We start from the raw sequence: 144,179 nt of genomic DNA, 5'->3' as shown, positions 1-144,179 counted from the left end.
TCTATTTCAGTTGTTTTATTTTATTATTCTATTTTCATGCACATGTTCACATAACACATACAAAATTCCATGAAATGTTTTAAACCGGCTGTGCTCTGTATAAGCTAAAAACCATCATACAAAGCTATAGTTGTAATGAGAGAGTCTATATAAAGTCTATATAAAAATGTACTACCAGTTTGTGTCATTCTTTATATCTTAGTTCATACTTACATTGAAAGTTCAACATTTTAACCTTTAAATGTTGAAAGGATCTAAAATACAGAATCCTTATAAAATCTCTGCTTAATGTTATAGCTTTCAGTAAAATGCGTTTGAAGGATTCAGTGACTTCAGACACAGTTTCTGGAAACAAGTTTTATATGTCTCGGTCATGTGACCCAGCGAAGTGTTGTGAAAGACATTTTGGTCCAGGACATGTTGCGTAACAGCATGGGATCGAAACTTTTGCCAGGTGTGACGCATCGTGTGACGTAACTCTGAATCTGAAACATTTGGGTACAATCTGAGACAAATTTCTGATAACTGAATGTACTGTACAACAGAATGAGTGTATGATATACTTTACTCTGGGTTCAAAATAAATATTTCATGGATCATCTGCCTCACTGACAGTTTAAATGTAAAACTGCAAACACTTTTTTTTTTTCAGAATGGGTGGGAAAATGGCCTTTTTTCATTATTTTATTTGATTTTATTTTAGACATGACGCCACGTCTTAACAGCAGCCCTATGAGTCATGTGGTTACGAAACCCGGAAACTGAGCAATTTAGGTCTGGCCAATATAAAGAGGGGGAACCAAGTTACACGCAACGGACCTTTTTTTTTTAAATATTAAGATTACCTACTTTATTTTGTGAGCAAACAAATTTATATTCATGTTAACTAAAAAAAGTTGATAAAGGAGAGCCATTTAGTTGCTTTTATCCAATTTTCCCGTATCCCCCGTCACTGATGCCCCCTCTGTAAATGGACTCGTCCAGCCTTTATGAAGCTCGTGCTAAGCGCGTGAAGTGAGTCTCCTCGCGATTATACATTTGCTCGGTTTACTTCTTGGAAACAGTTGCCCTTATTCAAGTATTTCGGTAAGTTTTGCTTTAAAATGTTCTTTTATGATATGTCCTGTTCTTATTTTTTTTTCCTCATGTGATTTAGCCAGCGATACCTGTTTAAAACATTTTGAGTTTTCAGGGTTCCTACGCACTTTGAAAAAGTGTTGAATTTGATTTGAGTAACTTCCAGGTCTTTATAAGTATGGGAACACATTTGTGTTTTCAGACTATTGAGCTTATTCAGTTTTCTAAAAATTAAGAATTTCTAAAAATAAATGTATCGTCAGTATTTTAATGTCACAGGATCAGTGATTGTCGAACACGACTGAGTTAATCAAGACACACAATTTCATTATGCGAAGCTGTTTGTCTTTACTATAAGCGAGTCTCTTTTGAACGAATGTGCCACTCGAACCAGCAACAGATGAAGAAACAGACTGTTCTTTACTGTCTGGTGATCATGCGACATCAGCATGGATGGCGGAACGTACCAAAAGAAAGGGGGAGGAGGGGTGCGCGAGAGGGGCGTGGTTTGCAGAGTTTCACCGGAAGAGAAGCGGCACGTCTTTAAAACAAGAGAACATTCAGAGTCCTCCATTATGTTTTATAATTGTAATTTATACCAAATCCTTGTTAATATAGATGAAGGCTTCATCCAGACTGTACACTTTAATAATAGTAACAATACTATTAGCATTAGTTAGATGCCAGATATATTTGTTGTTTTTAAGCTGAATTTATGACTTTTTTTTTTATTTATTTTTTTTATTATTTTTTTTTTTATAAATATATAAAGAGATCATGATTCTTCCACGATTCTGAAAATATTACATTAGTTACAGAGAGGTTTGGACATTTGAAAAGTAAGGAGTTTTGAAATGGGGGGGAAAACGTGTAGGAACCCTGAATGGGGAAGTATACGTTGTATCTTATAGCACATTAGTTAGTGGTAACAAGTTACCAACTTTATTAACCATATCACTGCAGAGCGTCTAACTTATAGTTTTATAGATTTTATGAAATCCTACAACTTTGCAACTTTAAACAACATCTCAGGATCAAGGTGTTTTTTTGTTTTTTTTTTTTCTCCTCCCTCCCTTTTGGTGTCCTCAAGTTTCTTTTCCCTCATTCTGTATTACTTGTGATAGTCTTTGGTTGGTATCACTTGCTCAATAGACATGTTTTTCTTGAACTTTAATTTCTCTCTCTCTCTCTCTCTCTCTCTCTCTCTCTCTCTCTCTCTCTCTCTCTCTCTCTCTCTCTCTCTCTCTCTCTCTCTCTCTCGTGTTGAACTCATGTACCCATGTGAATTGTGGTGAACTTTAAATTTATTATTTATTTATTTTTTTTTAAGGTATCTTTTATGAGTAATCAAAAGCAGCAGAAGCCAACGCTAACAGGCCAGCGTTTCAAGACACGAAAGAGAGGTTTGTCTTTATTTTTAAGGGAGGCTGGGGCAAGTTGTTACATTTGTACTTCAGTGAATTAGGTTTATTTGAAATCCCTTAGAGTCTTGTGTTGATGTTGACTAAGAAATGTGTGGGTGTTTTTTTTTTTTTTTTTTTTTTTTTTTTTTTTTTTTTTTTTTTTTTTTTTTTTTTTTTTTTGAAGCACTAAGAAGTTGCAACACTTTGACAATGCCACATGTGCCAGTCTTAATGTACTTTAACTCTTGACAATGTCTGTGTGGGTTTTGTTCTTCTGTTCTGGTAGTTACAAAGATACCAGAGTTTAGTTTCCTGGATAATTAAAGTTCTGTAATGAAAAGGATTGTCATTGGACTTTACTCTGAACCTTATAGTTACTGAGATATAGACCTTGTGACAGCTAGTCTTGGCATGTCATTGAACTGTACACCTCACTTACTACTTTCTCTTCCGTTTGAACAGATGAAAAGGAGAGGTTTGACCCTACACAGTTTCAGGAACACATTGTACAAGGACTAAATCAAACTGGCACTGATTTGGAGGCTGTTGCCAAGTTCCTAGATTCCTCTGGCGCCAAGCTTGACTATCGGCGCTATGCAGAAACCCTGTTTGATATCCTGGTGGCTGGTGGAATGCTGGGTAAGAGGGCAATGAATTCTTTTGAATTTTTTTTTTTTTTTTTTAAGCAATGAAATTATAGTTTAACTAGAGCTCTTCCATCTGTCCCGGTGTTCCTCAGCTCCAGGAGGTGCCATATCAGACGACATGACTCGGACTAACTTCTGTGTCTTCACGGCACAGGAAGATGTTAAGACCATGAAAGCATATGCTCAGGTATATAACGTCTCTTTAGTGGGTCTGTTAGGAATGTGCTGCCAGAATGGAGTCAAGATGTATAATGGTGTCAAAAATCTGAGAACATTCTGAAATTGACTTTCTTTTTATTTATTTTAGGTTTTTAACAAGTTAATCCGGCGTTACAAGTACCTGGAGAAGGGTTTTGAAGAGGAGATTAAAAAGGTAACTTGGATCTAAAATGTCAGCCTAGAACATTTGGACTTGTAAAGACCAAATACTCAAGTTTTTGTGCCATAATTTTTCCCTCCCCCAGTTGCTCCTGTTTTTAAAAGGATTCAGTGAGTCTGAGCGCAACAAGCTTGCCATGCTTACTGGCATTTTACTGGCTAATGGGAGCCTGTCAGCCTCAATCCTTAGCAGCCTCTTCAATGACAACTTGGTCAAAGAAGGTACGTCTGACACATGGTCAAGTTTTCTCTGATTAGCTTAACTTTTATACTAAACGCGGTGTTTTAAATAGGTGTGTCTCCGGCCTTTGCTGTGAAGCTGTTCAAATCGTGGATCAGTGAGAAGGACATTAACTGTGTGGCTGGCAGTCTGCGTAAGGTTGGCATGGACAATAGGCTGATGGTGAGTCTTAAAATGAATCATGAGTGAACATGCGCAGTTTGATATGGTAAGCAGCAGCTCATAACCCGTCAATGTTTGTCTCTCCTGTTGCAGGAGCTGTTTCCAGTGAACAAGCGCAGCTATGAGCACTTCTCGAAATACTTCACTGACGCTGGGCTGAAGGAGCTCTCTGATTTTGCACGTAATCAGCAGTCGTTAGGAGCTCGCAAGGAGCTTCAGAAAGAGCTCCAGGAGCAGATGGCTCTAGGGGTTTCTTTTACAGAGGTCCGTGAAGACCCTTCTACATGAGTCGCTTTCTTTTTTGGTTCAGAATCGGTATTTCAAGACTCCAGCATTTGAAGAGAATCATATGATCTGATTTGTTTTTTCAGATCATTGCCTCTTGCAACGAGGAAATGAAGAGGAGTAACATCACTGAGCAGAAGATGATCGGCATCATGTGGACCAGCGTTATGAGCTTAATGGAGTCCAATAAGAAAGAGGAGATGGTCGCTGAACAATCCATCAAACACTTGAAGGTTAGAATAGTGTTTAGGCTATAGCTACATCTACGTTATTCTGGATCTGCTTGAGAATGTCTCTGTCCGCACTCTCGTTTTCCCAAACAATTATCTACTATGAATTATCTACATTTCTTCCTATGTAAGTTTTCTGGATTCCGTTTTAATGGTTTAATTAAAAATAATTAAGCAGGTCTAATTGAATTTATGAAAATTCTTTAATTTTTATGGCAATCAAATGAAGGCATAAAACAATATTTAATTATGAAACTAAACTACTTTTGACAAAGTGCTGCACAACAGAGCTTTACTGTTTAAATTTAGGTAAAATGTGATTCATTAAAGTTATATATTACATAATAATAAATAATAATAATAATAAAATTATTAATGTTAGAATTATTATGCTGAGACCTAGTTAAATTCTACTGTACAAAAGTAAAATTTGTCACAATTTCTTCACTTTGCCGTGAAGACCTTTTTGAGTTTGTGTTTATGCTCATTAAGTGCCAACATGTACGCATTTTGTGTAGCGGGTATGCATTTTGACCTCAAAGTACGCTGGTACGATTTGTCACTCTATACTACGCAAAAACCCGGTGACTCCTCTGTGCACGTGTAGTACTCAAATCCAGCAAAAGAAAGAGTTCGACCAATCATAGCGCTAGGTTCGTTTCCCCAAATAGCAAGCGGGGATGATAGGCTGTACACATTTGCCAATCAATAAAGAGACTGCAAATCGACAGCAACACAAAATCCCGTGCGATTCCCTCCTTCCACTCCCGCCGTCTCAGTGACAAATCTCAAGCGAGGACAGTACAGCAGTCACGGTGCTTCTGACTCCCTAAGGTAAACGGGTATAAAATGATCAAGTAATGTTGAACAACAAATCTAAATAAAATGGAAATCGCTATATGGCTTAGTGATTATGAAAGTGCTGTGATGTGTGACTGACTGACAAGCGCGAGTCTGGAGAAACGGTCATTTATTTATTATCAGTGTTCAATGTAGCCTACATGTGTTGCGTTACTGTGTTAATACTAACTAAAGTACCTAATTATGTTACATAGGCTACTTATTTTGTATGAAAACTAGCACATTAGTTATGCATTTAAAAGTACAAATATTTCACGATTTAAGTGTACTTGCCTGCTTTATATTCATCAAACTTGACAAATTCTGCGTTATACAGTAAATTCTGTTTTTATGCCTGAATTCCACGTTTTCCGCACTGCCGAAATCATGGGGCACGATCACTTTATTCGCAAATATACCACTACTTGCTGGTGCAGGCATTCCATTAATAGTCCAAAATGCAATTACCCTCATGTTTTAAGAGTACAGAAAATGTAAGCTGTCATTTTTGCAATATGAAAACTGTACAAAGTAACGTGTATCTTTAGCAACTCTGTGAAAGTGAACCACACATACCGGTGTATAAGCCATTCTCAATTGATACAATACGCATCGCATGTCTGGGCAAACAACGGATTTGGGAGTGTATTCAAAAAGCTCAGTTTTCCCAGGAAAAAATGCTGCCTCCATTTTATTTTTATATTTTGGTAATTTGAGAACTTATGTTTAATGATTCTATATGCTTGGTCAAAACCAATGAACCTGTTAATATTGTGACTGACCATATTCTCCACTTTGTTTCTCAGCAACACAGTCCTCTTCTGAAGGCCTTCACCACACAGGGCCTTTCTGAGCTCACGCTTCTGCTGAGGATTCAAGAGTACTGTTATGACAACATCCACTTCATGAAAGCCTTCCAGAAGATCGTTCTGCTGCTCTATAAAGGTAGTGATTCTCACTTTATAGTGCTTCTGAAGAGCTGTAATAGAATAGTTCCTAAACCTTCTGATACTTTTCCTTTAGTGGATGTTCTGAGTGAAGAGGCTATTCTTAGGTGGTATAATGAAGCTCACCTAGCCAAAGGAAAAGGCTTCTTCCTGGATCAGATGAAGAAGTTTGTGGAGTGGTTGAAAAATGCTGAAGAGGGTGAGTATCAGTTTTATTTAAGTGCAAGGATGAACTTGTTTGGGACAAGTCTCCCTCTGTATTTTCATATTTCTCTGTTGCTCCCATTTAATGTAACTCTCTCTTGTGTTTCAGAATCTGAGTCTGAGGAGGAAACGGACTGAAACTGAAGCCAGATTGTTTAATTCTGGAATAATCTACAGCCAGAATTGTTGTTTTTAAAAGCTTAAAGGTCCAGATCATTTAAGGGCTTAACTTTCAGAACTGTTTTTAAAGTCTTGATTTATCACATCTGTAGAACTCAGGTTTTATACAAGACCTTTTTAAGATGTTTGTTGGATTTGTTCTGGATATTTGTGTACTAGCAGTGTGACCTTTTTATCTTTTTCTTTTTTGACTTGATTCTAGAAAAATAAAGAATAGTCAGTCCTGTTTCAGTGTGTTTGTTTTTTGTTTTTTATATAAACAACTCGTTTAGGAAGACAAAATGCCACAATTTCTTGGGTCACTATTCATGTGACTGGCCTGTTCAGTGGGGTTTATTTCTGTCATGGTAAATGAGAATTTTAATCCTGTGACTTGCGGTCCAGTTAGTACATGATGACAATGTACTAAAATCTATGTGCCTATAGACTGAACACATGCACATGACATCCCAGTTTTCACATTCAGGTTTTTGTAGTTTACACAAGGTATCATTTTCAAGAACTTGCGCTTTGAAACCTGGAGTCTGTCTTTTGTACCTCATTTAATACACCTGAGATGATTTGACAGATGTCAGATCATCTAATAATGATAATTGAACCAATTTAGCCAAAGTTCAATTATAATGAACTAGGCTTATACAGCATTTATTAATCTTTGTTAATGTTAATTAAGACTAATACACTAAAATCTTAACATTAGTTAATCCACTGAACTAACATGAACATTAAACTATTTTTGTTAACTAACATTAACAAAGATTAGTAAATAGAGTAACAAATGTATTGCTCATGGTCAGTTCATGTTAACTAATGAACCTTTATTGTAAAGTGTTAACATTATATTGGATAAATGAATGTGTACTGTTACATGATTCCCAATTATTTCCATTGTTACATGACTAGTATTTGTACAGACTTTACTTGATACATAATGTAAGACTACAAAATAATTAGTAGGTAATTATTCCCTCAATGAGTAGAACTAGTCTGTGTCTATATGATGGACTACACATTAAATTATTTGCAAATTTATTTTTAAATCATTATTATTGTCTTTGGTTCACATTAGGGTACTCTTGTAAGAAAATAGCAGTGGCTGGGACAGACTTTAAACATCACCTCTGCTTAAAAAGATGCAATCTAATCCTGTTTACCTGAAATAAGCTGCTCCCAAGCAGGTTTGAGCTTAGGGACCTGTTGCTATGACAGCAACTCCTGGATGAGCTTCGAAGAACCTAACAATCCTGGATCACGTCATATTGTTAAGATGAGTAATACACATACAAAGAACATGCCCCTGTTTCCCTGGTTTAAAAAGGTTTGTTTTTTCAGGCCCCAAAATGCTGCTGTTGTGTAAATAAATGACCAAAATGTAGTTTAAAAGGGTGTTTTTGTTTGTTTTTTAATGAAGACACCTGAATCTTAAAGCTGAAAAATGTTTTATTGCTTAATTACAAAGAACCACATTTTAAAAAGATATTTGGGTCCTGAGGGGTTTAAGTTATTTCAGTGTTCCTGCTGCTGGGCTCTTCACATCTGACTTGTGCTGGTCCATTTAGAGCTTGCTCTTCACTAGTTTCCTGCTCTTTTTCTAAAATACAATGTTTTGAGAAATTATTCTCTGACCAATAAAATGAAAAAGCAATTTAATGACCATTTGACAAGTCAGAAAAGGGTAAAATTTAATTCTGTTCTAAATTTGCTAAAAAATTACAAAGCTAGAAACGTGTGTTTAATTTCTATAAAACAAAACTAAGCTTATGAAAAAGCATCTATTCAAGTTAAGTGCAAACTTCACATTTATTTTGGTTTTGCTCCATTTTTTTAAGTGCTATAGAAATTGGGATCATGTGTTGATGTAAGCAGAGCAAGATGTCTTTTTTTAGAGGAACTCAGTTAGACTGACGTCCAGTAAAACTTTCTAAACATGCTTACCTGAATCACTTTTCATCTATGCATCTGAGTGTACTAAAGGATCCATTTCACGTTTTCCTGTTTATCCTCATTGTCTGTTCTTCTCTGCTCTGAATCTTTTTCTGGAAAAAAGTAATAATGACTCAATTCTGTGGGATGATCAGCTTAAAATATATAAGTGCATGTTAAACCTTTAAACTAAATACAATAATAATTATTTTAACTAGATTTTAGCATTTTCTGAAAGAAAAATTCTGATTGGTTGATAGTACATAGCTTTGTGGTTGCTATATGTGTTTCTGCATGCTTGCTAAGGGGGTCTGTGTGGTTGCTTACTGATCTCTAAATACCAATAATCCTAATCACTAAGTCTGACTAGTTTACATAAAATGGAATCATTCAAACTAAGCTACCAAAGATTTCTGATCATCTCAGTTTGATCTTAACAGTTTAGGCAGCACATTTCAGCTCAGATTTATATAGAAGCAAAAAAGGACCATTTAATTCTAAGGGTCAGGAAAAAAAAAAAAAAACTGTACTTTTTCCTGTTCTATCTGATGATGATTTATATCCCTTGTGCATATTTAGTTTAATGTTCCAGACTTAATCAACCATTGAGATGCTTTTAAACCCAATACTGCACATTGTTACTCACAACTTTTTACTTACTATATATATATATTGGGTAAGATGGGGTATACATTATTTGCCCTAACTCTTGCATATGAGTCGCAATAACTCTCATTCTGACTGTCAACTAACAACCGGAGCACAACAGAGATTCACACATACATATATTTATCTTTTTTAAAGCTTCATGGTCATCATGCAGTGCCATCAAATAGACCCGATGCGGCTTTAGAACAACACCAGAGCAAACAATTTAATTGAACTCTCTCTTTAAAGCGTCAAAAAAATAAAGTTGTATAAGTAAACAATGTGAATTAAGGCCATCATACTGATTGTGATGCATGGTTTTGTTTTATGGTGGTATTCATTCATTTTACGGTTAACTGCTTAGATGTTGCCACACTTGCCGGAGCTTGTCTTTTAGTGAACAGACACCATTGAGTGTAGGGAAAAATTTAGAGCATAGAGAAACATAATCAGAGATAACAAACACAATTGCTACATAATCGAGCTGTCAACCAGCACAGGCTTCAACGCTCATTGAAATCTCAACAGTAGTGACAAAAATAATTTTACTCACTTGGTTCACTCATTTCCATCAAATTATTTTTTGTGCCCTTTTCATCTTCCTCTAAACAACAGACAGAAGATAATACGTAATGCATCACATTTGTAGAGCATCAATTACAATACAAAACAAATAGCAAATAATAAAGACTCAATTTCATCTCCAGATGTCCGTAAATCTTCTGTAATAGGAGAAAATTGTGTTATTATTGGAATAGGCACCAAGATATCTTACTCTTTCTTTTTTGTAGAATGAAATAAATGGCAACAGGAGCTACGATCCCCAGAATAACAGTAGCGATGGCGGCTAATATAACTGGTAGAATGATATTCTGTTCTGATGGTGGTTCATCTAAATATAACAAGAACATAACAATAATCATTAGCGTCATCATGAACACTGTACTTCAGCAGTTATTGTAATGAGCATGAAGTGTACCTGTGTCACAGTCTTTCACAGTGAAGCTGCTGCTCTTCTGGCTCACTTCATTCTTCACAGTACATGTATAGACTGAATCAGGCTTCTCCTCCTTGCTGATATGAAGCTCTTGCCCGGACTGCTGTGCTGCACCTGGTCCAGTCCATTCATAGGATACATTAAACTGAGATGACACTGAACAGGACAGTGTTCTTGAAATATTGTTCAATTTACAGGTCACATTAGGCTCCTGCACAGCATCTGAGGGAAACAGTGAATGTTGATTTGTAGATGTAAATGGTAAATACTTTCATAACAAAATGAGCTAAATCTCATGGCTACAAGACAGTTACATGTTTAAAACATATACAAACCCGATTCCAAAAAAGTTGGGACACTGTACAAATTGTGAATAAAAAAGGAATGCAATGATGTGGAAGTTTCAAATTTCAATATTTTATTCAGAATACAACATAGATGACATATCAAATGTTTAAACTGAGAAATGTATCATTTTAAGGGTAAAATAAGTTGATTTTAAATTTCATGACATCAACACACCTCAAAAAAGTTGGGACAAGGCCATGTTTACCACTGTGTGGCATCCTCTTTTCTTTTTATAACAGTCTGCAAATGTCTGGGGACTGAGGAGACAAGTTGCTCAAGTTTAGGAATAGGAATGTTGTCCCATTCTTGTCTAATACAGGCTTCTAGTTGCTCAACTGTCTTAGGTCTTCTTTGTCGCATCTTCCTCTTTATGATGCGCCAAATGTTTTCTATGGGTGAAAGATCTGGACTGCAGGCTGGCCATTTCAGTACCCGGATCCTTCTTCTACGCAGCCATGATGTTGTAATTGATGCAGTATGTGGTCTGGCATTGTCATGTTGGAAAATGCAAGGTCTTCCCTGAAAGAGACGACATCTGGATGGGAGCATATGTTGTTCTAGAACTTGGATATACCTTTCAGCATTGATGGTGCCTTTCCAGATGTGTAAGCTACCCATGCCACACGCACTCATGCAACCCCATACCATCAGAGATGCAGGCTTCTGAACTGAGCGCTGATAACAACTTGGGTTGTCCTTGTCCTCTTTAGTCCGGATGACATGGCGTCCCAGTTTTCCAAAAAGAATTTCAAATTTTAATTCGTCTGACCACAGAACAGTTTTCCGCTTTGCCACAGTCCATTTTAAATGAGCCTTGGCCCAGAGAAAACGCCTGCGCTTCTGGATCATATTTAGATATGGCTTCTTTTTTGACCTATAGAGTTTTAGCCGGCAACGGCGAATGGCACGGTGGATTGTGTTCACCGACAGTGTTTTCTGGAAGTATTCCTGAGCCCATGTTGTGATTTCCATTACAGTAGCATTCCTGTATGTGATGCAGTGCCGTCTAAGGGCCCGAAGATCACGGGCATCCAGTATGGTTCTCCAGCCTTGACCCTTACGCACAGAGATTGTTCCAGATTCTCTGAATCTTTGGATGATATTATGCACTGTAGATGATGATAACTTCAAACTCTTTGCAATTTTTCTCTGAGAAACTCCTTTCTGATATTGCTCCACTATTTTTCGCCGCAGCATTGGGGGAATTGGTGATCCTCTGCCCATCTTGACTTCTGAGAGACACTGCCACTCTGAGAGGCTCTTTTTATACCCAGTCATGTTGCCAATTGACCTAATAAGTTGCAAATTGGTCCTCCAGCTGTTCCTTATATGTACATTTAACTTTTCCGGCCTCTTATTGCTACCTGTCCCAACTTTTTTGGAATGTGTAGCTCTCATGAAATCCAAAATGAGCCAATATTTGGCATGACATTTCGAAATGTCTCACTTTCAACATTTGATATGTTATCTATATTCTATTGTGAATAAAATATAAGTTTATGAGATTTGTAAATTATTGCATTCCTTTTTTATTCACAATTTGTACAGCGTCCCAACTTTTTTGGAATCGGATTTGTACTTACAGGTAGACAATTAGTTTAAGATAATAAATATGAGAATATTTTATATGATGATAGCTTAAAATGCGCAAAAAAAAAAAAAAAAAAATGCATTTTGTATTATTTAAAATACATTAAAATGAAAAATGACTATTACTATGATTTTCCATGTGTGTCACATCTATTAACAGTTTCCAGGACATTTTTTTATAAAGTAAAAATGACATGATGAAACAATTACTGGAAAGTCCATAAATACTGTTCATACCATCACAGAGTGACTCATCCATTACATTACATTCATCAACAAAATCTGGCAGCGTCTCTGCTTGAAAAATCAGCATAGTTTGTGCAGTATGTTGTGTTTTGTGTGCTGGTGTCCTCAAATGTCTTAACTAGAGGTTAACCAACAAGATTTTCTTGGTCAACCAGTTTCACCAGCTATTTTGCTGTTGAGCAGCACAGGTATGATGAAACCAACCATCTAAACCAACATTAAATCAGCACTAACCAACAATACTGTTGTCTTATTTCATTCTCACTTACCAATAACTTTAACTTCATTATCAGAATTTTGCAGCTTTCCATTGATCTGTATTACAGATCTATAAATACCGCTGTCATTGCTGGTCATGTGATGAACCGTGAGCTGCCCAGTAGAGATTTCAATCTCTGATCTTCCTCTGAATGGACCATAATCTTGAAATTCAGTCAAATCATGTTCAGCCACCTTGTTCCCATTGTATGTCCACAAAATGTCTTCAGGCGTTCCTTGAATATTTGGATTTAAAGTAAGACTCTTCCCATTCTCAACATAGACGACAGACGTTACAGCATCTGATTAATATTCAGAAAAGGGATTAATAAATCAACAAAGGTAAAGATCATGGTGCAAGGTTAAACATCTAAAATATAATCATATAAAGCATCTAAAAGTTGACAACATCAGAGTTTTACAATGAAAATGTAGTAGTTTATTAGCCAACAGGTCCTGAATAAATTCTTGGCTGGTACTTGAACATTGTTTTTAACATTATGCTACATCTGTCTCAACAAAGAAAAGCTCTATTCTTTATGGATAAAGTCTAATTCATTGTTTGCTTAATCAGGAAATGTCTGAATGCGCTCGAATAAGAACTTGTTATGCAGCCCATTACGACTATAACAGCTTATTGAAAAGATCTCATATTAACAACGTTCAATAATATTTACAGCATATGATGCAAATAACCATGACAAGAAATAAACAACATTACTTACTGAAACTTGATAGTAAACAGACGAAAAGATTCGATACGTCCCAAAGCGATCTCATTGTCTTATTTCACTTTCATTCAGCTGGTAAACCGGTCTGTCAGGTGTTCAGGGAATGTGTTGTGCGGTTCTAGCAGTGTGTGGCTTTAAGATGCATTTGTACGAGACTGAAGCTGTAGTTAAAATATTAAAATAAAAGGTGACTGTATTATTGTAAGCTGCCATACCTGAAAATCCTCAAAGGAAAAGGTGTGTTACTTACATTTAAATGACTCTCTGTTTGTGCCTTCATGCTAAGCTCCACCCCTTGGTTACAGCTGCTAACTCAGACAACCATTACAGAACTTACTATAGAAATGAACTGGGGATTTACATGAACAGTGTGCGTTTTAGCAAAATATGCTCATAAAGTGGAGATTATTAGATATTGTTCTTATGTGAATGAAACGAGACATTGAAAAGCATATTATCTGCAGCACTGAAGTGAAAACGTGGGCTACTGTAAATCATGGAGGCAAAGGCTTCTCACACAAATGAAAAGTGAGAAGCTTCACTTGAAACCGATTGCAAGTGATCACATTAGTTTGATATAACATAACTGTTTTATACATTCATCATTGTCCTCACTCCTACACAAATGAGTACACAGCTAGTATTCTAGTACACAAACTAAAACATGCTTCCCAAAACAAAACCAGGAAAATTATCCACCATTATGAACATTTGAAAAAAAATCAGACATAAACGATGGAATAAAACGGCAAAATAAAACCCACATATTTCTGTGTATAAATTTATGTTTTCATAATATATAACATTATGACACTTAAGGCCGGTTTTCCAGACAGCGTTTAAATTAAGACAGAAGTAGGCCTTAATCTAGAACAGTTAATTGTGGTTTAAAATGGCTTTCTGAAACACTAACACCTGGACTATGGAGTCCCGAACTAAAATAAACTAGATTCATTTCAAATCAACTGTGCTAATCTGAATTAGCATGACAGAGGTTGCCTATAAAACATGGAACAAACCAAGAAAAACTTCAAATTGCATAAAACTGAGAAAAAAAAATCCAAGGAAAACAATGGCAGCAGAAAAAAGACTGCAATAAAAAACAACAACCTTTACTACACAAGAGAAAATTCGTTTAAAGAAAGCAATATAAACTGCACACATCAACTGTAGAATAAAAGAAAAGGAATGCCTGGAAATCTGTTTGTAATGAATACTATATATATATATATATATACTGAATATATGTGAATACTATAAATGAATACTATATATATATATATATATATACTGAATATATGTGAATACTATAAATGAATACTATATATATCACTCTTGGTAAATATGTTCAAAGAAGGCTGTGAAAATGAATCTGTATTGTTTATCTCCCATAATCTTTCAGCAAGTAAAACAAATGAAAGTGGGGTGGGGGAATAACATAATGAAATAAATATTTTTTTCTAATACACACTGGCCACAATTATTGGTACCCCTAGAAATTATTATGAATAAAATCTCTGAAGTATATTGCCATTCATATTTACAATTTTCCAGCCATGGCTTCCTGACTATTAATATGAGCATACAAAAAGGTTGTACAAAAGAATATAGTTCTGATGCACAGCAAAAGATTGTTGAGTTTGTCAAATAAAAATAAATAAATAAATAAAAAATTAAGAAAATAGCGTGAAAAATTCAATTTTCACCATCAGGGCAATAATTAAGAAGTTCCACTCAACAGGAATCTGCCTGGAAGAAGACGTGTGTCTATATTGTCTTAATGCACAGCGAGGAGGAGAGTTTGTGTGGCCAAAGACTCTCCAAGGATCACAGCTGGAGAATTGCAGAAAACAGTCTTGGGATCAGAAAAAAAAAAATATATATATATATATATATTTATATATATATAAAATTAACTCGATTAAATCACATTTTTTTTCTGTGATAATTGTAATAAATGTAATAATTTCACAGTTAATCTCCAAATTAAAACAACATAAAGAAACAACATGAAGACAGTATATTTTAAATACTTGTTTAATGGCATCTTGTGTGAATGAAGGCCAGTATCACTGATACTAATAGCCTACAGATACTGATGTCTCGATGAAATTGATTTTTTTCCCAAATTTTAAACATGAATTATAGCCATTCAACATTACGGTGTAATTGAAAGCTATATTTTTTTTATTTTATTTTAATTTTTTACATTTATTAGGCTTCAAAAATATAACAACTTTTAATTTAAGTGCACTTAGAGCAATCCTCACATAAACCCATAATAAATGTCATACTTACCTGTGTCCTTCCTACCTGTCTAACAGATAGGAAAAATACAGAAATTGAATAATGTTACCAAACAGTCTGCACTGCATGATTTATAGCCTAAATTAAATATAGATAATCATTACTAAAGCTTCAAAAGTTTCTTTAGTCAAGAGCAGTGAGTAATTTTCTCTGTTACCTTTGTTCTTTCATTATCTTCAATGACAGACGGCATTAGTGGTTGCTGTCCCTTTAAGAGCTGCCGCTGCTACACATGACGCGGATCTCACTCAATATTGGTTAGGGCGTGGTTGTAGATTCGCTCCTCCTCGCTGAACGTCTAGCGACGGGGAGCTAACGTAAGCTCCACCCATTTGCTCTGCAGTGAGCTCTTCGGAGCCTTAAGAATATTTTGTTCTGATTTAATTTTGTTACAAATTAAATAATCTATGTTGTCCAGGTAAAGTAGGTTTATTTAGCATTTATACATTTATTTAACTTTTTTTGTTGTTGTTGTGTGAATAACATTTCACAAGTTTGTTTGCCCATATAATGTTTAAGCTATTAAGGTTAAACAAATTTGGCTTGCTGTCCGCAGTGGAGGGCCTCAAGGAAGCAGCTTCAACTCGAGCTTTGATATAACCAGGGGTTAAATTGGGCCGGGGTCGTCCGGGGCTGAACCCCGGCACATAGGCTTATGAGGGCTCGACATACGCTTGTCCGGGACTGCGGGACAAATGGATTTTTTGAAGTGAAAGAGAATTTTATTTGCCTGACCAGATAAGTAGCTTGATTAAAATGTCAATAACAACCAAAACGCAGGAATGATTAATTTAGCTTAAGTGGCGATTGATAGTGGATACTAATAATGTACAGGTGGTGATATTGCGCTGTTGAGGCTCACGTAACCTCTTGAGGAGAATTCAAAACAAATGAGCTCTGCTCACACAAAGAAACTCAGTTATCATGTTGCAATAAAAATTCAATATGTGGGGTTTTTATAGCTTGCTATTTACGACATATGATAAAGTTAAGCATCACACGACCGAAAGTGCTGAATTTCTAAATATCACCTCGATTGAAGTTGACACTAATTTCATACAACAGTTCAATAAACAAGTAGTTAATATTAATCACTTACATTTTAGGTGCAATATTGCCTGTTTTTTGTTCTATTGCAGCAGCGAAAATAATTCTAAACAAAGCAGAAACATCTGCATCTCGCAGCTACACTCAGCCGTTTTGAATGATTCAGCGTTTTGAACGAATCGGTTGAGTGAAGATTCAATGGCCCAATCATAAACAACTGCTGCATTCTTGATTCAGCCTTTTGAATGAATCGTTTGAATAAATGACTCAGTGGCTCACTAATTAAGATGGTCACTTGCCGCCATCTACTGGCGGTTTAATTTAAATTTACCATCAACATTTCTTATTTGTATATTCAAAAAGATTTAAAGAATCTCATAACATTATCGAGTGCAGTTGTACTTTTTCAGTGTAAATTATTTAATTTGGTAACAGCCCTATAGTGTCTTACTGTTTTAATTTATCAAATGTAAGAATTTGAAATAAAAGATGAAACATAAATTTAATTAGATTGGGGGGGAAATGCCCTTTATAAAAGTAAAAAAAAAATGCCCCCAGGGTAAATAAGAAAAATATGCAGATTTAAATATATCACTGCTGATAAAACACTGATGAGAATGTTGCTTGTTTCAGAATAAATTATATTTACAACACACACACACAAAAAAAAAATCCTATTTTTTTTCCAGACAAGCTACTTTTTTAATCTGACAAGTAAATGACCAACTTAGTTGTCAAAAGGACAAGCTCAATACAAGGCTTAATGTCGAGCACTGTATTTTGTATTTATATTCTCTGCTTTAATGGTAGCATCACTCTTATATTTGATACTGACACAAAGGAGAAGGCACAGGCCTAAGATTTTATTGTCATCAGATGTAGCTTTGCACACTACCAGCATCTATAGAATGATTTTGATCAGCATTTTATTGTTCATAGCAGAAGGCTCTCTCAACTTGTTATATTTTAGTTTGTCAAATGATACGATTTTGTAGTCTTTACATACAGATGCACCCCTCAGAAGCCTGAAACCACAGAGCCCCCCCACATAACAAATCCCAATTTAACCCCTGGATATAACCCCAGTGAGACTACTAATGCTTGGAAGATGAGCATGGTAGAAAAATGGCTAAATTATGTTGGAGAAGTTGGAAAGGTGGAGGGATGCCAAATCAGCTGATGCTATATCAAGATGAGCGAATGCTTATATGCTCAGGCAGTTAATTGAAAGATTAGATGGGTTCACTCCTCCTGAAATTATGTTTAGGAACTTCACTAATGACACAGACTGGTATTTTAGGCTGCTGTCACTTTTAGACTGAATGTTAGGATCATATATACTGACACATATCCCTATCTGGTTTTCAGCAAGCTGTTTACATTCATTTAAGCTATAACCGACTGTATTTACCTGAAATACTCCATATACTACTGTGTTACATAATTAATGTGTCCAGTGTTGCCAGATAGGGTGGACGATTTCCATCCCAAAATCTCACCAAAACCCGCCCACTCCAAAAAAAAAAAAAAAAACCGCCCAAAATTTTCACTGTTAAAATAATGTGATAGAATCAAGCTTGATATGGACCTTTTTTACCTCCTTAAAAACAAAATAATGATGACAAAATAGTTTAAAATAGATACATTTCCCAGAAAACGAATCAAATCAGGGCAAATAAAAGAATTACCAAATATGACTAAAACATCCAGTTAGACTACGTCAAAACGGCAATCAAGAAATTAACTGATACCCTTGGAAAAACACATGCATCATTTTCATTGTCAACAGTCAGAATAAGCCAATTTAAATGCAAAAAGTGCCCAATATAAGTGATCAGAATAAGCAACATAATTAGCAGGTATTTCACACTCATTCATGCACACACCATGACAGTGAAAACAGTGTCATTCATTGATACATACTGTACGAACAAAAATTAACAACAATAATGTGCTTACCTTCGTGTTGCACTTTAACTTCAGAAATAACTACAGCATGTCTTTCGTAAAGTACATATTGTAGAACAATAACTTTGCACAGTCAAAAGTAATCAAGTCCAGCAGCTTTCAAGAATATGTCTGGACAGTTTAAAAGATGCCCTGATGTCCTGACAGGATCATATAGTCCCATATTCAGTTTCGATTTTGATTAAATTATTCAACTGTGTCACTCACTAATCATCACTTCTGTCCGCTGATCCCTCATGATTGGCTAAAAGTGCGGCGGGCAACGTCAACAATAGCACCAGCCAACTCTGCAGTGGATGTGTGTGTTTAGTAAAGTCATGAATCATGATGACTGATTGTATGCAGTACATGAACACTTGGGTTTTGTTTGTTAACCAATTAGCCTATGCAGTTTAGATGTCTGAAACCTGCCCAACTGACCCCAAACCAGCCCAAATTTTGTCCACCCGCCCAAACCAATTTTTGCCCGCACAATCAAATTCAAAACCGCCAAATCTGGCAACAGTGACTGTGTCTGTATTTGACCATTCAGGCACAAAGAGAACTGAATTCGGGATTGTGCTCTGCCTAAAAGAGTGATTCTGGTGTGTCATTCAGTGCGATATCACATTGAGTCCTCTTTTCACAACTTACTGCGCATAATAACTTGATAAACTCTTTTTGAAGATCATTGTTAAATGTACACACATGCTTCTTTGACATCTCTGCGTCTGACTTGATCTTCTCTGCGCTCTCTAATATATCTCACCTTCACTAACTGCAAGTTAAGTAGTAATAGTAGCAGTAGTAACTTTATTATACTCTTGGGGAAATTTTGTTCCAGTGGGTTTCAACATGCGTTTTCACAAATGACAGTACAACATACATTTAACAACAAAAAAAAATTTATCATTTAAAATTATCTATCAAACACTTAGCCTGTGGTATAAAGGACTTTTCCCCCCTATTTTTAAGAAACACTGGCATCCTGAATCTTTGTCCTGAAGGCAAAATCTCAAACTCATTATGCAGTGGATGCATATAATCAGATATCATTTTCATAGCTTTACTACGGCATCTAGTCTGATAAATTTGTTCTAGGCCTATCAAAGGGATACCAAGTAATTTACTTGCAGTGCCTAAGACTTTCCTGAGCAAATTCTTTTGTTCCACCGTAACATTTCCGAACCAGCAAACAATACAAAAGGTCAGTACACTTTCAATAAAAGAATTATAAAACACTTTTAACAGTGGAAGACTTACATTAAATGACACCATCTTCCTAAGGAAGTATAGTCTTTGCTGACCCTTTTTGTTCACAGTGTCAGTCCATTTGTCCCACTTTAATTTATGATCTAAAACAACTCCAAGGTATTTATACTCTTCAACACTCTGAATCTGCTCCCCTTTAATAGTGGTCACACTCACGGAGGGCTCTTTCCTATAATCAATACACATTTCTTTAGTTTTAAAAACATTTAACTTAAGATTTGATGTGTCACACCAAGAAATAAATTCATTTAAAAAGGGTCCATGACTGTCCTCATCCCCTGTAAGGAGACTAACCAATGCAGTATCATCTGCAAATTTGATTATATGTCTCCTTTGACATTTTGTGTACAAAATAAATAGTAGGGGTGAGAGGACACAACCTTGTGGAGAACCAACATTCGTAATTTGTTTTTCAGACAATGAGGTACCAACACATACACGTTGAACTCTATTACTTAAAAAGTCCTGTAACCACAAAATCAGTCCTTCATCTAGAGAGAAATCTACAGATAGTCTTTCAACCAATACAGATGGCAAAATGTCATTAAAGGCAGGAGAAAAGTCAGCAAAGAGAATTTTTACATGATTTCTGGAACCCTCAAGATGCGAATAAACAATATGCAACAGTGTTGAAAGAGCATCATCTACTCCCTTATTGGGCTGATAGGCAAATTGAAACGATCCAATAAATGTTGTGTGTTTTCCACTATATACCTCTTAACAAGACTTTCGCAACATTTAAATACCAAAGAAGTCAATGCAATTGGACGATAATCACCAAGTTCTACTGGTTTGTTAATTTTAGGAATAGGTACTATAGTTGAAGTTTTCCATAAGGTCGGAACTACATGCTGGTCAAGAGACTTTTGAAACAATAAAGCAAAAACTGTAGGTAATTGCTCAGCACAGGTTTTTAATACACAACCACAAATATTGTCCGGCCCAGGACTCTTGTGTATTACATTTTTTAAAACATTATTTAGACATCAACTTCTGTAATAGAAAATGTATTAGTCGATGTCAAAGTATTTCTTTCATTTTTATTTCTCTCTTTATTATTCCCCTCAAAATGAGAAAAGAACAAATTTAACCTGTTTACTAGTTCAAAATCTTCATTTTTTCTATCTGTAGCTATCATATTTATATTTTTCTTCACTATACTCTTATATGGGATATTAATCATCTTCCTTATTCCCTCCCAGGCCTGTTTAGAGTTTCCTTGTGACATTTTAGCCTCAATTTTTTGTTTGTATAGGGCCTTATCTACTTTAATTTGCCTTTTGATCTTTTTTAGCTAAAACATCATTATAATAATCTATTTTCTTCTTAATTAATAGTTGTTTTAATTTCTTTGATACCCATGGTTTATTATTAGGATATATTGTATACTTCTTTGTGGGTATAACTGACTCCACACAAAAATTGATATAGTCTGAGACCTCAGTTGTATGAGTATCTAGGTCTGGGGAGTCAAAGATGTCCCACAAAGTACATTCAAAACAACCCTGAAGGCACTTGATACTCTCTTCATTCCAAATCTTGATAGACTTAACCTGAGGTTTCTCCCTTTCAAGAATATTTAGGTTGAAGATTAACAACATTATGGTCAGATCCTCCCAATGTTGGCAACGTGGGGGCAGAAAAGGCACCCTTAACATTGCCATAACACTTGTCCAGTGTCTTATTTTTCCTAGTGCAACAATTCACATACTGATAATAAGTCCCCAAACAGTTTTTCAGGGAATTGGTTATTAAAATCTCCTAAAATAAATTTAGGAGCATCAGGGGACAAAGTATCAAGACTTTGTACAAGATGATATAAAACGTCCATGACTTTAGCTGGATTTGCTTGAGGATGTATATAAACCACGGTGAAAAACAACTGTGGGAACTCCCGGGGAAGGTAAAATGGTCTGAGTTTAATATCCGGAGTGCAGAGAGATTCTCTTACCACCACTGTTCTGCACCAGTTTGCCCTGATGAGAAGACACACTCCACCTCCGCGTGATTTTGCTGTGATATCAGAGTTTCGATCCGTTCGATATGCTGTGAAGCCAGTTGGTTCAACCTCACTCGCCGTAATGTTCTCATTAATGGATAACGAATTGTGATTGGATGGTAATTTTGTTCTTCAAAATATATGATGACAAGATTGGCTAGCTTCGATTTTGCTATTCTTACGTGACAGAAGACTGCTACTCACTTTTAAATGAGATCATTTAATTAATATTAAGTATTGGCCAGCTAACTGATGGCATACAGAATGGTTATTTTCTCTGCCAACTAAACTTCCAAAGCAAACAAACTCTCAGAACCGTTGTGCAACTGACTCCCAGTAAGACAACAGAGTTGTTTCATTCCTGAATGAATAAGAGTCTTTGAACAACCCATTAATATAGAAGATGATTCAATGACCAATTAATATAGACAGCCACTTGATTTTATTCCTGAATGAATCAGCGTTTTGAAGAATCCAATAAATGACTCCTTCCTTAACACAATGACTTACCGCCACCTAATGGCGATATTACTTTCATAATCCAAGTATCATTTCGTTTTGTAATTTCATATTTCTGTATTATGTAAATGTTGTTTAAAATATTAATCTCATTATATTATACAGTTGTAATTGCTGTGTAAATGTTTTTACTGTAAGTAGTTACATCTGAAAGCAACTTCATGCAGTCGGTTGATACTGATTTAATTGGTAACAGCAGTGTCATGTTATTCTAATTTATTTGACTAAATTTAAGAATTTAACATTAAAGATAGCATGCATATTTAATAAGATTATAGAAATTATATGTAACGGAGTTTAAAATAATGGTTATTAAATTCAGCATAAATTGGGGAAACTCGCCATGGGCTGTTGTCACTCACGTTGTGCACAAATTGTGGGGCGGAGCTATAATCAGCAGAGTCGCATATCTCGTTCTGCTGGTAAGTAGCATCAATGATTGCTCCGTCTTAACTACGTTTCGATTGTTTTCAAGGCCAAGTTTGAACTGTAAACTACACACAAGTTTACTTATTTTGTCTGTCAGCTCCCAGTTGTGTTCGTCGAGTCAAATATGTGTTATTTGTGACGTTAAGATGAAGAGTGTGTTAATTGGCCTGCTTGTGAACTCCGAACTTCTGTTTATTTCATTTAGTTAAGACACCTCATACAACATCGATGCATTGAATGGTAATCAGCCTTTTGGTGCTGTTTTTCCCAGGTATGTGTTTTATTTGGTTTTGTCATGTTCTGTGTTAAAATATCAGCCCAAGTTGAGTTGTAGCTATTAGCGCGTGCTGAAGTGTGTAACTGCGCCATTTTAGGGCTGCGTTCTTTTCTCTCCTTATTTCATTTATACAAAATGAGTAAAATGATGGTTACTTAAGTTTCGTTTCTCTGTATGTATGAATTGATGAGAACAGAGAAAGTGTTTTATATTTTATTTTCTTTAATGTATGCTTTATTTAGAATTGTGTCCACTATATGTTCATGATCACTTTGTAAAAATGTGTAATCAGCAGAGTCGCATAGCTCATCCTGCTGTTAAGACATCTCATGCAACATCGATGCATTGAATGGTAATCAGCCTTTTGGTGCTGTTTTTCCCAGTCTTGCCTTGCCTTAGGCACAGTAAAGCAACTTTGAGTGACCATCCACCTGATCTCAGCGTAAATTACTCCAACACACACACACACACACACCATCACATTGGTGCCTTTGACCTGGATGGGAGTGAGGTTTAGGGGGGTGAGTGTAACGGAGGCCAGCTAGTAGTTGCTGTGTGAGTAAACCTCACTCCTTTGATCTCAAGAGATGCTCTAGCGACTGACGTTAGAGGTTGCAGCCTTTGACCTCCTTGTTAGAGTGTCTGACTTCCACACCAGAGACCCAGGTTTGAGACCTGCGCATTGCGGGCCTGAGTGTTCACTGTGATTTTGTCAAGTAAGACATGTTCCTGGATCAACATATTTTGTTGATCCTGGAACAACATTCCAGTCTGAAAATTTAGTCTTAACCCTATTCCTACCCCTAAATCTAATCCTACCCATAACTTATCCCTAAAATCAGAGGGGAAAGATAGGTGAATAACACTGATGTAGAAGCTGCTAACCCTGGTTGCAAGCCTAAACTTGACAGAAACGGTAAACTTGTCCCTCAAATCTGATTGGTTGATTGGAATGTTGTTCCAGGATCAACAAAGATGTTGATCCGGGAACATGTTTTACTTGGCAAAATCACGGTGACCATATAGATAAACAAAAAATACCCCTGAAAATCATTTGTTTCATATGGGAAAGTTAATTTCTAACACTGGTAGCTAGATGGCATGAAAACCCTTCATCTCTGGTTTATTGTTCAAAGTCTTATTTCAGGGTTTTATTCATATAACTCGAATGAGTTCACCTTAAAATCATGAAGTCAAATTCATATTTCACTGAAGTCAATCACTGAAACAGCTATTCTGTGGGATAACGACATATGATATCCATCTGTGTAAAGTGTTGTATGAATAAAAATCATAATAGAACTATAATAGATGTGCTGTGAACATAAACTATGATATGATGTCATTTCTTTTCACATCTGTCATATTATTTCAAGTTCCTCCATTGTCCAAATCTCAGAGTATTGCCTAAAACAAAAGTTTGACATCTGTGTATGATGACTTAAATTGACAGTGGTCTAAGCTTCACCATATCTCTGTGCTGTCCCGTGAGTCTTGCAGCATTGCCACACAGATTTTGATCGGTGGTCAGCAATAATAAAACGGACAGTGTGCCAAAGGTGTTGGCTATTAAGTAGCTGTGAGTGCAGGTGCAAAGTAAATTATTATAATAAAAAATATTATATAAATTATACATTATTACTTATAGCTTAAACTAATATAATAATATTTTTTAGATAAACGCGTAGGTTGCCGAATTTATGGACACAGAAGAAAGCCTTGTCTAGGCTCCCCCGGTATGTGTCAAGCCATTCGCTTGTCTTCCGAAACTGCGGAACTGATTACGTTTAATGTTTGGTTGACCAATCAGTGGAAAAGGGGTGTTTCATTCCCGCCCACATGTAGAGATCAAATATTCAAGTTGTTTATTCATTTTCTACCCCTGAACGAAAAACGAAAAATCAAGCCGAATTCTTGTTTTTCGTTTTGTTTGAAAAAAAAAAATAAAAAAATAAAAAGGTGCCTTTTTTTTTTTTTTTTTTCATTTTCCGATTTCTATATTAAATCAAAAAACGAATGACCAAAAGATACACGGACCCCCTGGGTCTGCTACAGCTATTTATCTTTATCACTGTCCCAGTAGCTCCTGAAAATAAATACAAAAGTACAGTACAGACACAAATGAAATGTATTTTTGTACTCATATTTCTGTTATTTTCGGGAGCTACTGGGACAGTGATAAAGATATACCAGTCAATGGCGATTAAGAATCTTAATCTTACCGATCCTTTCGCTTCTCTCTTATCTCCTCCTCAGTACAAGTTAATACAGGTATCAATAAGAGAACCTAAATCTGATATACTGTATGTTCTCTGATGCAAGTGACTGTGATATTTCATAAAAAACAAACCTGTCTGTGAAAATTATGTAATGTAACTAGAATCTTACTGATCACCTCAAAGTTATGGGTAAGAGGAAGATGCCCCCCTTGAAAAAATGTGTATTTAGGCTACTTTTAAATTGTAAATTTAGTTACAATTTTAGCATGTGCAGGATAATGATGCATCAGTCAATGTGTTATTATAGAAAATAAATAGAAACATTTGCTAGTTTAGTTGTTATAGCACAAAATTTCAAGAGGGGTAAGAAGCCCCCCCGAATAAACATTTACAGAATGACATTAAGGGCCAGATTTACTACACAGAGCGCAATTCCACAAATGCGCCGATGGGAGCGGCAAGTTTTGCATGTGATCTACTGCTGACGTGCAAATTAAAGAACACAGACGCAGTCAAATCATAATGACTAACGCAATCCAACAAGAGCAGTGCAAATTAGCATTGCCATGTACAGTACTGGGCAGATTAGGCTACATGAAAAATCTAGTCAGTCAACTAAAGATTACATATATTAGGTAATGTATTCTGCCTACTTTTTATTACTTTTAGATTACTTTTGACCAAACTCTTTTATCACATAGGTTTGTGTGGAATAATCTTGTACCATTTTGATAAATGGATAACTGGATCACCCAGTAAAAATGACAAACTTACACCAAACACTCTAGTGATGTATGTTGGATTTTTCCAAAAATGTTTTCTGTTTAAACCCACCCTAGTTTCTTACTATCAACTGCAAACTTGTCAATCAACAGCTGATGGATAGAACCAAGCCCATACCCTACATTTAATTTCTTTTTTTAATAATTCAATAATTCAAATGTGCATCACAATATGGAAGAAAAAATGTTGCTACTTCTGTTACATTATATGATCAAACATTCGTAACATGAAAACAGCAAGAACATTACACAGCCAAAGTCAGATTGCAAATTTATTTACATGTTGTGCAAATCTGAAGGAAGGTTTCCATAGTGATGGTCTAGGCCCTATATCAGTCACAGTATCAAACCTATTTGCACTATGGAAGAATTTCTAGAATTATGGACAGGTAATTATGACATTACAAAGTGCCATCCATTTGTGGTAGCAGATCAGACAAGTTATAGTTCTAAATCAAAGTCTCAAATGCTTAAAAATGTAAAAAAGCATTTGTGTACATTTTGAAGCAGAGTAAAAAACCAATACACAAACTTAAAACGTTTCATTGTAATCCACACATACATGCCGAATGTGTGTATGGCATGATTTTGTGCACTTTAATGTGTTTAGACAAAAGCCTTTCAAAAACAGCCTATTGTAATAGACCTTAGTCAGGATAGCACCATATTTAACTTTTGACTGTTGGATTGTTTAACAACACATTGATTGTTCAGTTGACAAAACATCTTTACAAAATACTTTCAGTTGACAAAAAACCCTATAAAACAGTTTTGAAATTTGTGCATTTTGAAAATTACATGTGATCGATACCTTCATAGAGTGCATGCCATTGTAAAGACTATAAGTCTCTCTGACAGCCTTGTTTTAATTCTTGTAAAATTATCTATATGCTATAGAAACAGTCAGTCTCCTGCGACGTGCACTTGGGACTGCACAGTTTCTTGTCCAGGCTGAAATATAAGCCTTTTTACCACTATTTAAACATAAGAAACAGTGCTTATAGGACAGTTCATTTCAAATTTAATTGCTGATTTGAAATGTGTTATTTAAATGTGAGTGTGGAACGAGGCCAAGGTGAAGCCACTGTGCCGGAGAACTAAGGCAGAGCTGTCGGGAGTAAGGACTGAGGCGGATCTGCAGGTAAGGAGCCAGACAAAGCTGAAGGGGTGGAGGAATGAGGCGCAGTCAAAGCCCCAGAAGTCCATGGCAGAGGTAGAGCAACGACTGACCAAAGTGGAGACGGAGCTAGGGGGGAGTCCGGTGGAGCCAGAAGGACGACTGTCCCAGGTGGAGCCGAGGGAGTGAAGGAGTCAAGGTGGAGCCATCTGATTGATGAGCCGAGGTGGAGTAATGGGCTCGGAGGCCCAAGGCAGAGCCAAGGGATCATCACACCAAGGTGTGCTGCAGACTGGGAGGCTCAAGGCATTGCAGGAGCTGAACCGAACAAGCAGAGCCGACAACAAGGAACTGGACAGCTTACTTGGAGGAGGAGGGAATGGGAGGCTGGGTGGGACCATCAGAGACAAAGAAGACTTGGAGCTGGGCAGAACCAGCAGAGCAGGAAGTGCCTCATGATCCAGCTCCACTAGTACTCCCACTGACACAGGTATAAACCAGCTCACACAGCTTGTCCGACTAGGAATGGATGACGTTGCAGGCTCTGGCTTCATTGCGGGCATTGGCTTTGGGTCCATGGTGGGCATCAGATCTAACTCTGTATAGGGCGTAGGCTCGACGAAGGACTAGATTGTCTCAGAAGTGTGGACGGGGTGAACTGTCAGCATGATGGGATCGTCCTCCCACTCACCGATAGTACTGGGGATTCACATTGATGAAGTACCCAGTCCACATACTCGATAAATGTCCCTCGAGGATCATCTTCAAGCAGGCGAGCCTTTGTTTGGGCATTTACTGGTGCTCGGAAAAATACACAGAGGCTGTCGTCATCTGAGCTAACTAGATTGACCCGACCTATAAAGCTCTCTGTGTGAGAGTAGGAGGATCTGTACCACTGCTAGATCCATTTTATAATAAATCCTTTCTTCAGTCTGGTGTTCTGTCACAGCTGAGCAGAGGATGAAGATGAGGTGAGGTGAAGTGGATCTAAAATGCTGCGCACTTTATTCAACAAAACTCCAAAACAGGAAGGCAATGCATCGGTGTGCACAAGCACAGAAAACAACAGACAAACAGTGACAGAGCTGCAGGCATTAAATACACAGAGAACTAATGAGGAACAGGTGTGTGTAATCCATGAACAATGAGTAACCATGACAACCAAAAAACTAAAAAAGTGGGAACAAAGGAAACCGGAAAAAATGATCTACAAATTAAAAGTCCATGAAAAATAAACAGAAAACACACAGATTGTGACAGTAACAATACTTTGTTTATGCCACAGGCCTGTCTGATTGATACTGTAACTATGGTAGACAGGTTAGGAATGGTCCCTTGCAGCAGAAGTCCCCTTCGGCACAGGGTTAAGGGGGTGGTTTTCAGCCCACAGACAGGCTTTCTTTTTCTTCTGATCAGAATTCCTCTTGTGCTTCCTACTCAACAACAATATTATGACCAATACCAGAAAACAAATCAGTGGAATAGTGATTCCCAGTGTCAATCCAAACAGGTCTATCGATATTTTGGAATCACCTGAAAAACAAATCAAATGTTAGATTTTTGTTTTTTGGAAAAGACAAAGATTTGCTGTTTTGTATGTACATTAGATTTATGGTTGAATGTTCTGTGTTTTTTTTTCTTTTCTTTTGAATACCACACATAAAATGTCCCTACTACATGACAGATATCACTAAAACAGACTCTGGAAACAGGAAAAAAAGAAAACCACCCGATATCTCCGATATATAACTCTAATATCTTTTTACGTACTTGGGTTTGCCATGGGGGTCAAGGTTTGGTTGGTTAGCATTGTGCAGACATTATGTAGCTAAAAAGTCTGTTTCCACAATTATGGCCATTTAAAAGTCACCTTATATTTAGTTTCAGTTGTTTTTTGGGTTTTTTTTTTTTTTCTTACAAGCAAAATATAATTACAGATATTCGATTATATTATAACGGCTGTTTTACTGGTGCAGGAGGGTCCTTAAAAGCACAAGAAGGACATATTTAATCTAACTAAAACCTACCCCTAAAATTAGAGGAAATTATAAGTTGATTTAAATGGTGTTCAAGCCTGATCCTAACATTACCCCTAACCCTAAAATCATATTGGCTGATAGGGATGTTGTTCCAGGAACATGTCCAACTTGGTGAAAACATGGTCACTATGTGGTTGAAGGGATTTGAGCAGGCTAATTCAGTGACTACATCTTAGTGGAAATTGTCAAAAAGGCTCAAATTGCTTAGTATGAAGACATGTTAGTTTCTAGATAGTTACCTTCAGTGTGAACATGGACAGAGAGCTCTCCAGATTTATCTGAAGCAAATTTCTTCCAGTTGTTAGCAGTTGGAAGCCACTCCTCTACCTGACAGTAGTATTGCCCCACATCAGTGGGGTTGATCTGTGGCACAGTCAGTTTGTAGTGTGTGGCAAGTGGTCGTCCAAACACCAGATTTTTATCATTAATTGCACTGTGTAAGGTACCGTCACGCCTGGCAGTGAATATAGTGACTGGTCCTTCCTCCTGAACCTTGAACCAGGTGACCTCAAAGGCAGAATTATCACTGGACTGTGAGTCAATGACACAGTCGACGGTGAACCCAGCCTGATGTTTGGTAAGGTTGAGCATATTGTTCCCCTTCTTAACATGCAGATTACTTTCTGTTTAAATAAACATAACATCAAAGAACAAGATTACTTTTTGTCTGAATTACTTAATTTACATAAATCCATACATGCAATGATTTGAATAAATCTCTATGATGTTTAAATTTCTGAAAGGTTAAATTTCTGATATTTTTGAAGACATGAAGTTAAAAATGCCTAGGTGGTAACAACTGTCCATGGTAATTCCTAACTATTTTGTTTTGGTGAATTGGTGGCTAATTCATATGAATTTGTACGATCTCATTCATACATTTTTGTACAATATGCTTATTTCCCACAGACGGTTCTGTACGAATTCAGTGAAAAAGCCATTACAATGAAGCAAATGTGTGTTTTATTACCTTTCTCTTTGACAACAAGCTCTGTGGAAACAGACTTTTTCTCTAGGGAATACCAGTCACCAAGAGGATCCTGAAGCCACTCGTCCACCTCACAACGATACTGTCCGCTGTCAGATGTTCTAACCTGATGGACAGTCAACTGGAAGGTCTGTTTCTGTCTTACTTTCATGCAGATTCTCTGGTCCATCTCTAGTCCAGCTGTGGGGCCAAACTTGACAACAGCATCTAGGTCCATAGTTAAGAGCATCTGGGACCCAATCATCCATGTTACCGTGAGACGAGAGGTATCTGTGGTTGTTGTGAGGACTGAGCATTCAATAATAGCATCAGTGTCGGCAGTGGTTTCCATACGAGACTTGAGTTTGGACAGGCTCAACTTGCTCACTGTTGGTAAACATTACAAAGTGAGGAGAAGAGAAAAAACACAAGATATTCAACAAACCGCTGAATCTACAGTTATCTGAATGCTTTATAAAAACAGTGGGCAATATTTTGCACAAAGAGAAAATAGGAATTTTCTAAATTAATAAAAGGAAGTGTTCAAGGAAGTACAAGAGCTCTGGGAAAGGACATTTACAAATGTGCCAACATTTAATTTACATGCATCTATTTTTAAAGGCATTTCATTTAGTTTACTTAATTCTGTTATGTAGTAGTCACTTAAATATGTATTTTGGAATTGTGTTTCACATTAATGCCATTTGTGTTTGTGCTGCCTGAGCCATGGTTTGATAGACCTGGTTTCTATAGTTAATAACAGGGAAAAACTCTGACATACCTACTCATACAGTATTGCTATTTTCTACTGTATTTCTATTTAATAATAATACATAGTAAAAAATTAAATACAAATAATACAGATGGAAGTAACTCTCTGTTCCACTCCACATTAGGTGTCTGTAACTATATGCACTTTCAATACAAAACTAAGCATTTGGTATAATGTGCTTATTGTGTACACTGTCACATGTCTGCTCTGTTTTGTTTAGTTTCTGTGTTCCTATTTGCCTTAGTTCCCTAGTTAGTCTCCTAGTTAATTAATAAGTTAACACCTGTTCCGTTTTTTACCTTGATTACTCTCCCTGTGTATTTTAGCCCCTAGTTTCCTCAGTTCTTTGTTTGTTCCTGCTAAGATAACATGGTTGTGTTCACTATTCTACAGCTATCTCCTGAGTTTTAGATTGCGAATTATAATAAAGACAATGTTTTTGCTCTTACTCCTTCGTTGTGTGCATTCTTAGCACCCAAACCTGACACATACTTGTTTTTTTGGTAAATTTGATAGTTTGCATTTGCTGCTATTGAGGTTGGGGGCAAGACTTTATTTTACCTAAATCATAGTAAGTAGGCTACATGTTGTTAATTAATATTACTCAGTACTTAATTGTTACACTATAACAAGGGCACATTAAAATAAAATAGGACCAGGTTGGGATATGGATAGGATCAGGGGAAAGGTTGGGGTAGAGAGTATAAAGAGTATAAAGACAAGGGTATGTACAAACGTATGACGTAGACTATATCTTCTAAAAGCGGTAATTCACCACTGGCAAAGTAGACTTTCAAGGTGAAGAAAATAAAGAAATCTGTGCTATCTGACTAGAGAAAACGTGTTATCTAGAGAAAAAGAGCTGTTGTCGTCCCTTTTGCCAAATAGGTAGGAAAACATCAACACCCATAATGCACTGAGCATGTTGATGTCCAAGGCCACTCCCAGTCTATTCCTATTGGATAGGCTTGACCATCTTGCTATAGTAAAAAAATACTTCTTGGCAAACTTAGTCAAAATGGTGTCAAATTGTATTGTTCCAGGGTGCAAGAACTGAAAGGGTAAACGTTAAGTGGGAGTGAGTTACTTTCAGTTTCCAGTGAAGGATCCAGCACGTTTGCAGTGGCAAAAGTCTGTAAAGAATCATAAATACGGAGAAAATGCCACAACGGAAAATCTGAAAAACCTCAGTGTAGTCAACATTTCAAACTAAATGACTATGTTTTAGGCCATACGGAGGGGAAAAACTAAAAGGAAGTGCTGTTCAGTCAGTTCCACCCAAAGCGAATCGCTGTTGCATATAGATAAGAAAGCTGTTGCCATAGTGTTCCATTATACCATAATGCTGCCATAAAGAGTGCACCGGGGTGTCCACACTTGCTCCTGGAGGGCCACTGTTTAGCTCCAATTTTCCGCAACACAACTGCATGGAAGTTTCTAGTATGCCTAGTAAGACCTTGACTAACTGGTTCAGGGGTGTCTGACTGGGGTTGGAGCTAAACTCTGCAGGACAGTGGTCCTCAAGGAGCAGGATTGGACACCCCTAGTGTTAACAAAGTACTATACAATTTTCAGTCACAAACAAACTCTTACAATAACGGTTTTGTTAATAACCCTCCGTCAATGTGACTGTCAGTGGATAGGGATACAAAAATGCGTAAGTACATTCTGTAGTTTTCACAAAAGCCCTGGACCTCTCAAAAGTCCATCGAATGATAAATTTTGCTTCATCTGGTGGACTTTTGCTGACAAATAAACAGGAATTTCTCGGCCCAGGTAACACGGAGAAAGAGTAGACGTTCATTTACATATACTACTGACATTGTAACAATTCAAAATGGCATGAAAATTGGCGAACGTACACTTTAATACAACATTGTTTTTTTTAAATTAACAGCTGTATTTACCAGGTTTTTGTACAGTCACAGCCAACGGGTTGGAGTTCTTCATGGCTTTCTGTATGTACTTTTGATAGGCATCAACTTGGCACTGGTACTGTCCTTCTTGTTGCTTGCTGGCTCGTGGCACTATGAGCAAAAGAATTGTGGCTGACGGCTGTGGCTGAACGGATAGCTGATAGTTTCTCTGATCTGCTCCCCAGGAGATTTCTCCAGTGTGGCGTATGGATAAAATGTTCCTTTGTACAGTTGAATTGGGGGGCCGAAACATCCAGCGTACACCCAAAGACACTTTAGGCCCTTTGACTGTACATAGTAATTCTATTGAAGAATTTATAGGCACAGATGTTGTACGACTTTTTAAGGTCACCTTCATTAGAGATTCTGAAAATAAATGTCAGCAGTGATTATTCATACTCTGGTATCGGTATCATGCAGTAGAAATATAAGTAATGACAAAGAATTTATGTCAGCATATCTAGACAGTTTCTCTGATCCTGAGAATAATGTGTGAATATATATCAGTCTTACCAACAGAATTAACTGAAATGGCTTTTTGCTGAGACTGGGTGTTGGCTTTCGTCATCTCTCCATTGCTCTGCACGGTCCATTCAGACACAATGCACCTGTATTCACCACTGTCAGATGTCGCAGATGCACCAATCTCCAGGGTAAAGTTTCCAGCTGGAGAATGGAGTGTTTGAACATGTCTGTTCTGATATCTTGTCCCAATATCTTTCATCACTCCCTCATGGGTCAGACTAATGACATCACTGAAGGAATCCCCTGAGTCTTTCTTGTGTTGCCATGACACTGATAAAGGACCTTTGAATCCCGACACAGAGCAGGTGACCTGTAGTGTATCTCCCTCAGTCACCGAATCCTTCATCACCATGACCACCGTCAGATCACTCTCTGACCAGACAGGCAAATAAACAGGCAATGTCAACAACATATAATTCAAATGTTTTATTTTTATCTGTGTATTTTTAAATGTTATAAATAATAAATATATTTCTCATTACATGGTAGATGTTCTTTAAAAAATGTAATAATTGTTTTTTCCTTTAGAAAAAGAAAATGTACAAAATGTAATCTTTTATACCAGAACACCTCAGCAACTGCATAGCAACACAATAAAGTCCACTTGACTGTAGAGGAGAAATACTGTAGCATTATTTACCTTTGGGTGTGATGTTCACAGTCTCTGGACTGGACAGTTGTTTTTGTATTTTTCTGAAGGTGCCATCATCATTCATGTGTTCCTGCCACACTTCACACTGGTATTGGCCCTGGTCTTCAGTCCTAGCCGAACGGATGGTCAGCAGGTAGTCCGTGTGACTGCTTTTCACTGCTCTCATCTCCGCAGCATTCTCTCTCTCTTTGTAACTGTCAAACACAGTGAGCATTCCAGAAGATCCGATCTGAGCCACGTTCTTCTGGTTCTTCAGCCAAGTCACCGAAAATAAATGACCAAGATTCTGAGCCTTCACACTGCAGTGGATGTCCAGTGTATCTCCCACCTGTAGTGGCCCCTTTGAGGCCTTCATATAGACACTAAATGAATCTACATCAGGGCCCACTTCTGAAACACAAGAAATAGCATGAGATGTACAAAGTTCTCTTACACAATTTCCAGTTTTATGACTGCAGTCGTACCCACACAGTCATTACACCAGATCTAACTTATATACTTTATATCAGTGCTCCTGAACTGACAGTAGATTGCAGGTCTGTTCTGATGGATCAACAGACAGCAGGGAAAATTATGATAAACACCAATAACATAATACTATACTTACTGTATAATCATGCATGGTAAGGAAAAGAAAATAATTATTGTCTAATAATTTTACTATAATTTTACTAAATACTTTAGATCAACTTTAAAAGGGAGGAGAAAATGGTTCTTCTATCTTCTGTTGTTCATGTCAAAAGCTCTGCATCCAAACAAATTCTACAGTATAATGGCACAAATCCATCTGTCATTTGAAAGAAGCTAGACAGGCTGTGTGACAAGACCTCAACAGAAAATTTTGACTCAGGTCACAGGTTCACTTAAAAACAGAAACAAGTTTTTTTTGTACTCTAAATTATTGACAGCAGAGAGCATAAAACTATTGAAATTAAGGAGACATTTAGAAAAATGTGTAGATTTTATATTCTAAACTCTGTTGGGTCACTAGGTGTAAAGTCTGGCTCCTGAAGCAAAACCAGCTGAGAATCTCAGGTTTAAATTAAACAATATAAATCTCACCAATTCGTTTGACCTCCACGTTACATGCTGTGCTGGTTTTGTAGGCAATCTGTGTCCAGGAACGGTCTGGGTCTTGGATCCACTCAATGGCTTTGCAGTAGATCTTCCCCTGGTCTGACTGCTGCAATTGAGACATCTTCAGTCTGTAGGTTGTGTCCTCCACCTTATCCATGCTGATAAGACTTGCGCGGTAGCGATCCTCAAATCCAGCCCCTGGCTTTACAGTCAGATCTTTGTTCAGAGTGATGATTGGTCGGGGGTTCTCATCCTCTTCACTGTGGACAAACCAGGTGACCGACAGATGGGTGTGCTGATAAGTTTCGCTGGAGACCTGACACTCAAGCTGAAGAGGATCACCTTCAGACAAACTCTGGGAGGAAGAGCCAAAGTATGATGCCACCAGGGTGTCCTTAATCACTGTGGATTATTGCATTGAAAACATTAGTAACAAAGAGTGGTCGACCAATATGTGGTTTTTCAATGCCAATACCAATATCTAGAGAGTAACTGATGTCTGATATAATAGTGAATTATATAAATATATGTACAACTTCAGCTTATAGCTGATCATCTTCTATTGGAACGAATGGAAATGTCAATGGATGCTAACAGATGGATTTCTGTAGTTGTAGATCTGCCAATGAAATGTCAATAACCTCAAAATGGACAAATCATCTGATAATCACCAAAACAATCAAGATAAATATCTTACCGTTAAGTGTTGTTCCCGCTTCATAAGTTCCTAAATATTCACCATCTGTGTTTGGGGTGTCACAGAAGAAATCTCCTTCATCTCCTTCCAGCAAATTTTTGATCCTCAAGAGAACTGAAGATCCTGACAACCTCTCAATCTCAATATCTTTTTCCCTTACCCTACTGGAGAACATTGCGTAGGCAAAGTTTTGGTTTTCAGTACTGATTATATTTATATCCACGTTTGATTTCTTGAGCCTAAATTCAAAATTCTGTAAAGATGGGCCTTTAAACCCACTAACATTACAGGATATGGAGATGGGATATCCTTGTACTCGATACAGAGGACCTTCCTGGATCTGGACCAGACGCTGACTGTAGCACAGATCTGTGTGAAAAGTGACATTAGACATTAGCAAATTGTTAGGAAGACTTATTAACTTGCATAAATTAAATCAACTGAAATGTGGAGTGACATTAACTGTGGCAAGATGGTTGACAGCCCTGCTGAAAAATCCAGCATAAACCAGCATGAATTTCAGGCTGGTTAGTGCTGGTATAGTCCTGGTTCAGCTGATGGACCAGCATAGTCATGCTGTTCTCAAGCAAAACGGAGCTGGTGAAGCTGGTTCATCAGCATGATCTTGCGGGGTTTGATTGTGAGTAGACCAGCTGCCTGTATGCAAGCAGTGCTTTGGGACAAGCATTGTTTTTGCTTGCTTATTTCTATATTTAACACATTAATGATGAAAAGGAAAAAAAATATGATTTAACATATGACTGACAAAACTACGCCTGAAGCCCTGAACCGCATGGTGAAAAAAAAAAACAACTTGGTGGGGAGGGAAAAAAAACGAAAACATATCTCGTTATTTCAACATATTAAGTCGTTATTTCGAGATATTAAGTCGTTATTACGACATAATATCTCGTTATTTCAAGATATTAAGTTATTAATAAGTAAGTATATTATTTCAACATAAGTGTAATAAAAGACACACACTATTCAACCTCTTCAGTGGTGCAACAGTAACGGGTAGGTTTACAATTCTAGCGTTTACTGCAATCACCGCGGTTTTGAATCCGCCTTTTGCCGAGTTCGCTCTTCTCTATTTTCCCATCACATATCAGAAAGGCATTTATTTTCAATACGAATGAAAATAATGTTCTAAAAGTGGAAATAATCTGCCTAACGAGTGTTTAATAGCATTAAAAGTATTTATTGGGTCGGGTTAGCAGCATGTTCTCTTTCGATATTAGCCTCTAGAGGGCAGAATAAGAATCAATTAAAGAACGCAATAGTTATGTTGACCTACCTTTACAAGTTGGTGCTCCAAAATCCCAGAGGTTTATCATGGGCATTTGCATTCATTCCAGGCTAACCTTTATTGAGGTTAAATTTGTGTAGCCCATAGCCCATAGTAGGCTAAATAAAATAATTTACAGTGCAAAAAGCTGTAGATCAGGGGTGTCAAACTTACGGCCCGGTGTCCAATCTGATTTGAATTATAATAAAAAATAGAGATGTACTAGTCCAGGGGCCAAAAACGTGTTTTTTTTTTTTTTTAAATGTTCTTTATTCCGGGCTTGCAAACAAACTGCTTTGTAATAATTTCCCAAAATTTCATTTGTGTATTTACGAAGTCTGTAAACAGGACTTTAACACAGCCACACGCTGAACACGGACACAAAGAGAACAGACGCGCCAGCAGAGAAAATACTGCACCATTCACAAGCTCACTGTTCGCGAAAAATAGGAAGAATAATACAAATATTAAAGTGGGGTTGATATGAATGTATCTCTGAAGGGAACTGTCTTCAGAAAAGTTTTGATGGCTTTTCCTCTTATCTCTGTATAAAGTAGTAAAAAGCGCTGTTTTGTGTATAGCGGTAACCACGGAAACGCTATATCACTGCTGTTCCATTTTCATTCAGTCCGTCTGCTGGTTTTGTTTTGTTATGTAGCAAAATAATTTCACAAAGCTAAAGTCAAACCAGGTTGTTTTGGCTGTTAATCTTGAAATTATTCAATAATTTAAATTAAAAACAACTGCTCATGCTCATGTGCATAACATCTTTGTAGGGATTATGATAAAAATGCAGTGTTTGCTTCTAATATCAAAGAGCTACACATATTTTTTGTTTAAGGCCAGTTTGGCCTGTGAAAAAAGAAACAACAAATAAATTTGCTTTAAAAAAAATCTGCAACCAGTATCAGAATCGGACGATTTGCTTCTAATTGGCCATGAAAAATCAAAATAGGTGCTAATAAAAAATATTAAATAAAGCATTATTTTAAAAATCTAATAGTCTTTTCTCTGTAAAAACGGTTTTCTTGCAAATTAATTTGTTGTTTATATGGTTAATATTAATGCAACTATCAGCGCACTAAGGTTATTATAAAAAAAAGGTAATTCAGCCCGCATATGGTTCATTTTTTCCAATCCGGCCCTCAAACTAAAATGAGTTTGACGCCCCAGATGCTATTTACACTAAGTGAAAATAGCAATATATTTTATTTACACCATGTAAAAGTAGCAGTTCTTTGCAAGAAGTGTAAATAGTAATTAGATGCTGTACATTGTATTGGCAGATACTATTTGCAGCTCAGTATTTTTGTACATTAACAGGATGCAATAATATCATAGAGTGTAAATGATTATATTTATTAAAATTATTAAATGGATGCTGCCTTTTTGGGAGAATAAAAACCCTACCTACACCTTCCCCTAACCCTAACCAATAAACACTTTTAATATTATTAAACACTCGTTCGCAGTTTATTTCCACTTTTAGAACATTATTTTCATTTTATTGAAAATGTATGTGATGAGAAAATAGGAGTGAGCTCTATTATTGGGCGAGCTCGGCAAAATGCGGATTTGACCCCACAGCAATCGCGGTAAAAGCCAAAATCGCAAGCCCTACACACAACTATTGCGCCACTGAATTACAGCTGTCCCTTTTTAAACTTGAGTGGCCCAACCAGACATTGGAGTTAGCGTAAAGAGTTTTTGTTAACAAGGGACGCTATTTGCACTTATTGTAAATAAACTCTTCGTTATAGGCTTGTGAAAAGTTAACAGATAAACTATGAAGCTGGCTGAAAGAGCAATACTGGCAATTAGCACACAACTCTATGGCTATGTAATTGCTAAATAAATTAATTATTAGGCTACATATTAGTAAAATATCCAGTGTTATGAAAACTACATAGAATAAACGTCTATAGGGTATTTATGAGAATGTATGGGCTACACAAATTTAACCTCAATAAAGGTTAGCCTGGAATGAATGCAAATGCCCATGATAAACCTCTGGGATTTTGGAGCACCAACTTGTAACAGTAGGTCAACATAACTATTGCCTTCTTTAATTGATTCTTATTCTGCCCTCTAGTGGCTAATATCGAAAGAGAACATGCTGCTAACCCGACCCAATAAATACTTTTAATGTTATTAAACACTCGTTAGGCAGGTTATTTCCACTTTTAGAACATTATTTTCATTCGTATTGAAAATAAATGCCTTTCTGATATGTGATGGGAAAATAGAGAAGAGCGAACTCGGCAAAAGGCGGATTCGAAACCGCGGTGATCGCAGTAAATGCGAGCCAACCCGTTACTGTTGTGCCACTGAAGACGTTGAATAGTGTGCGTCTTTTATTACACTTGATACACAATAACAAGTTATTATGTTGAAATAATGAGATATTATGTTGAAATAACGACTTAATATCTTGAAATTACGAGATATGTCGTAATAACGACTTATGTCGAAATAACAACTTAATATCTTGAAATAACAAGATATTATGTCGTAATAACGACTTATTATGTTGAAATAATGACTTAATATCTCGAAATAACGACTTAATATGTCGAAATAACGAGATATGTTTTCGTTTTTTTTTCCCTCCCCACCAAGTTTTTTTTTCACCATGCGGTTCAGGGCTTCTGTACAAAACATATGATTTATTGTTATAACTTTGTAAAACAATTAAATTTTGAATAAAGTAAAAATTCAAACTGGTAAAATGTTTCAAAGAATCAAAGGATTTGTCTCCTGTTTCAAAGGACTACAAAAATTGGTTAAAATCAATTAAAAAGAACTTGTGTATATTGCAAAACAAAGCATTTAGAGATAGGAAAACAAATAAAAATGCCAAATAACAGCATAATCATCAGCAGTTCAATAATAGGGGTTATGAGAAGAGCTCTTTCAATGAGATTGCTAATAACAACTTGATAATGGAAGTTCAATTTGAAAGTTCCTATTTTTAAAGATTTTAATGGTCATTTGGGAACTTGTGTGTGGAGATCCAGCTGTCAGTCACTGATTACAAAAAGTGTAGTAAAAGTTGTGTCATTGCAGGAGCATGAAATGTTGTAGTCAATAGTGATAGCATGCATTTTCAACAATTGCTGAAAGACAATTAGATTAATTGTTCAACCAAAATCAAGGGACAAGTGCCCAACTAAAGGAAACACTAATCACCATAATGATGACTTCAAACACACTTCAACAACTTTTATACATGTACCATATGAAGTAAATAAAGCTAAACTAGTTTATAATACATGAACATGAACATGATGATGATGCTTAAACATTCTCTGGTGAAACATCATTGATTTTATTTGCGGTTGATTTCATCTAAGGCTATGAGGCTGTGAATCAGCTGTAGTTGTTCTGTTATCTGCTCGTCTCTTCTCTTTTTTCAGTACTTGTTGTTCCTCTTATCTTCAGTGATTCTGCTTGGACAATCATCGCTTATAGAGTGAATCTACTTTATTTCACAAACTGCAACACTGCTTCAGTGTTACTTTTAGCCTTTATAGATTGGGACCATATAAAAAATGAGCAGTGTTCGTTTAACACTCAGGATTTTGTTATTTACCAATAAACGTAACCTTCAACATGCTTTTTCTCTATTAAATAATAATTTAATATATGAACAATTTAACCATGAACATACTAAGAAACATGATATGTAACACATACACAAGTTTTGTTGTGGTCTTGCTAGGATCATACCAGCACCCAAATACAAAAAGACTTAGTTTTAATGTTGTAGTATGTCCAACAACTCCCCAAATGCTGTTGCGTGTACATGTGCGTGTGTGTGTGTGTGCTTGTTTTTATCACTTCGTGGGGACCGCAACCTGACAGCACACTCACGGTGTGGGGTCCCAAAAAGGTGTGGGGCCATTTTGCTGGACCCCACAAGGATTATCATTGGAATGAATAGAAAACGCTTTGCTGATATGTCTAGTGCAGAAATCTGAGTTTGGCCCACAAGTGATGAAAAAAAAAAAGTGTGTTTAAGTGTGCTAAGATTTTGCTCAGTACTGCCCCCTTAACTCGCTTAATGGTATTGCACTCTCACACACTTACACACACTATAAGCCAATGAAAGGCATGCTTGTTTGTCACGTGGGTCAGTACCAAGACAAGGGGTTACGCACAGCATACAGTACATCTTTTGAAGTGACGTGAAGTGTCGTGATGACGACGTTGGATATCATTGGAGGTCGGAAGGTTCCACGAGGGAAAAATGTCTACGCGGGAATAATCTCTACTCGTTTGGAATATTGAATATAAGGTAATATACCCAATGACATGTTTGTGACACCTATGCTATGAATAATGAAGAAAGCAATAACCTAGATTACGTTAAAAAACATTTGCAGTAACTTCCGTATTTTGTTATAGAAAGTAGATAGGACTAGCTGCTAGCGTTATTATCTTAGTAGCCACTAGCTAACATTTCAACCACCCAAAAGTCCCTAGTTCCTGGGTAAAGTTTCTGCAGTCAAAACGGGCCATTACTATAGCCTTGGCTTTCGTTAGCGTTAGTAGCCGCTAGCTAACATTTAGACAACTCTCTTCTCTGTCACGGTGAAGTGACACACAACCGCGTGGGCGCCTCGTCTCATTCGCTCCGGTTAGTGTTTTTATCTTATTAGCCGCTAGTTAGCATTATTGTCTTACTAGCCGCAAGCTAGCATTATAACTGTAGCTTACTGTCTGCCTGCTAGTGTTATTAGCTCACTGCTCACTACCTAGCTAGGGTCTAACATTATTAACTATGGAGCTATTGAAAAAATGATTGCTCATAAAGACCCTGTGTCATTTCAAAACCAGAATATATGGTTAAACAGTAGCTCCATAAAAAAATGCTTGTAATTTTTTTTGATGGCACAAAGGTTGTTGGCCAGGGAATTAAGGCCATCTAGAAAAAAATAGCCAACTCAATTTCATGTCACAGCCCATAAAAAAAAAAACACACACACACACACACTTGTGTTAGTTACTTTGTGAGGCCCCATGACTGGGACATCACTTGTGGGATCCACCCTTTCTAGAAGAGGTACGCTTCTTAAAAAAAAATCACTCAAGATCAGAACACATTCATAAACACAAATCTTACTTGATAATCTGAAAATTAAGAACTTTTGCACAAGTGGGCTGTCACATGAAATTGGCAGTTTCTCTTAAAAGCACCAATTAAATGCAATGTGAAGTGAAATCACATTTACAACATGGCACTTCACAAAATCTGCAAGTCACTAAAATTATTGTGCCAATATGTGTGACAAAATTTTCTAAAGTAGAAAATTATCATATTTTCATCGTTACCTTTTGTCACAATATACACCCTGGAAATTAAAATAAATTAAACCTAAATTTTGCCAGCTGTATTTAATTAGTAAAAATACCTGGTTTGGATAAGTGATCAGTCCCTTAGAGTAACCAATATAAAATTGCTCAGGTACAACCAGATCACACACCATTCTAATTTTTTTTTTTTTTTTTTTTTTTACTTTTTCCGTACAAGTGGACAAGCATTAATGTCAATCCCTGATGATTCAGATTATTGCAGAGGTCTTTAAACAGTTGTACAGAAAAAAAAAGATGTTTTAAGAAAAACATTTGGGTGATTTGAGGATGGTCATTCTGTGAGTCACATCAGATTAAATGGTTCAACTGTGCAAAAATCATATTTAACAAGTTCTTTGTCAACAGGTTTGAAGTAATTGCCCTGGCAATGCAGATGGACAAGGTAAGTACAGTTCAAGTAGTAGCCATATTGAGTAGTTGAATGACACTGGAGTTATTTGTTTGATAATTTGAAAGGGCCCTACAAACCTGGGACTGAGTTTTCTGCATGGAAGCCTTAGCCGGAGGTCTCTAGTGGACAGCCAAACCCATTGTCCCACGGCGTACTGGGGATTGGGACGTCGGTGACGATTGGCCTGCATCTCCTGCCTTCTTACGGCGCGTTGTAAGTGCTGATGAGCTTGGTCCCAGGTTTCCTCGCTTCTTTGCATCCATTCAGTGACAGATGGTAGATTGGATGGTTCCCAAGACAAAGGAAATAATGGAGGCTGGAAGCCCAAGATGCATTGAAAGGGCATGACACCAGTGGCAGGTTTCTGTAGGGAGTTTTGGGCATACTCCGCCCAGAGCAGATAACGACTTCAGTCCGTCTGGTTGCGTTGGCAGTAGGTGCGTAGAAAACGTGTTAATTCCTGGTTCATGCGCTCTGTTTGGCCATTGGACTCTGGATGGTACCCTGAAGTGAGGCTGACATTGATATTGAGGTTTTTGAAGAAAGAGGACCAGACTCGAGATGTGAACTGTGGGCCTCTGTCTGACACAATGTCCTCGGGTAGTCCATAGAAACGGAACACATAATTGCAGAGAAGCTCGGCCGTTTCAAATGCTGTGGGTAGCTTGGCCAGTGGTATAAGTCTGCAGGCTTTTGAGAAACGGTCGATGACTGTGAGAATGGTGGTGTGGCCCTGGGATTCTGGGAGATCAGTGACGAAATCAATGGCGATATGAGACCAGGGACGTTGGGGAATGGGTAGCGGTTGCAACAAGCCGGCTGGCGCTTGATGTGATGCTTTGGTGGTCTGACAGAGTGAACAGTTAGAGATGAAGCGGGTGGTGTCGGATAGCATAGAGTCCCACCAGAACCAGTTTTGTAGCAGGTGGAAGGTGGCTGTGACACCTGGGTGACCTGAGCTTGGGAAGTCGTGCACATGATGAAGTAGCCTATTTCGGAGCTGTGCTGGGACGTAGGTGCGGTCAGGTGGGCATGTTGGAGGAGGAGCGGTCTGTTCGTTAGCATGTGTGATCTCTGTGATAATGTCCCATTGAACTGGAGCAAGCAGTAAAGTGTCAGGGATTATGTTCTCTGCGTTCTCTTTCCGTTCCACCTCCTCATGCTGCCGTGACAGCGCGTCTGCCTTGGTGTTCTTAGAGCCTGGTCTATAAGTTACCGAGAACTGGAAGCGTGTGAAGAACAAGGCCCATCTAGCTTGCTGTGGATTTAGACGCTTGGCGGAACGCAGGTATTCCAGGTTATGGTCTGTGAGAATGGTGAACGGATGTTTTGCTCCCTCCAGCCAGTGACGCCACTCCTCCAGTTCTGCCTTCATAGCCAGTAATTCCCGATTGCCCACATCGTAATTACGTTCAGCCGCTGACATTTTTCTTGAATAAAAGGCACACGGTTACATCTTCTCTGGGTTACCTTGGCGCTGAGAAAGGACGGCCCCTATGCCCGTGCTGGAGGCGTCCACTTCTACAATGAAAGGGAGTTCAGGGTCTGGGTGACGGAGAATGGGTGCTGAAGTGAAACGCTCCTTTAGCTCCTGGAAAGCCTGTGCTGCCTCAGAGGACCAGGTGAGACGTGAGGACTGCTGCTTGGTCATGGACGTTAACGGGGCTGCAACGCCGCTGAAGTCCCGTATGAATCGCCTGTAGAAGTTGGCAAACCCCAAGAACCGTTGTAATTCCTTCAGTGTGCGAGGTTGTGGCCAATCCAGTACCGCCCTCACCTTACTGTCATCCATGGCCACGCCCTCACGGCTGATAACGTAACCTAGAAAGGTTGTGGAGGTTTGGTGAAATTCGCATTTCTCAGCTTTTGCATATAGTTTGTGTTGTATCAGTCTTTGAAGTACCGCCCGTACGTGCTGAACATGTTCCTCAAAAGAGTTGGAATAGATGAGGATGTCATCTATGTAGACTATGACCCAGCGATTGAGCATGTCACGGAAGACGTCGTTAATGAAGGACTGAAAAACAGAGGGACTGTTGGACAGCCCGAACGGCATGACGAGGGTCTCGTAGTGACCAGTGGCTGTGGAAAAGGCTGTCTTCCATTCGTCCCCCTCTCTGATGCGGATTAAGTTGTATGCACAACGGAGGTCCAGCTTGGTGAAGTATGCGGCTTGTCTGAGTTGTTCAAGGGCTGGAGGAACCAAAGGCAAGGGGTACCGGAACTTGACGGTGATGTCATTTAATCCACGGTAATCAATACAGGGCCTTAAACCGCCGTCTTTTTTCTTCACAAAGAAGAACCCTGATGCTGCTGGTGATGTGGACGGGCGGATAAACCCTTTGGCTAGTTCCTCCTCAATGCAGGTTTTCATTGCTGCCGACTCAGGTTGTGACAGGGGAAAGATCCTGCCCTTGGGAGGCGTGGTACCAGGCAGCAGGTTGATGGCACAGTCACCGGGACGATGAGGAGGTAGCTCAGTGGATTTGTTTTTACTGAATGCCACAGCCAGATCAGCATATACTTCGGGTATGTTAAGTTTTCCGGTGTCAGAATCGTGGAGTGAAGCAGTTTGAACTGGCAGGGGCCTGATTTGTTTCAAGCAACTTTTATGGCAGTTAACGTCCCATTGCACAGTCTGTCCATCTTTCCAGGAAACGTGAGGGTTATGGGTTCTGAGCCACGGTAGACCAAGGATCACTGGGTTGTTGGGTGAGTGAATAATATAGAAGCGGATTTGTTCATGGTGAAGAGCTCCTACTTGCAAAGCGAGCTTGGCGGTGATATGGACTACTCTGCCTCCACCGATGGGCTTCCCATCTAGCGCCTCCACTGTCAACAGGGAATTACAGTCTGTTAAAGGGGTATGTAATGCTCTTTGATGAATGAGTCTGACATGAAATTCCCAGCGGCTCCAGAATCCAGTAGGGCGTGAGTGGATAGATTTTGGCCATTAACGGTAATTTGAATTGGGATTTTGAAGCAGTTGGAAGAGTAGTTAGAGTGATGTGGAGAACTCACCGCTTTGGGATTGGAAGACTGAGGTCGTACGGGGCAATTGATCTTGACATGGCCAGCCTGGCCGCAGTAGAGACACAGGTGTAGTTGTCGTCTCCTTTCTCTCTCTTCGGGAAGTAGTGGGGTATAGCCAAGTTGCATGGGTTCCAGAGCGGGACTGGCTGAGGAGGATTGCCGGACGGGGCGTCGGGTTCGTAGCAGGTTGTCAATGTGAATGGCAAGTTCAATGAAAGCGTTGAGCGAACTTCCCTCATCCCGGCATGCAAGTTCGGCCTGCAGTTCCAGTGTTAGGCCCCTTCGGAACAACAGCTTTAGAGTGTCCTCAACCCAGTTCGTTTGAGCGGCCAGAGTACGAAATATCAGCGCGTACTCGGCTGCTGTTTGTTTACCTTGGCTGAGAGAAAGTAACTGATCGCCAGCGCTTCTGCCTCCTTCGGGATGTTCAAAGACTTCTTTAAAGTTTTGCAAGAAATCTTGAAAAGTGGAAAACACAGGGCTGTCATCTCTCCACACCGCGGTGGCCCAATCCAGTGCTCTGCCAGTGAGCAAGGAACACACAAACGATATCCGACTGGGTTCGGTGGGGTACAGGGACGGTTGCTGGTTGATGAACAGGGAACATTGGAGAAGGAACCCCTTACATCTGGCTGGAGTGCCGTCGAACTTTTCTGGGAGCGCTAGGCGAGGATTGACTGTAGGGGAGGCCGCGAAGCTTGGATTGGCGGGAGCAGCGGGCGGCGGCGTGGCGGTGTCGGCAGGACTGAATCGGAGGCCTTGAAGCGTCTTCACCAGCTCTTCAGTAAGGGAAGTTAAGCAGTTGAGTTGATGTTGATGCACCGCAAGCTGGTTGGCCTGGGCAGTTAATTCAGATGAAATCTGCATGAGGGCTCCTGGATCGCTGTGTGGCGAAGTCTTCTGTAATGATGGGTCGACAGAATGTGGTTACCATTTGCAGCTATTTTATTAAAACGACTTACAGAATAGACAGGGCAAAGGCAGAGGCATAAACAGGGACAGGCAATGGTCGAGGCAGGCGGCAGACAAACAGAATCAGGGTACAGGCAAGGATCAGGGCAGGCAGCAAAACAATCACAGTCCAGGAAACAGGCAAAGATCAGGGTAGGCAGCAAAGGGTCGCAGGGAATAAACAGTCCAATCGATAACAGGTAAACAGTCCACAGAAAAACGCTCAGAAATGATCACCAAAGCAAATCAAGACTTCGCGATGTGTGAGTGTGTGTGTGTGTGTGTCTTAAATAGTGTGAGTGTGATGCGGTGCAGGTGTGTGTGCAATCAGTCCCAGGAATGAGGGCCCATGGGAAACGTAGTCCGAATGAGAACTGATCAGTATTCCGGTGATGGCTCCCTCCGGTGGTCCGGAGGAAGGGCAGAGGGAGCCACATTGACAATAATAAAATGTTCACAAATTTTGTTTTTTGGTGTATCACATGTAATTGTGTTAACAATTCGTTATAGCCTAAATAGTGCAATTAAATTATTCAGCACAGGAGGAAGTCACTATGAAGAGGTTGCGACTAAAACTTCTTTTGGAGGCACGACACATAAATCCAATAAAAGGAAAGTTTAACATAAAATGTTTTACAAAATATTTGATTTACCACAATTCTGGATTATTTATGTATATTTTTGTGCAATGAATTTAGATTGCCTTTACTGTCAGTAACAGTGGATACACAGTGCACTTGCATTCTTGCCACATCAAATGTGATATCTTTATGCATTTTATGTTGATGGGTCGTGGTGTGTTTGCCCTGTCCCCATTTCAAAAAGGGGATTTTGTTGTGGAGTACAGAGGAGAATTGATAGACTCTGCTGAATCTCAAGCTAGGAGGAAGAAGTATCATCCATCACAGGCAGTTTTTATGTTTGACTTCTACTGGCATGGCAAACAATGGTGTTAAGAATCTAGTCAGCATTCAAACAGGTTACTTTTTCAATAGCGTACATGCATCCTTTAATAACAAGTTCACTTTTTCAAAACTCTGGAAAAAAAGTCAACTCGTTATCAACCATATCATGTACATTCATGAATAAATATTTGAACTTTAATAAATAGGGTTATGACACTATAGCTTATGTTGAGCTATAGAAAGGCCTTTATATTCTTTTAGGTCCTTTAAATTATTTGTATTTATTATTTGTATTGTTTTTGGCTTCTTTTAGCATTGTTGCTGCTGTGGAAAATGGATCATTGGGGAGGCTGGGCAATGATGACCATGTTAATCCTAACTGCTGGTGAAAAAAAATTGTTGCAGACAGAAAGCCACATCTAGTTCTGTTTGCTTTACAAAACATAGAGAGTGGAGATGAACTCACATGTGATTATGGAGGAAGTTATTGGTGATTTAGTGATCATATTCCAGGTTAATGTTACTTATCTTGTCCAGTGGCACAAGTTTGTTATTTGTATTTGCTTCAGCGTTTGTGCAGTTTAAAAAACACTTTCTCTGGTTCACCCTTGTGGGAACCATGTATGACATTTGGGCTAAAAACCTACTTTAAAATGTTACAATCCTATTTATTTTGTTCTTATAATGTGAAAAAAATCCTTTTAATTGGAGTTTCTTTTGGTAATCACAAAAACACATTTCCCTATTCATTTTGTCATTGTAACAAGAAACATCCCTTTTAATTGGAGTTTCTTTTGGTAATGACAGATTTCTTCCATCACTTGGTCATATGTTAGTGTATAAGTACATGATTATACACATACACTGGTCTACCCTTGTGGGGTCCAAATATCAATATGGCTGATAAGTCTTCTAGAATGTTCAATCTTCTGTTCAAAATCAATGCACTGAATTTCATTCTTTTGATGATTAAACACCTGATTTTGCACATGAATTGGTCATGTGTGTTTTAATGAGTACAAATATATGATTGTTCATGAGTTTACTGCTTTAGGGCTTGAATTCACAATTATTAAATGTAATTCATGTTACAGGTTGATGGTGGGCATTCTACCAATGTGGCCTTTGAACACAGCAACAAGGAACTGGTGGAAAGTTTGTTTTTGACCAAGTGATGGATCATGCTACCCCAGAAAATCATTCAGGGTAAAAAGAAGAGTGATCTGACGACTTTGAAAATTGTGCAGCGTGAACTCGACAATAATGCAAGGGGCTATTTTGACATAGGCTTGTTAGATGTTTTGTCCAGTCCCTTGCAATTTTTAACCACTTGAATAAACTACTTTTATGGTATTATTTTGTCAGTTTTGGAGCCTGACAAATGTGAAAGTCATTCATTGAATGTTGTTTAGCTTGGATGTTTGCTAATGTTTTGCATTCCACATTGGTTTTGGGTCAACATGATAATGAGCACATTAAAAAGTTTTACAAGTAACTTGATGTTGTCAATCATGGAACAAAGAAAACACTATACAGTGGCGCCTGGAGGACTTTATCTTGAGGGTATATGCAAAACATTTTTTTGTTTTCAAAAACAAGATAACCCTAAAAAGATAAATTAAATATATGCATTAATTTTTTCTTTTTTCTTTTTAGGGTTATCCTGTTTTTACAAATTAACTCTAAGAGAAGTTAATTGTCTACTATATCTAGTATTCATGTATTAGACTACACGTATTTCACTTCTATAAGATTTGATACTCTTGAGATACAACGATCTTGAGCAAGGGAACGCCTAGCAGAAGTTCCGAACCAATGCGTCTCTAGACGTTTTAAACATTTAAACCCCGAAAACAGCAAAAGGAAATAAATGGCCAAAGACATTCATCTAGCGCGCATGTCAGCAACGGGAGAACAGCGCGGACGGACCTAAAAACTAAACAAACACAAACAGTAGCTACATTTTCTCAAAGATACCTCTCAAAAAAGTACCCTGTGTTTCAATTGTTTGTAGGTGAATGTCCATCTCTTCTAGCGCTATGTGTTCTCTCTGTTTTTAACTATTTCGAAACGTTGTTTTACTCTTTAAGAAACCAATTCAGATGTTTCAGTGAGAGGTCTGGAAGAATGCGAACTGAATTCAGACCGTTTTTCCAAACCCGTTTGGCCAAAACAATGAAAAGAAAGTACCGACTCAAAAAAAAATGGTTAATTCACGAATGATTGGCATCGCTGAGGGACACAAATAACTGCTGTCAATATTCGCATGTAACGCGTTTCGGTCAGTAGCGCTCATGGCGCGGAGTGCCTACAGCTGATGTGCGAAACTGACATAGCCTACTCAAAGACCAAAAACTTAAATAAAAGGATCAATTTAGGCTATGTAACTTTTAAAATATAATGAGATTGTGTTCAGTCTTACCCCACTGCAGGAGTCCTGAGAGACACAGCAACAGCGGCAGGTGCCACAGTCGGTACCAGAAGTTGACCATCCGTAATCTGACGGATCCTTTCTCCTTCTCTCTCATCTTCTCAGTACAAGTTAATCCAGGTCAGGCCCGGTTCTACAGGTGAGCTGCATAACTCAAACACGAGCAAGAGCACCCTCAGTTAGTTGATGCTGTAATATATTGGCGTGACAGATTTGACAAACGCTCCGGTGCCTATGTGTGTTTGCGCTCTGGAGAACGTCAAATGTCCAACGTGTTTCTGCAACGTTGAGCAATGTAGCCAATCACAGACATAGTCGTTGATCTCTTAAACGCTATGGCCAATCAGAAGTGTCTTAGTGACTGTAAAGGGAGCGGTCTTGGCTCACTTTCGAGGCCACAGCCTATGTGATCCATTGAATAAAACCTGTTTTTCATGCTGCTACAAGGACCGACGGGCAACTGCATGCTGCAAAGTTTCGGAAGTGACATCTGCAAATAAATGCAGGATTCATTCTGCACGGGACAGAAATATGACATGGTAAAACAGTAACGCATTATAGCAATGTTTAGGCAGATTAATAGATATAAAAATAAAATAAAAAAAATATTTGTAGCAAAATATTTTTTTAATTATGTTCCGATTATTGGTAAAAGTGACGAGTTGTAAATAACCTTAATCTCTCAGTGTACACTGCTATGGTGGAGCCGTTGCTCTACATCTGCACTTCACTAGAGCACCCTCAGTGACTGTTTCAGGAACCGGGCATGGAACAGGTTTCAACAAGAACGCCTAAACCTGATATTTGTTCTCTGACGCAAGCGACTGTGACACAATTCAATTCGTATAGCGCTTTTTTCATAGGCTATCGTTTCAAAGCAGCTTTACAGAAATTTCACGTGTCTACATTAAAATGTACAGTGATCTGTTATCAGAGGTGACTGTGTCCAAGTTATGTATTTCAGAAACAAAGAGCTCATTGAAGTAATGAATACATGTTGTTAACAAAAATGATTAGATACAAAACGGATCTGTCAGTGAACATTTATGCAATTGAAATCTTAATCATCTCAGAGTTACATTTCACAGAAGCTATGCCACCGATTTTGTTTGGTCTCATTATCAAAAATGATAAAACTTTTTGAACCACAGGTTGACCTTTTTACTTTTCGTTTTTGCATATTTTCATTCCTAATTAGCTATAGTTATTTCAAGAAGTTCACAATTTGTTTTAAATTTAATATTAAACCAGAAACCAATGAAAAAAAAAATAATCATTCACATTTTTTTAAGGGATAGCTCACCCAAAAATAAAATTTGTCATCATTTACTCATCCTCTACTCATCCTCATGTCGTTCCAAACCTGTATGACTTTCTTTACAGTGGAACTCAGAAGAAGATATTTTGAAGGATATTTGTAACATGTCTATACAACAAGTTGAATCACTGGGAAACATATGAACAAATAAGTATCTAACATATACAAAAACATTTTTTAAAAGTATCAGCCCTGTAAGTCCTATTTTTAAAGGGAAACTTTTATCAAAGATCTCTAGAAATCAGCCAAGAACAGATTCAATATTAAGAATGTTTTTTTTTTTTTAATTAAATGAGAAAAAAAAAAAAAATCGCAAACATTTTGGTTTGTTAAATTTGTGAAAGAAAAACTAAAGGAAGTTTAATAAAACAGGCCATTATTATTCACATCCCAACCAATAAATATCCTCTACCTCCAACCTTCCCAAAGCTTTATGGCCATTTCTCCAGCGTTCTTCAAGACAGAGCTGAGGAGGACAACTGCTTCTGAATTAGAGCGGTTTCATCACCACTCAGAGATTATCGTGGGAACAATATTTCCTTAAATAATTGATGACTAATATTTATCTAAACAATTAATATGATCATATTTTTAGGAAATTCAATGACATTAAATATATTTTATGTCTTTGGCAAGTTTTTTTTTTTTTTTTTAATAAATATTTTTTTATTTAGCTGGCATATACAACATTTACAACCATTTATTATTCCTTTCCACTTTTCTCATATGCTTCAGTCAATCACAGGCATACAATGAAGCTACTGGTTCTAAAAAATATGGCGAACAGTTTTCTGCATTGATTACTCATAAAATGTGGATTGATCTTCCTCTAAATCACAATTATTGATAAACATAATCTGACTAAATTAACGCAAAAACAGTTGTACGGTACTTTTCAAAATGTATGACATTGAGTGATCATTGTCAGGACAGGTTGGATAAAGTCATTGGAAATCCAGATAGTTTCAAATGCTACACAAATTTACTCTTGCCACTGTACCAAATGAATGTGATACATTGAAAGCCATTTGGACTGTTACTTCTCCTCTACAACTTGTTCAAGCACATGCTGATTATCCTTTCTCATCTACTGTAGGGTGTGTTCCTCATTTCCTTCATTATCTTTTGTTGTTTCTGACGCACATTCAGTGTTTTCCTTCTCACAACTCTCTCTACTTCCTTCACATCGCTCTACTTCACCCATGTTTTTCTGTTCATCTTTCACAGCTGATCTCACCGTCAATTCTATCACCATATACGTTTGCTCAAAACTTTGAACTATGATTTTCCTTCATTGCATGTTTTGGGAAGCTGTCACTTTCTGTTTTCCTGTCCTTTGGCTCAGACATGTCATTGTTTGTGTTTTGAGTTATTTACACTACAATCCTGTAACTTCTGTTCATTTTTGACTCATTTCTGGAGAATCATGCCTTGTTCTGGCTCATTGCTCTTGTCTCTGTGTCCACCATCACCACCATCTTCTTCAGTTAAGTGTCGACCATGTTGAGTTTCTATTTGGCTTCAGTTTCTCCTTCATTTTGCATAACCTTTGCGTTATTATCAATCGGTGTAAAGGTTTTTATTGGTCATGTCTGATTTCTCAGGGCATGCCGGCACTGCTTTATCTTGGTTACTCAACCCATCGTCATGCCCCTGCTGCTGAGACACAGTGTTTATTGTACTGTCTGGATCAGTTTGATTGTCTTGTTTCTCAAAGTTAATGCAGCTTATTTCATCAGATATCTCTGGGTCATGATTTTTTCTTCAGGCATCCTGGCCACCTTTCTCTTCCTGATTTGTTACAACCTCTCTTTTCTCATCCTGATCCAGTCCAGGATGTTTTCTTTCTTCTTCCTTGTCTTGGTCTGTGTAATTATGTAGGTCAGTTTGACTGGAAGATGCGACACTGCTGTTTATAGGTTCCTTCTCCAGGTTAGCTGGTGAATCTATAACTAAATTGAACAAGATAAGAAACCTCATCCACTCATTCAAATGACTAATAAATGACAACATAAAACTGAATCTGATCTTTGTTTATATAGAGAATAAGTACACAATTAAAGTCACATTTCTGTGGAACACAAAAGGAGTATTTTTTAATTGAATTGAGCTATTATTTATTCAACAGTTCATAGTGACCAATTCCAAAATGGAAAATCAGCATAAAAGTACCGTAAAAGTAGTTCATAAATCTCAAATGAACTACTGAAGCTCCTGAAGCCATACCTTGAGTGATAAACAGACTGAAATTTAAATTGATATTCACTGAAAATTCTCTGCAGTGCTGCAGCGCTCCAGTCAATATGACACCTCTTGATGCGTGACGTCAGGCCGAACATCAATGACATCAATGACACTGACATCAAACCTGACATCTAGTGCCATATGTAATGTGAGAGTTGCCTTGGAAAAAACTTTCAGTGAATAACATTTAGGTCTGTTTTTACTTAAAGCTATTACATAAATACTTATGGATAGGAATATAGTGCACAAGCTACAAGAATTAAACTTTTATAATGCTTTTTAATGTAGTTTGTGGAGCTTGACAGATTGTCTTGAAAAGAGCTGCGTGAAGATGACTGAAATTCTCATGTTGTGTTCCACTGATATCCATCATATTGCTATCATGATGAGAAAATTTTTTACCCAATTTTCATTTAATTTCCCTCAAATTGGGTGAACAAAGCCTTAAAGCTACTTCAATGTAAATTTAAATACAAAGTAAAAAAATTATACTTTACATTTTTATGAGATGTTTATTTCAGAATCAAATTGTGTTTACCTGTGTCTGGTCTGTCTAAAACCTCTTCTGTCTCTCCTTGTGTCTGATTATCCTCATTATTATCTTCAGTTTTCTGCTCTTCTAGTCCCTCGTTCTGATGCTCAGGCGACTTCTCTCCATTTTCACTCTCTTGTTTCAGTATCTGACTTTTCTCTTTCTTCTCTTCTTCTTGGCTTTGTAAGGGTTTATGGCTCTCCTTCTCTGTTTCGTCAGGTTTGCTGTAAGTGTTTCCTTCTGCTTCAAATGCATTTTCGCTGTTCTTCTCATATTTCAGTTCTCCTTCATCTCCTTTTCCTGTGTTCTCTTGGTTTGTTTCTGTCACATCAGATTGTGGACTCTGCTTTAGATTTTGTTCTTGCAATCTATTTGTTTCCTTCAAAAGTTTTTCAGTTTCACCTAAATTTTCTGGTTTATTGTCCTGATACCATTTTTTATCAGCAATAGACTCTTTTTGAGAGGTTAGTCTGATGTGACTAGGGAGAGTGACATCAGATGAACCTGAAACAAAACACTCAAAGATCTTATTAACAGCAGATTCAAGCGTCATTCATTCTCAGTGAGAGCTGAGAGTGAGTTTATAGTGCTATCCAGCAACATAAACAACAGCTACCAGGGGCAACAATCCCTTTAACAGAATATTACTCTACAATTATTAAACAAACACTTAACACAGCTCTTTCAATCTAAATTTAAATACAAAGTAATAAAAATGGTACTTTACATCCAGATGAGATGTTTATTTCAGAATCAAGTTCTGTTTCTCCAGACAAACATACAATCTGTATTTTACCTGTGTCTGGTCTGTCTAACACCTCTTCTGTCTCTCCTGGTGTCTGATTATCCTCATTATTATCTTCAGTTTTTTGCTCTTCTAGTCTCTCGTTCTGATGCTCAGGCGACTTCTTTCCATTTTCACTTTCCTGTTTCAGTATCTGACTTTTCTCTTTCTCCTCTTCTTCTTGGCTTTGTAAGGGTTTATCGCTCTCCTTCTCTGTTTCGTCAGGTTTGCTGTAAGTGTTTCCTTCTGCTTCAAATGCATTTTCGCTGTTCTTCTCATATTTCAGTTCTCCTTCATCTCCTTTTCCTGTGTTCTCTTGGTTTGTTTCTGTCACATCAGATTGTGGACTCTGCTTTAGATTTTGTTCTTGCAATCTATTTGTTTCCTTCAAAAGTTTTTCAGTTTCACCTAAATTTTCTGGTTTATTGTCCTGATACCATTTTTTATCAGCAATAGACTCTTTTTGAGAGGGAAGTCTGATGTGACTAGGGAGTGTGGCAATAGCATCAGATGAACCTGAAACAAAACACTCAAAGATCTTAACAGCAGATTCAAGCGTCTTAAATTACTAATTTAATTTACCTTATCCAGCAACATAAGCAATAGCTACTACTGTAAATATTATGTCTAGTATTAATAATAGTAAGTCATTTGTTACCTGGCACAGACTCCGTTGGGACATTACTCAACAGGTTTTGGCCTTGACCTACAGTAATAGAAAATATTTTTAATATGTAAAATGCTCATGCAAACACTGCTTGATTATGGCAAAAATCATAATCATGATTACTCTGGTCGATATTGTTATCATGATTATTTAACATCATTGTAAGTAAATATGTATACGCTGGAAAGGAAAGGAATAAGGAACAATAATCGTTTTATCTTGATTATTGTGTTTTCATAATCGTTGGAAGCCAAAATCGACATAAAAATTCAAGTCAATCCCTAACTCATGCTCTATCAAGTCTCTATTCAAGTGAATTTACAGCAGTGATTATAAATAACACGAACTGTCAGTCTTGTTTGCAAAGTCCTGCCTATTTAAGAGCTCATCCAATCCTCAAATAGATAAGACAGGCTACCAAGGCAGGACATTATATGCAAATTATAGGCAAACATCGTTTAGTCAATCCCATGCTTAGAGCTTTAGATCTTTGTCCTTTTGAAATCAATGGTTTAGCTATCTCTCATAAACTTCAATTGAAGTCCTGCACACAGATCCAAAGATTTAAGTGGAACACAGACAGCGTGATATGATTTAACTTACATTCACAAACATATCAAATGCATAAGAATTAGGGCTGGGAATTTAACACATTAATTAGATGAATTAATTATGGAAAAAAAATTACGCGTTACATTTTTTTAACATATTTAACAGACTTGCCCCACCCCCAGACCTACATAGGTCATCTGACATTACATACAGTTGACTGATGAATATGATGCAGGGACACAACTCACTCCATGATATAGCCTATAGAATGCAGTTAGAACATCCATAAAATTCAAGATATGACATGCGAAAGGGGATCGATTTGAACCCTTTGAAGCATACGACAACACCGGTAAGGTCAGAATGTTCACTGCTAAATTCAAACGTGCTTTCGCTTCGGTGGCAGCACCCATCGCACATTATAGATCAACTCACTTAATTTAAATGACAAAACACATATATTAAACACATAACAAATATCAAACACATAACACAAAATATTTGACAATAGGCGCCGATTTATGTTTCTGCCAGTTGGTGTCCACACTCCATAAACGAGTGCGCACATGTAAAAATATCTGAGCCTGAGTAGAGCCATGAGGACACTATTTAGAGTGCGGGAGTTTTGTGGAGAGATTCATGCTGCACATTACATTAATGCGCTCTCGTGTTAATGTATTACATTGATGCACACATGCGTTGTTAAAAAATGCCATGGTAACTGCCTCAAGTGAACTATGAAAATGAAAAGAAAGTTGCGTCTGAAAGCCGCAGTAGTATTTTATTGGTTAAAATGAATGGAGAATATCTCATGTTTTCCCTGAGTGCTCAGCGCCTATAGTTCATGATAGGCTATAGTTAACAAGTTTGTGAATATTTTTAATAAAAAAGGAAAAACGATATAAAAGTGATACATCTGTCATACAGCGCTATTGTCACCCCCACATTAATAATAAATGTGCACATATTGTGAGAATTAATTTAGTAAACTAGCTTTCTTGGTAGCCTTCAGTAAATCAACTTCTGTAAGAAAATGATTCATAAAACATCAGTTGACCATACTTTCATTTTCATATATCCATATTGATAAAAAATAAATAAATATATAAATAAAAATCAAGTTCACCCCAAAATTTAAATTTAGTCATCATTTACTGAACCTCATCATTTACTGGTCCAAAAGTTTGTGTAATAAATTCTATGTTGAATCAAATAAAATATTTCTTTCTGAATCTACTTTTTGTAAAGTCTATTTGATGCTTTACACAATAATGACTTAAAATGATCTTTTAGGGATAATTTCTCAGCCAAATTTGATATACGTAATATATAGATTCAAAATTTTAATCGCTTCCCAGCCCTAATAAGAATATTTATGTCACAAGTGAGGCTCCCGCACTTCCGCACCACTGGAGGGAGCCTTCACCGGAATACTGATACCATCATTCGGACTACATTTCCCATAGGCCCTCATTCCTGGGACTGATTGCACACACACCTGCACCACATCACACTCACTATTTAAGCAGCACGCACACACACACACACACTGCGAAGTCTTGATTTGCCCCGGTGATCATTTCTAAGCGTTTTCTGTGGATTGTTATACTGTTGCCGATTGGACTGTTTATCTCTTGTGATTCTCTGCTGCCTGCCTTGATCCTTGCCTGTTTACTGGACTGTGTTTGTTTGCCGCCTGCCCTGATCTCTGCCTGCTTCCTGATACCGTTTGTCTGCCGCCTGCCTCGACCATTGCCTGTCCCCGTTTACGTCTCTGCCTCTGCCCTTACCTGTGTATACACTATTCTTAATAAAAGCTGCAAATGGATCTCCATGCTGTCGACCCATCATTACAATTTAAAATATTGAAAGATTAATTGTACATAGACTAAATACATTTCTGATTACATTTTAAGGGAAGCCAGACTTCCTGGACAGCCATCAAAAAATCAAAACTAGAGCTACTAAAAGAGAGAGAAAAAAAATCTTACTAAAAAAAAAAAACGACTATTGCTATTTATTTAGGACTATTTGAGACAATGATATCATTTTAATATAGATGTTTGAATTAGGCTAAAGCATATTATGCAAAATTATATAATAAACTTTTGTTTTGTAGAAACAAAGCTGCATTTTTATTGTTATTCTCACAACAGAACTCAGGCATGTGCATAGATCGACCCCAAGTGGTGCTCAAGCACCTGCCCTTTTGGTCTTGGACTAGATAAGTGCCTTTTTTGCAAGACAATTTTTTTCAATATTATTTAATGTATATAGCTTTTATTGCAAATTGGCCCTTGGCATCGCATGTGCTCGAAAACTGCGTTGAAGTTGCATGAGCCCCTACTCCTCTTCTACATCCCTCATCACAGCCAACTTGAAAATCGAGCGGAGCAGCATTCATGTCTCACTGACTGGCATTCACTGGTGACAGCCAGGTAATGATAGTGTGTTTACCCTAAGCTTCAGTACTGTTTAATCACTGCTGTCAAATTAGACTACTACTAAAATATCTACATAGAGCCAGCCTAACTCGGCAATAGCCCTACATTAGGCTTAATAACATGTGAGTCTGGCATTGGCATGAAATAGTGTCATGCAGGGCCTGCAAAATTCAAAATATAAATTGTCCCTGTATGACATTTTATCTTTTATGTTTAAATGGTATAGTTAAGCAATATCACACGAACAAAAGTGCAGTTTTCCCGAATATCGGCACGACTGCAAATGTAAGATTCATTTTAATATAAATTCAATAAACAATAAGTTGATATTAATTCAATTATTTTCACACTTATTTTGACCCACTTAAGACAATTTCATATAAATGCATCCTATATAAAAAATTAATTTTTTTCTATTTGATATATCAATATTCAAATTTTTAAACACTAATTTCTAATTTAATGCAGCTGTAATTGCAGTGTAAATGCATATAAATAATAATCGTATAATAATAGTAATATAGTAATTTCTGTCAGCAATGCATAACCTTGATTTTGCTCATTTACTATTTCCAGCATAATGCCAACAAACGACATATTTATTTAAATAAATATGCAGGTAATTTAAATAAGTTCAGTCCCACTTTATATTAGATGTCTTTAACTATGTACTAACATTTAAACTCATCATTTGATACAATGCACTTACTGTGTACATACATGTTTTTCCAACTGTACGATTAATATGCTGTTTAATATATAAATATTAAAAATACCTGCACGTAATTACATCTCTAATAATTTCTTTAATTATATATATAATAACACTGTTGACCTTCCCTTACCCTGTAACCCATCCTTAAACCTTCCCACCCCACCAAAAATGTCCTAACCTTACCCGTATCCACCGCAACAGCAGCACAAGTGTTTTATAATACAACATTAATACAAAGTACATTGTACATAGTAGTTAAGGACACTGATATGAACTGTGACCAGATATTCTTTTAATCTTTTTGTTAATTACTGATTTTTTTGTTAATTTAATTATTTTTCACACTGGATGTCACACTGAATGCTCAAAGGAAAAAAAAAAAACATCAATCATTTTCAAGGAAGATATTCAAAAGTCAAGCACAATTCAAACCTTGAAAGCATAACAAAATCCAAATTTTCCAACTCTGTACAAACCCTGATCTTACCATTTTCAGGGTCCATATTTTTCGGTTCAGATGGCCTCGCTTCTAATCCATGTACATGAAAAAAAGAAAAGATCATTTTTACTCTTTGTAATATAATATTTGTGAGACATGGGTGTCAATTAAAGATTTTAAGGGGTGAAGTGTTGAATACTTTTTTATGACACTTACGCTTTTGTTTTTTTCGTTTATATAGTGCATATAAGAATATTGCCAGTGCAATAAGCAGAATGAGAAGTATTGTTACTATTAAGACTGGAACAAGCACAGCAGACCCTTCTCTGCCTGCACACAAAAGACAATGTAAATGTAAAGCATCTACATCAAAGTCTCAATGCATCTAAAACAGTCAAATGATTGTTAGCAAACCTGTGTGGCAGTCTTCCAGAGTAAAGTTGGTGCTCTTGCTGTTAACTTGATTCTTCACAGTGCAGGTATAGACAGAGTCAAGGTTTTCCTCCTGTTTATCAACAACAAGCTCTGGTCCCAAGTGACCATTTATATTAGGTCCACTCCATTCGTAGCTGAGCTGAGTCTGAGATTCCACTGAACACAACAGCTTTTTAACATTTGAAGTCTCATCCAGCTCACAGCTCACGTGAGGCTCTGCCAGAGCATCTAAGACCCAAAAGTAGAGCAGTATTAGTGATAATCGGTTGATATTTGGTTGTTTTGAGATTATTAATCAATAACTAAAATTTACCAATAATTTTCCTGTACAATATACAGGAATATATATGTGAATATTAAAGCACAAAAAGACTGCTGTATAAATATATGTTTGTTTTGCGTCTCTGTGTGAATGAGCAGCGCTGTTTCGTGTACTACATACTCAAGTACGTGTGATGCTCATATTGTTTTCATTGTTTGCTGTCTCACTATCTGAGGACATGAACACATAAACATGTCCAAGGCTGCTCTGAGAGAACGCTTAATGAGCATTTCATCATTTTATTTGAGAAAAAACATTGTCAAATACACCCTGAAACTCAAAGCTCTTCACTACAACCCGTCAAAATAAAAGTCCGGTTTTTAACTCGAAGAAATTGACAAAAATACAGTATATTATGATTGTAAAATAGAATGTACTTCTCAAAATAATAATAATAATGCAATTTATTTAAACATTATTTAAGGAATATAATTTTTGTCCATGCTTTAATTTAGTAAATCTCTGTTGTTCAGCACAGGTAAACACGCTACTGACTTTATAAATGCCACCATACTGTAGGTCTAAGTGTGCGGTACATTATATTACCTGTTCATATCCTCTCCAACTTGTACTGACAATTATTACATAAAATTTAGGAAGTCAAACAGTCACTGATATGTTTTTTTTTTTTTTAACAATGATCTGCGATATTGAATTTCACCAAGCAGAAGTGGCTTGATCATCATTTGTTGCTACAGACGGTAAGTAGTCAATTCCCCATAAACCACTGTAAGAGTCGATCTGCACATAATCATCTGAGATAGATAGAGAGATAGAGCTTACCCAAAACTGTCAAAGTATGACTGGAGCTCTGAACTTTCCCATTGATCACAATGTCAGATTGATACTGGCCACTGTCTTGGCTGCTCAATTTTTGTATTGTGAGCTCTCCTGTTTCAAAATCAACAACTACACGGCTTTTGAATGAGCCGTACTCCACCACCTCACTCCCGTCATACTCCAGAACCTTGTTCTCATTGTGTTTCCACAGTATTTCTTCAGGCTTTCCACGGATTCTTGGAGTAAGTGTGATCTTGTTTCCAATTTCTTCATAGTCATCACAGAAAACAAAATCTACAGGAGATGAAAGAGACTCCATTAGTGAAGGTTAACCTCTAAAAAATGCTGGGTTATTTTTTCAACCCAACCGCTGAGTTGAGACTGCTGGGTAAGGACGCTGGGTTAATTCAACCCAATTTTGGGTTGAAGATCGTTCTTAATCTTAACCCAGCAGTGCTGGGTTGGGAACGCGGACGTGAAGGAGAGCATGCACGTAACGTTAACAGCACTGAGGACTCCGGTGCGAGAAGCCGCCATTTTCTCCGCGTCTTCGGATGGAATCGAGTGAAAGACGGTTTATGTTAAGTAAAGATAAATAATTAAAGATATTCTCACTTATTTCTGTCCAAGAGTATTTTGAGATGTATTTGAAGGCGAAAAAAGTCAGAAAAGAACTTTTTGCCTTCGTCTCATGTCTCAACGGCCTCTTTTATTGAATCAAAGAGACATTTTTAAATATAGTGGGTTTCTTGTGTCATATTTACAAGTTTATTGAAGTTTGTTAATGGAAGGTTATCAACAGATTCACATTTTAATTTATTTATTTTATTTTTTTTTTATCTTCGCGGTTAACCCGAATGTAATGACCTAGTTTTCCTTAAGGAAATGAAACTGCGATATGTAATAAAGGTTGGTTTATTTTGATGGTGTTGAAGCGGCAATTGTTAAAATGAATATTTTGCATGTAATATTTCAGACTTGTTGCGCTTTGTGTGTTAATTTGGCCCGCGCCGGGAGTAAACGACAGGCGACTGCTGTGCGAGGATGCGCGATTTTCTCAGCTACAGAAGAAGAGAGGGAAAGACGATTTATGGTAAGTTTAAAATTCCACGTCGTTATCAGTTGTTTTTTTGATAAAACCATTTTTGTTTTTATAGATCAAGCCAGAGACCTAAGGAGTGCTTTATTTTTATGAGTTTATTTTTAGAAAATGAATGTTTCTGTTGTCTTCTGCCTGTTTAACGTTACTTAAAATGTTTATGCAACAACAGTATGACTTCTTGACATTTTTTAAAATAATTGATGTTCGTGTTATTCATTGCAGAACTCAAACCATCTGTGGAGAGGAGCCCTTCTCCTTGGTCTTCCTTTCTTAAAGGAATAGTGCACACAAAAATAAAAATTGTCACCATTTACCCAACCTCATGTCTTTCCAAACCCATAAGACTTTTGTCCATCTATGGAACACAGATTAAGATATTTTTAATATTCTCATCTTTTTTATTTATTTATTTTTATCCATTTACAGTCTAGATAATCAGTATTTTTAAGCTTCACAAATGCAAAGTTATTGTAGTAATCCATACCAATATTTATATGTGAATAAAATTCTAAATTATATCTGTTTATATCATAAAAAGCAATCATGTCTGTTCAGAAAATTAAAAAATGTTGGACTCCCAGACTTGCAATGGATGGACAAAAAATTGAGAGAATATTAAAAATATCTTCATTTGTGTTTCAAAGATTAGCAAAAGTCTTATGGTTTTGGAATGACATGAGGGAGAGTAAATTATGACAGTTTTCTTTTTTGGGTGAACTAATACTTTAAAGAGCAGCCCTCCAAGTTCATCAGAATGTGTGAGGTATGTCATGACTGTTTTAATACTTCAACAAAAAAGTAGTTATTTATATTTTTATTTAAATACTTTTTTGGCATGTTAAGTTAAGCTTCATAATGACAGAAAAACATCTCACAGGACTCCACGCTACATGCTGTGTAGGGAGCCACTGGCCCCTAAATGAAGACGTTGTGGCAAAAACATGGTTTTTAAATAGGGCTGGGCAGTAAATGATATCATGTCAAGATCACAATTAAATTTATGGCTAAAAATAAGCTCTGGACATTTTTACTGTATATGGATTAATCTAATCCATCTGCAGTCTCACTGTATGAGGACAATCCACATGAACTTCATCTCCAGAGCTGCTCTTGAGTCACTTCACAAGCTTTTCCCTGTTTCATTTGAGGAAAAACTACCATCAAATACACATCGAAACTGAAACTGTTTGATTACATTTTAAAAGGATTAAATTGTTAAAGCTTTATTAATTAATTTAGTAAGACACCATTTTTGATGATAAATTTGTATTAAAGGGTTAGTTCACCCAAAAATGAAAATTCTGTCATTTATTACTCACCCTCATGTCATTCCACACCCATAAGACCTTCGTTCATCTTCAGAACACAAATTAAGATATTTTTGATTAAATCCGATGGCTCAGTGAGGCCTACATAGCCAGCAATGACATTTCCTCTCTCAAGATCAATAAAGGTACTAAAAACATATTTAAATCAGTTCATGTGAGTACAGTGGTTCAATATTAATATTATAAAGCGACGAGAATACTTTTTGTGTGCCAAAAAAACAAAATAACGACTTTTCAACAATATCTCGTGATGGGGCGATTTCAAAACACTGCTTCAGAGCTTTACGAATTGAATCAGTGACTTGGATCTCCTACCAAATGGCTAAACTGCTGAAATCACGTGACTTTGGTGCTGATTCGATTCGTAAAGCTCTGAAGCAGTGTTTTGAAATCGCCCCATCACTATATTGTTGAAAAGTCTTTTCAGTTTTTTTTGGTGCACATAAAGTATTCTCGTCACTTTATGTGAGTTCAGTGGTTCTACCTTAATATTATAAACTGATTTAAATATGTTTTTAGTACCTTTATTGATCTTGAGATAGGAAATGTCATTGCTGTCAATGCAGGCCTTGCTGAGCCATCGGATTTAATCAAAAATATCTTAGTTTGTGTTCCGAAGATTAATGAAGGTCTTACAGGTGTAGAACGACATGAGGGTGAGTAATAAATGACATTATTTTCATTTTTGGGTGAACTAACCCTTTAAATTATAAAACATAGAATCCAGAAAACTATAATGGAAAACAGAATTTAGGGAAAAATAAAGTGGATTTTATGGGGCCCTAAATTGAAAGGCAGCTTACTTTGTGGAGTTTAACTGTAAATAAATTGTCAAACCGCCAAACTGCTGAAATCACGTGACTTTGGCGCTCTGAACTGCGGATTCGACACGCTGATTCATTACGCTCCGAATCTTCCTGAAGCAGTGTTTTGAAATCGGCCATCACTATACAAGTCGTTATTTTGTTTTTTTGGCGCACCAAAAATATTCTCGTCGCTTTATAATATTAATATTGAACCACTGTACTCACATGAACTGATTTAAATATGCTTTTAGTACCTTTATGGATCTTGAGAGAGGAAATGTCATTGCTCCCTATGTAGGCCTCACTGAGCCAAAGGATTTCAACTAAAATATCTTAATTTGTGTTCGGAAGATTAACGAAGGTCTCACGGGTGTGAAACGGCACGAGCGTGAGTAATAAATGACATTATTTTCATTTTTGGGTGAACTAACCCTTTAAGTGTTTGAAGTGATAAAATAGACTATTGACCTACCCTTACTGATGTGGATGCACCTGTCTGAAAATTATTCAGTTTTAACCATCAAATGTTTTAGGAATTTGTTTGGTGTTCCTTAGTAATTTTCTTTTTCCTCTTTTTAACCCAATGATGAACAGGTGGTGACAGGGATGAATACTGGTCAAAAAGGAGAATGACCTTCCCCAATGAAGATCACTGATGTGACCGTGCTTTTAAAGGAGAAGATTGTTCTGGACAATTTAAAGGATGTTGCATGCCTTTGCTGTGCTGATGGAGCTTCTTCATGACTGGACATCAGTTATCCTAAGGAGGTCATGAAAATTGGCAGTGATGCATGTTCTGTATGTACTCATTGACTCAATGAACTTTTAGCATATAATCTGACAAATGTTCAATGCTTGTTCATTGTTGTTTAGTGGAGGAATTCACACTCTCATTCAAACTCACATTCTTTCACATGTATACTAGCCTCAGAGAATTCTATAACTAACAAATGTTATAATGTCAGTGTTAATGTTGTGGTTTATTTGTGTTCAGTCATGTTTGTAAAACAAACAAACAAAAAAACTTTAGTCATGTTAAATTGTGTTAGTTATTAAAACTCTTAGTTTTATTTAACTCTTAGTTTAATATAGCTCCATATTTTAGGCAACAATAGAGATTTTAGATAATTATTACCGAGTAGTTTTGTAAACAACTTAAGGTTATGGATTTATAGTTATGTTTGAAATTGAGTGAACTTTGGAAGTTAACTTGTTACCTTTATTTGTATTAAATAATGCAATAATTTATTCAACATTAATATTATAAAGCGACGAGAATATTTTTGGTGCGCCAAAAAAAACAAAATAATGACTTATTTAGTGATGGCCGATTTCAAAACTGCTTCAGGAAGATTCGGAGCATAATGAATCAGCGTGTCGAATCATGATTCGGATCGCGTGTCAAACCGCCAAACTTCTGAAATCACGTGACTTTGGCGCTATAATAATTTATTCAAGCAATTACAGTTGAAACCAGTAAATAATTTTATAGTGTAGTGTTTTCATTGGCAATGGATAATATGCAAAAAAAGTCTTATTTTGTTTTAAATGCCAGTTATATTCATCAATGTTCACTGAAATGTGAAACAATTTAATTTATCTGTATAAACTGTGTGGCTGTTGACTTGCAATTCTTTTCTGATTTTCATCTCACATGCATGTTGTTACTTTTGACCATGTTTGTCCTTGTCCTTGTTTTTAATACATTTTTACCTTTTGATAGTCATTCTGTGTGTACAAGTGATTTTATAATGTCTAAGATTTCTGGGTTTAATTAAAAACCCATTTGGGTCATTTAAATACTGCAATGTAGTCATTTTACACCAAAATTTAGGTTACAAAAAACAACCCAGCGCTGGGTTGCCAAAATAACCCAAATTGGGTTGTTTTTAACCCAGCATTTTTTAGAGTGTTCTTTGGTTCTATGGGTGAATCTCACAAAAACAAACCCGGGTCATATTTTACACTAAAATCAAAAGACAAATATAAGACTTAATATCGACAGATTGTAATTACTGTAATACAGTAACCTTTACTATGTAACAGTAAAGATACTATAATACAACATGTGTAATGTTAAATAAACAATAGATACTCCAATTATAAATAATACAATTACGCATACAAACTACATACCTTAAAGTCTAGCACCTAAGATTTAATTTAGCTCACAAAACATAATATTGTCAACAAACAACAAATCACATTTTGGTAGAAAGTTCACTGAAAGTCCCTCATTCAAAGAGTCATGCAAACACAAGTTCAACTTTTAATCGTTTTAGTCTGGCTTCAACTATGTCTTTAATAAACGCTACTATTTAAAATAATGCGTTACAGTTTCAGAATTCTTTAAACAACGACTTATTAAAGAAACATTTCCGTGAATGTCTGTTGTCGTTTCGCACTGACCAGAAGTATCTATTTCAGTTCATTGCACCTGGCGAAACCAGGGAAAATAGTCTGACGTTGCCTTATTACGAGTTTATTCACCTCAAATCCATGTTTAAAAAGCTGTCGGACTTACCTTGAGCAAAACAGAGACATGAAATGTAAATCAAAATCCTTGTAACAGCCATCTTCCCTCTCGTCTCGAGAGTTAGTTTCTTTTAACCCGGTGTGTGTGCCTGTGCGGAGCTAATTAATGGCGATTTGAAAAGTAAAACCCATTTGCTGCATGAATCTCGACAGTGATACTGAAAACCAAAACAAATAAAAACATTAAAAAGTCGACACACTATTTTGAGACAGTATATGGACAGAAAGTATGGGAAAAAAAGGATAAAAGGTATCGAGCGACCTCTGAAACTGTGGGCGGAGAAAGAAGGTATAAACGCACCTTTATAAATGGCGCAAGCAGTGACCGACAACCTGTGTATACTGGTAAAATGGGTTCTTCCATGATCATTTTCACACTAAAAGCGATCACAAAATATCACACAAATAATATGGATTGTTGTAGAATACCGGAGCATTTTGTCACATCATATGGGGCGATTTATCAGAATGAGAAGCTGCAGTTTGTTGACAGTGATTCGAGAGGAAGCTCTTCATTTTAAAAATTATAAGTAAATTATAAAATATTAATAATAGGCTAATAATAATAATAATAATAATAATAATAATAGCAATAATAATAATAAATATTAGGCTATTATAAAACATTTTTCAATTTGTAAACAAAAATAAAAAAAATAAAATCCAAAACGCATGTGCACTGTTTACTCTGCATACCCCATATTACAGGATATTGCAACCTATGTAGTGATAAACATTCATATTGGTCTGGCATGTCAATATTATCCGTCTGCAATACCGGAGGCTGCACTTTCAGGACTGCACTTTCAGTTCTAGGACCGCATTCCCAGGACCCTCGTTTTTTTGTGACAGCGCCACCTACCGAATCGGAGAACCGCAGTGCCAGGACCGCGTTTCCAGGACCCTAGTTTAGGAGGACCGAAAAAAAGTGCCACCAAGGCAGTATTTCCACCCAATTCTAACTACTTAAGAGTTTTAGAGGTTTTTAAAGGTTTATAACACCCAAATACTACTTTCATTCTTGCAATTAAACCTGGCTGCTACGAGCTGAATGTTGAGTAATTATTATGACTAACTAGTATAATATAATAACTCATCAAGTAAAATAAGGAATCATGGTAGCTTTTCAGTCACTACATGAACCACATTTCCAAGTACAGAGGGGAAACACAAGGATGACTCTGGGGGTAGATTTAAGATTGTGTATATTTTATAAAATAATATATTACAACAGTTGAACACACAAAAACAAATTTGTTCATGACGTGAACCACACATAAAGAACTTCAGTGACAATGTCCTCACTGACTCCTGAGAGAGAGAGAGAGAGAGAGAGAGAGAGAGAGAAGTGAATTAAATAAGGAACATTTAGTTGAACATGTTCAACTCTCTAATTTTAAATGAACTGAGAAAAAAATAAAATAATAATAGAGGGAGATGCAAGAAATCTGAATAGAAATAACATGTTATTGACATGACATTTCCTGACCTTTAAATATTTAAAGCACAGATTGTGAAGTATGCAGCAGCACTACCTACCAAATGGATGCTCTCCCCTCTTTTCTCTTTTCTTCCACTTTACTAAAATAGTAAATGGAGAACATAACCACTGCTGGGTTAACAGAAATACTGTTAATGCTTAAAAAAATGATACATTGGACACTGTGTAAAAAAAATTACATTTTCTACTCTTACATGTGATGATAATCCGGACCAGAGAAGGCGGCCTTCTCAACATCCCGCAGAGAAATTCTGCAGCCCAGCCAGGCCATATATGATGGTCTATCAAAAGAAAATTGTTCATTAAAATATACACAAATCTAGGAATTGAGGTCAAATTGAATTAATCATAACATTGCATCTCCCAAAAGAATGTTTGCAAATGTTACCTTCATAGAGAACTGCATTTGAAATGGCTCTCCAAATGGGATTTCACTTTGCTCCACTTTGTTGGGTGAAACAAAGCAGAGCTGCAGAACGGGCAGAGGAGCTCCTTGCAGCATGTGGTGCATCTCTTAAGTTCACGAAAGGATCTTCCTTCTTGGATTGTTATGTGTTTCTTGAAAAAGAGAGAGTCCAATTGGTCAAATAAAACATTTTAAGTTAATTTCATATAAATAAATAGACATAAATTAGGCCTAAGCCTAGTACTTGACCAATTTATTTATTATTCTTTTGTCATATATTGCCTGCACTGAAATCACTTATAGAGTACACATGACACAATCTAACACGTGGTATTATTATTATGATGGCCTCTCTGTTATGTCTGACTATTAAAACTGTCAAATGCCTCAATCAACATTACAAAAACAATGTCAACATGAAGAGACATGCTCATAACATGTATTGTAGGGTAAACATGCCCAGGTAAAAAAATACTATAGTAATTTATAGTAAATACTATAGTTTTTTTTTACCCATACTATAGTAAAGTACTTGAATTAATTTGTTGTGGTAATTCTATAGTTGCTGTGGTAACATAACAACTATAGTAATATAATCAAATTATTTTACCCAATACTGTACTAAGTTTTCTACAACTATAGGGTATATACAATATACACTACAGTTTACTGTAGTAAAAAATAAAGTATACTACAGTATTTATTACAGTTTATCAGTTCACTGTATACTACAGTATGCTAAGGGATTTATTAACAAAGTGTTGTAAATACTATTATTTATACAATATAAGATACTACAATTTACTATAGTATGGTTCAAAAACACTATAGTATTTTCTGTAGTATTTTTTGACCTGGGCAGGCTGACAGTGAGCACGCACATGACAGTTAAAACATTAAGATTATTTTAACTTGCTTAAAATGGAAAAGCATTGAGTAACTAACAAGATTTTACAACGAAGTGCTACAGTTTATTGTACTGCCTAGGATTATTAATCATACCATAGTCACTTGCTAGTCGTGCTACAGTTTTGTTAAACAAATATGCTAACAATTAGTTTTACAGCATTAGAAGCTAATATATAATGGCTATAAAGTGCATTCAAGACTATTTAGCAACTCACGATCACTTCACTTTGCAATTAAATGCATCAAAATTGTTTTTAATGTTAAACAAATAAAAATTGATTTACATTTGATACTCACACTCTGAATGTCGTCCATCTCTTCCGAAAAGCATGCGGTCACTGGTCCTGTAATTCGGTAGGTGGTGTTGTCACTAAAATGTAGGGTCCTAGAAATGCGGTCCTGAAAATGCAGCCTTCGGTTGTGCAGGCAGATGCTACTCTGGCATGTTGCCTCTCTGTCACTATCTTCACATCTCCTCCAGATATCAGCATTGCATTGGACAGTGTCATGTTCATCTGCACTATTCTGAGTTTGAAAGAAATAACCTGGTGATTGTGATCGTAAAACAAATACGTATATTATCCATTGTATATCTGTAGTAATATGCTAAATAATTAAATGGGTTTGTCTTATTAATAGGGCACAAAATAAATAAGGAGCATTTGTGTGTTTTGTAGGCTGGTATCAATGATTTTAAAATAAGTCAACATGACCATGTTTATTTAAACAACAATTACAGAATACATGGTAATTAAAAATTAAAGAATACACGGTAACACTTTATAAATATACAGTAACAAAGCTTACAAATCATTTGCAAACTATTAGTTAATTCATAGTTTATATATTGTAATCTCTACAATAATATATTAATAGCTTATATACAAAAATGAGTTCTTTATTCATTGTTACTGTAATTAACAAAATTATTATTGTTTAATTACTTAATAAAAATAGTTAATGTTTTTAAGCTTTGTTAACAACTTATTAACCATATAAGTAACGTACAGTATTTTAAACCAGTAGTAAAAGAGTTTTTAATATGGTTATTAGGAGTAATTAGTTCTCACTTTAGATTAGGTCACGGAAAATGGGAAAATGTCATTAATTAAATGCATTAAACCAACATTTATTAGACATTAATTGCTTTTATATTCAGCATTCCTTAAAATTATTACAAATACATTAAACACACACACACTAATCAAGCACTTTTTAAAAGCATCTTGACAAAAAAGCTTTTCAGGCTTCCATTTGTGCTTCTTCATTGTTTTGATGAAGTTACAGTTATTATAAATTGTTGAAAGTTGTAATAATGAAGTTACAGTTATTATAAATTGTTGAAAGTTGTAATAATAAAGAATGAGTTTATGTGTCCAAATTTTTGACTGGTGCATTATCATCAATTCTAAAACATATAAACAATATTTCATTCAGCATTGGTTTTGTTGGCCTCAAAGTCTTGAGAAGGTCATGTTTTTCTCTTATTGGGGTTCAACAGCAGGTGGACCTCGAGGGTTGGGCAGGGGCGGAAGAGGACGCTGGCTTTTGGATGGCCTTTGAGATTCGCTACTCTGCATGTACGGCTCATCAGGCTGATTTGCGTGATCTGGCATTAGAGAAACGAGTCGAAACTCTGCTTCCTCTGCGGAACAGATAGATACAGCAGAATGAGAAACAATTGGTTTTGAATGATTGGTTTGAGATGTTTGAGAATGTTCAGAAGCACACCCACACTGAGTGACAATATTACCTCAATCAGACCTACAAATAGATGTTCTCAGTTGTTCTCATCAGTTGTAAGTGTGAATACACAAAAATGGGAATTTATACCTTTTGCTGCAAAATAACATTTTAACAATAATTATAAAATAATATGATATATGATATAATTTTATGTAATAGCTTCATGACTGAAATTCCTCAAAGGCAGCTCTGTGGCAGGAAACATGATCATGAGGAACTTTGTGACAGAAATAGACAATTACCATCATCTTTATTTTCATTGTTGCTGTTCTCTTCTTTTTTTCTGTTCTCATCTTCATTTGCATGTACACCTGTAAGTGGATTATAAAAATATTCTTTGAGTCAACTAATTAAACCAATGTTGTCATACATGATATATATGTAGAATGATTTATTTAGATATATGAACCTGTGTTGGAGCACACCGGCTCAACATCTTTTGCTGTCTTTTCACTGAACATGTTGCTGAGTGTGCATGAGAACTTATCTCCAGATTTGAGCTCAGACCAGCTGACATGTAAAACAGCATGTGTCGTGTTTGACTTCTCTCCATTTTTCGTCCAGGACACAGAAACCTCATTGCTATTCACTGGAATACAAGTCAGATAGACTCCTTCTTCTACACACTCGACTGTGACTGAAGGTTCAGGCACCGGCTCTGAAACACACACAACAACAGCAAGTCTTAATGCTGAGACACACTTGGTCTTGATTTGAAAAGACAAAAAGAGAGGAAAGAAATTACATTTGCCTTCAGTGCAGGTTTAAATCGCAGCAGATCACAAGCTAGTACGTACCTAAAACACAGATCTTCTCTACGGTTTTCTTTATTAATTTTCCATCTTTGTCATAGACTTCGGCTTTGTACTCCCCAGATTTGCTCTTCTGTATGTTCTCCAGTATCAGGGACCCATAGTGGTTAATGATGAGCCCTTCGTTCTTAACATTTGAGCCCTTTTTTGAATACACCCTCCTTTTATCATGTGTCCAGATCAAGTGGCTGTCCTGTGGTAATTTTTCATCACCCAGTCGAATCACAACATTGTCACCCACTGCTTTGTAGGTACATGAAGATACAAATTTACCTAAAAAAATAAAGTGGTATAAAAAGTTTGAGCAAAAGGATCAATAACACAGTGAGAAATGTTGCTGTGTTGCGTATCGAGCACAGTCATCACTTTTCACTATTGCTGACATGACTTGATTTAACACAGACACACGCAAGAGAAAAGACTGATATCTTAAAACACTTTTACTCAAAGGAATGGGTCTTACATGGGAAACACATGACTGGGTGAATAAATATTCATATGAAACCATATGGAATGCTATGAAATGTGAATGGTTTTTAATTGAAAGTAATAAAAACAAACTATTTGTAAAAAGCAGAAAAGTTTAGGTTTCTGTTCCACTACATTGAGGACTGAAAAATGAAACTAAAATTCAACCCAAAACAAAAAACCACAAATAATTCACTGTGAAAAAGGTTTGTGTATAATCAGACAAGTGGCATTACAGAATATATATATATATATATATATAATTAATCAACAACTTACCAGAGGAGAAGATGAAGATTAAACTGAAGAGGAGAATTAATGTCAAGTTTTGCAGCATTTTCACACCGGTCTCTGAGTGAGCTGGTTTGTTTTAAGATGTCAAGCTCTTAGTGGTCTAGTTTCCTGTATGTGCGTCTCTGGGAGTGTGTGCGGGTAACGCTGACAGTAATGGCTCTTCATTTAAAAGACATCTAAAAGAGAAAATTAATTTAATAAAAAAAGTTCATTTTATTATTGTTTGGAAACTTTCATGTGGTAGATTCCATTTATTTATAAATGTGTAACACTTCATAATTTTTACAGTAATAAAGTACTTGCAGATCATTTGGATTATGAAATTATTACTGTTTAAGCTCATTTATAAAGAGTTAAAATATGTCCCCACAAAGATAATACTAGTAATTTTTCACCTTGTGGGGACATTTTTTTGGTCCCCATGAGGAAAACAGCTTATAAATCATACTATGTAATGTTTTTGTTTGTTTGTTTGCTTGTTTTTGTTTTTGAAAATGTGAGAATGCAGAATGTTTTTCTGTGATGGGTAAGGTTAGTGTAGGGGCATAGAATATACAGTTTGTAATGTATAAAAATCATTATGTCTATGGGAAGTTCCCATAAAACATGAAAATACAACGTGTGTGTGTATAGACAGCTCAGTATTGACAGAGGCTGTACATGTGAGCAGCACGACGCATGCGTGTGATGCTGATGCGGGAGCCGGCCAATAATGAGTCGGCGTTCTGACATTGTTGATATTGTTGAATAAAGTCATTGTTTTTGTTTTGTTTTTGCAAACAAAAAGTATTCTTATTGCTTATATAGTATAATATACTTTGAAGAAGATAAAGAAAGAAGTTAAAGAAATACAAACAAGACACGGAGGATTATCTTCGGAATGTGGTACACCCATGGGATATCAGACCAGCAGTTACCACTTCCAACATCAGTGACAGTGTTACCCATGAGACCAGTGTACCAGTCCGTGGATCACCTGGAGCAATACCATGGACAGTGGTTCGAGTGCACAAGTTTCTACCTCTTTTTTGGGTAGACGAGCTCCTCTACAGAGACCACAAAGAAGAAGAAATGCAGAAGAGGTTCAAGAGCCTCAAAGAAGTCTACGACTCAGAGCTTCTCAAAGAGATGGTAATCAATAGTTCTGAAAAAGAACTGTCTGATGATCAAATTGGGGTTTCGTCTAAGGACTGTCATTTGTTCCAACTAGTGGTGCTAATTCTTTTAATCTAAAAGTGGATCTGAAATTATGATATATTTTTTTTCTAAATCAGTTTCTGGTTCATCTACTACACCTTTCAGACCTAAAAGTACTTTTTGCCTGAATGTTTCTAACCATACTATTCATACCTTTTGTCGTTTGGTCGAACAAGATGTGATGAAAACTTCCCTCATAATGTTTCGTTGAATGAGAAAAAAAGCTTTGACTGAATTGATCGATGATCCGAATATTACTATAAAACCTGTGTGTAAAGGAGGGGCGATCGTAGTCCAGAATACGATTAAATACCAGCATGAAATTCTCTCACAATTTCAAAGCGAAAGGTTTTATAAGAAGCTGCCCAATGATCCCACTAATACTTATTGATCTGAGGTGTTTTTCTTTTTAAAGAACGCTAAAACACAAGGTTGGATATCCCAGACAGAGTTTGACTTCTTGTATTGTCAACATCAATTTAGGCCTGTTTTCTACACTCTTCCCAAAATCCATAAAAGGTTAACTGATCCTCCAGTTTGTCCATTTGAGGCGCACAGACTAATTCCCTTTTATCTCCTTTATCCCAGTACGTTGATTTTTATTTATTTATTTTTTTTTTTTATCAAACCATTTGTTCACTCGTTGCCAACTTATATTAGGGATTCTACTGAGTTCATTAATACGATTTCTCAGTTACATGATTTACCTGAAACTTCTTTATTATTAACTTTGGATATAACGAGTCTATATACTAACATCTCACATGAGAAAGAGTTTAGTGCCCTTAGACATTACCTATCAGCGTGCGGCGATGTCCTTCCACCTTCAGAGTTCTTGATTGAGATGGCTTCGTATGTTTTGAAATATAATTATTTCAGTTTTGACAGATTTTTTTCTTCAGATTAGTGGTACAGCAATGGGCTCGATTTTTGTCCCTAAGTATGCCAATTTATTTATGTTTTTTTTTTTTTTTTGTTTTTTTTTTTTGAGCATTGTTATGTAATTAATACTGATACAAATCCTTTCTGTCCACGTATCATTGAATGGTATAGGTAAAGATATATTCTGTATTTTTTTTGGGAGATCACAATGAGGTTGACTTGGAATTCACCTTTAATTCGTCCAGAGTACACTTCCTAGACATGTGGGTGCAGAAAAATGAAGGCAAGTTGATTATGACTTTATATACAAAAGACACGAATCGCAACACTTTGTTGCTCGCTACCAGCTTCCATCCGACTGTTTTTAAAAAGGGACTGCCTAAGAGTCGGTTTTATAGACTGAGGAGGATTTGTTATTCTGATTTAGATTTTATTGAAAAATTGAGAATCATGAAAAAGAAATTTTTAGATATGGGTTATCCTTCTGAATAGATTGATGAAGCATTTAATACATCTTTCCAAAACACACATTCTGAGATGTTAAAAATTAAGACAAAAAAAAAAAAAAAATTTTTACTTTTATTACAACTCATTCATCCAAGTCTTATTTGATAAGATAAATTTTTAAAAAGTACTGGTATTTGTTGTCTTCTGATATCTTTCAGTATCCTCCACTGATTGTGTACAAATGGGCTAGGAATTTGAAAGATCACTTAGTACATGAACTGGTAAAAAATATAGAATCAGTTCTGTGATCACTTGTGTCTCCGAGATATATTTAAAAATATCCTTAGTCCTCCAAGGTTTATAATGGTTGTGAATAGTAGGCCAAATTCTGAAGACAGAAAAAATGCATCCATCCATAAAAAAATGAATCCATATGACACCCGAGGGTTAATAAATGCCTTTTGAAGTGAAGGGATGTGTTTTTGTAAGAAAAATATCCATATTTAAAACTTTACATATTCTAGCTTCCGGCGAAAGACCACATGCAGAATGCACAAGTCGACTTGCGCCAAATGAGTAATCCTCTGACGCGATGTATGATGCAGGATGTAGGAGTATCATAAGCTTAGACGCCTCTCACGGTTCAAACAAATATGGCTGGGCAACAAACTCAAGCTCCTCTTCTCTTATATCGAAATCCACCAACATTTCTCTTTAAAATTTCTCATTTTAAACTTCTAATTCGTGAACAGTTTTTTGTTTTGCTCTCTACCCTGCACGTCATCGTGTCAGGTCAAAGGTTGCTCTTCCGCCCGGAGGTCGTCCTATACACCTAGAATGGCTTGAGAGTAAGTAAATCATGGGACAATTTTCATTTTTGGGTGAACTATGTCTTTAATGAGCTCATTGAAGTAATGAATACATGTTAACAATGATCAGGATATATAGCAAAATTTGGAAAGGTGCATGTTGATCCAGAGTTTGCATCATCTGAAGTCTTTGCAGGAGTTGGGGTCATCTCTTCACAGGTGCTGGTCATCTGAAGTCTTCATAAGAGACTGGATCCAAACTGAAGCTGATGTACTCTGTAATCACCTCGGGACGGGCATCCTGAGATAAAACAGAAAAGTAAATGAAAATAATTAGCGTAGCTGCTGTTCATAACATTAAGCAAAGACAGTCATGTGCCTTTGATCTGATATAACTGGAGTACAAGGTTATGAAATGCATTATGTGAATGCTTGGCTAAGGAGATGCGTCTTTAATCTAGATTTAAACTGAGTGAGTCTGAGTCCCGAACATTTTCAGGAAGGCTATTTCAGAGTTTAGGAGCCAAATGTGAAAACGCTCTCCCTCCTTTAGTGGACTTAGATATCCTAGGTACAACCAGAAGTCCAGAGTTTTGTGATCTTAAAGAGCGTGAAGGATTGTAGGGTGATAGAAGATCGGTTAAATACACAGGAGCTAAACCATTCAGGGCCTTATAGGTCAGTAGCAATACTTTATAATCGATTCGGAACTTAAAGGAGTGGTTCATTGCGATTTCACTTTTTTAACTTTAGTGTGTAATGTTGCTGCTTGAGCATAAACAGTATCTGCAAAGTTACAGCGCTGAAAGTTCAATACAAACGAGAGATATTGTCTTTTAAAGTTATGGCAGTTTAATGCCTACAAAAACGACCAGTTTGGACTACAACAAGCTTCTTCCCGGGTTGGTGACATCATAAACCCTGCAATTAACATAAACCCTGCCCACAGGAACATGCAACAAAGTGGGCGAGGCCATGTCGCACGGCATTATGGAAGCGGAAGAGTTGTCTACACCGGACGCACACGGCGAGATGCAACGCATCAAAAGATAATAGAACCCATTATAATCAGTGATAATGTCTACACTGGATGTGGCGCTGAAGACAGCTTCCAGAATCTACACGAGTTCAATGCTGGATTTGCACAAAGGCTATTACTGAAAGATGAAGTAGTCCCACTTTAAAAGCAGAAGCTGCTGTTTATGGGCCCCTAAATGTAAGTATTTTTTATTGTTTGTACATGTCTTTTAAATGTATTATGTTGCTATTTTTTGGTTGCATCAAGGACGTAAACAAAGACCAACGCATTTTTGCTTTGAAACAGCGGTGTAGAATAAAGGTAAAATATATGAAAAATACAGCGTTTTTTTTTTTAAAACGAAGCATTAAGACATGTTAAACTGCACCCCATAAACACAATCAAGCCTAGAAAAAAATCAGTGAACCACCCCTTTAATAGGTAACCAGTGTAGAGATGATAAAATTGGTGTTATATGATCATATTTTCTTGACCTGGTAAGAACTCTCGCAGCTGCATTTTGAACTAATTGTAGCTTGTTTATTGAGGAAGCAGGACAACTAGCTGCATTACAGTAATCTAGTCTAGACATCATGAATGCATGGACTAACTTTTCTGCATAAGAAACAGATAACATATTCCATAGCTTAGCAATGTTTCAGAGGTGGAAGAAGGCTGTTTTTGTAACATATGAAATCTGATTTTCAAAGGTCAAGTTGCTGTCTAATATAACACCCAGGTCTTTAACCGTAGACGATGGACATCTGGTACATCCTTCTAAATGCAGACTGTAGTCTAAGAGATTCTGTGTTCAAGTTTTTGGTCCAATAAGTAATACTTCAGTCTTATCTGAATTTAATAGAAGAAAATTACTGGGCATCCAGTGTTTTATATCTTTAACACACTCTGTCAATTTGGATAATTTAGAGATTTCATCTGGTCGTGATGAAATATATAACTGAGTATCATCGGCATAGCAGTGGAAACTAATTCAGTGTTTTCTTATAATATTACCAAGTGGCAGCATATATATTGAAAGTAACAGAGGGCCTAACACAGATCCTTGCGGCACTCCATAATTTACTGATGTTTTCTTAGATTTTCCCCATTTAAATATACAAAATGGTAACGGTCTGATAGGTAAGATCTAAACCACCTTAACGCCTGTCCCTGAATACCAATGTAATATTGTAGTCAATCTAGGAATATTTTATGATCTATAGTGTCGAACGCAGCACTGCGATCAAGTAACACTAGTATTGTTATACAGACTTGGTCAGAAGCTAGAATTTTAACGAGATGGGTATGGATTTTAAATGGGTCTGTAATTTGCTAATACATTTGGATCTAATTGTGGTGTCTTAATGAGAGGCTTAATAACTGCCAGCTTGAACGGTCTTAGGACATAAAGACGAGTTAATAATATTGAAAAGAGACTCTTCTGTAACAGGTAACAATTCTTTCAGTAGTTTTGGGTATTGAATCTAATAAACATATTGTTGGCTTAGACGCTATGATACGTTTATTTAGCTCTTCCTGTCCTATAGTTGTGCAACTGTTCTTGATAGGCAATAATTGAAGCTGAATCATAAAACGCTGTCAAAGGTTGTACATTTACAATTGTTTTTCTGATGCTTTCGATTTTCTCAGTGAAGAAATTCATAAAGTCTACTCTGCGATGCGCCACGCATTATGTAATCACATTGGAAAGGTCACGCGTGACGTAGGCAGGAGTACCGCGGTAGGGCGAAAAATTCCATCTCATTTTCTCCTCCAACTTCAAAATCGTCTGACATCGTTGTTTTATCTTTTTTTGTTTTTGTAAAGGCCGTTTAACTTAGTCTGTGCACGTTCGCTTTGTAAACACTTGCTTGGTACTTCCACCTCATGCGTGACTTTTCCAATGTGATTACGTAATGCGTGGCGCATCGCAGAGCAGTGCAAGATGAGCATTTGTGTTTAAAAAGTATATAAATTTAATTTTTTTAGAAAATGGCCGATGGTTTCTCTAGATAAGACCCTTATTCCTCATCTGGGATCCTGTAGAGCTCTTTGAAGCTGCACTGAAACTGACATTTGGACCTTCAACCCGTTGAACCCCAGTGAACCTCCACTATATGGAGAAAAATCCTGGAATGTTTTCCTCAAAAACCTTAATTTCTTTTTGACTGAAGAATCTTGGATGACATGGGAAATTTTAATTCTGATGTGAACTAATCCTCTTATCCATGTGCTTAATCCACCTCTTCCCATCCACCACCCCCAGTCTTTGATATCTCCACCCGTAACTACTTTGACACCTTTTGCAAGACGGAAAGCAACACTGCGGTCATTGAAGACTCCATCGTCTGGCATGTCCACGCTACCTCAGCTAAAGGTAAGGTGCACGGTCACTGCTTTCCCGGTGCTTGTGTTCTCGATGTCACTGCGCAAGTATCCTTGATCCTGAAGGGTGACGAGAGCATCGGAGCTGTCATGCTGTGGCTGTCATGGTGACATTAAGCTGCAGCAGTCAGAAATCTTCAAAAGAGACTCGGAGAGGCAAACTCGTAATAAGGCAAAGACAGCCTATTTCTATGAGGGGCCGTATAGGTCATAATTATTGAAAAGCCTCTTACAAACACTAGTGAAACAAAAAACATTGATCAACCTTAGTGAAATTCATTCATATGCATTACTAAAAAAAGCCTCTGACTCAGTTAAGCACAAACCCCACCCCACAGCCGATTCTAAAGATTTCATTGGTCAGGAACTTTGTTCTCTGACAAAATGCTTTCGAGCATCCTGAAATTGAACAAGGAAAATCACCAAACTGTCTTTAAGATTTCAATATTTCAAAATGTCCCCACGGAGACCTTTTTGGTTCTGCAAGTTTTTGCTTTGTTTTCCTTTACATGGAACAAAGAGGATGATATTACAGCTTTTTTCGGAGGTACAATGCAGTGTTTAGAGGACATTCAAAGAGCTGTTGATGGCATGAATATGGAAAGCCTGCTCAGAGGACTTGAGGACCACACAAGAACCATGCATTCATTGTTGCAAGCTGTAAGAGCTGTGGATATGGACAATTCCTGTTTACGGGAACTGGAGTCCTTGGACAGATGCTTGTCTTCACTGGAGCAGAGATATGGTTCCATGCAAAGACCACCTGAAGGGATGGACACAGACAACATCTTGGTGTTCAGCCATTGACATACACCAGAATCAGCCTATTTCCCTGTCCACCAGGTACAATGAACTAAAATAGATACTTCTGGTCAGGGCGAAACGAAAACAGACATTTACAGAAAAGACTTTCGTTCATTTTCAGAAGACAAATGAAGATCTTTTTAATAACAGAATGCTGTCAGATTTCCTTCCATAGACTGCCTTTGCACCTACCACTTTGATGCTTCAAAAGCTTCATAAAGAGATATGGAAAACTAATCCATATGAATCGAGTGGTTTAGTCCAGATTTTCTGAAGAGAATCGATCGCTTGTTATGATGAACAGATTTAATTTAGGCTTTTACTCACACGTAAACATTGATCAGCAAACATAAGCAGAAGCTCTACTGAACCTGAATAATTCACAAGAACAAAACACTTCAGGAAGCTCAAACATGCTGTGTAACACACGAGAATGAACCTCATTGGTTACGCAGCACGTTTGAGCTTCTGGAAGAGGTCTGTTCTTCTGCGTTATTCAGGTTCATTGGATTCATATGGATTAGTTTTCCTATCTCTATGAAGTTCTTGAAGCGTCAAAGTGGTAGTTACAAAGGCAGTCAATGGAAGGAAATCTGACAGCATTCTGTCATCAAAAATATCTTAATTTGTGTTCTAAAGATGAACGAAAGTCTTATGAGTTTGGGACGACATGAGGGTGAGTAATTAATGACAGAATTTTCATTTTGGGGTGAACTAACCCTTTAAGGCATAGTTGAAGCCAGACTAAAAAGATTAAAAGAACTTGTGTAAACTTTGGTGAATCCTCTTTGAATGAGGGACTTTCACTGAACTTTACACTGAAGCTGTTCTGTCATCTTTTACATAGGGTGAATTCAGGGTGATGACTTTTTCCAAGTCATCTCAATGGCAAGAACTGTCCCAAATTGTTTATTTGTTTACACGTTGTATTACAGTATCTTTACTGTTATATAGTAAAGATTACTGTATTACAGTAATTACATTCTGTCATTAGTAAGTGACGCAAGCGGTGAACAACAACCTGTGTATAATGGTATAATGGTCTCTCCATGAGAATTTTCACACTGAAAGCGATCACAAAATTTCACACAAATAATATGGATTGTTGCATAACAATATAAGTAAACAAACAAACAAAACACGCAACTTTAATTTCTTTAATTTTCCCTTATTTTTTCCCATGGATTTTCTCTTGGGGCTGCTACTGGTCATGGACTCATGTGCACTGTTTACTCTGCATACCCCACATTACGTGCGATATATGTATAGGGATTGCATATTAGTTTGACATGTTGCCTCTCTGTCACTATATTCACATCTCCTCCAGATGGCAGCATTGCACTGAAGGAATGACAGTGTCACGTTCATCTGCACTGGTATTATGAACCTCATTATGAGTGACAAATTCATTTGATAGAAAAAAACCTGGACAGAAAATACAAAGTAAAAGTAATTTTCAAAGACTTTTAAAAATAAGAGATTAAAATGATTGTGATCTATTGCAAGAAAAAAAAAAAAAAAATACATAGGTTAGCCATGCATAAATTAAGTGCTTTAAACTAACCTTTATTGGACATTAATTGCGTTCATATCAAGTGTTTCGTAAAATGTTTAGAAATAGATTAAAGGTTTAGTTCACCCAAAAATTATTAGTTCACGCCAAAAAGATGGCATGAGGGTGAGTACATCATGGGATAATTTTCATTTTTGGGTGAACTTTAAGCACTCTCTCTCTCTCTCTCTCTCTCTCTCACACACACACACACACACACACACACACACAGACTTTCCGTAGACATAATGATTTTTATACTGTATAAATTGTACATTCTCTCCCCCTACACTAACCCTACCTCTAAACCTACCCATCACAGAAAACTTTCTGCATTTTTACATTTTACATTTTGAAAACTGTTTTCCTCATATGGACCAAAAAAAATATGTCCCCATCAGGTCAAAAATGTACTGGTATTACTATCTTTGTGGGGACATTTCCAAACAATAACAATTTTTTTTTTTTTTTTTTCTATTTTAGATGTCTTTTAAATGAAGAGAACAGATTTTATTTTCTATACTATTCTTTTCTCAACATACACAATAAGAATGATATTCAGATCTCATTATAATCTCCACTGAATTACTGTCAGCGTTGGAGCGTTACCCGCACACACTCCCAGAGACGCACATACAGGAAACTAGACCACTAAGAGCTTGACATCTTAAAACAAACCAGCTCACTCAGAGACCGGTGTGAAAATGCTGCAAAACTTGACATTAATTCTCCTCTTCAGTTTAATCTTCATCTTCTCCTCTGGTAAGTTGTTGATTAATTATATATATATTTTCTCTAATGCCACTTGTCTGATTATACACAAATCTTTTTCACAGTGAATTATTTCTACACCAAATAAGAAATTATTTGTGTGTTTTTTGGTTTTGGGTTATTACTTTCAATTAAAAACCATTCACATTTCATAGCAATCTATATGGTTTCATATGAATATTTATTCACCCAGTCATGTGTTTCCCATGTAAGACCCATTCCTTTGAGTAAAAGTGTTTTAAGATATCAGTCTTTTCTCTTGCGTGTGTCTGTGTTAAATCAAGTCATGTCAGCAATAGTGAAAAGTGATGACTGTGCTCGATACGCAACACAGCAACATTTCTCACTGTGTTATTGATCCTTTTGCTCAAACTTTTTATACCACTTTATTTTTTTAGGTAAATTTGTATCTTCATGTACCTACAAAGCAGAGGGTGACAATGTTGTGATTCGACTGGGTGATGAAAAATTACCACAGGACAGCCACTTGATCTGGACACATGATAAAAGGAGGGTGTATTCAAAAAAGGGCTCAAATGTTAAGAACGAAGGGCTCACCATTAACCACTATGGGTCCCTGATACTGGAGAACATACAGAAGAGCAAATCTGGGGAGTACAAAGCCGAAGTCTTTGACAAAGATGGAAAATTAATAAAGAAAACCGTAGAGAAGATCTGTGTTCTAGGTACGTACTAGCTTGTGATCTGCTGCGATTTAAACCTGCACTGAAGGCAAATGTAATTTCTTTCCTCTTTTTTTTTGTCTTTTCAAATCTAGACCAAGTGTGTCTCAGCATTAAGACTTGCTGTTGTTGTGTGTGTTTCAGAGCCGGTGCCTGAACCTTCAGTCACAGTCGAGTGTGTAGAAGAAGGAGTCTATCTGACTTGTATTCCAGTGAATAGCAATGAGGTTTCTGTGTCCTGGACGAAAAATGGAGAGAAGTCAAACACGACACATGCTGTTTTACATGTCAGCTCGTCTGAGCTCAAATCTGGAGATAAGTTCTCATGCACACTCAGCAACATGTTCAGTGAAAAGACAGCAAAAGATGTTCAGCCGGTGTGCTCCAACACAGGTTCATATATCTAAATAAATCATTCTACATATATATCATGTATGACAACATTGGTTTAATTAGTTGACTCAAAGAATATTTGTATAATCCATTTAAAGGTGTACATGCAAATGAAGATGAGAACAGAAAAAAAGAAGAGAACAGCAACAATGAAAATAAAGATGATGGTAATTGTCTATTTCTGTCACAAAGTTTCTCATGATCATGTTTCCTGCCACAGAGCTGCCTTTGAGGAATTTCAGTCATGAAGCTGCTTTATTAACCTTGAATATTTGTCAATTTAAATTATATCATTATTGTAAAAATTTTATTTTGTTAAAAAATAAAAATAATAATAATAAAAAAGATCATATATTACATTTACATAAAACATATTTCAGTAATTTGAAATACTTTATTCTGTTTGGTCAATCACAAAATTCTGTGAATAAATATTTTTTGTATAATGATGCTAAATTGTATAATTGAATGTTGTCACAGACAATTGTTTTTCTATGTCACTGTCAAAGTTTTATGTCTCTCAAATCACTCCATAGTCACATATTAAAATCATTTCAGCTCAGATCAATATTTCATGTCCATTTAGTTAGTAAGCAGCTGTGTAATAAGTGGTTCGATATACAGACAGACGATCATTACAGTAAACTCTTTCAGGACCTGCTTACTGTCCTGTTTATGCTTAAGTTTGTGCAGAAAGTGAAATTGTGTTTTTACATCTTTTTGCAGTTGCTGAAATGATAAATGGTGGTAATGATAATGTTTTTTGTTTGTTTGTATTTGATCCTTTTTTAGATGGGACTGAGAAGAAATTACTATTTGGCTTAGATTTCTGGTGGATGCTGGTGATCCTGTCTGGAGGAGCAAGTTTCCTTCTCATACTCTTCATCATCTGCCTAGTCTGTGTCTGCCGCTGCTGCAGCCGAAGCAAGAGGAAGGCAAAAGGTATAAGTTCCCACTGAACTGTTTTCAGAAAGCAGACATAGGTCTGATTGAAGTAATAATGTCATTCAGTGTGGATGTGTTTCTGAAAATTCTCAAACCAATCATTCAAAACCAATTGTTTCTCATTCTGCTGTATCTATCTGTTCCGCAGAGGAAGCAGAGTTTCGACTCGTTTCTCTAATGCCAGATCACGCAAATCAGCCTGATGAGCCGTACATGCAGAGTAGCGAATCTCAAAGGCCATCCAAAAGCCAGCGTCCTCTTCCGCCCCTGCCCAGCCCTCGAGGTCCACCTGCTGTTGAACCCCAATAAGAGAAAAACATGACCTTCTCAAGACTTTGAGGCCAACAAAACCCATGCTGAATGAAATATTGTTTATATGTTTTAGAATTGATGATAATGCACCAGTCAAAAATTTGGACACATAAACTCATTCTTTATTATTACAACTTTAAACAATTTATAATAACTGTAACTTCATCAATACAATGAAAAAGCACAAATGGAAGCCTGAAAAAAGCTTCTTTGTCAAGATGTGATGCTTTTAAAAAGTACTTGATTAGTGCCAATTTGCTTGGCTATTGGCCCTGTGTGATCGGTCTGTACGTTTGTTTGGGTATGTTTGAGTTTATATGACTTTGTTTTACATATCTCATATTTAATTCTGAACAAACAGCATTTCTAGTTCCATAAATGCTTTGTAAATATACGCAACTCACTGAATCTAGGTCATTTCCGTTGATTATATGAGGATCTGTGTGACATTTTCTGATTGTGCTCACCGAGACCACCTTTGTACATGCAAGCACAACAGACTTTTTGCACTTTTCCTGTTTTAACTGATGTCACTGAATTGTGGTCGCAAGATCTGCTTCAGAAAACAGCATTACACACATCTCTCATACACAATCACTCAGTTCTGTACACTTACTGTTCGTGAAACCTTACTTACTGTTCAGTAGCCTCAAGCAACACAACTGAACAAAAACAAATTACAAGTTAGCAAAGTTACTTAAAATGTATATTTTATATTCATGAAACAGAAAGGGGTCTCACTTTATGAAAAGTCCTTTATCTCACTGTTTAAATAACAAGTTTAACGTTAAACCAAAGCATGAGTTACACTGAGGTTTCCCACATGTGGCAAGTGTCAATGTGATTCTGACATTTGGTTTGAACTTGTGAATATGTGGGTATTTGTGCTTTCATCTGTCTACTGTATTGATCTCTCGTGAAAATGTATTTGAATTTTCTGTTGTGAGCTCAACATATCAAAAGAACAGTCAAATGAATAAACACATTATGTCTGGAATCCAACTGAAAAGTGAGTGGGATGTGGGGGGTTTTAGCAGTCACAAGGTTAACCTGGTTATGTAAGAGGTCAATGGAACATGTTGGTATCATATTTCCACATGTTCCTAAATGAGTAAAATGATCTCATGAATATTCATCTTTGTTTTTGCATGTTTATTTTTTCTTTAAAACTTTATTGTTTTCTTATTTATGTAGCTAATAGCTAATAAGAATAACTTGGATTGTTTAGCACACTTTTGAAGCATGACTTGCATGTGATTCTAAGTTACAAACACTCTAAACAGTGAAAGTATTGTTTGATGCACAGGTGCATTGACCTGTTTTCATTTGGATTTCCTTGCTCTTGATGTCTGAAGTGAAACTCTCACACTTGTACCCATCTAGTTGTGTTCAAAAACAAAAATATCAGTTATGTATTTTCATCTCTGGGCACAAACTAATAAAGAGTAAACTAATTAACTAGATATATTACAGTTTTTCTTAATCAGTTTGACACATTTCTCCAGATGAATGTAGTTGCTCTCAAAACATTTAACAGTAAACTAAACATGCTCTTATGTTGGCAAAACAGTTCAGTATTCACTGCATAATGATGCACTGCAGTTTATTCTATTAATGCATTTGTCAAAAATAAATACTAACATCAAAACTACAAGTGTGTTCTCTGTTGATTTGATAACAAATTCAGCTGTAGATACACAAATACATGAATGAAAATACATGTTTTCCATGTTCTTTAATTGTGTTCATCAAAGTTCTTTAATAATGAGTTTAGCTGCATAATGATGAGTTGAGTAAAAAAGAGCTGCCATTGTTTTTTCCTGATATGTTTGCAATTAGCTGGGTTCCCACTGAATTATTATTTGATGAGCTGGATGATGTAATGTTTCAAGGTGTACAGTCTCCGCTGGTTCAGCTCAGTCCCAAGTCATTTTCATCTCTGGTTCAGCCCAGTCCCAAGTTGTTTTCATCTCTGCTGGTTCAGCTCAGTCCCAAGTCATCTTAGTCTTTGCTGGTCCAGCCCAGCTCCAAGTCTCCTTCATCGCCATTTTGCCAACTTTAAGTCTCCTTTGTCATAGATAATACTGCCCAGCCTCCCTCTCACTCCTCCTCCATCCAGTTCCTTGGCCTCACCTCCGCTGTCTCCTTTCATTCTTCTGCTCCTCCTTCAGTGGTTCTGCCTTGATGCTCTCTGCTCCTCCAACCCATTGCCTCCACCGTGGTTCCATGATCCCTTGTCTCCACCAGGTTCTATCATCCCTCAGGCTCGTTACAGCAAGAAATAATATTTAAACCTATAACATTTTACACAGATAACTTTAAAGTTAATTAAAGTTAATTTAAAGTTATGTTTAAATTTAAACATAGCCTATAATATTTTTATTTCACAATTCTGATTTTTTTTCTTGCATTTGCGTGTTTATATCTCCCAGTTCAGACTTTATAACTCGCAATTGTAAGTTTATTTCACAATTCTGAGGGGAAAAAAGTCAGAATTGCAGGATATAAACTTGCAATTCTGAGGAAAAAAGACACATCTCACAATTCTGTTTTTCCTTCTAAGAAATGTAAGATATAAACTTAAAATGAATTTTTTATTCTTTTATTCTGTTCCTTCCATAGACTGCTACTGATGTCGTTTTCTGCAACCAGGTAGGCTCCGCCCACAAAAAGACTATATATATGGTCTATATACTAAAGCACATGAAAAATAATTTATTTTAATTTCAACTTAAGTGTGTTGTCCAAAATGGCATTTGTTAATGTATTTTAAATGTGCTTAGTCTTTAATATATATTGTGTGCATTAATACACTTGAAATGTATTTTTCTTTTGAATTTCAATACACTTGCTTATACAGTATAATCTAGTACAACTTATTGTTGAAATTTTTATCACCAGCTCCTGGTCTAAACTCAACTAGTGTCAGTTTTCTACATAATATTTGACATAAAATGTCATTAATGAAGTGCTGTATTTGTGATACTTAATGCAATAGTGCTGTACTTTACATATGTGTATAATACTTTTAATATCATTATGTTGTTCTAAGTCGATTAAACATATTTAATTGCATTAATTGATTACCTTCTGTGACCTCTTGTTCTTTTTCTGGACCAAAACCTTAAAAAGTACAATTAAAGTCATATTAAAATACATTAAAAAAAAAAAAAAAAAAAAAAAAAAAAAAAACAGTTTAACATAGAAACTTGTATAGCTACAAAACTTACTGTACACATAAAATATGAGACAAACATTTAAGTATCAGTGCTTGCAAATATGATTTACCTTGTAAAATATGCTCAAAGAGTATGAGCATTTTTTCCATCACCTTATGTCCCTCAGGTGGGAACTCAAAGGGACACTGGACCTCCGCTGTCCACCTATGGGCCTTTGAACACTTCCCCAGTAGCAGAAGAGGAACGTATCCCAGCACTTTAAGTTTTTCCATCTAAAATAGAATGTCAAACAGTACAGCTTTCAAAAATGGTTCATAATTCTTAAAAAAAAAAAAAAAAAAAAAAAAAGTTTAAAGAAATCTGCTTAGCCTGATGTCACGCTTAGCCAACATGTGTTTTTTCTTGCTTGAACACAAAAACAGATTTTTTTTAAAAATGTCCAGGCTTACTATCTATATTTTACCATACATACATTTTGAAAGGCTATTCAGACTGTCAACTTTCAACAATATCCAAAAACAGAACTTGTGATCCATAAATGCATGCAAGTCTTATTTCAGAAAACAACAACTACCAACAACAAAAACAAATCATGGCTTCTGCTAAAGTTCCTTTTAAGGAACGTCAGTTCACTTGGTGGCCATATTTGCAACGCCTCCAGGCAGCTTTTTTTTTTTTATTACTTATTTACTTGAATGGGGAACTCCTGAAGTCTCAAAACATATTGTAAAATTAGCAATGAATCAGACATGAACGGTGTCATAAGATCAAATAGAGTTAAACCTGTAGATTTTGTTTTGATTGAGTCATTGTGCATGTGCAGAAGTTCTACTTTCTCTGGGAAATGTGGACACTGGCGTAAAGTTGAACCTGGCATTTGGACTATACAAAAACAAAACAAAATGTGTAAATTTGACATAGCATAACAGACAGACATCACATACAAAACTTAAAGATAAATTAATCTTTGATAAGTATATAGTTTTTGAGAGTATATATATATATATATATATATATATACACACACACACACACACACACCACCATTCAAAAGTTTGGAAACGGTAAGATTTTTAATGTTTTTAAAAGAAGTTTCGTCTGCTCACCAAGGCTGTTATATAATTAAAAATACAGTAAAAACAGTAATATTGTGAAATATTATTGCAATTTAAAATATCTGTTCCCTTTCAGTCGGTCACGTTCGACGTACGTCAGTAGTGACCGACGAATTGGGATATCGCTAGAGAGCCCTATCAGCTTCGAGTGAACTACAACAGGCCAATGAAGTTGGCGTGCGATATTTGCATAATGCGCACCGCCCCCGCCAGGTGGTATAAATAGGGGAGCAGATGCAATCGCACTCTGTCTTTCGCTTCGGAGCCAACCTGTGTGTTCCTGCTGTTAGTCTGAGAGTGACTTCGCAAGCCTTTGAAGAGCTTTTGTTCTACAGTGCTGGCTTTATGGCACCTTACAGCGAGGCCGCGAGCTTCCCAGAGTGAGCTTCTCGAGCTGTTATACAGCTCTCAACTGCTGTTTTCACAGCATTATTTGCCCCGTTGGTTTGCGATTTGGGCCGGTTCCTCTGTGTGTGTGACTCAGGGAGTGAAAAGTGTACCTGCAGTCACATCGCGGCTGTTCCCTGTGTGCTTCGGCACAAAGAACAAGAGCTTCTAAAAGAGCTTCACAGACAGACACTGCGTCTTTTTCAAGACGTCATTCTGTCTGTGCGTTTCTGGAGGCGGTCGTTTCCTATCCTCACTGACGGCCACAATCACTTTCTCTCATGTCTGCTTAGCGTGCTGAGACTGTGTTTGTGGGTGGTTCATATTCTCTTGTAAAAAAAGAGAGCATGCCCATGTCGGCGCGTTGTTCGTCTTGCCTTTCTCGTAAGGGCTTGAGCGCTCAGCGCGCCGTGTGCCGTCGAGCTGCCGGCTGACAGCGCGCGTTGCCATGGCAACCCAGCGCGTTGTTCGGCGCTCTAGATGCGTGGTCGAGACTCGAGTGCCTCAAACGAGGTGGAGTCCCCTCACCTATTCCCCGATCTAGTTTCTCTTTCTGAATCAGAAAAGTACTACTTTTGGTGAATAAGCCAGGGTGACCAGAGGATCACAGTGGGGCATTACCTGCCGAGCCAATCTCCGTGGGCCCCCCACTCCTCTAGCGCATCGCAAACATGCTGTGACTGTGTTCGTGGGTGGTTTATGTTTGGTAAAAACATGGCCACGTCGGCGCTCAGCGCCGTGTGTCGTTCAGTTAGACGACCACGTTCACTCTCTCACATGGCTGGTAGCTTCTGGGTGGATTGCTGGTCCTTCTCATGGGGGACCTAGCATCTTAGTCAGGGCTCCAGCAGAGGATCAGATGTCGACTGCTACATTGGAGAGAGGGTTGTTGGGCTCTGGACATGAAGATGAGGCTGAGTGTCCCACGGTTGTGATGTGCTCATGCTGAATCAGATTCAGAGTTAACGACCATGCTTTCCCGGGCCCCTGGGGGCGTGGTGTGACGCGTACTCGCCTTGCCCCGCCCCCTGTCTTAGCCTGGACGTGCATGAAAAACTTGGCAGTTTAGAAGCCTTTCTTGGTGCCAAATATGGAACACCAAAAGGGTCATATCTGCATTAAGTTTTTTCTCTCTCACTACCCTCTGTGGTGGGGTGGCAGTGCTACGGGCACACCACCTCTGCCCTGCATGGGTCTTGGCCCCCGGCAAGTCTGTGGAAGGCCAAAGCACTCATTGCATATGGGTAGTTCTGAGTCGGGGTTGAGCTACGCATGATGCAAGTCATAGCGCAGGCCCCTGGCCAGACAATGTCTACCATGGTGGTCCGGAAACACCCCTGGCTAGCCTTGCAGAGGTGTGTCATCGTCTAAGTACGCTTTCTCGATGCTCTCATCTCACAAGCTGGCCTAAAATCCAGCCCGCTCAGCCCGCAGCCAAGCCACTTGGCTAGCGAGAAGCGGTCCTGGAGAAACTGGTGACCTGGAGCTGAGGTAAACAGTTCTTCGGGAGACGATGCCCGCATCGCTCCCTCCCCGGAGGAGGGCCGGGTGGAGAATTTTGGTTTGTTCCGCCGCTGGCTCTCCGGAGACCAGCGGTGCCCACGGAGTAGAACTGTTTTCTGACCCTCCAGGTCCCAAGAGGGCGCGGCTGGCAGTGCGCGAGGCCCCACCTCGCCACTCTCAGCCCCCTCTCACTTCGCCAGCAGGTCCCAGTGTGTTGGTTGAGGCCGCCTCCCATGTGCCGTCTCCCATTCACACTGCCACCTTGCAGAGTCTGACCACACTACGGGCCGCTATGCCGTCCGAGTCGGGTCCAGCACTCTACCTCGCTGCCCCACGCCCGGTACGTCTGTGGTCCATTTGGTCCCGCTGGTTCGGTGTCTGGAAGCCTGGCTAGCGCTTTCCAGCCCGTCCCGCTGGCTCATTTGTACCATCAGACTCGGCTATGCGATTCAGTTCGCCCGGCGTCCCCCGGTGTTCAGGGGTGTCCATTACACTCGTGTGTCCCTGGACAATGCACCTGTTCTCTGGGCGGAGATTGCTGTCCTCCTGGCGAAGGATGCAGTCGAGCCGGTCCCTCCAGCCGATTTGAAGTCAGGGTTCTCCAGCCCCTACTTCATTGTACCCAAGAAGGGCGGTGGGCTACGGCCAATCCTGGATCTGCGTGTCCTGAATCGGTCCCTTCTCAGGCTGCCGTTCAAGATGCTTATGCAGAAGTGCATTTTCAAATGCATCCGTCCCCAGGATTGGTTTGCAGCGATCGACCTGAAGGACGCGTACTTTCATGTCTCGATTCTGCCTCGTCACAGACTCCTACGGTTTGCGTTCGAGGGTCGGGCATATCAGTACAAAGTCCTACCCTTCGGGCTGGCCCTGTCGCCCCGCGTCTTTACGAAGGTTGCGGAGGCGGCCATTGTTCCGCTCAAGGAACAGGGCGTTCGCATCTCAACTACCTCGACGACTGGCTCATCCTGGCCAGCTCGTGGGAGCAGTTGTGCGAACACAGGGACATGGTGTTAGCTCACCTCAGTCGGTTGGGTCTTCGGGTCAACTGGGACAAGAGCAAACTCTCCCCCGGGCAGAGGATCTCTTATCTCAGTAGGGAACTGGATTCGGTCGCCTGGACCGCGCGCCTCTCCGAGGAGCGCGTCCAGTCAGTGTTGACCTGCCTGAGTACGCTCAAGCGCAGGACGGCGGCCCCACTGAAACTCTTTCAGAGGCTCCTGGGGCATATGGCATCCGCAGCCGCAGTCATGCTGCTCGGATTGCTTCATATGAGGCCGCTTCAACACTGGCTCCGCGGCCGGGTCCCGAGATGGGCGTGGCAGCGCGGTACGTTCCGTGTCCCCGTGACACCGAACTGCCGTCGCACCCTCACCAAGTGGTCAGACTCTTCGTTCCTGCGGGCTGGAGTTCCCCTCGAACAAGTGTCCAGGCATGCTGTGGTCCACACAGATGCCTCTGCCACGGTGTGGGGGGCCACGTACAACGGGCATGCAGCATCGGGTCTGTGGACGGGGCCCCAACTGCATTGGCATATCAATTGCCTCGAGTTGCTAGCAGTACGTCTTGCACTGGGCCGCTTCCAGGAGCTGTTGACAGACAAGCACGTACTGGTCCGCTCGGACAACACTGCGGCCGTTGCGTACATCAACCATCAGGGTGGTCTACGCTCCCGCCGTATGTCGCAACTCGCCCGCCATCTCTTGCTATGGAGTCAGAAGCATCTGAGGTCGCTTCGTGCCATTCACGCCCCAGGCGTGCTCAACCGTGCAGCCGACGAGCTCTCACGGCAGCCTCCGCTTCCGGGCGAATGGCGACTCCGTCCCCAGGTGGTCCAGCTGATCTGGCAGCGCTTTGGCGAGGCACAGATAGATCTGTTCGCCTCCCAGAGACTGCCCACTGCCAGTTCTATTCCCTGACCGGCGGCACGCTCGGCATGGATGCCCTGGCAATCAGCTGGCCCCGGGGCCTACGCAAATATGCGTTTCCCCCAGTGAGCCTTCTCGCACAGCTCCTGTGCAAAGTCAGGGAGGACGAGGAGCAGGTCTTGTTAGTGGCTCCATACTGGCCCACTCGGACCTGGTTCTCGGACCTTACGCTCCTCGCGACAGCACCTCCCTGGCCCATTCCTCTGAGGAAGGACCTCCTGACTCAGAGACGGGGCACCCTCTGGCACCCGCGTCCCCACCTGTGGAAACTCCATGTGTGGTCCCTGGACGGGACGCGGAGGTTCTGAGTGATATCCCGCAAGCGGTCGCAGACACCATCACTTCCGCTAGAGCTCCTTCTACGAGGAACCTCTATGCGCTGAAGTGGAACCTATTCGTCGAATGGTGTTCCTCTCAACCAGAGCGAGAGGACCCCCGATCATGTTCGGTCAGAACCGTGCTTTCCTTTCTGCAAGAGGGCCTGGAGCGAAGGCTGTCTCCCTCCACCCTCAAGGTGTATGTTGCCGCTGTCGCCGCACATCACTATGCAGTTGATGGTAAATCGCTAGGGAAGCACGATCTGATCGTCTGGTTCTTGAGGGGGGCGAGGAGACTAATCCTCCCTGGCCCCCCTCTGTACCCTCTTGGGATCTGACCCTGGTTCTTACATCTCTCCGGGGTCGTCCCTTCGAGCCTTTGCAATCAGTCGAGTTAAAAGTACTGTCCTAAAGACCGTCCTCCTGGTTGCATTGGCCTCGCTCAAGAGGGTAGGGGACCTGCACGCATTTTCGGTTGACGAATCGTGCCTGGAATTCGGGCCCGGTGACTCTCACGTTATCCTGAGACCCCGGCCTGGATATGTGCCCAAGGTTCCTACCACTCCCTTTCGAGATCAGGTAGTGAACCTGCAAGCGCTGCCTTCGGAGGAGGCAGACCCAGCCCTAGCTTTGCTCTCTCCCGTCCACGCTCTGCGCCTGTACGTGGACAGAACGCGAAGCTTTAGGACCTCAGATCAGCTCTTTGTCTGTTACGGAGGCCAGCAGAAGGGAAAGGCTGTCTCCAAGCAGAGGATGGCCCACTGGATAGTGGACGCCATCGCCCTGGCGTATGAGTCCCAGGGCGTGCCTTGCCCGCTCAGGTTGAGAGCCCACTACACCAGAGGAGTGGCCTCTTCCTGGGCGCTGGCGCACGGCTCCTCGCTGACAGATATCTGTAGAGCTGCGGGCTGGGCGACACCTAACACGTTCGCTAGATTCTATAGCCTTCGTGTAGAACCGGTATCTTCCCGTGTACTCGCTTCCACCAGCCGGTAGACGCGAAGAGCCCGTTCTAGTGTCGGCTTGCAATGCCACTCCCGCCCCCTGGGCCGGATACGTGCATCCTTTTTACTCCAGTCGAGTTCCCCGCTTGGCGAACCCTGTCGAGTTCCTCCGCCTCCCCCTTCGGCTCGGACATTGCGGAGTGTCTGATGCCAGGCCAAACCTCCGTCACCGACGTTGACGTTTGGCTGGGTTCCACATGTCGTGACCCCTCCACGTGAGCGGTCCCATGTGTGTATTTGTCCACGGTCAACTCCCTACGGCGAGCCCGTGTCTTTCCCTAGCAGAGCCAGCTCTGCTGTCACCTGTCAGATGAGTCTCCCCCCTACCCAGGTGGAGCCATCCCAGGGACTCCATATGCGTACTGCCCACGGCCAGTCCATATGTGTACTCTCCACGTAAATTCCTCCCCTACAGGTGGGTAGTGGTCTCCGCAGCGTCCCCTACGGGTTCGCTTCCCCAGTGTAGTCTAGTTTACTTAGTGGGTATATCGGAACAGCAGTAGACTCTCTCGGCGTAAGCTCGCCCCCTTCCCCGTCCCACTGGTGCGCCGGGTGGCTAGAGCTTGCGCTGGGCACTGGAAGGGGTTCATACTGTGGCGCTTTATTTGGGATCCCAATTCGTCGGTCACTACTGACGTACGTCGAACGTGACCGACTGAAAGGGAACGTCTCGGTTACGTATGTAACCCTCGTTCCCTGAAGGAGGGAACGGAGACGTACGTCCCGTCGCCACAGTTGCTGTACCCTCGCTGTAGTGCAGACTAGGTTGTCTCCTCAGCGAAAAACAGAGTGCGATTGCATCTGCTCCCCTATTTATACCACCTGGCGGGGGCGGTGCGCATTATGCAAATATCGCACGCCAACTTCATTGGCCTGTTGTAGTTCACTCGAAGCTGATAGGGCTCTCTAGCGATATCCCAATTCGTCGGTCACTACTGACGTACGTCTCCGTTCCCTCCTTCAGGGAACGAGGGTTACATACGTAACCGAGACGTTTTCTATTTGAATATATTTTACAAAGTAATTTATTCCTGTGATGCAAAGCTAAATTTTCAGCATCATTACTCCAGTCTTCAGTGTCACATGATCCTTCAGACATCATTCTAATATGATGATTTGCTGCTCAAGAAACATTTATGATTATTATCAATGCTGAAAACAGTTGTGTACTTTTTTTTTTTCCTTGATGAATAGAAAGTTCAAAAGAACAGCATTTATCTGAAATACAAAGCTTTTGTAAAATTATACACTACCATTCAAAAGTTTGGGGTCAGTAAGAATTTTTATTTTTTTGAAAAGAAATGAAAGAAATTAATACTTTTATTCAGCAAGGATGCATTAAATCGATCAAAAGTGACAGTAAAGACATTTAGAATGTTACAAAAGATTATATTTCAAATAAATGCTGTTCTTTTGAACTTTCTAATTATCAAAGAATCCTGAGAAAAAAATATTGTACACAAATATTTTGCCCAATAGTACACAATAAATGTTTCTTGAGCATCAAATCATCATATCAGAATGATTTCTGAAGGATCATGTGACACTGAAGACTGGAGTAATGATGCTGAAAATTCAGCTTTGATCACAAAGTATAAATTACTTTGTAAAATATATTCAAATATAAAACTGTTATTTTAAATTGTAATAATATTTCACAATATTACTCTTTTTACTGTATTTTTAATTAAATAAACGCAGCCTTGGTTAGCAGAAGAAACTTCTTTTAAAAACCTTAAAAGTCTACCTCTCAAAAACGACACTTATTAAAGAATAATACAGACTAATTTATTTTCATTATCATGAAAAGTATTTCAGGGATGGCCAAGATAAACACCCTAAAAAGTATGTGATTGTGCAGGGTTGTTAATCCACACATCTGTGATCTACACGTAATGCCTGCATGGACATAAAGTAGTGTGATCTCATCATAACGTAACCAAAAAACATGATGCGCACAGCTGACCCTCACTAAATTTTGTCCCTAAAACATTTAATGAGAAATGATTTTAAACTGATATTAACCGCCTGACAACTGTAGGCTAATTTGAGTTATCAAGAACTGATACTTTTTTGCTAATATATATATATGTGTGTGTGTGTGTGTGTGTGTGTGTTTTTGCTAATTACTTACTTGGGTATTCTGATGATTGACGACTTTGATGATGATGATGCACGAGGTCGCACGATGAGGGGGCGGGACATTGATGATGGCGCTAAAAAATGTTTAAACATTTGATTGGTTTCCAAGCGGGAGTGGGTGGTTCCTGAAAAAGCGAAGGACTAAAAATCAGGGCAATACACTTTTTATATTTATTTATTTATATATTTATTTATTTATTATTAATACTTTTACTATTACAAATACAATCACAAACAAAGAAACAAAAATTCGTGTAACATTAAACAAGCAAAAAAAGAAAAGAAAAGAAAGAAAAGCAGAGAGCAGATTAAATAAAGCAGACATATAACTAATTCACATTGAATTAATGAAGCTTCTGCAAGCATTTTTCTTTCCCCGTCGGGGATTGTTTAAACTGTATTATGATTCTCAGTGCGTAATAGATGTAGTAGCAACATTCGTCCCCACTAGAGATGATGAGTAAGTTATATAGCCTACAATAAATTTCTGTAAAAAAAAAAAAAAAAAAAATATATATATATTCTAAATAAGTCTTCTAAATCAATATTTCTGCATATGCTGCTTCGGCACCTGCACGAGATGAAATCGTGAATCTTCGTTCGATTGAAGGGGCGGGACGATGATGATGATGACGTTGACTATAATAAATTTCTGCGCGCAATACATACGCATTTTCTATCAATGGAAGTTTAACGGGAGGGTTTTGCGTACCATATATACGCCAAATGTGACTTTGGCGTGTAAATACTACGCCGAATGAAAATGCAAACTCGTAGTATAGATACGCAGTAGCAGGAGACTGGGTTGCACTACCAGATGCTATAGATGTCGCTCACCAACTGGGTACCAAGCGCGCTAACAAATCGAGGCCCCGTGCAACAATCATTTGCTTCACAGCCAGGAGATTCAGAGATGCAGTTTGAAAGCGGCTAAGAGCAGCAAGTTTCTTCGGAACCAATGCATGCAGTTTAAAGAGGATCTGACGAAGGAGGACAGAGACAGTAGATTGAAGTTATGGCCTCTGATCAAAAAAGCCCGTGATGATGGAAAATCTGCTTACTTTGTCGGAGGTCGTGGATTCATTGAATGTACTGAAGTGACAGGGTGAGAGGAGCAGACAAAGGACTGATTTCGATATTTTCTCAAGATTCTCAAAACGTTAATTTCTATGTTTATATTGCTGCTATAAACTCTAATAACTACGGACATTAGTTTACACTCAAGTTCGGGTCGCAACTTCGGTTTGAAAGGGTGTGACCTTCCCGTTTGAATGTTTCACAGTATTTAAATACTGTTCGTTTTGTTCTTTCATAATAATCTGGAACTTTAAAGAGACATGTTACGTTTCGTCAGCCACCGATAGTAATTTTGAGTTTAAGATTATTTTCCTAATGTTTATTTAGTGCTGCTGAAGGTGCTGATCTTGATACTACTCTGATTTCAGCGTTTATATATTGATCAGGTATTTAATTTGTTTAATATTCTTTAACTACTTTGTCATATCTATCATTTGTTTCGTTTAATGCTAAAAGGAAAGCTCTTTTTCATTTTGCTAGACAATTTAGGGCAGATTTTTGTTTTGTACAAGAAGCTCACTCTACTAAAGAGGATAGTAAATTTTGGACATCACAATGGGGTAATTCGGTATGGTTTTCTCATGGGTCTGAACACTCAGCTGGAGTTATTACCTTAAAGAATAGATTTCATTGATTGCCATCTTCAGTGTATTTAAATCCTCAGTTTTCTCTGTTCATTGTTCTGCGTCATTAATGGTTAAGTTGTAGTGTTTGAAAGGGAAATCCACAAAAATAACTGTCCATTGCCTTTTCATTGCTATTTTTTGCTTGTAAATCCTGTCAGTAGTTTTTAATGCCAAAAGAGGGTTTGCGCTGGCTCAAGCTGTTAGTAAATCTGGCTAGTATTTATATGCATCTCAAAAGCATCTCCTGTGATTATTTTTCATTTTATTGCTTTTTTAAAGGGGTGGTTCACTGGTTTTGTTCTAGGCTTGATTGTGTTTATGGGGTGTAGTTTATGTCTTAATGCTTTTTCATATATTTTACCTCTATTCTAGACCGCTGTCTTCATTGTCATTTGAACGGCCCGTTGGCTTTCTGGTCCTATGATACTACTCCCTCCAAAATACTGTTGTGCTTTAGTCTTTCCTTTAACAGGTTCCGAGGAGGCGTGAAGAGAAGCACACAACAAAGCGAATCCGTTTCAGGAACTTTACTCATTAAACCACAGCTTTACAACAGCGGGGGTTTATGCTCTTGCCCAGCGCTGATGGGTTTATATACAACCATCCGCACCGAAGCCTGCGAGCATACTGACGCTAAACATAAACAAACAGTGAACTAAACCCCGCGTGATGACGTAGCCACATCTGATTGGCTAATACAGAACTTAATATGAATACATGAAATAACAGTAACACAAACAACTTATTTTAATTAACTAACACTATAACACCACCCCCCCTTTTTTTTTTTTAGCTCTGCAGAGTCCCTTCTGCACCACTGAAGGTGAACAGTTAACTTTTCTTTTCCACTATTTTATTTTTTATTTTTTTTTATTATTTTTTTTTTTTTTAGTCCATATAACGACTTGGGGCTCGAACAAGTCGCCCCCTTTTTGTCTTCGTCCCCTCATTTCCACAGGGACTAGGGTCAGAGTGAGAGTCCGTTACAAGAAGGGTCGGAGGTTCTTCCGACACAGTGTTGTCAGAGGATGTAGGGTTTGGCACTTCTGCCTCTATGGCTACAGGTACCTGAGCAGTTATTGGAACCCGGGAGACTTCCTCTGTGCAGGTGTATTTGCGTCGCAGACGCTGCATCCAGTCAGGTATGTGATCACTTAGATAGGGTTGCAAGCGATCATGATGCAGTACTTTTTCACTTCGTCTGTCCCTGACTCGGTAGAGCACTGGTCCGAGGCATGCTGTGACGACGAATGGCCCTTGCCATGGGGCTTGGAGTTTTGGACTGTAGCCCTTTTTCCTGCTACTGACTCTCATTAACACAAGATCACCTACTTGATGGGACTTCTCTCTGGCTCGTAAGTCATAGACCTTCTTCTGGCGCGTCTGAGCAGAGTGTAAGTTCTGGCGCGCCACTTGATGAGCCTGCTGCAAGTTAGCTTGCAGTTCCTGGACAAACTCAGATGTACCTTTAGCTCCCCTGGTAACCTCAGCCGTCCTTAACCAGATGTCATGTGGCTGGAAAACTTCTCGCCCCAACATCAGCTGATTTGGTGTGAAACCTGTTGCTGAATGCACAGTGCTCCTGTATGCTGCAGTGAGTAAGGGAAGATGTTCATCCCAATTACGCTGACTTTGGTCCACGTAGCACCGTATCATCTGCAAGAGCGTTCTATTGAATCTTTCCACTTGCCCGTTCGAAGCTGGATGATATGGTGTGGTCCGGGTCTTGGTTACTTGTAACAGGCGGCAAACCTCTGTGAACAGCGAACTCTCAAAGTTCCGTCCTTGGTCAGTGTGAATCTCAAGGGGAGCACCAAAGCGTGAGATGAAGTCAAACACCAACCTCTTTGCTGTTGTCTCAGCTCCTTGTTCAGGGACAGGGAACGCCTCTACCCAGCGTGTAAACTGGTCGATTATAACGAGGATGTACCTGTTGCCTGACTTGGATTCTGGGAATGGTCCTAGGACATCAAGGTGGAGTCGATCCATAGGCGCACCAGCCTGGTAGTTCTGGAGTTTGGCCCTTCCCATTGGACTGGTTGTCTTACAAGAACTACACTGTGGGCACTTCTTGACGAAAAGGCGTACATCGCTCCCCATATTGTACCAGTGGTAACGCCTGCGTAGGCGCATAAGCGTCTTTTCCTCCCCTACATGACCTGCTTGAGCTGGATTGTGACAGGCTTGGAGAACCTCATTCTTTAGGGAAACCGGAACAAGTAAGCGCAAAGATGACATACCTCCAGTGACATCATCCCAACGGTAATAGAGGACCCCATCTCGCATCTCCACCTGAGACCAACACAGCCAGTACTTGCGAACCGCTGGGCTCTGCATCATGACCTCTTCCTTAGCAGGCAAGGAACCATCAGACATCCATTTATGGAGAACAGAAAGGTCTGGGTCAGCTAATTGTTCTTCCCTGAGACTTTCGAGGCTCAACGGTTGCAGCCAGTTTGACGAAGGACCTGGGTTGTTATCACCTGCTTCATTAACAAGACTGGGAGTGTTAGTGCAACTAACCTCATTCTGACAGTCAAGAGAGTGTGTGCGTCTTACTGCCAAGGGAATAACATCATCGACATCTTCCTCGAATCTGGCCCATTGATGGTGGAGCTTTCGACAAAAGGGACAGCCCTTGCATGGCAAGCTATCTAGCTCTCTTCCTGCTTGATAACAGTCACATGGTTCCTCATCCAGAGTCCTTCGGGACAGTGCGTCAGCGTTGGCATGGTGTGTCCCCGGCCTATGCTCGATGACAAAGTTGTACTGGCTGAGTTCTTCAAGCCACCTAGCAAGTTGGCCTTCTGGTCGCTTATACCTGTATAGCCACGTTAGACTGCTGTGATCCGTCCTTAAAATGAAGTTAAACCCCAGCAAATAGTGGCGAAACTGCCTTGTGAATCTGACAACTGCTAGGAGTTCTTTACGTGTGACACAGTACCTCTGGTGTGCTGGTGTGAGGAGACAGCTGGCAAATGAGATAACTTTCTCTTCCCCCCACTGTAACTGTGAGAGTACTGCTCCAATACTCTGGTTGGACGCATTGGTGTCCAGGACAAACTGTCCTAATGTAACTGGGAACACCAAGATGGGTGCAGTTGTGAGGCTCCTTTTAAGATTTTCGAATGCCTTTTGCTGCTCCTCCTCCCAGAAGAAAGGAGTCCCTTTCTTGAGTAGCATTGTCAAGGGTGAAGTGATTTCAGCAAACTTGGCAACAAACCTCCTATAATAATTGCACAGACCCAGGAAAGATTGGAGTTCCTGGACACTGGTTGGGGTCTTCCACTCCCTAACGTCATTAATGAGGGCTGGATTGGTCTTAATTCCTTCGCCGCTCACAACGTGACCAAGAAACAGGACTTCATCCCTTAGCAGCTGGCATTTCGAGGGCTTAAGCTTCAGTCCATATTCCTGCAACCTCTGAAAAACCTCTGCGAGCCGTTCTATACACTGTTCCACATCTTCACCAAAGATGATTATGTCATCCAGGTATATCAGCAAAGTGTCCCACTGCAACCCTCGTAGAACCAACTCCATGGCCCTCTGGAATGTGCTGGGTGCGTTACACAGACCAAAAGGCATCCTGGTGTACTCATATAGTCCATACCTCGTCACAAAAGCAGTCTTGGATCTGTCTTTTTTATTCATTTCAATCTGCCAATATCCTGACTGAAGGTCGAGTGTCGAGAATGTCTTTGCACCACCCAGCACATCCAGGCATTCCTCTATTTTTGGTAGGGGATATGCGTCTTTAATGGTAAGATCATTAAGCTGGCGATAATCTACGCACCAGCGGACCCCCCCCATCCTTTTTCCTTACAAGGACAATAGGGGATGCCCATTCTGAGCTTGAGGGGACAACAATACCTGAATCAAGCATTTTTTTGAGATGTGTTTCCTCCTCATTCCAGAACCCTAAAGGGGTACGTCGTACTGGCTGTCGAACAGGCTTACACAATCCAGTGTCTATGCTGTGCTGCAGAGCAGAGAACTTCCCAAGATCATCATCAGTTGCTGCAAAAACTGCTTGATGTTCACTTAGCAGAGCCACTAACAACTCTTGTTGCTGTTCAGTGAGTGTTTCGCTTGCAGAAGTGAACAATTGTCTGAGGTGCTCTGGAAGGTCAAGAGCATTTGGTGACGACACCCTTCTTATGTTGTGCTCATCTGGAGACTCACCGTCAGGGTCTTGTAGCACTGAGTCCCCACCTTTTTCATGTAACTGAGTGTCAACTGGAACTGAGTAGGCTCTCTTTCCCTCCTCTTGAGCATCAGGATATGCTTCGATGAGCACACCCAAACAGACTCCCCGTGATAAGGGTCTACTCGAAGCTGTAACATTGCATAGCCTGACAGGGATCCTCTGTTCCATGTTAATCATTATACTGCCTGAAGACACTCCATCAGCCAGGCTAACAGGCTCTAGAACAGCAGGGAGTTCTGGTTTCGGGTCATCTACCACACCCCAAACTAGACATTCACACTCTGGCGGCACAGTGACATCACTCTCTAACATCACTCTCGAAATGGCATAGTCTGGGCCCTTGCCTTCAGATATATAGGCTGGGATGAGTTCAGAGCCCATGAAAACTTTACCAGAAGCATGTATGGTGAAATCAGCAGCTTTTAGGAAATCTAAGCCCAGAAGCAGGGCATCCCGAATTGGTGCAATGCAAACTGTCCACTCCAACACTTTTGCACCTTTTGCTGACATCTCCCTTCCAGTTTCTGCATTTCGAAGACACACATTTTTCAGTCCTGAAGATGATTTAGTGGGTAATTTGCTGTATATCTCTTCAGACATAATAGTAGCTTCAGCACCCGTGTCAATAACTGCATTAACTGGTATGCCATCAACAGTCAGCAAGATCATTAAACTGGGCCCTCGACTCTCAGCTCTGCTCACATGTACAATAGATGAACTCTGCTCTGGATGTTCTGAGTTATTTTGACTTGGGGGCTCCATTTTGGTCACAGTATTTGCAGGGGGACTTGTAGATGGACTGGGGGACCGGGAGCAGTTTCGTTTGTAATGTCCATCCTCCCCACACTGGAAACATGGCCCGCTAGAAGCTCTGGTGGGGCTGGTATTTGGCTGTCTGTATCTGTTTGGCTTGAAAGAGGTCTGAGCTGCACGTCCCCTTTCTGACTGGACTGCCATACTGGAATTTATTTGTTGGGTGGGTCTTACACTAGAAAGATGAGCAACAGAAGAGGGAGGAGGCAGACGGTCTATGGCTAGTTGGAGCTTATCAACTTTATCAATGAGTGTTCGCAACTGGTGCTGTGTAACATAGCCCTGTGACTGCACTCTGCGTGATTGCAACGCCTGTGGCTCCTCATCAGAGTCCATGTTTTGATCAGCCCAGGATACTCGACGTGTCCTCCCCCTCTGATCGAAGTCTCGTCCGAGTGTGGCTTTAAAGTTGTGTTCATAAGATGATACTAGCCGTTGTGCTTCATCCAGTGATACAGGGTCGCGGTTCATAACCTCGTACGCCACTTTTTGGTTGCGCAGCCCTTTGAGAAAAGCATCAGCAGCGATTTGCTCCCTGAGCTCAGTGTCAACCCCAGGATAAGCCAAAATGATCAGCTTGTGAACCTCCTCAGCGAACTCTGAAACAGTTTCTTTAGACTGGCGCAGTTCTCCAAGTCTCCTCCGTGCTGTGGTGGGAGGCTCTTTTTGGCCAAATCGGAAAGCCAGCTGTTCTTTCAGCAGAAAATAATCTTCACGTATGTGTTCGGGTAATGAGCACAGATATCTGATAGCAGCTCCCCGTAGACATTCATGGAGTTTATCCACTCTTTCTGCTGTACTCCATCTGTAAATGACAGCTCTGCGCTCAAAAGGAATGATGAAACAGTCCCAGTCATCTTTACCATCATATGTTTCAAGTTTAGCTTTAGGTCCATCCGGAGCTCTACCACAAGGGGTTGTGAGGTGATGGGTGGGCACTGAAGCAGTTAAAGGTGTGTACATGTTTGGGCCCAAGTTGAAAGAGCCATTATAATGGCTGGGTCCCTGTGCACGGCTCCTGGGTCTTACATCAGTGCCAGGTGTAGAGGAAGTTGGACTAGTTGGGCTTCGTGCATGTCTATCAATGACTGCAAGCTCAGCAGCAAAAAGCCGTTCAGCACTTGAAGGCCCTGTAGCATCTCCGTCTGTCACAAGGATTTTATCAGGTGCAGCTGCAAGTGTGGTAGTGTCTTCATGTGGGTGTGGACCACGGGTTACTTTGCTGGCATCAGGCTGCTGCATGAGAGCAAACAAACTGGCCTCTGTCGCTTCCAGTCTTTGGAGCAGAGGTGCAATGGCATGTTGGAGTTGCTTATTTTGTTGTGACAGCACAGCCTGTAGCCAATGTGGGGGGTCTGGAGCAGCTGATGCACCAAGTTGGACTTCTGGCTCACTCAGATCCATTTGTATTACAATTTAACTTGAAAACTTCTTACACTTATTCTCTTTTTTTTTTTATTTATTTATTTTTTTTTTATATATATATTATTTCTTTTCTCTCTCTTTTTTTTTTTTTTTAGTTTTTTTTTATATATATATATATATATATATATATTATTTCTTTTCTTTTTTTTTTTAGCTTATTAATACTGAAATATATTCTGTGGCTTGTGAGTTTCAACGTAGATTTGCAGGGCTGTTTGGTATAGCGTCCGTGAAACTTGCAGCCAACAGCAGCACTGGATTTGGCAGACTGCCAGTGCCACGCCTCTCCGCTGGGGGAAGGGAAAGTCCGTGCTGCTCGTATCTCCGTGAATTCACGGTTAATGCAACGACTAACGTGGTCAATCAGTCTTTAATACTTATTCACAACGACGTTTTGCAGTGATTACAATGTCCATCGACTCAAAAAGGATGTCCCAGCAGTCCACCACACTCATAATTCGCTGATGACTGTCAATCGCGCTCCGCTTCTGACACCACTTGTTGTGCTTTAGTCTTTCCTTTAACAGGTTCCGAGGAGGCGTGAAGAGAAGCACACAACAAAGCGAATCCGTTTCAGGAACTTTACTCATTAAACCACAGCTTTACAACAGCGGGGGTTTATGCTCTTGCCCAGCGCTGATGGGTTTATATACAACCATCCGCACCGAAGCCTGCGAGCATACTGACGCTAAACATAAACAAACAGTGAACTAAACCCCGCGTGATGACGTAGCCACATCTGATTGGCTAATACAGAACTTATTATGAATACATGAAATAACAGTAACACAAACAACTTATTTTAATTAACTAACACTATAACAATACGCAGTGGGCTCAGATTGGTTAGCTGGCCCAGAGTATTGTGATTGGCTAACCGCCTAGCACGCATTGTCCGGAAACTTCACACCCCTTACCATTAGTTGCATGTGCTGTGGAAATGTAAATAATGCGTCAATATTGCCGTATCAATTTGAGCCCGAATCAGACCCAGATAGCAGTAATGATGAAGAGGGTCAAGCAGAACCTCTGCAAGCATGGTTTTTAAAGGATGTTTCTGAATGGTAAGTATTTCTGTTTGTGTCAAAGTGTTTAGATATGCTGTCACTTGTAAAGGTTACTGCTGTTTGTTAGCTTTAAATATATGGTTTTATCCTGATTAAAGCTTTACTGTAGCTTAATACATGACTGAGTAGTAGCATTTTTGTAAAGGTATTGTTTAATTTATAGCATGCACAACTTGTTTTTCTATGAACATAGAAGTTTGTTGGTGTTTGTAGGCGTTTGTTGGAGAAGCATGCAGTAGAATTTAGCTAACTGTCTAGTGAAGCCAAACCGCGTTGGTCTAATGTAGATTCTGGAAGCTGCCCTCTGTATTGCGTGCAACATGGCCTTGCCCACTTTGTTGTGTGTTCCCAGGGGCAGGGTTTATGTTAATTGCAGGGTTTATGATGTTAACAACCTGGGAAGAAGCTTGTTGTAGTCCAAACCGGTTGTAATTGTAGGCATTAAACTGCCATAACTTTAAAAGACAATATTTCCATTTGCATTGAACTTTCAGCTCTGTAATTTTGCAGATACTGTTTATGCTCAAGCAGCAACATTACACACTAACTAAAGTTAAAAAAAGTGAAATCGCAATGAACCACCGCTTTAACAAACAAACAACAGTGGGGCGGAGCCAGGGGGTGGCCAGGGGTGGCCGTGGCCCCGCTCACAACTGCTGTTTCTGTCTACTTTTATGGTTGACAAGAATTGCGTTTATTTAAACGCAGAACCGTCTCTTTAAGACTCTTCAGACGCACATTCCCACTTCGCCTCAGAACCAACGCGCGCGGAAATGATACAGGTGCCGAATGAGCTTAAGCAGAACAACAGTGAACGGCGAACACTATATATAGCTTACGTAAATGTTTCTCAACTGGTGGGTTGCAAGACCGCCCACTTTTCAATCTCGCGCAAATACGACGCGCTGTATATTACTCACTGTAAATAAAGCGCAAAAGAAACTACTGTCGTCTATTAAGTCATGAAATAACCAAAAAGGCGATTAAAGCTGCGTTAAAACTGAACTGCATGCATGTATGTAGGCCTATTTGATATATATATATATATATATATATATATATATATATATATATATATATATATATATATGCGTCACATGTCTGTGGACTAAAATATTCTGCTATGTGAGATCACAATATAAGGCACAAACTGATATGCATAAATAATGTGAGAACTGTGCATTTGTACTAAAGATGCTAATTTATAAAGTACAAACAAAAATGTATCACATTTAAATGCATATAATAATAATTAATTTTACATTCTGACATTCATGTGCTGTTGACTTACGCTTCCGCATCAGCAAATGGGAATTCAAAAGAGAACACTTTTTTTTCCTTTGTACTGAGTTTAATTTAGGTATTATAGAACTGTTGCAATTATTTATTTTGACAATATAGAAAGTTAAACATTTAGTGTATTTTGTCGGTTAGTTTTTGAAACAAACTCAGAATTGTTGAAGTTCACTGATTATACATAAAATTCAATGAAGGTTGAATAATCTTTGAACTACAGTATGGAGTTATCTCCATGTCTCATTCATGGAGATGCAACAATGGAGAACAAGCTATTGGGGGTTTTGAGAACCAGAACTGACTGAACAAGTTGAAATTTAGCTATAGTGTGAGACCCTTTATTAATATGCCTGCAAGTGAGGAATAATTAGGAAAAAAGAAAAAAAGAAAAGAAAAGAAAAAAAAACCCCGTCAAATTCACTCAGCATTCCATGATCTAATTCACTATCTCAATTACAATTAAGTACAAATTAACTGTATTCAGTTGTGTTGTTGGCACAGTCCAGTACATTATAGGCAGACTCATTTTCTATGTTGTAATAATGAAGATTTGTGTGCCACCCCAGACTGGTTGCTGCCCCTGCCTGGTTACCCCTATAAAAAAATCCTGGCTCCGCCACTGGTTATATAGCAAATATCTTAGTGTTAGTTAGCTACTTTTTATTAGTAACTTATAATAATAATTATATTAGTAATACTTATAATAATAGTAACTTGTAATATAGCTAACTATTTTTGCTATATAGTATAGTTTAACTATTTAAATTATGAGCAGCTTGTAGCTTGACAAATTCCCTCAACAATGGAAAGATTCTCCCGCTTACAGTTTTTCTTAATTGATTTCTCCAAAGTATGTAACTGCTCTTAAAACAGTTAATACAGTGATCTAAACACACTCTTACCTTAGCCAAACAGTTAAACTTTACTGCAAAATAAAGCACTGCATTTGTTTTTCTTGTAATGCATTTATTAAAAGTAAATACTAACATAAAAACTACAAGTGTATTCTCTAATGATTGTAGAACACTTTCAGCTGTAGATGTACAAATACACTAACGAAGATACACATTTATTGTAATGTTTTACCAACAGGTTTTGGGTCATTAAGCAAATAAAGCTTTTTTTTGTGTATATTATGTGTAAACATTTGGGGAAACTGAATTTCCTGTCTTGTGTGTATTATTAATCAAGCAGATATCAGTTTGGGGCAAATTCCAGAGTTTTGTTTGTTGTGTTTGGACAAATGATACATAAATGTTTGTGATTTGTGTAAAGCCCATAAAAATAGCTGTGATTGTTTTTTTGTTGTTGTTGTTGTTGTTGTTGTGTTTTTTTTTTTTTTTTTTTTTTTTTTTTTACTGATATATTAAAGTTTTTGTTGGAAGTATGAGCTACTATGAAAACATCTGAGATTTTTTTGCATAGTGTTTTGAGAAAATGGTTCACATGATTTGCAGTTTGTGTGAAATGAATGAAAACTTACATTCTGTTTAGGACAATTACAAAGTGTTTAGATCACTGAGTTAACGGTTTTGAGAACAGTGATCCGAGTTTGGAGAAATGTGTCAAATCGATTGAGAAAAACTAACTCATACATCCTTCAAACTCTGAATGTACAGATTATCACCACTAGAGGGAGCTTTTGATCAATCTATGTTGGATGTTGGACTTAAGACTGCATTTGACAGACAATAGCTGTATCTCAATTCAGGGGCTTCCCACTTTGAAGTGCATGAAAGGGGTGGGCCTTTGAAGTGGAGGAAGGTCTAACTGAGGTGCAGGGTTGCCAGGTCTGCGCAACAAAAACCATCCCAAAAGTAGCGTAATCACGGCACAAGTGTAAAAGTAGCCCAATTCCAGATGTGGCAACAATGAGCCAAGCGTTACATGGCCTAGCCGCTGTGTGACAGACAGGTGACAGTTGACATTTGTGTGTGCGTTTTAAAGTTTTATGACTTTTTATTGGGTTTTGACATGCTTCACTGCCAGCGACGATGGGACACTGGACCATTAAAACAGGTAAAATATGTATGGTTAAACTGTGCAATGTCAGTTTTATGTCGTTAACAACTATTAGTTAACCTTGTTTGTTTTTTATGTTAAATGAAACGTTATCTGTGAAAATATATACATTCATATTTATACATTTTCTGTTTTTAAGTCTAAATTTAAAGTACAGTACTTTAGGATTTTATTCAACTCCACCTTATCTCAGAGGTACGGAGCCTCGCACATGAAGAAAAAAAATTAAATCGTGCGCGCGATTTACTAATTCGTTCCCCACGTTTTAGTAAATCGAGGGAACGAATTAGCCTACTATTTTTTTTCCTGCATGTCATGTCCGGGGCTCCGTACAGAGACAAATATTATATTTATGAAAAACTGATGTTTTGGACATCATGGGTATTACAGTTTGATTTAGATATTACATATTGGTGAAAAAATATGAACACTATATAATAGAAACACTAAAAATGTTTAGTCCTAGACTAAAATGCATGTTTGAGTTGTTTTAACTAAAAGAAACTTGTACTGACATACCTTAAAATATACCTGCTGAGCACGACTATTTGTAACAGGCAACACAATTGTAAAGCTACAATGCCCAAGACCAAATTTGAATGGACCAGAGAACTGTTTTGCATGTTCAAATATTTTATGGTTTGATTTGAGTTTGTGAGTTAATTTCTTTTATTCTTTCCTCCTTCTGAAAATATCTCGGTGACATGGCAGCCGTCGATTGATTCAGCCCTGCAAACCTGTTGGTAGACAATGCAGTGGACAGTGGAAATATGCACTCAAACACTCTGGAAACCATCCCAGTTGATGTCCCACCGGCAGAGAGGCCTTACCTGTGTCTCTGTTGTGAAGCCCATCCAGGTCCAGCAGCTCGACCAGGGTCTCCCTGCTCAGCCGAATAAAAGTGTACACAAAAATGTTTTGTTCTGTATTATATACTGTTAATTGAAAATGTTATGTTGTTGTTCTGATGATAAACCTAAGTTCTGTTGTAAATAGCTGTAAAAGGTACTTTAAGTAATATATAGAACAATTTATTTTAATTAAACATTTAATTTACATGATGAAAAAATGATTGTATATGTTGTATATGTATAATGTTTCATGTAAAATTATAAGTTGCATAAAAAAATAAACAATGAACAGAACAATTACTTATCTTTTATTTATACATGTGAACATACATAAAAATGTACAGAAATTACTCTGGCTCATTTACAAATAAATTACATTACAAAAATAATGTATAGCCTACAACTTATGCATTTCATTTTTAACTTACATCACAATAATAAGCTGTACAGAAATTAGGCTGTTTCATTGACAAAGTGACATTTTTTTTTAAAAAAAAGTATATTGACACATTTTAATGTACCCATTTTATGCACTGTATTCTCTTCTTGAGAAAATTGAAAAGAAAAAAAAAAGTTTTTATGTGTTTTTGCATCACCACGGCGCAGGGAGGGCTGACGTAATTCCAAAGCGACTTCAAATGCACCCTCTCCGTTTCCCTGTGGAATGAATTGTCCATCTCAAGACACTTCACGGTCTACCCTATCCCATAATTCATTGCGTGTCGGTGATGAAAGGAGTTCTGTGTAAATTCACATATAAATGTAAGTAATCCCCCGGTTTCACCAATATGTAATATCTAAATCAAACTGTAATATCCATGATGTCCAAAATGTCATTTTTTCATAAATACAGTATTTGTCTCTGAGATTGAGTGGAGTTGAATAAAATCCTAAAGTACTGTACAATAAATTTAGACTTCAATACAGAGTAAATATATTTTCACAGTAAACGTTACATTTAACTCTCTGGGGTCTGAGGATTTTTGGGGCCCTGGAGAAGTTTTGACATGCCCTGACATTTGTGCTTTTTTCAGTTGCTCATAAACATATTAATGGAAAAGGTGTCATTACACTGTATTCAGCATGAACTAGGCTACCATAATATGTGAAGAACATGTACAGTGGGTACGGAAAGTATTCAGACCCCCTTAAATTTTTCACTCTTTGTTATATTGCAGCCATTTGCTAAAATCATTTAAGTTCATTTTTTTTCCTCATTAATGTACACACAGCACCCCATATTGACAGAAAAACACAGAATTGTTGACATTTTTGCAGATTTATTAAAAAAGAAAAACTGAAATATCACATGGTCCTAAGTATTCAGACCCTTTGCTGTGACACTCATATATTTAACTCAGGTGCTGTCCATTTCTTCTGATCATCCTTGAGATGGTTCTACACCTTCATTTGAGTCCAGCTGTGTTTGATTATACTGATTGGACTTGATTAGGAAAGCCACACACCTGTCTATATAAGACCTTACAGCTCACAGTGCATGTCAGAGCAAATGAGAATCATGAGGTCAAAGGAACTGCCTGAAGAGCTCAGAGACAGAATTGTGGCAAGGCACAGATCTGGCCAAGGTTACAAAAAAAATTCTGCTGCACTTAAGGTTCCTAAGAGCACAATGGCCTCCATAATCCTTAAATGGAAGACGTTTGGGACGACCAGAACCCTTCCTAGAGCTGGCCGTCCGGCCAAACTGAGCTATCGGGGGAGAAGAGCCTTGGTGAGAGAGGTAAAGAAGAACCCAAAGATCACTGTGGCTGAGCTCCAGAGATGCAGTCGGGAGATGGGAGAAAGTTGTAGAAAGTCAACCATCACTGCAGCCCTCCACCAGTCGGGGCGTTATGGCAGAGTGGCCCAACGGAAGCCTCTCCTCAGTGCAAGACACATGAAAGCACGCATGGAGTTTGCTAAAGATGGTGAGAAATAAGATTCTCTGGTCTGATGAGACCAAGATAGAACTTTTTGGCCTTAATTCTAAGCGGTATGTGTGGAGAAAACCAGGCACTGCTCATCACCTGTCCAATACAGTCCCAACAGTGAAGCATGGTGGTGGCAGCATCATGCTGTGGGGGTGTTTTTCAGCTGCAGGGACAGGACGACTGGTTGCAATTGAGGGAAAGATGAATGCGGCCAAGTACAGGGATATCCTGGACGAAAACCTTCTCCAGAGTGCTCAGGACCTCAGACTGGGCCGAAGGTTTACCTTCCAACAAGACAATGACCCTAAGCACACAGCTAAAATAACGAAGGAGTGGCTTCACAACAACTCCGTGACTGTTCTTGAATGGGCCAGCCAGAGCCCTGACTTAAACTCAATTGAGCATCTCTGGAGAGACCTAAAAATGGCTGTCCACCAACGTTTACCGTCCAACCTGACAGAACTGAAAAGGATCTGCAAAGAGGAATGGCAGAGGATCCCCAAATCCAGGTGTGAAAAACTTGTTGCATCTTTCTCAAAAAGACTCATGGCTGTATTAGATCAAAAGGGTGCTTCTACTAAATACTGAGCAAAGGGTCTGAATACTTAGGACCATGTGATATTTCAATTTTTCTTTTTTAATAAATCTGCAAAAATGTCAACAATTCTGTGTTTTTCTGTCAATATGGGGTGCTGTGTGTACATTAATGAGGAAAAAAAATGATTAATGAAAAAACTTAAATGATTTTAGCAAATGGCTGCAATATAACAAAGAGTGACAAATTTAAGGGGGTCTGAATACTTTCCGTACTCACTGTATGTACATGTTTGTATTTTTAAAGGAATAACATTTATGCATGGTTATTGAAAAAACAAAAAACTTAAGTCATTGAAATAAGGCCACAAAATAAATACAAAATATGTGTTCACAAGACTTCTGGGTATTGGCGGTTGTAGACTAGAGTTTTTGCTTCAAAATCATGTAAAAATGATCCTGCCTACTCGTTCATATAAAACAATATATTGATTTAAATTTGTAAGACACTTTTTGTCAACAAACACAGTATGCATGGAGGTGTGAATCTTCGAGAATAATGCTGTGTATCACACCTGAGAAGACAAAGACCCACTTAGTGACCCGCATAATGAGTCCTTTCAGTCAGGTAGGCTATGTGAAAAAAACCCTCTGATAACAGGATCGTATCAGCTGTATTAATGTTAATATAATGTCCACTCTTGACAAAAAACATGATTTTGTGTAGGCCTATTATAGTTTAAAGGAATAGTTTACTTTCAAATAAAAATTTCCTGATAATTTACTCACCCCCATGTCATCCAAGATGTCCATGTCCTTCTTTCTTCAGTCGAAAAGAAATTAAGGTTTTTAATGAAAACATTCCAGGATTATTCTCCTTATAGTGGACTTCAATGGTCTCCAAACAGTTGAAGGTCAAAATTACAGTTTCAGTGCAGCTTCAAAGGGCTTTAAACGATACCAGACAAGGAATAATGTTCATTCTTGCACAAATGACTCATGATGACGAACAGGCATACCATGTGACATTCCAGGAACTAACAGAGGCTTCCAGAGATCACTAACCATGGATATAACATGCAGATAGACACTTTTGTAGATAATAAATACACAATTGCAACGATGTATACATGTATTGCCTCAGAATTTGCCTCTGAATAGCACTCGCTCCGTTGGTGTGGCCGCATTAGCGGATAATGAGCTGACTCGCAAATGACTTGAATCTCTCTATTTTCATTCAGATTACATAAACAGAGAATATTTGTTTTCGATTTGACTTACACAATTTAAAACCTGACATTTCAACGTTTCTTTAGACATAAGTCTCATTTTTTTGTGATTAGTGTTCACTAAGTTACAGTTCATTTTCTGAGGACTATCAGAATGGACTTCCTTCAGAGGGAGACGACAGATCACTCATCATGAATTGCCTGTGACACAGTGTTAATTTTGACAGCAAATTTTTATTCAGTTTTAGTCATAGTTTTTTGACTAAAATGGCATTTAGTTTTAGTCATATTTTAGTCATTTGAAATTGTTTTAGTTTTAGTCTAGTTTTAGTCGACTAAATCTACATTAGATTTAGTCAACTAAAATCTAATTTAATTAAATTGTAATGCATTAAGCAAGCATTTCTCTAACAATACACAGATGCAATACACTGATATCCATCTGATATTCTCCAAACTTATGTCCACTTAAGACAACCAACTGTACTTTACTTGCCAAAGCGGACAGTTTTTGACCGTTCAAGTGCAAAAAGACACGAAAGAGAGCTCAATTCTCTACTTGTAATTTCAATTAAGTTTTTGCTTTTAAATGTCTATATAGTTTTTTATTTCTGTTTTAGTTATTTTAGTAGGCCTACATCAGGTTAAGCTAAAGCTTGGAAACTAGATGAAATACAATAAGTTTACATTTTTTATATATTTATTTTTTATTTCAGTTAACATTTATTTCAAGTAATGAAGGTTTTTTTATTGTTTTGGGTTTACTTAACTATAATAACTCTTATACTTGTAAAATGTATTGAATAATGTGTCAAATAATGTACTTAGTCTTTCCTTCCTGTGACAGAAGATACAGTAGTTTACTATGAATTAAATAGAAATTAAATTAAGTTAAATACAGTTTATTGTGTAAACAAAATAACAATAATAATAAATAATAATAATAAACCATCCTGAAATACACCGTGACTCTTGTTCTGAAATGTCTGCAGTCTGTACTGTAGTTGCAGGCTGCTCATTAAAGTTCAGGTGAGGGATAATAAAATATGTGCTCTTACAACCGTCTAAAACATATTACCATATAAACATTGTATAATAAACATTGTCATAGTTCATCAACATTAGCTCATAAGCAATTGCTTGGCATAAATGTGCGCTATTCATTGATTGCGAAGCAGTCTGAAGTGCTGGACGAGCCTATAGAGGGTTAGATCAGCACGTTACACTTCAAATGTGCGCATCTTCCACACAGGACAGCAATCCTGACTGGATATCTTTCCAAATCGTCCCTCTCTATCATTTTCGTCTCGTTTTTATTTGTTGACGAAAATTAGAGTAGATTTTAGTCATAGTTTTAGTCATTCAAAACACATTTTTATTTAGTCATTGTCTCGTTTTTGTCCGTGAAAAAATGTTGTTGACGAAAATTATAACGAAAATTATTCGTCAACGAAATTACCACTGCTGTGACAGACTGTAACAGTGTCTTTTGTAACTGGTAGTGAGCTGTTACTCTGTGTTAAATCCTGTAGTAGGACAGTCATTAACAAAAAGCCACATTTGTGTGGCGGTGTCCCGGTTTTACACTGGATAAATTAATAAAGCAGAGTAGTGACGCATAACCTGGCAAGTATCTTCATTCACCAACTTGCAACATAGACCACCTTGCTAAAACACACATACGTGGGAGATGCGGAGTGGATAAAAATAACAAAAAAATAAAAATAAAAGAGGACTTGAATAAGCCCATTAATAGCAAGTTTGAGTCATGCTCATAATGAACTATGTTTTATTTCCATATTGTGAACAATAAATATCATTTTAATTTGTTTGTTACAAAATGGAGCCTAACTTATTGTAATAATTATTTGACGTAGCCTACTTTTACACTCAGAATTATTCCTTGGCATCCTCACATACTAACTAGCTAGCTGTTGAGAGAAAATGGCAGTATCAAAGTGTCCAAAGAGGAAAGTTGACAGCGAAAATAGGGCATACAAAGAAGAATGGAAAGACAACTATGCGTTCATCCTACCTGGTTTTGTGAATGCAAAGCCAGTGTGTCTTATCTGCAGCGAAGTTGTCGCTGTTTGCAAAGAATATAATATTAGGGGCCGTTAACATGTCGCGTCTAAAACGCGTGGAAAGCGCGGCCGCGCCTCTTTCCTTTCCAAAGCGCTTGCGCTCCTGTGGCGTCTGTCGTTGCTATGCAACCATGAACTGCGCTCTCCAGACAGATCTATTTCAGAACCAGCCGCTAAATAATCTGGCTGCAGGCGCGGGCCAGATATTATTGCTGGCGGGCCAGTTTTGGCCCGCAGGCCGCCTATTGCCATCCACTGCTCTAAGGCATGCAGATTTATCCCCCTCCTCAAGTTACCTTCTGCCAAGGAAACTGCAGAAATTGTCATTGAACATGTGCTCAGAGTCTTCGGGATTCCACAGGACATTGTCACAGATAGAGGACCACAATTTTCATCCCGTTCTGGCATACCTTCTGTCAACTGCTGGAGACAATGGTGAGTCTGTCTTCCGGTTTCCACCCAGAGTCTAATAGACAAACTTAGAGACTGAACCAGGACCTAGAGACCACAATGAGGTGCATGACATCAAACAACCTGACATCCTGGGCATCTTTTGTAATTAGGGCAGAGTATGCCCATAACACTCTGCGTTCCTCAGCAACCGGCATGTTTCCCTTTGAGTGCCATTTCGGGTTCACACCCCCATTATTCCCTGACCAAAAGGTGGAGGTTGGAGTTCAATCTGCTCTACGCTTTGTTCAACGCTACAGCCTAACCTGGAGGAAGGCTAGGCTTAAGCTTCTTCAGATATCTCAGAAGTATCAGCGCCAGGCCAATCGTCTACGTCGAACTGTTCCTGCCTTACGTCCTGGCCGTTTCATCAGTCCTTTCCACATTTCAAGGAACGTAAATCCAGTTACCTATCATTTATTCTTACCTAGATCACTAAAGATTAATCCCACCTTCCATGTGTCTTTCCTAAACCTGTTGTTTCTTCTTCTTTTACTCCTGCAGTCAGACCTCCCCCTCCTCCTCGGATCATTGGCGGCCAGCCTGCTTACACAGTCCATCGGATACTGGACTCTCATCGAGTACGGAGATTCCTTCAGTACCTGGTGGACTGGGAAGGCTATGGCCCAGAGGAACGCTCCTGGGTCCCCGCCCGGGACATCCTTGGACCTGAATTGATCAGGGATTTTTTTATTTTGGCCACTAGAGGCCCCCATTGCATCTCTGTCATTTCAGTCGTTTTCAGTCTCTGTCATTATGCCATATTGTTGTCACCTGTGCCTTTTTCCCTGTTTGTGTATTTAAGTCACCCTTCTCCTAAGTACTTTGCTCAGTGTTTCCCATGCCATGATCATGTCTAGGTCATTCTCATGCTGTGCCTTTTGGATTTATCTAAAACCTACTTTGTGTACCTGGTATGGTTCCTTTGCCTTGTTTTATTGACATTTGCTCTTTGAAAAAAGTTACTCACATAATTTCTTTGTAAACTTTTTTGAAAGCCTTCTGGATTGGCTTTGTGAACTTTTTGGATTTACCTTTTGAAACTCTTTCTCTTTATTTTTTGTATTGACTCCTGAGAACATTTTTTGTATTCCTTCTGGATTTACTTTGTGGACTTTTGGGATTCATCCTGTGAAATCTTGGAATTGCCTTTTCATCAAAATTAAAGATTTGAAAAAACTTTTCCCCAGAACTGTCATCTGGTTTTCTGCATTTGGGTTCACCTTTTTAACTGTTTTCAAGTTTTTCAAACTAGTCCTATCCCTGTGTTTCTGACAGTCTGAGACAGAGGCCATTGATAACCAAAAGAGAAATAGTACAAGCCACATTAAGGAACTGTAATCCTTGACTTGCTAGTAATCTGAGAAGTAAAGTTACTACCTTTGATGACCTGGTAAGTGTCAGAGCTTTAGTGGAACGAGACATGGCAGAGGAAAGAGCCTACTGGAAGCAACGCAATGCTGAGCAAGCCACCAGAAAAGTAAAGTCAGACAGATCAGGTAAAGGCAAAGGTGGAAGCCATAATATTGCCATACTATCAGAAAGCAACATCAAGCTGTTAACCTTTCCTGTAGTATTGCAGAAACATTTGTGTGATGCTGTTATAGACACTGGTAGCTCATATTCCCTGGTTCATGAGTCCTTGTAGAGGAAGTGGAAAGATGATGCTGAGACCTGGAAATCCAGCAGAGGACTGTTGTTTGCTCTTGCCAGTGGTCAAGTACAATGAGCAATAGGGGGAGTCAGTTGGGAATGTACATTGCAAGACAACACATACTCAGTGCGACTGTTCATTATGAGATCAAGACCTATCATTTCCACTCATTCTTGGCCTTGATTTCTTTGTGTCAGTTGCAGTTCTTCTTAATCATTTCCTGGACAGGAGGAATCACTGCAATTGTTTTCTTGCTGCAGTATCTCCAACCTGCCAGTATTAACATTCACTGTGCATTATCAACTATCAGAAAATGTCAAATGTCAGAAAATACCACAACCACCATCAAGGATTTGGTGAGTCAAGCCGTAGCTTGAGATATTTCACGTAGTGAGAAGAGGCAACTGGAAGGTCTCTTATTGAACTGGCCTACTGTCTGTACTGACGACCTCGGACAAACCTCCATTATCAAACATCAGATTGTGACGAATGATTCCATCCCACTACAAAAAAGACCATATCCTGTACCAAATAACAAACACAAGTTCATTGATGAGGAGACTGAGTCGATGTTGAACAAAGGCATAATATAACCGTCTACTTCACCATGGGCAGCTCCTATAGTCTTAGTACCGAAGAAAGATGGGAGTGTTCTTTTCTGGGTAGATTATTGGTCCTTGAATGCCAAAACCCCATTAGACGGCTTCCCAATGCCTCAAATGCAGGACATCTTAGAGTCAATGTATGGAGCCATTTATCATACAATCATAGTCCAGACACTTCATCTGGACTATGATTTGAACTTGTTCTACACCTTTGTTGATTACCTGGACTTGTACCTGATTATGGTTTGGGACACTTTTGTCGGACTTCTACTCTTGGATTTCTAACCCCATTATCGAACTGTTGGAATATTGCAAAATACCTGAACTCCTTTGGACTGTTGAGAAATTGACTTTATTTCTGCCTGGACTGGACTCAAACTTGTTGTGGTTGAACTGAAATGCTCTAAAATAATGAAGTGTAATAATAAATATAATATAATAAAAAAAAAAAAAGGAATGAAACAATAATGTTTTGCTGACATTGTTGCTTTTGTGTGTGTGTATATATATATATATATATATATACCCTTAATTTATGTGACCAAAATAAAAATGTTACATAATAACATATTAATGAAGAACATAAAATGTCTTCCACAGTAGGCTACAAAATAATAACAGAAAGTTACGCTGTAAATTTGTTTTACTTACGTAGTATTTGTAAGCTGTAATCTAAAGCATTCCCTTAAAAAGTCAGTTGTGGTGGATTACACACAACCTGACACATCATAAGTAATTTGAGCCATGTTGTCATTTGCTTATTACTGTAATTGTTTGATGGTTATAAATCAAGAATAAAGCATTTACAGCTGTATTTATAAACTGCTTACTAATGTCTATTAATGTAGGGACAATGCTTTATAAATGATAAACTGACTATTTACTAATGCTTAACTAATGATTCATAGAGTGCAGTTATTATAAAGTGTTACCGAACATCCTTGGAACGTGGGAAAGTTTTGTAGCCTGTCCCAGGGCCACTGGAACAAGGGGGGCGAGCTGGCTTTTGACCTGCAACTTTTCAAATCACTGGGGCAGTGTCCCAGCACATGTGACAAGGGTTGGACGACCTGCTTTTTGCCACTCACTGCTGCTTAATTGTATTGTAATGTAATTAGTATGGCTAACGTTTCGATATTTTCATTGAATATAAGTCAGCTATGCTTCTGATTGTAATTTTGGCTGCCCCTTTAATGGGTCATACCATTGATAATACCTGCGCAGCTCATTCAGTGCATTTATTTCATGGACCTGGAGCAAGAGCATAACGCAAGTGTCTAAAATAGATGTGCACGGTTCAGTTGAATGATAAAGTTTGCCTTTATCTAAATGCTGTTAAAAAAGCAAACTGTTAGCTGAAACAACCACAGCACTGTAGAGCGTACAGTCAGTCAGATGCGCCTGGAAGTTGTGTTCGTTACTATAGCAACAGTAGCGCATTGGGCTCGCTATGATATCAATACCATGTTTTTGATCCAAACTCACATAACACATCAAGTGTTTGAAATAACTTATTTCTGTGACCTGATGTGGCTTCTTCTCATAGAATGAGAGAAAAATGATTTTATAGTATTCTATACTGTGATAGGCTATGTTGATTAGCGTTATAAATATACATTGTAATGAAAATACCCAAAGTAGATAAAAACACACACACAAAAACACAAACACACACACACACACACACACACACACTCCGTTGTCATGTGTTTATTTCCTTCAAGTTTCATCAGCCAAAACTCTTCTATCTTTATATTCAGTATTCAGCTACAGTGATAGCTGGATGCCTTTGTCCATATAAGGGATTTCTTGTAACCTCATAAAGTATTATTGTTTCTATGAGTCTTGGACTTTCTTGTGCGAGGGCGACTCAGGCTCTATGAATGAAACACATTACACAAGAGTTCCCTTTCGTGGGAACTATCGACGCTACGTCGAATGACGTGATGGGAACCCTCTGCGTGATTGCGTCGTGAAGCACTTCTGTATCCAACCAATGATGAGACGAGACGTCAGAGGCGGGTGACGTCACGGACCAGGAAACTATAAAGCATACCCAGAACAAAGAACGCTAGCTTCTGTTGTCTTCAGCAAGCGCTCTCTGTATCTTGTGTGTCTTATTTAGTGTTGTCTGTCCCGTTTTCTGCTCACAGTGATCTCTTCGTCTGAGGACAAGAGTTTCAAAAGCACTTACAAGACACGATATATATATATATATATATATATATATATAATGGCGGAAAAAATGAACAAGCAGCAGTTCATCAAGTGTGTGCCTCCCTGCACGCGATTCATCTCGGGTGGGGACACACACGAGATGTGTGTTGTTTGCCTGGGAGTCGAGCATGCACAGGCAGCTCTCGAGGGGGCTGTCTGTGTACACTGCGAGCGGCTCACTCTCAGAGTATTAAGATCACGCCGCGAGCTCTTTGAGGAGGGTGCCGCGGCGAGTGTTCCCCGCGGATCAGGTCCCGCTGCTGCTGAGGCACAGCGGAGGCTGCATTCGTGGGGATCACAAATGGATCTGGTAGAGGGGGGAGAGACGGGCTCTGCCTTATCTCTCCCCTTACCTGCCAGACCCAGTGTCTCTCCTTTGGCGGTGGAAGCACGCGCTGCGGTTTCTTCCCCCCGGAGGGAGACACCGACGCTTAACATATCTTCCTCTGAGGAGGTTGACGTGGTGAGCGTCGAGGCTGGAGATGAGGACCCGCCATCCTCGTCTCCAGCTTATGAGGAGCTGCTGGAGGTAGTAACCAGGGCAGTCGATAAGCTAAAAATAGACTGGCCCGCGGAGAGAAGCGAAATGAAACCAAAAAGCAAGCTTGATGAGCGCTTTCTCCCCGCACGGTCACTACCCCAGCGTCGGGGTCGAGGTCGTGGAATAGACCTGTGCAATATCGTGTGTTCAGCCCCCAAACATCCACATATAGTAACATCGTGGGGCTGAAACACCACGGCTATGGGGCGATGCCTCGGGTCGAAGAGACGCTTGCGAGCTATCTCTCGCCCGAGTCTGCATCGTCCCTTAAGACCCCGACATTGCCCACTAAGCCATTAAAGACAACATCGGGCTTGGTGGGCAAGGCTTATTCGGCAGCAGGTCAGGCTGCAGCTTGCCTTCATACAATGTCCATTCTGCAAGCTTACCAGGCTGATCTGCTGGGGGAAATAGATGAAAGCGGGGAAGCGACATTTGAGTCCATACAGGAGCTCAGGAGGGCGACAGATCTAGCTCTCCGGGCCACCAAGGAGACGGCCAAATCAATTGGCCGCTCTATGGCAGCCTTGGTGGCCACAGAGAGGCATTTATGGCTCAATTTGTCAGACATGAAGGAGAAAGATAAGAACATCCTCATGGATGCGCCGCTGTCTCCTGTGGGCCTATTCGGCGACGCAGTGTCATCTGTCGTCGATAGGTTCCAGGAGACACGTAAACAATCAGCGGCCTTCCAGAGATTCCTTCCCCGCCGTATTCATCCCCCTGGGGCTGCTGAGCGGGAGCAGCCTCAGCCGATAGCCGGCTCCTCGGCGCACAGAGCGCAACAGAAGGCCAGTGTGGCCACCCGTGCTCCCCCGCAGAGAGCTTGGGGACCGGGGCGGCCAGCACAGGCGAAGTCTTCCGGGGGTAGGGCGGATCTGAGGACCGTCATTATTTCCCGGAAGGCTTCAAAAAAGAAGTCCTGACGCCAGCTGTCCGGGACTTACGAGGGCAGCCCCTCCCAGAGGGGTTCGGGTATTAAAAAATCTGGTACCTGTTTCCCTTCGGCGCCCTCAGGGGGCCGTTCTGCCAACCCTGCCACCCAGTGTGCGTCAGGGCGCAGCGGCCTCCACCGATCCTCCGAGGAGGGTCGGTCATCACTTGATTCGTTTGTCTGCCGGTGCGCCGTGTCAGACCAACGAGCCAAGTGCTCAAAAAACATCAGAGGCCCGAACATTTCGAAATGGGTGCTGCTCATTGTAGAACAGGGTTACAAAATACAGTTTGGCTCTCGGCCGCCCGGGTTCAACGGGGTTCTTCCAACAGTGGTGACTCCAGAGCAGTCTCTGATTATGGAACAAGAGGTTATGACACTCTTGCAAAAAGGAGCTATAGAAAGGGTTCCTCCTCCCAGCAAGCTGTCAGGGTTTTACAGCCGCTACTTCATTGTTCCAAAGAAGGATGGAGGGTTACGTCCGATCATAGATTTATGTGTGCTAAATCGATCTGTACGAAAGTTAAAGTTCAAAATGCTTACACTCAAACAGATTATACCACAGATCAGGTCCGAGGACTGGTTTGTGGCGATAGACCTGAAAGACGCATACTTTCATGTATCCATCCATCCTCATCACAGGAAGTTCCTCAGGTTTGCTTTTGGGGGCGAAGCTTACCAATACAAGGTTCTTCCCTTCGGCCTATCTTTATCACCCCGCACGTTCACGAAGTGCGTGGATGCAGCTCTGGCTCCGTTGAGACTCCAGGGCATCCGCGTGCTGAACTATATCGACGATTGGTTGATATTAGCTCAAACAGAACAATTGGCAGTTCAACATCGAGATGTTGTTCTGTCGCACATGAAGAAGCTTGGGCTGAGGCTCAATGCCAAGAAAAGTGTGCTGGTCCCGAATCAAATTACCAACTACTTAGGGGTAGTGTGGGACTCTACCACGATGCAGGCATATCTATCCCCTGCTCGTGTGAGTTCCATTCTCTGGGCCGTGAAAGGGGTGAAGTTAGGCCAGTCACTCACTGTAAAACAGTTTCAGAGACTGTTGGGTCTTATGGCAGCTGCGTCCAACGTGGTAACTTTTGGCCTTCTGCACATGAGACCCTTACAGTGGTGGCTCAGGACCAAGGGGTTTTCTCCGAGGGGAAATCCTTTTCGCATGATCAAAGTCACGCGGCGATGCCTTCGTGCTCTGGTCATGTGGAAAAAGCCTTGGTTCCTGTCCCAGGGACCCGTGCTGGGGACTTCTCGTCGTCGTGTAATGCTTACGACGGATGCTTCCCTCACGGGCTGGGGGGCGATCATGAGTGGTCGCTCGGCTCAGGGTTTATGGGAGGACCATCAGCTCTCCTGGCACATAAATCGGCTGGAGATGATGGCGGTATTTCTTGCATTGAAACACTTCCTCCCAGACCTGAGGGACCATCACGTGTTGGTCCGCACGGACAACACGACGGTGGTCTCATATATCAACCATCAGGGGGGTCTGCGGTCTCGCCGACTTTGCAACTTGGCCCGTCGGATCCTCCTGTGGGCCCAGGGAAAGCTCCTCTCATTGAAAGCAGCGTATATTCCAGGGCATCAAAATGTGGGGGCGGACGCCCTGTCGAGGCAGGCGCCAACGCCCGGGGAATGGAGACTCCACACCGAGGTGGTGGAGCTCATCTGGAAAAGATTCGGTCAAGCGGAAGTAGACCTATTTGCTTCGGGAGAGTCAACCCAGTGTCCACTGTGGTACTCCCTAACGTACCCAGCACCTCTGGGGCTGGACGCTATGCTACAGACGTGGCCGAGTTCTGGAAAAAGTACGCCAGGAAGGGGTCAGCCTAATACTGGTGGCTCCGTACTGGCCGACCAGGATATGGTTTGCGGACCTAATGTCCCTGTTAGACGGCTCTCCATTGGAGCTTCCTCTCAGGCAGGATCTCCTGTCTCAGGCGGGCGGCACAATACTCCATCCCCGCCCAGAACTATGGAAACTGTGGGCCTGGCCTCTGAGGGGGCAAGGCTCATAGAGGCTGGTCTCCCAACCGAGGTTGTGGAGACCATCCTTCACTCCAGAGCTCCCTCCACAAGGAAGCTATATGCATATAAATGGAAGTTGTTTTCTACTTGGTGTAGCCAACGAAATACGGACCCTGTCCAGTCATCTGTTAGCCTTGTGCTTCAGTTCCTTCAAGAAAAATTCTCGGAAGGATTATCTACTTCAACATTGAAGGTTTACGTAGCAGCTATCTCGGCTTATCATGCTCCGGTAGGGGGTTGCTCGGTGGGTCGAGACCCTCTTGTCATACGCTTCCTTCGTGGCACGCTGAGGCTGAGGCCTGCAGTGCGCACAAGAACTCCAGCCTGGGACTTGGCTATAGTGCTAGAGGGGCTAGCTGAGGCTCCCTTCGAACCACTAGAAGAGGTGTCAGGGAAATTCCTCACTCTAAAAACGATATTTCTTCTGGCAATCTCGTCTCTTAAAAGAATAGGAGATTTATAAGCACTGTCGGTTGCTCCTTCGTGTCTGGAATTTGCGCCTGGTATGGTTAAGGCTTTCCTACACACTAGACCTGGCTACGTGCCAAAGGTCCCCACCAACGTCCCGGGTCCTATTGTGCTCCAGGCTTTTTGTCCTCCTCCTTTTGTAGATCCGGATCAGGAGAAACGCAATCTGCTTTGCCCCGTCAGGGCCTTAGATACATATGTCCACAGAGCTGCCCTGTGGCGAAAAACAGACCAGCTGTTCGTATGTTATGGGTCCCCTAAGAAAGGGGGCCCAGCATCTAAGCAGAGGATGAGTAAGTGGGTGGTCGAGGCCATCTCACTTGCCTATGAAGCGGCCGGACAGCCATGTCCTCTAGATGTCCGTGCTCACTCCACCAGGGGTATGGCGGCCTCCAAGGCATTAATGTCAGGAGTATCATTGAATGATATATGTGATGCAGCTGGTTGGTCGTCCCAGCACACATTCATCAGGTTTTACAACCTAGACATGAGCTCTACTCCGGGTTCCTCGGTTCTGTCTACAAGATCGCAGACAGGCACTCGGTGATACGGCGTAGTTGGGACAGCGTTCCCATCATGTCATTCGACGTAGCGTCGATAGTTCCCACGAAAGGGAACGTCTCGGGTTACTGGTGTAACCCTTGTTCCCTGAGTAAGGGAACGAGACGCTACGTCACGTTGCCGTACCCCCAGCGTACCTGGGAGCGTCTTGCTTCAGCCATAATTCAGAAGCTAGCGTTCTTTGTTCTGGGTATGCTTTATAGTTTCCTGGTCCGTGACGTCACCCGCCTCTGACGTCTCGTCTCATCATTGGTTGGATACAGAAGTGCTTCACGACGCAATCACGCAGAGGGTTCCCATCACGTCATTCGACGTAGCGTCTCGTTCCCTTACTCAGGGAACAAGGGTTACACCAGTAACCCGAGACGTTTTTAGGGCACCATAATGCTCACATCGCCCTGTTTAGGGTAAAAATAGAAAACATTTCTCTATGAATAAATTTGATGTAAACATATGAGTTTTTTTTCCAAATGAGCACACGTTTTGACTAAAAACCCTGAGGGATTTTTTGTAAATAACTCTGATGAGAAGTGTAGAGGACTTTTTATTTATTTATTTATTTTAACTTAGTGGATGCATAAGAGGCAAATTTTAAAGGCATGTGCTCCAATTTTGAAGACATTATTGTCACTATAAGAGTGAGCTCATGAGCTGGAGTGGACTCTGGAGCGGGCTCATGGGCTGGAGCCATCACTGGACTCTGGTTTGGGGCTGGAGCCGATGTGTGTGTGGCCCAGACAAACACAAATGCTAGCACCATTATAGGCACTGCAGTGCTCTCTGGGCTGAGCTCTGGGATTGAGGCTGCCTCTGGAGAGCATTCTGGAGAACTTTCTGGAACCATTTAGCCAAAGGATGAAATTAATGGAATTGGCTAAGGGTAAATCACAATGATCAGGAAACTGAATCACCTCATCATCCAGTCCCATCTGAAAGTAAGCATTGAGCGTTTTATTGCTCCAACTCTAAAGCTCTAAAAACTCCTCCACATACCAGACAACCATCTTGACTGAGAAAGAGTAGATGATCTTCAAAAAAAATTCAAAATTTTGCCCCAACACTTTTGAAGTTGTGGTGCCACCCTTGGCCTGTCCCATAATCATTAATTTGTTCCTGACTGTTCTCTTAAATTTATGTAACGGTTATGCAAGTGTTAGAATTAAACACTTTTAACATTCATGAAATCACCATAAATTGTCATGAGTATTTGATGAATGTTGTCAGTATGTTCAGAAAACACTTTCACTGCAGCATAGAACGTCACAGAATAACATCACGTGATGTTTGCTGTTAATAAATATCATTGCGAAGTGGCCTGATCACATCTGAGGTCTAATCACTGATCAGAAGTGTGTTTTGTTATTAATTAGTTTAAATATTGTGCTATTGACCATATGATACTACTGTTACAATTATATATTGTAAAAGTTTATGAAAACATATCGTGAGCATGAGATTATTAGCTACAGTGTCATTCAGACACTCACAGACATCAACAATTATTTATTTTTTATTTATTTAAATTTTATTTAACAGGGACAATGGACAGTCAATGACAGCCCCAGAATTATCTACAGAGCTAAATTTCATCTGCAGTCCCTGTGCAGGAGAGACTAAAACACATAACATAACTAAGGCTACGTCCACACGAAGCCAGAGCTTACCCAATCCGATCTTTTTTTTTTTTTTCTCTCGTCTCAAGAAATATCTGCATCCACACGAAACCACTGAAACGACTTAAAACGATGTAGTATACATGCCAGACCAGTATGTGGCGCTGTAATTCTGCCACAGAGATACACTTAAAACAGCGAATAAGACTTGGAGCATGCGCATAAACCTTGCGCGCTGTATACAAACTATAGTAAAGTTTAGAAATAACGCTTTATTTTGGCTCAGTAGCTTCTGCAGCACGAACACAAACATCTAGAGTCTGCTATTGTTGTTGCTGCTGTTTTGTGCTGTTAGCGGCGTCTGATTAGGGTTGACACTAGGGGTGATGACACCATCGTTTCACAAAATATACGGATAGGCTGTCCACACGAAAACGCAAAGATGGCGTTTTCAGATTTATCCACTCTGGGACCCGGTTTCAAAAAATAGCGGTTTCACCTTCCGAAAACGCCGGATCCGTGTGGACGAAACGCCTATCCGATACCAAATTTGTTTTTTTGTTTTTTTTACACAGAAACGTGTCTCCGTGTGGACGGGGCCTAAAACTGTCACATTTCAGTTAGTGTTTGGACTTAATGTTTGTATTTCCATCAGTAACTTTGTTCAGTTTCCTGCCACTCCTTTGTTCCTATGGTTACCATCATGGAGTTCATTTGTCCCAGCTGTGTCTGATTAATTATCTTGTTAGCTCTCCTGTTTGTTCTTGTATTTAAATCCTGTGTTTCATTCAGTTCACTGTCTGTCCTTGTCATTGTAAAGTTGGTTGTTCTGTTCCTGGTTCTGTGTGTTGGGTAGAGTTTTGAGTTTGTTTGAATAAAGAAGCTGCTGCATCAAGATCCTGACTTTATTCTTTTGTGTTGCAACCAGCATCCCTGACAAAAACATTCATCACCTAACAAATGAAAATACATTCCAAATAATATAGAAAAATACTTTAAAAAACATTACGCTATAATGAATATTACATCTAAAATAAACATGAGAAAAAAAAAAGAAAAGAAAAAAAAAACTGCCAAGATTATATAACTAACACAAGATGTTCAATGATCACATGTTTGACTCATCTTTAACAATATTTTCAAATGAAACTTAAATTGTGCAAAAGTAGGACACTGTCCGATATTGGTTGGTATATTATTCCAGTTATTAACAGCTCTTTGAGAAAAAGCTGAACAACCAAAATCAGTAACTCGAAAATGCGCTTCACAGTCACCTCTTAAAAGTCATTCATGGCTCCCAGCATGCATTTGAGGCATGAATAAATTATGCTGCTGGGTTCTTTTACAATTTATATTTGAATATTTTTTTGCTTGTCACCATTGTTGAGGTTTGTATGATGAGTGTTGATGTCTAAGTGTGTCTCAACCTTTACTCAAAAGGTTGAAGCGTTTTTGGAAGACCTTACATAGATCTCTTCAGTGTCACAAGTAATCTTTCTATCACAAAGGCTGAACTTATTTATTTATTTTATTATTGCTTCAACTACATATTTAAATCAGTCACAAAACTACAGTAAAAGTGTTTTAAAACAATTTAATTCAATTATTTGACTGCTATTAAGGCATACATGTTGATCTGCCTTTCACCTTTCTCTTTCTTTATCAATGCAGAAACATTCTCTAAAAACACTATTGCAATTGCTGAAAGAGAAATAAATTAACAAAATTCAAGGGTCAGGAGCCCAACTAAAGCAAACACTGCAAACAAAACATTTTCAACCAAACATCAACATCTTAACCTTTTTTAATTAAACAGAAACCTATGTAGACATCAATCTGGTTAGTAACAAATGAAGCTGGTAATGCTGTTTATGGAGTTGTTTAATCCTCCTCTGCTGAGATCTTGAGAGATTTAATGTCTTCTTTTATCTTCAGTTGATTTCATATAAGGCCAGGTTCACACTATACGATTTTGGCCATGATTTGGACGTCTGAGACAAATGTTGATAATCTCAAAAGATTCCTCTGAGCCTAGGCCAAAAAAGAAGGGTGAGAAAATAATTAGACTTTAAACTTTAGATCAACTTTTAAAAGGGAGGAGAAAATGATTCCCCTATCTTGTGTTGTCCATGTCAAAAGCTCTGCATCCGATCATATTCTACAGTATAATGGCACAAATCTGTCCATCATTTGGTAGAAGCTAGACATACCAGCATGGAAAAGCTGTGCGACATGCTCTCATCCTCAAAAACCATGTACAAACTACTCCAGGTAACAGAAAATTTGACCCAGAATACATTAAATACAGAAATGTAATTACAGAAATTAAATAATAATAAAAAAGTTCACTTAAAAACAGAAACAAGGACTTTTTGTTTTATAAATTATGGACAGTAGAGAGCATGAAACTATTGAAATTCAAGAGACATTTAGAAAAATGTGTAGATAAATGTGAATAAATATCAACATAACTCCAAAACTCTAGCAAGGAGAGTCAAAAGGTAGGAATCATTTGATAGAACACTTTTTAAATTTTTAGAAAATATAAATTACATTACATTTGGACATTTCATGCTGAGAAACCGCTAATAAAATACAAAAAATATCTATATTTTTTTTTATTTTATTTGACATGGAATAACTCAGGAAGGCAATAAGATCGGAGAAAAATTCTTTTTTGGTGATGCTCTCCTATATGTGAGCTGCATCTGGTTCGAATTTTGTGGCGATAGCATAAAGTATAGTTGAATAAAGTGTTATTCATTTTTCGCAGCCAGATGGCGCCCACGGGCGGTAAACTCCGGTTTAGGCACTTCTCAGCACTCCTTAGGAGTTTTTCAAAATGATTAGATGCATTAAAAAGTTTCTAAGCTTTAAAATGATATCTATTTTGTATTATTCCACGTTGGAAAACGAACATGGATGGTTCAGGGAACATTGGATACACACTGCATACCGGAAAGATGAGAGACATGTTTTTAGCCAAGTATGTTACATCATTCCGTGAGTAATATATTGTGATCAACGCAATATATTATGTTGGGTTCATTTTAATCGTGAGAATCTGCTTTAAATAATGATGTGCCATTTTCTATGATCTGTGCATTTTTCATGAAGTTATGAGCACGTGAAATATACATATTTGTATTCAGTTAGCGGCTGTGCTGTTTTTGTTGTAAACGCATATTACTCAGACAGATTAGAGGGTGAAAACAACGCAACAGGAGCACGTGGGAGGCTTCATCTGAACGAGTGAAGTCTCTGGTTTTGTATGCAAAAATAATTTTTGTGCTACCTATATGGGTTCAGTTTTTATTGGATCTTAAAGAAAGACACACAAATGGGAGCGCGGGCGCTCCATCCGGTCTTAAAGGGTTAAGGACTTTTAGATTAAAATCTCAATCATAGGTAGAATATTTGTAATCTCAGTCATCAGTTTATAAACAGGCACCTCAACCCCTGTGATGTGTGCAGCAGCAGAGCGAGATCTCGGGAGAATGACCAAGCAGACACAGATCAAGTGTGGTACAAAGCATTCTCCCGAGATCTCGCGCTGCTGCTGTGGAGGCCCTGGGCTGGTGTAGTTACATGTGGTCTGCGGTTGTGAGGCCGGTTGAATGTACTGCCAAAATCTCTGAAACGCCTTTGGAGACGGCTTATGGTAATGAAATGAACATTTAATTCACGGGCAACAGCTCTGGTGGACATTCCAGCAGTCAGCATGCCAATTGCACGCTCCCTCAAAACTTACGACATCTGTGGCATTGTGCTGTGTGATAAAACTGCACATTTTAGCGTGGCCTTTTATTGTGACCAGCCTAAGGCACACCTGTGCAATAATCATGCTGTCTAAGCAGCATCTTGATATGCCACACCTGTGAGGTGGATGGATTATCTTGGCAAAGGAGAAGTGCTTACTAACACAGATTTAGACAGATTTGTGAACAATATTTGAGAGAAATAGGCCTTTTGTGTACATAGAAGAAGTCTTAGATCTTTGAGTTCAGTTCATGAAAAATGGGGGCAAAAACAAAAGTGTTGCGTTTATAATTTTGTTCAGTGTATAAATCTCACCAATTCGTTTGACCTCCACGTTACATGCTGTGCTGGTTTTGTAGGCAATCTGTGTCCAGGAACGGTCTGGGTCTTGGATCCACTCAATGGCTTTGCAGTAGAACTTCCCCTGGTCTGACTGCTGCAATTGAGACATCTTCAGTCTGTAGGTTGTGTCCTCCACCTTATCCATGCTGATAAGACCTGCATGGTAGCGATCCTCAAATCCAGCTCCTGGCTTTATAATCAGCTCTTCGTTTAGAGTGATGATTGGTCGGGGGTTCTCATCCTCTTCACTGTGGACAAACCAGGTGACCGACAGATGGGTGTGCTGATAAGTTTCGCTGGAGACCTGACACTCAAGCTGAAGAGGATCACCTTCAGACAAACTCTGGGAGGAAGAGCCAGAGTATGATGCCACCAGGGTGTCCTTAATCACTGTGAATTTTTGCATTGAAAACATTAGTGACAAAGAGTGGTCGACCAATATGTGGTTTTCAATGCCAATACCAATATCTAGAGAGTAACTGATGGCTGATATAGTGATTCAAAGAAATATATGTACAACTACAGCTTATAACTAATCACCTTCTGTTGATCATTGTCAGCGCTTTTCATATATCTCAGCAATTCAGTGTTTTCAACCACATAATGTTTATTTGAGGTTTCAGACATTTAAAAATACATTTAAATAAAGTACTATAAAAAAAAGACAATGAAATAAATGAGATGCACTTTTGTCACAGTGTGGCTGCATGACGAGCCGTCAAGGAATATGTTCTAAAATAATGTTCTAAATTAACGGTCACCTTAAAAAACTCACGACTGGGGCTCAGCTAGAATATAGAGCCACTAGAATATAGATAGCCGTAAAAGCCCTGTTAAGAATTATGAATGCCCCCCAGTTAGTGTGTCCTGGCACCAGCTCTGGAACAGATGCTAACAGATGGATCTAGATATAGATATAGATATAGACCTGCCAACGAAATGTCAATAATCTCAAAATGGACAAATCATCTGATTAATCACCAAAACACTCAAGATAAAGAAATATCTTACCTTCCTGGATCTGGGTCAGACGCTTATCTCTCTTATAGATCCTAGATATCTCACCTAAAAACATTTTGAACATTAGAACATTTTGTCATCATTTACTCTCCCTTGTGTTCCAAACATACATGTCTCACTTTCATTCACTGTTTTTTTTTTTTTTTCTCTCTCTCTCTCTTTTTTTTCATTCATACTGCTCTTTTCCATACAACAAAGTGGGGGCTAGGGATGTTTGATCCATATGACTTCTGCACTATATGTTCTATGTTCCAAGTCTACTGAACCCATATGATAGATTTGTGTGACAGCATTCGTTTTCTCTTGTCTTGTCAAACAGCATGACTGAATAAGTAAAAGTGCAAAATAAGATTTAGGAACTTCAGCAGAGTGATTTTATTTGAGTAAATTACACTTAAATAGCACAGAGCTATTGTTTAGATTCAGAAGAGTTTGAATTATCGTATAAACCACTTCTGTGTAGCTTTTATGGTATTATATAGTCATTTTTGTACTTGTGAAAGTCGTCACCATTTGCCTTCCCTAATTTCATAACAACATCACCACATAACCACACTTCACTGACACCACTGACAAGCCCATCTAAGGATTGATGACTCCTCAAGATAAAAACGGCATCATTGTTCGGCAGCATTTTGTTTTGTTTACATAGCATATTCACAAAACATTTAATGACACCAACAACACTAATAACAATATAGTTACAAATTATTACTAATAATAACACTAACATTATATACAGTCTTTAGGTCCGAACACAGCACAAATCAGTCATCTGTGAAAATCAAAAGCAGCTTCAAACACGACTTAACAAAAAAACGTGTTTAATAAAAATAGGCCTATATCCTTCTCATTTTTTCACTGTAATTACTGTATGGTACACAAGAGAAAATTTTAAGATAGTAAATTAAGATGATATAGGCTACCATTATCAGCACAGAGGTAGATTTGTCTCTGAGAGAATGCGTTGTTAATGCAGCATCAGATGCCAAAAGCTGTTTTTCTTCTTCTTCTTCTTTTTCTTTTTCCGATTTTTTGGCCAGTGTGTTTACAGTCACTTTAGACGCGACTGGTATCCGATATCTGTGTTTACATTACTTCCTGCCCCAAAATGATTGTCATCGATAGTTTTACATGCACATAACAGATCCTCGGGTTTTGAATGACCATGCTATTAAAATTATTTATATATTTCATGTCGAGTGGCCACGAGTGATTACCTGCCAGAATGGATAAGTTAACAGCTGTCAGTGTCCGGTGTCAGTGAATGGATATAGAGTGGAAAATAAAGGTAATTTGCGTTTGATATTTTATCTACAGTTATCAGTTTTATAATTCCATTTTTTTTTTTTTTTTTTTAATGAATTCGACCGAGCTAGGGAGAGAAAACGCGCGCTAGAGAGAGAGTAGCTACAGTGAAGCTTTTGGCTTATAAGAAAAACAACAACACAGCGGTCTCTTTTAAACTAACCGAGCAAAGGTTGAAATTCAGCTGGTGAATGTATGTGTGTGTGCGCAATTTCTTTCTAGAAAAATAGATAACGTTAGACATTAAAGTTCCCACCTGAAGCTGCGAATTTTTTTTTTTTTTTTTTTTTTTTTTTTTGAAGCACGTCTGCTTCATAATACAACATAAAAGCTACCTTTTAGTGAGCAAACGTGTCGCCCTCGCCTTGTGATGGCTTGGAATTCCAGTGGGAATCGAATATGCGTGTTTAGACGTGTCCAGAGATCAGATATGCATGTGATTTAAAACCACATTTGGAAGTGGCTCAGATCGGATGTGAAAAAACCGGATCTCATGTGGATTTTTGTGTTTACACGTGTACAACTAATTCCAATCTGTGTCAGTTGTGAGCAAAAGATCAGATTTTTTGTGCCCGTGTAAACGCAGCCTAATTCTCTATTCAGGACATTAATTGCTTTTATTTTTAAATAATTTTGTTAGTATTATTTTAAATAAATGCTCTATATATGGAATATAGCCTATATTTGGCTCTATACTTTTCCTTTTTGTTTTGTTTTTGCGCACAAAAAGTATTCTTGTCATTCCATAACATTAAGGTTGAGCCACTGCAGTCACAATGGGCTATTTTAACAATGTCTTTAAAACCTTTCTGGACCGCAAAAGGTGCAATGGGATGACTTCCGGTGGAATGACACGCGTTCATTCGGTGTGGTAAAAACTGACTCTGAATATCAGTGCTGCCAATTTAGCAATTTTGTTGCTAGACTTAGCGACTTTTTTCAAAAGCCTAGCGATAAATCTAGCAACTTCTTGGACCTTATCTAGATTCTGTGACTCACCCACTGATCTATATTTAGAATATAGATCTATATTTATAATATAGATCACTGGACTCACCAGTATGACATCACCTAGCGACATTTAGCGACCAGTTTTAGCTACTTTCAGCTGAAAACAATTGGCAACACTGCTGAATATCCCCATTTATAAGACTGTTTGGGGGTTTGAACTTTTGTTTTTTCTTCATACCTTTTAAGATGATTGTTTTGATATTTTGATAAGACAGATCTGAGGACTGTTATTATTGCGAAGAAAGCTTCGTCAAATAAGTCCTGATGCCAGTGCTGTCGGGCTTCTGAGGGCAGTCCCCTCCGGGGCGAGTCGGTGTTCACCTTATTATACGGTGCCCATCTCCCCTCTGTGCCCTCAGGGGGCTTTTCTGCCAACCCTGCCACCTTGTGTACTTCAGGGTGCAGCGGTTCTCAGCGAACATATGTCTCAGTGTCTGCCCGGAAACGTAGCGGCACTGGGATGTTTGCTCCCTATAAGGAGGGTCCCAGAGGGGCCAGTTTGGCTGTTCCCTGCCGGTTCACCACTTCAGGGCACCAGAGGCCAGTCTCGAGAGACTGGTTCCCTTAGTGGGTTTTTTGGCAGCGTGGAAACTTCTGCCAAATATATGTCAATAGGTCCTGCAGACAGTAGAAAATGGGTACAGAATTCAGTTCGGGTCACGCCCACCCAGATTCAACAGGGTTGTATCCACAGTGGTCCTCCCCGAGCAGGCTCTGGTCATGGAACAAGAGGTACAGACTCTTTTGTGTAAAGAGGCTATAAAAAGGGTTCTCCCCACAAGTTCATGAAATGGATGCAGCTCTGTCTCCGTTGCGACTCCAGGGCATCCGCATATTGAACTACATAGACAATTGGCTCATTCTGGCACAGTCAAGACAGTTAGCAGTTCAGCATCGAGATGCTGTTCTCGCTCACGTGAAAGTGTTGGGGTTAAGGCTAAACGCCAAGAAGAGTGTTCTATCACCACAACAGAGAACCTCTTTTCTAGGTGTAGTATGAGATTCAACTACTATGCAAGCACGTCTGTTGCCTGCTCGAGGAGAAGCAATTCTCATAGCCGTAAACAAGTTAAAGCTAGGCCAGTCAGTCACTGTGAAACTGTTAGGTCTGATGGCAGCTGCGTCCAACATGATACCTTTTGGCCTGCTGTACATAAGACCTTTTCAGTGGTGGCTCAAAACCAAGAGTTTCTCCCAGAGGGGAAACCCGCTTTGCATGATCCAGATCACGCGGCGATGCCTTTGTGCTTGTGTAATGTGGAAAAAATCTTGGTTTCTTTCCCAAGGCCCAGTGTTGGGAGCTCCTTCTTGTTGCATAATGCTTATGACGGAAGTGTCCCTCACCGGCTGGGGGGCAATCGTGAGTGGTCGCTCGGCTCAGGGTTTGTGGCGGGGCCATCATCTTCCCTGGCACATAAACCAGCTGGAGATGATGGCTGTGTTCCTGGCACTCAAACACTTCCTCCCAAACCTGAGGGGCCACCATGTGTTAGTCCGCACAGACAACACAGCGGTGGTCTCGTATATAAATCATCAAGGGGGCCTGCGCTCGTGCCCATTATGCAGATTGGCACACCAGATCCTCTTGTGGGCCTAACGGAAACTGCTGTTAGTCAGAGCAGTGTACATCCCAGGGCACCTGAACTAGGGAGCAGACATCCTGTTGAGGCAGGGGCTGAGGCCCAGGGAATGGAGACTTCACCCCGAGGTGGTGGAGCTCCTTTGGGAGCGCTTTGGACGAGCACAAGTGGATCTGTTTGCGTCTCGAGAGACGACTTACTGTCCACTGTTTTACTCCCTCACACTAAACAATCCAATAAAAAGAAAGAGGGTACTCCAGAATCTTAAGAGAGATAAAGGGGAAATTATTTTTTTTCAAAAAACACATTTAAATAAAGAAGAACATAAAAAACTAGAGAAGTTGGCTGGAGCTCAAGTATTCGCATCATCATTTACATCAGCAGAAAGAGGAGTAGCAATATTGGTTAAGGAATATTTGAATTTTAAAAGTGAATTTAGTAAAATAGATAAGGAGGGAAGATATGTATTAGTGACAGGAGAATTAGATGTACAAAAAGTAACTTTAATTAATGTATACAACCCACCTGGGGAAAGTGTAAAATTTAAAAAAATATATATATTTTATTGTTGTTAGTAATGGAAGTTAAAGGAATATGGCAGAAGATTTCAATTTGGTTATGGATGAAGAATTAAGCTGGGTGCACACTGTGCGATTTTGGCCACGATTTGGTCGTCTGAGACAAATTTTGAGAATCCTAAAAGATTCCTGTAATCCTAGGCTAAAATCTGTAGTCTTTGATCGCTAGTTTGACATGTTCACAGAGAGCCGTTGATGACCGTTGCGATCAAGTTTTACCTCCGACAAAATTCTGGCAGTGTCAGAAGATTTGGCACACAGTCCTGCAGTGTGACTTCTCCTACGACGAATGTCAAATTGTCTTTGTTTTTCAAGACAAGCCATGATCAAAATTAACGCTAGAGATGTCTTTGTTAGCCACCATTTCAGTCCCGCATGTAATGCAGCTCACTGTCACCGAACGTGTATGGGTTGATGATGTAATACTCTGGACAACTTTTCATGCGCACGTCTGTTTTTAACGCGTCTTGACTGTCGTACAGTCTGAGATAAATGACAGCTGAGATTGATGGAGTATTTTATCTATCCTATAGAAAACAATTGTAGAATTAGTTTGCTTACTATAAAAGCTAGAAGTGTTTTGAGGCCTCTTGGCCTACGTGACTGTAAGGGTCAGATGTATCTTAGAAGTTAGCTTGGCCACAAAGCATATTTTGCTGGTAGGTCCCTTTCGAAAGGGAACTCTACACTGCGTTTGAACATGCTATGGGGAACGTCATCACGTGAACCGGTGTCTGAAAGCAATTATCAAATCTCACCAATCCTATTGGCTGGCGACAGCCTATGACGTCATTAAAGATGTGACCCGGAAGTATAAAAGGAGCGCCTAGAGAAGCAGTCAGTATCTTTTCGTCTTCAGGGACTGTTTTTGTCTGATTGCGATTACTTCGAATCTGGTAAGAATTACTATGTCTGAGAAACATTTCAGGAAGTGTGTGGATCCATGTAAATCTCTCTCAACCCTCAGTGGCTGACGAGGACGAGCTGCTGGTTGATAATAATAATAATAATAAACTATATTTTATATAGCGCCTTTAAAGGTAATATCTCAAAGCGCTTTACAAGCATAGAAATAAAAAATGAAATAAAGCCCGGTCACCCATAGATCGTAAACGAGTAGGAGGAACAACTAAAAGAATCAGAGGAATGGAGATCACGTCTCGGAGTTTAGATAGTTAAAAGTTGTGACAAGTAATGCGGAGCCATACCATGTAAGGCCTTGTAGGTCAGCATAAGAATTTTACAATCAATCCGGAACCTGACAGGGAGCCAGTGTAGTAACTCTAAAACTGGAGAGATATGGTCCCTAGTCCTGGTCCTTGTCAGGATCCTAGCGGCCGAATTTTGAACAGATTGCAATTTATTTAAGGTAGATTTCGAGACCCCAGCAAGAAGAGCGTTACAGTAATCGATGCGTGAAAAAACAAGTGTTGATCAGTTTTTCAGCAACAGAAAAGGATAACAAGGGGTGCAGTCTTGCAATATTTCTTAGATGAAAATATGAATTTTTAACTGTGTTCTGGACGTGAGAGTCAAATGTTAAATTTTCTGTCAAATATCACCCCCAATTTTTTAAATTTTGTTTGAAACTTTAGAGCAGAGCCTTCCACGTTTAGGGTTAAAGGACCAGATTTATTCATTTGATGGGGAGAGCCAATAAGTATAACTTCTGTCTTCTCACTGTTGAGACGGAGGAAGTTTTGAGACATCCAACTTTTTATCTCAGAAATGCTGTGTTCAACAAAACCAATAGCTGCATTATCACCAGTTTTTGTATGAATATAAATTTGGGTGTCATCTGCATAAAAATGGAAATTGAGACCAAGAGATCTTAAAAGCTGACCAAGAGGAAATGTGTACATGCTAAAAAGAAGGGGACTCAGAATTGAACCCTGGGGGACACCAAATTGAACTGAACCAACTTTGGACCGACATCCACCCAAGGAAATAAACTGTCTACGGTCAGAAAACTAAGACTTAAACCAGTTTAATACAGTATCAGTAATACCAAAGGTAGATTCCAAGCGAGTGAGTAATAGACAGTGATCTACTGTGTCAAAAGCTGCAGTTAGATCAAGAAGGATCAATATTGAAAGACAGCCAGAGTCAGCAGCAATCAACAAGTCATTCGTAACTTTAACTAGAGCTGTTTTAGTGCTATGAAATTTGCGAAATCCAGATTGGAGTGGTTCAAAAAGATTGTTTGCAGTGAGATGAGTGTGCAATTGAGATGCCACAATACGCTCAAGAATTTTAGCGAGAAAAGGAAGATTAGAAATGGGATGAAAATTGTTTAGGTTGTCCAAGTCCATGTTTGGTACAGGGGTTACAGAAGCAATTTTAAATGCAGCTGGCACAACTCCCGTACACAAGGAGTCATTTATTATACTCAAGACAACAGAGCCTAAAGAGCCAAAACAAGATTTAAACAACTGAGTTGGTATAGGGTATACTATATACTATGGTATACTATGGAAGTGGCTGCTTTCATCTGGGAAACCTCCTTACCAAGAGAGGCCAGATCCAAAGAAGAAAATTTAGAAAAAGTGATACCAGAGAAGTGAGGAATAGAAAAAGAAGAAACTGAAGTGACAGCAGTAATGCATTTACGAACATTGTCAATCTTAGCACTAAAAAACTCAAGAAAGCGATTACAAAGATGAGCTGAGGAAGGCACACTGGAGGCACCACTGCCTTTGAGCAATTTGTTAATAGAATAAAGTAGTTGACGGGGATTTTTTTGATTATTGGCAATTATCTGGGAAAAATACTGACTCCTGGTGGATACTAACTCTGCTTTATATTCATGTAGGTGGTCCTTCCAAGTTTGGTGATGCACAGTAAGACCAGAAAAACGCCACCTACGCTCCATCTTACGACAAGCTGCCTTCATAGAGCGCAGCTCGTCAGTATACCAAGGAGCTGAGCGTGCAAAGACGACTATACGAGATTTCATTGGTGCAAATGTGTCCAAGCCACATGAGAGGACAGTATTTAACAAAGAAATTTTGTCGTCCAGGGGAGCGGATGGCAAGAAACAGTTCAAGGAGGATTCAATAGAAGCAGAGAATGCAGGGAGATCAATAGATTTCCATTTGCGAAAATTAACAGTTCGAGACACAGGTATATTAAAATGTGACAAGTCCATATTAAAAAAGATGGTCAGACAACCCTAAATCTGGTGATGATGTTCTCTCTTTGACATCATCAGATCCAGCAGCGAGTGCTCTTCTGGCGTCAAGCCCAAGATAGCAGGAGATGGCTATTGAGGAGGAAGTGGGACGAGCCTGCTGAGACTTCAAAGCCTCCCTGTCCTGCGTATGCGGAGCTGCTTGAGGTTATGGAGCGCGCTTCTGGCAGGCTGCAGCTGCCCCGGGAGCGTGTTAAGAAAGGGGCCGCACGCGGATGGCTTGACGAGCGGTTCCTTTCTGGCCATAACACAACAGCCCCCATGAGCTTTCCATTCCTTCCTGATCTTCATGTTGAGATCAAGAAGGCATGGAAGAACCCATACTCGGCTCATATTCACCGGCATCAGCAGGCTAATTTCACTGATGTTAAGGGAATGAGCCAGCATGGGTATGTGTCGATGCCCCCTATTGACGAGACATTTGTGAACTATCTCGTCTTAAAATGACTTCTCGCTTGAATGGCAGAGCATACGCGGCAGTGGGTCAGGCTGGTGCAGCCTTACACACCATGGTGGTGTTACAGACCTACCAGGCTGATTTGCTGAAGGATCTGGATCAGGGGCAGGGTCTGTCCCCTGAGGCGGTAGAAGAGCTGCGCCGCACCACGGATCTGGCTCTTCGGGCCACTAAGCAAACCGCTGCCTCGGTTGGTAGATCGATGGCAGCAATGGTGGCCACGGAGAGACAACTGTGGCTGGACATGGCTGACATCAGGGAGAAAGAAAAGGGCTTTCTTCTTGATGCGCCGGTTTCGTCCTCTGAACTTTTTGGTACCTCCGTCGAGGCGGTGGTGGGAAGGTTCAGAGAGGCGAAGGCGCGCTCGGCAGCGTTTAAAACCTGCATACCGCTCAGATCTGATCCTGGGCCCAGACAGACAGGAGGTTCTGGCCCATCCCGATTTGAGGATCGGAGACAAGGCCAGAGGTCCAGTGTTGCCTCTCAGGCACCTTCTCCTCCTCTGAGCAGGTCCCAGAGAAGAACTCCAGGAAGAAGAAGCAGGATTTGAGGGAGGTAATCAATCACAGGCGCCAGCAGCGTCAGTGATTGATTTCCTCTCCGTGAGGGTAGTTTCTTCTACCCTCTCCTCTCTTCTTCCACCTCCTGAATAGTGAAAATTTTTTAGAACATGCTCAGGCGCTTCTTACAGTCAGGCTGAGGGCTGAGCCATAGCCTGCTAAGGTCTCCCTGGTGCCATTGTCTCAAGTGGTAGGCCCCTTATCATTATGTGGATAAGTGAATGCTAGTGTTGCTTAGGCCCCACTTCTTTCTAGAATTTTCATTCATACTTTGTTTAGTCTTTTCCCCTGAACCCCTTTAATTAACATTCAAGTTTGAGTGAAACAGTGTTAGCTTTTATTAAGCTTCCGTTCCCTAGGGTTCAGTACAGATGTAGGAACTTCTGTGTTGGTGAAAAGCGTCCTCCTTGAGTTTCAGGACGGTATGAATGGAAAGTAAAGCATTTGTTCATGCTTTAAGTTCTAGTTTTGCCCTACACAATGTGAGCTGTAACTGTATTGCTGCCACAGGCAAAAGTAAAAGTGTTTTTTACTGAGTATTTGACCTGTTTGAATGCATAGCTCAGGTTGAGTTTGCTTTCTGAACCACACTATTCAGTTTGGTTCTTATGTAGCTCCCTTTAGAGTTTGAACACTGCCACAAGATTTTGATTGTGTTGTTTGGAGTAGAAGGCTTTGTTGGGCCTCCTTCTGAGCACAATAGCTTCTTGTATCACAAGTTTGTTGGTAGATGTTTGGTTAGAGTTTGCTCACTTAGAACTAGCACTGCCCCAGGTTTATGCCCGTGTTTGTTTGAAGTAGTAGGCTGGTTCTGGCCTCCCTCAGAGCATGGCAGCATATATTCTTTGTGCTCCCCTTACTGTAAGGGTTTATAGTGTTTTTACTGAGTACATTGCCTGTTGGAATGTGTAGATTTTAAGCTCAGGTTGAGTTAAGCTAGGTAACCTCACTTGATAGTTTGGTTCTATTAGGCTCTCTTAGAGCTGAGATACTGCCACTAGCTGACGCCACGTGTCTTTCTGGAGTCGCAGGCTCTGTTTGGGCCTCCTTCAAGAACATGATGCTGCAAGTTGTACTCCTCTTGCTTCAAGAGTAAAAAGTGTTTTTGCTGAGTACATTGCATGGTGGAATGTATGGTTTTATTTTTGACACTGCCACTGGCTGACGCCTGTGTCTTTCTGGATTAGTAGGCCCTGTTTGGGCCTTGTTCGGACCATGGTGGTGTAGTTTGTACTCCTCTTGTTTAAAGAGTTTAGAGTGTTTTACTGAGTACATTGCCAGTTGGAATGTGTCGAATAGAATCAAGTTCAGGTTGAGCTAAATAGTTAACCTCACTGGATAGTTTGGTTCTAATATATGGCTCCCTTAGAACTTAGAACTGCCACTAGCTGACGCCGCATGGCTTTCTGAATCGCAGGCCCCGTTTGGGCCTCCTTCTAGAACATGATGGCGTAGGTTTGTACTCCTCTTGCTTTAAGAGTAAAAGGTGCTTTTACTTAGTATATTGGCTGGTGGAATGGTGGCTCAGGTCGAGTTAAACTAGTTAACCTCACTGGAGAGTTTGGTTATCATACTTGGCTCCCTAGAGCTTAGAACACTGCCATGAGCTGATGCTACGTTTCTTTCTGGAAGTCGTAGGCCCTTTTTTGGGCTCCTGCAGAGCATGATGGCATATGTTTATACTCCTCTTGCTTTAAGAGTAAAAAGTGTTTTTACTGAGTACACTGCTTGTCGGATTGTGTTAAGGTAGACTGTTATGTGGGCACTCTACAGTCCTATCTGCTAGGTAATGACTCGGTTTCATTCTGAACGAGTTCCATGTTTGTGGGATCTTGCTTATCAGCAAGCGAGCTGTGGTGTGTGGCCTTCACAGGCTGCCCTTTAAGCTTTTGCCCCCACATCTGGGTGTTCTTTTAGCAGATTGAGCATGTAGTTTCACATCTCTGGCCTTCGCAAGGCTGCTGTGATGTATTTCTACACAATGTAGAATTTATGTTATGTTGCAGGCCCCTTCTTGGGCCTCCATGATTTTGTGCCTACAGTACAGTTTATCTGTTAGGTTGAGCCCTGTACTCCCCTCATTTGAGGGTCGTCCTGCATAGTACTTAGCTCCCTCAGCTGGTCAGTGGTTGAAGGCCTTTCTGAGGCCTCCCTATTGAGGATCAGCCCCTAGGCTGGTAAATGTATTCCCCTGTGTTGGGTTCCTTTAGAGTACACAGCCTCCTCAGTGGAAATAATCAGGCGCTGAGTAGATCCTAGGATTGAGCAGAGTGTTACTCCCCTCATTGGTAAGGGTAAAAAGCACTAAGCTGAGATGCCCGTCTCTACACTCTGGTCTGAAGTTGGTTACTGCCTCTTTGCAGTCCCTCTTACTGGATATCTTCTCTGAAGAATGTGATTTGACACTCTGTGATCAGACAGGTTGTTGGCCAAGACTAGGTTGCTTTAATTAGACCAGGTCGGCCTCTCTGGTGGCATTCAGGGTTGACTTGTTCTCCTGACAAGTGACTGGCTAGGGTTCCTTTGGCCCCCCTGGCTACATTGCCTTAGAGGTACCCTCTTTTCTCTGAAAAAAAGTTTGTTCCCAGAAGCTTTTGAGCGGCCTTGGTAGGCCTTCTGTGGAAGGCCTCTTTGAGGCTTATAGCTTGGGCTGTTGGCCATAGGGAATGCTGTCACTGATAGCCTATGTATGATCCGTAGGGGGAGTGGTCCTAGCATTTCAGTTGAAACTGCTAGTTCTGACGTTTGTCTAGCCATTTTTGGCATGCACTACCCTCAAGCATGGCGGCGTGGGTATATTGTTCCCCATAGCGCGTTTAAACGCAGTGTAGAGTTCCCTTTCGAAAGGGAATGTCTCAGGTTGCGTATGTAACCATGGTTCCCTGAGAACAGGGAACGAGACACTGCGTTACCTGCCATGCATCAGGACTGCCTGCTGAACAGTCCC

The 144,179-nt window shown here is 39.2% G+C and overlaps 5 protein-coding genes and 2 long non-coding RNA genes across 10 annotated transcripts; 3 read left to right on the top strand and 4 right to left on the bottom strand.

Moving 5' to 3' along the window:
* The first annotated feature begins 862 nt into the window (after positions 1-862).
* On the top strand, positions 863-6,820 carry bzw1b (basic leucine zipper and W2 domains 1b). 2 transcript variants are annotated; one of them, XM_051907087.1, is made up of 12 exons: positions 863-1,086; positions 2,408-2,480; positions 2,943-3,119; positions 3,220-3,314; positions 3,435-3,500; positions 3,592-3,727; positions 3,799-3,908; positions 4,002-4,172; positions 4,280-4,426; positions 6,070-6,208; positions 6,287-6,409; positions 6,524-6,820. In XM_051907087.1, the coding sequence occupies exons 2-12, from the start codon at positions 2,417-2,419 to the stop codon at positions 6,550-6,552; spliced, it is 1,257 nt and encodes a 418-aa protein (XP_051763047.1). In that variant the 5' UTR covers positions 863-1,086; positions 2,408-2,416; the 3' UTR covers positions 6,553-6,820. The 2 variants fall into 2 exon arrangements, with proteins under 2 accessions (XP_051763047.1, XP_051763048.1); XM_051907088.1 differs by lacking the exon at positions 863-1,086 and having other exon boundaries at positions 2,390-2,480.
* Positions 6,821-8,018: 1,198 nt separating this feature from the next.
* On the bottom strand, positions 8,019-13,539 carry si:dkey-11f4.14 (SLAM family member 5). Its single transcript, XM_051907116.1, has 7 exons — positions 13,330-13,539; positions 12,616-12,906; positions 10,145-10,384; positions 9,941-10,057; positions 9,719-9,769; positions 8,530-8,630; positions 8,019-8,185 (listed from the first exon to the last, which is right to left on the bottom strand). The coding sequence occupies exons 1-6, from the start codon at positions 13,382-13,384 to the stop codon at positions 8,563-8,565; spliced, it is 822 nt and encodes a 273-aa protein (XP_051763076.1). The 5' UTR covers positions 13,385-13,539; the 3' UTR covers positions 8,019-8,185; positions 8,530-8,562.
* A 37,777-nt stretch (positions 13,540-51,316) lies between these two features.
* cd58 (CD58 molecule) lies at positions 51,317-67,563 on the bottom strand. The gene is made up of 9 exons (XM_051907033.1): positions 67,263-67,563; positions 61,506-61,796; positions 60,380-60,628; positions 60,182-60,295; positions 60,014-60,055; positions 55,807-55,854; positions 55,161-55,664; positions 54,371-54,868; positions 51,317-53,540 (listed from the first exon to the last, which is right to left on the bottom strand). Exons 1-9 carry the CDS (start codon positions 67,312-67,314, stop codon positions 53,353-53,355), a joined length of 1,986 nt encoding a protein of 661 aa, XP_051762993.1. The 5' UTR covers positions 67,315-67,563; the 3' UTR covers positions 51,317-53,352.
* LOC127519423 (uncharacterized) lies at positions 61,807-66,453 on the top strand. Of its 2 annotated transcripts, XR_007931821.1 has the most exons (4): positions 61,807-62,595; positions 62,827-63,367; positions 65,037-65,126; positions 65,333-66,453. It is a non-coding gene; the product is annotated as an uncharacterized LOC127519423 (long non-coding RNA). The 2 variants fall into 2 exon arrangements; XR_007931822.1 differs by having other exon boundaries at positions 65,037-66,453.
* A 1,248-nt stretch (positions 67,564-68,811) lies between the features above and the next one.
* Positions 68,812-70,522, bottom strand: LOC127519417 (uncharacterized). Of its 2 annotated transcripts, none has more exons than XR_007931815.1 (4): positions 70,387-70,522; positions 69,163-69,332; positions 68,969-69,055; positions 68,812-68,854 (listed from the first exon to the last, which is right to left on the bottom strand). It is a non-coding gene; the product is annotated as an uncharacterized LOC127519417 (long non-coding RNA). The 2 variants fall into 2 exon arrangements; XR_007931814.1 differs by having other exon boundaries at positions 68,815-68,882.
* Positions 70,523-71,586: 1,064 nt separating this feature from the next.
* Positions 71,587-73,540, bottom strand: LOC127519412 (SLAM family member 5-like). Its single transcript, XM_051907118.1, has 6 exons — positions 73,395-73,540; positions 72,633-72,920; positions 72,245-72,493; positions 72,078-72,146; positions 71,843-71,928; positions 71,587-71,734 (listed from the first exon to the last, which is right to left on the bottom strand). The coding sequence occupies exons 1-5, from the start codon at positions 73,450-73,452 to the stop codon at positions 71,870-71,872; spliced, it is 723 nt and encodes a 240-aa protein (XP_051763078.1). The 5' UTR covers positions 73,453-73,540; the 3' UTR covers positions 71,587-71,734; positions 71,843-71,869.
* Positions 73,541-82,993: 9,453 nt separating this feature from the next.
* LOC127519407 (SLAM family member 5-like) lies at positions 82,994-86,604 on the top strand. Its single transcript, XM_051907115.1, has 6 exons — positions 82,994-83,265; positions 83,673-83,960; positions 84,102-84,350; positions 84,449-84,517; positions 85,143-85,292; positions 85,444-86,604. The coding sequence occupies exons 1-6, from the start codon at positions 83,208-83,210 to the stop codon at positions 85,602-85,604; spliced, it is 975 nt and encodes a 324-aa protein (XP_051763075.1). The 5' UTR covers positions 82,994-83,207; the 3' UTR covers positions 85,605-86,604.
* The last annotated feature ends 57,575 nt before the right edge of the window (positions 86,605-144,179 follow it).

This window comes from Ctenopharyngodon idella, chromosome 9 (genome assembly GCF_019924925.1).
Source record: "Ctenopharyngodon idella isolate HZGC_01 chromosome 9, HZGC01, whole genome shotgun sequence".
Lineage (NCBI taxonomy): Eukaryota > Metazoa > Chordata > Actinopteri > Cypriniformes > Xenocyprididae > Ctenopharyngodon > Ctenopharyngodon idella.
The sequence above is the reverse complement of the archived record's forward strand: the minus strand, read 5'-3'. Positions and strand labels throughout refer to the sequence as shown.

Bases quoted from the DNA above. Each gene is read 5' to 3' on its own strand.
- LOC127519407 (XM_051907115.1), top strand. From the start codon at position 83,208: ATGCTGCAAAACTTGACATTAATTCTCCTCTTCAGTTTAATCTTCATC. The intron at 83,961-84,101 runs GTACGTACTAGC...TGTGTGTTTCAG, and splicing joins AGAGAAGATCTGTGTTCTAG to AGCCGGTGCCTGAACCTTCA. The intron at 84,351-84,448 runs GTTCATATATCT...ATCCATTTAAAG, and splicing joins GCCGGTGTGCTCCAACACAG to GTGTACATGCAAATGAAGAT.
- si:dkey-11f4.14 (XM_051907116.1), bottom strand. From the start codon at position 13,384: ATGAGATCGCTTTGGGACGTATCGAATCTTTTCGTCTGTTTACTATCA. The intron at 12,907-13,329 runs GTAAGTAATGTT...AATATTAATCAG, and splicing joins CTGTTTACTATCAAGTTTCA to ATGCTGTAACGTCTGTCGTC. The intron at 10,058-10,144 runs GTACACTTCATG...TGTTATATTTAG, and splicing joins TGTGAAAGACTGTGACACAG to ATGAACCACCATCAGAACAG.
- LOC127519412 (XM_051907118.1), bottom strand. From the start codon at position 73,452: ATGCTGCAAAACTTGACATTAATTCTCCTCTTCAGTTTAATCTTCATC. The intron at 72,494-72,632 runs GTACGTACTAGC...TGTGTGTTTCAG, and splicing joins AGAGAAGATCTGTGTTTTAG to AGCCGGTGCCTGAACCTTCA. The intron at 71,929-72,077 runs GTAATTGTCTAT...GTTATTTTGCAG, and splicing joins CAATGAAAATAAAGATGATG to CAAAAGGTATAAATTCCCAT.
- bzw1b (XM_051907087.1), top strand. From the start codon at position 2,417: ATGAGTAATCAAAAGCAGCAGAAGCCAACGCTAACAGGCCAGCGTTTC. The intron at 2,481-2,942 runs GTTTGTCTTTAT...CCGTTTGAACAG, and splicing joins TTTCAAGACACGAAAGAGAG to ATGAAAAGGAGAGGTTTGAC. The intron at 6,410-6,523 runs GTGAGTATCAGT...CTTGTGTTTCAG, and splicing joins GTTGAAAAATGCTGAAGAGG to AATCTGAGTCTGAGGAGGAA.
- cd58 (XM_051907033.1), bottom strand. From the start codon at position 67,314: ATGGCTGTTACAAGGATTTTGATTTACATTTCATGTCTCTGTTTTGCT. The intron at 60,629-61,505 runs GTAAGCTCTATC...TTTGGGTCTTAG, and splicing joins TCATACTTTGACAGTTTTGG to ATGCTCTGGCAGAGCCTCAC. The intron at 60,296-60,379 runs GTTTGCTAACAA...TTTTGTGTGCAG, and splicing joins TCTGGAAGACTGCCACACAG to GCAGAGAAGGGTCTGCTGTG.